The 144,179-nt window shown below is 39.5% G+C and overlaps 1 protein-coding gene across 2 annotated transcripts; it reads right to left on the reverse strand.

Moving 5' to 3' along the window:
- Positions 1-17,348: 17,348 nt before the first annotated feature.
- Positions 17,349-109,609, reverse strand: CA8 (carbonic anhydrase 8). 2 transcript variants are annotated; one of them, XM_054499260.2, is made up of 9 exons: positions 109,066-109,609; positions 107,720-107,911; positions 93,971-94,095; positions 60,372-60,467; positions 55,330-55,392; positions 52,990-53,038; positions 51,105-51,217; positions 37,121-37,290; positions 17,349-18,358 (listed from the first exon to the last, which is right to left on the reverse strand). In XM_054499260.2, exons 1-8 carry the CDS (start codon positions 109,163-109,165, stop codon positions 37,156-37,158), a joined length of 873 nt encoding a protein of 290 aa, XP_054355235.1. In that variant the 5' UTR covers positions 109,166-109,609; the 3' UTR covers positions 17,349-18,358; positions 37,121-37,155. The 2 variants fall into 2 exon arrangements, with proteins under 2 accessions (XP_054355235.1, XP_054355236.1); XM_054499261.2 differs by lacking the exons at positions 17,349-18,358; positions 37,121-37,290 and adding an exon at positions 50,760-50,813 and having other exon boundaries at positions 109,066-109,563.
- Between the last annotated feature and the right edge of the window lie 34,570 nt (positions 109,610-144,179).

A 144,179-nucleotide genomic window follows, 5' to 3' on the forward strand; every position in this document is an offset into this window, starting at 1 on the left:
ATGAATAGGCCATAAGGGTTCTGCCCTCATGAAAGAATTAGTGTTGTTATCACAAAAGTGCATTAGTTATCCTGGGAGTGAGCTCGTTACAAAAGCGAGTTTGGCCCCCTCTTGCTCTCAGGCTGTCACACTCTCTTGCCCCTCTGCCTTCTTCCATAGGATAATGCAGCATGAAGGCCCTTGCCAGATGCTGACCCCTTGATATTGGACTTCCAAGTCTCCAGAACCATGAAAACTAAATTTCTTTTCTTTATAAACTATCCATTCTGTGGCACTCTGTTCTGGCAACACAAAGCAGACTAAGACAAATACACACATTTTAGAGATAGGGTCTCACTCTGTCACCTAGGTGGGAGTGCAGTGGCATAATCATAACTCACTGCAGCCTTGAACTTCTGGGCTCGAGTGATCCTCCCATCTCAGACTCCCAAAATTCTTGAACTATAGGCATGTGCCACCATGCCCAGCTAATCGTTTTTATTTTTGTAGAAACAGAGTCTTGTTATGGGAGCTCTCAGCCTCCCACAGCACCGGGATTACAGGTGTGAGCCATCACAACTGGCCACAAGGTAAGATATTAACAACCTTGCTAAGTTCCAAACATAAAATTCCATAGCCACCAGGAAGTTGAACACTTGAGTTCATAGCACATAAATATTTGCTGAAAAAATAAACTTGAGTCTGTGTTCTGAATCCCAAAACCCACGCTCTTTCTGCTACATGTGCAGCCTCCCCATTTGAGCAAAATGTTAAACTACCCCAAAATTCTCAAAGTGAATGGGATTTACCAGGTGGATTGACATAAAACATTAAAACATAAAATGATAATTCTTATAAGAGCAATGTTCCATGATACTTCCCTATTGTCAGACGCTTTCTATTACTCTTGGTTGTAAGGATTTAGTAATTGATATCGCTAATACTTTGAAAATGAAGCATTTTCTGTGCACTCAGCCCACCAACATCAGAGACATTTTGGCTCAATAAGAATGATAGAATAGGCTTCCTTAAGAGATGACGAACAGGACCATTATGCTGCTACTATTTCAGTGTCTTTCATCTATTGTGTTTCATCTCCTCTCGTTCCTCAGATTCTATCCTATAAGGACTCTTGATTTGAATTAGTGAGAAAAGTAGTGGATAGTGTATGTAAAATATTTTTAAAATCTGTTTTATCTTTTTAAAGTCAAAATGTCTTTTACTTTCCCTTCAAAGTGAAAAAGAGAGAGACAAATCTGAACATTATCAAGCACAGATGGAGACATTTGCATTTATGCTCTGACAATAAGGTATTTTTCTAGTGTCAACAAATGGAGAGCTTTATTTTAAATGTTGCCAGGTTCTGCCTCAGCTCCATTTTTCCGTCCTGCCCAACTACAAAAAGTAAAGAAGCCCAGACACTCTTTTCATTCTTAAAAAAATAATGTAGGATTCCTGGGGAAAGACTGAGGCATCTTTTCTGGCTTTGAGGTAAATGTGTGACTTTCATTAACATTAATGGGAGTTCTTCCCACTGAAAGAACAGACTCCATGTTTTTAAATGCTTGAGTAAAGATTCCCACAAAGCCGGAAAAAAAGCTTTTTTGTTTTACGCAGCTATGCCCACTGTTGCAGTACTAGGATTATGAATCACAGTAGGCTGTCCTTTTAAGACAGTTCATCCATCCAGTCATTTCAGAATGCTTGTGAAGAAAAAGATGGCATGACAAAGCAGGGCAATGCACCAGGCATGGTTTATCTCTTCAACATGAAGGGAGAAGGCTTTCGGGCAACCCTCTCATTACAACCTTTTTTGTAAAAAGGCTAAGCTAATTGAAAAACTGCTTGGGGCTCTGTCTTTTCTCGGATAGGTTCAAAGTAAAAGAATAATAATAGTATTGCTCTTGGCATTTGCAAAGACTGAAGAAAACTTACCGAAACATGTAGACACAACAAACTAATCTTGGCAATTTTTTATCCTGAATTTAACACATAAACAGAATAACATTTTTTTATGTTCACTTCCAAATAAGAAAAAATATAACTTCATAAATTTTAAGTAAAATAATTATGGAACAGGAAGAAATATTTTTAAAGATCTAATGAATCATCTAAATTGTCTTTCAAAGTTCCGTCTGTAGCTAAAGATATGAAGAGAAGAAGAAATGATTGAAATTAATTCTGAAGACAAATCCCCATCAAAATGAGAAATAGCGCGCTAGCTTACATTAACTGAAAAATCACTCATGTGGCATAAAGCAGATAGAATAAATCAATTTTTTAAGAAGAATACAAGTATTCAATAGGAGAGCTGTTTTAAAAACAAAGGAAAGGGTTAAAGACTGCAACATTGATGAGGCAGCGGGTGGGCCGGGGCAGTGCACAGGGAGGGCTTGCTAACGCTGGGCTTGCCCTGAGTCTCACTCGAGTGCCAGCATCGCCCCGCCCCTGGATGGGCTCCTGCTTCACAGAGTCCCACCGTCCCACCGTCCCAGTGTCTGTCCCCGCGCTTCTATTAAACCAGCTGCTCTCGCCAGCTTGCCCCATGCTGCCCCCTCCCCTTTGCCCTCTAAATGCCTTTCTCCAAAGTCCTTTTAAATTTGTCTCACACTGCATGGATAAGACTGCATGGGCCTGGAGAAAATGGAGCCCTACACGGTTACAGCATGCCAGGAAGAGCTGAGGACGGCCCTGGGTGGGGCAGCTGACCCATGCAGCCTCTTAGAGAATGCTTAGAAACCAGAAATACGCTCAGAAGCTAACAGGACAACCACATATCCGTTAGGTTTTATCAAGAAGACACTCCCATCCTGAGTGTATGACCTGAACAGCTGTGTTGTTAGCAAGTTGGAAAGAAAAAGGGTGCTAAGGCTTTAGGATCATATTAAAGGCCATGAAGCCGCTGAGTACTTTCCATATCACAAGCATTTGTACTATGAAATCATGGATTCAGCAATGACTGATGAGAAAAGATGGGAAAATGTACACACAGAGATAGGTCATAGTATACATTTCCACAAAATAAGTAAATTTTTATTTAGTTGTTACTGAGGTTGGTTTGCGTCTGGTAATAAGTTCCGAATCTTTTATCTCATTAGGAAATCTGTCAGGCAACAAAGGTGTATGGGGGAACCATATGCTACACAGCTCTCAGCCATGGAAGTGAAGCAGGCACCGTCCTACCTTGTCTGTTTCTTCCATTTCGCTTCCACCTGCCCACACACCTCTGGGAGTTAGGACTGCCTGCCTTCCATTTTTCCCCATTGCAGTCCACCATGAATAATGTGTGGGGCTAACATCCAGAAAACATCAATTCTGTTAAAATTCTGCCAGGTCTTCTCAGTGCTTTTATTTGAGGTTAAATGTCGGGGTCTTATTTATCCTTAAATATCTCCAGTGTCTATTATAATGTCTGCTACTTAAGCGCTCAGTCTTTAACTTGTAAAATGGATCCATTATCTTCTATAGGTAGGTGAAAGTCCAGTTTCATAATTTGGTTCTCAAAGCACTCAGTTTGATTCCTTCATCCTGTCTTTTATTGTCACCTCTCTCCACCTTCTTGTATATGTTTAGATTCAGTCCATCCACCAACTCTCTGTTGGGTTTCCTGTCTCCCCCTCACACCTTTCCTCCAGCTAGTCTACACACCTGAATCCCTTCTCCTCACCTGCCCTCTCCAACCTTAAAGTCATATGTCACCTTCCCTGATCACCTCAGCATATTCTTTGTTCTTTTTTGAACCCATGCGTGTGCCATCCACTCACATAATTCAGAGTACAAGATACTCTGAATTATAATTAGGTGTGTGTAGGGCAAGGATTGCATTTTCCTTAGCCCCAATGCAGTGATTACACATAATAAGAATTCAATAAGCATTTGTTGAAGAAATACATGACAGCATAGCATCCTGTCCCCCTTGCTGCCAAGAAAGAAATATCACAATGTTAGCAATCATGTGTAACTTCCAACAATAGAAAAGGAAGAAGAGAGACAAGTCAGATGGGGGAGCTTAATGACTGCACTTGGCTTTACCCATTTTTCCATACCATCCACAGCCATCCCTCACATACCCTTCTCTGTCCAACAGCCCCTGCACTGGTAGATACAGACACCTGCTCACCAGACATAAAATACACATCAGGATATGCCACATATTAAAGACAACAACAAAGTTTATGGCAAGCACTAAGTGAAATCATCCTAATGGGTTTTCTGATCCCAAGAAGCCTGCAAATCTGATTTTATTCTATTTTTTGCTTCTAAGTGAGCTCGCCATCATTCCAGGAGGCATCTCAGTAAGCAATAATGCTTACATGCTTGCATTTAGGGACACCTGACAGTGGCACTATTCTTCAGAAATCTCGGAATTTCTAAAAAAGGACAATGCATTGATTCAATGCATTCTTAAAAATACTTTCTTCAGGAATTGTTTCAATTATTATATGGGGACATTTGTCGAGGATTTCTGATGGGTTGAAATTGAAAGGCAAAGAATACATTGCTACCAAAAAAATTGTACTGGTCCTGACTGGAGGCTGGATATGGAAATAAATGGAAGGTGTACACTGAGAGAACATCAATGGTGACTAAATTGGTGTTTTGTGGCATAAGTGAATAAAGGAACATGAAATAAGGCAATAGTTCAATAGAGTGGTATTAATTAGGAATGTGGGGGAATAGAATTAAAGGGACTACTATTAACTCACACTTATGTTCTGGATCACCTCCCACAAACCTACATCCTGTCCAAGAAAGGACTGCCCATTGTGTAAGTGAATGAGAGTTTTAGTCCCTGAGTGACCCTCAAGTCTCCTTGTCAGTTCTGTACTCAATGTGCCGCTAGAAGAACCCTGCCCATTTCCTAACTATGCAATTCAATCATGCAGTAATTGTTGATTTTTTAAGCAGTGAAAGAACCTTGTCTAAAATCTAGTTTAAATCAAACTATTGGCATTTTAATGTATTAATACTAGAACTAGATCAAATTCATTAGTCTATCGTTTATATGAATCAAAAGACCACTTATTTATCTGCTTGAGATTCTCTTGCTAGAGTGTTGTTACATTGCTATGAAGTGATTCCAAACACTAACATTGCTTCGTGAATGATGTATGTTTTGCTGTAATAAGAACTTGGAGTGTATTCCTTCCTCCCTTTGAGAATGTGACCTCTTATCAGATCCCATATGTGAGAACTTGGAGTGAACTCCCCCTTCTCTTCAGGACTATGACTTCAGATCTTATCAGACACCACATATGAGTTATTGACCCTGAACCACTAATTAGACTTCACTTTCCCCAGAAGTCTGCTTCTATTCTAATTGAGTAACTTGACTTTATAAAGTTTGGAGCCCATACCTATGTGGTTAATGCACCTCATCTATCCAGTGTATTCCTGGTGAGGTTTATTCATGTTATTCTCCTCCTCTTTAAGCATTACGAACCTAAGAAAAAAGTTTCTCTTTGACCAGATACCACTTGATTCATGAAATCATATCATACCTTGATCATCTCCCTATTTTCACCATACAGACCAAATGTTTTCAGGCGGAAACTGTGGAAGGCTCTGTTAATGTCATATATTTGTTTGGCGGCTGAAGGGCTGCTGAAAATCTGGCTGTGTGGGTTGAAGAGGATTTTTGCACACACCAAGATGAAGCAAGTGGTCCATGCATTATCTTTGTTTGCCTTTGCAGATCCATTATTATATATAAACAACAACAACAACAAATTTATAAAGGTAGATGGGCAATTGGGGAGCTTCCTTTCATTCAGCCATCTGGCCCTAAGAGATGCCTCTTTGCTGTGGGCAATGAACAGGCCACAGATGAGGTCTAAATGCTAACTCTACATTGGAAGTAAAAGCAACGAGTGTTGATATTTGGTGACTATAGGAACAACTCCATTTATCTACACAGATTTTTCAATTCCTTATCTAAGTGTGTCATGGGAACTAAATATTCTCTCTATTCCCATTAAAGATAGGAAAAGCTAGGAATTCTTAACCTAATAAATTTTTTCAGCTTTGAAATTTGGGGGTACACATGCAGGTTTGTTACATGAGTGTACTGCACGATGCTGAGGTTTGGGGTGCAAATGATCCTGTCACCTAAGTGGTGAGCACAGTACCCAATAGGAAGTTTTTCAACCATTGCCCCCCTTCCTTCCTCCCACTTCTTGTAGTCCCCAGTGTCTTTTGTTCCCATCTTTATGTCTGTGTATATCCAGCCTTGAGCTGCTGCTTATAAGTGAAACATACAGTATTTGGTTTTCTGTTTCTGCATCGATTTGCGTAAGATAATGAACTCCAGCTGCATCCATGTTTCTGCAAAGAACATGATTTCATTCTTTTTTACTTAACCCAATAATTCTGTAACATGTACAACACTTGGAATTAATTGATTAAAAAAGAAAGCCCACATCACCCACCCAGATTTAATGTTATTGCATAGGAAGTCTAGTGTGTTGTGAGGAAATGTGGGAGATTATTCCAGTCAGATCCAAGCAGAAAATGACTCTTTCTAATCAAACAGGTGATTAGTGTTTTATCATCTTCATTACATTGTAAAGAAGGCTGATGTCACTGTAGAGAAAGAAGCTGCTATAGAGAACAGTGATGCAGCCACAGGACAGAGAGGCAGAGAGTGGGGCCTCCTGCAGCCATTTTCATCAACAAGTCCATGAGGCACCATCACCTCACAGAACATTCTGGAGGAAAGACATCTCCTGGAGAAATCTCTTGAAAAAGACTCAGGACTTCAAGACTGCACTTTGGGGCAAGTACATAAAAAGAGACCGAAGAATTATCTGTGATGAGAAAGACATTATCACGTGGAAAAATCAGAAGAGTTGGCTTGGAAGAGAACAATGTGCAGCACAAGGAAGGGCTCCAGAGGAGGTGCATGTGTTCTCCTTGTCACTTGGCTCAGGGCCAGTGACACGACCTTCGTGAGGAAGAGCTGCAGATGTGCATCCAAACCCACTGCATCTTCTTTACAGTTTGTTGTGTGTAAATAATGGATATGACTTCCTTTACCAGCTTGTGCATTAAAAGGTCACACAGCTCTTACTTTTTTTAAATGAAGCACTTGTACCTCCACATACCCTTTTTAAATTTAAGAGACAGAGTCACTCTGTTACCCATGCTGAAGTGCAGTGGTTCCATCATAGCTCACTGGAGTCTCAAACTTTGCTCAAGTGATCCCCCCACCTCATCCTCCCGAGTAGCTAGGACTACAGGCATGTGCCACCATACCCAACTAATTTTATTTTACGTAGAGATGGAGTCTCCCTGTGCTGCCCAGGCTGGTCTCAAAATCCTGGCCTCAAGTGATCCTCCTGCCTCAGTCTCCCAAAGTGCTGGATTACAGGTGTGGGCCAATGTGCCTGGCACACATGCTCTTATTAATAGGAGGCCTAAGCACCCTCTTGGGGAGTCTCTCTCCCCAAGCTGTCCCCAGTCCCCTCTTCTGCCCCAGAGGACCTGCCCCTTCCTGTGAGTGCATTGCTTTGTCATGCCCTTCCCACATAGTGAACTCCCAAGGTTTTACTCATCCTTCATGAATTATTTCATCTTCCTTCAAGAATTCTGATGTCCAGCACCTATTTTAGGTTGATCCTTCCTAAGCAATGCAGTTACTTTTGATGCCTAGTGTGCAGAAAGGAAAAAAAAGGATCAGCGGCACCTCAGGTGTCTCTGCCTTGATGAGTGTGATATTCCTTTCCTGGTACCTGAGCATGTATCAATACAGGCATAGGCTGCAGACAGCGATCCACGACTGTCTGTGCAGAGGGCTCTTGTGGAGCCGATGGGCCCTGGAATGATTATCCTTCCAAAAAGAAAAAGTGAGTGAGAAAGAAGAGAAGCAAGACAGTGGTTGTATCAGTGGGACCTTGGGCAGTTTGCTCCAGCAGCCCAGGGCTCTTAGCCACTGGCATGTGGCAGTGCTTCCTCTATCTCTGAACATGTGGGCCTGCCAACAATCACTAGGAGAGCACAGAACCACAAGGCTGGTCCCTTCCAGTCTCATGACAGAATTAATACAGGTCATAGAAGGTGAGGTAACGAAAGCACCACAAAGTTCCTCAGTCTTTAGGCCCTACTTAAGGTCATGAGTTTTTCATGTTTGCTGTTTCATCATGTTACTATTAAATATCAGAGAAAACCCACATTTTGCTGTTCTGACTGAAGAATGAGAAGCTGTAACTGGATGTCATCCTTGTCAATCATCTTGGATAGGAAACGAGATCTGGGAAGATAAAAGGGATCAGGCCCTTTGGTGCAGTGGAGCCTGGGGTGCTGATAGGCTAAACACAGAAGTATGTAGGTTGTAAAGTTTCCAGGAAGAGTGCAGAATGGGTTGGCGAGCCTAGGTCGTCCAGGTAGCCTACCCACTTAAAGTCTATCAACCTCATGAGGGTAGAGATTACATCGGTCCCATTCATCCCTGTTACTTTTTCCTAGCACAGTGCCTGGAACTTTAAAAAATGCTCAATAAACAGTTGTGGAATCAGTATTTTTGTAAACTACTAAAGCATAACTGTAGGATAAAAGGGCTTTTCTAATGTTTTAGATATTCCTACGGGTGATGGAGTAATAATGGCAAACACTTATTCAAATATATTCCCATGAGTACTAAAATACAAACATCTTAAAATTCATGTCTTGAGGTTAAAGATGAAGAAACTGAGGCCCAATAAATTAAGTACATTGCCCAAGGCACATATTGCTGGGAGGACTCAGAGCCAGGATTTAATACAGGGAGTCTGGCTCCAGTCTATGCCCTGAACCTCTATATTGCCTGCCCATAGGACCATATGACAAAATGTGACCACATGACTGCATTACTTGGAGTTAGTCACAAAACTGTGTCCAGAGAACGGTGTTACAAGTATCAACTGGATTCATCTAAAGTACTGACCTGTGTCTTCCCCAGTTGTTACTCCACTGGGGATCTGGCTGCATTGAAATCCGCTACTCCTTTTGTGACATCTCTCATCGCTCTTGCCGCTTTCATTTCTGCACCTACCCCGGGCACATTCTCTTGTAATACATCGGATCCTGCTTACAGGCACTCTTTGCCCTCCACTTGGTTGTGTTGAGGCACCCCTTTCACATTTCAGCTGGAGGAGATGTGCCACAGCTTCCTGTTACTGATTTTCCTGCCTCTCAAGGTGATGGGGGAACTGGTGATGCTGGGGAATTTTTTTTTTTTTTTACCAGTATTGTGCAAGTCATAGGAAAGATCCTAAATGAATTCAAAATCTAAATAATTGTCCTTTGACCACAGGCACACTTAACACACTTTTCTTTCTGGTCAAAAGAAGTAGAAGATTTCCTTTGGCTAAATTGGAGTACAGAATTAAGAAATCCATATATCCATTAGAGAAATGCAAATCAAAACCACAATGAGATAACCATCTCACACCAGTCAGAATGGCTATTATTAAAAAGTCAAAAAACAACAGATACTGACGAGGTTGTGGAGAAAAAGGAATGCTTTTACACTGCTGGTGGGAGTGTACTTTAACCATTGTGGAAGACAGTGTGGCGATTCCTCAAAGATCTAGAGGTAGAAATACCATTTGACCCAGCAATCCCATTACTGGGTATATACCCAAAGGAATATAAATCATTCTATTATAATGGTACATGTATGTGTATGTATGTTCTTCGCAGCACTATTCACAATAGCAAAGACATGGAATCAACCTAAATGCCCATCAATGGTAGACTGGATAAAGAAAATGTGGTACATATACACCACGGAGTATTATGCAGCCATAGAAAGGAACGATATCATGTCCTTTGCAGGGACACAGATGGAGTTGGAAGCCATTATCCTCAGCAAACTAACACAGGAACAGAAAACCAAACACCACATGTTCTTACTTACAAGTTAGAGCTAAAGGATAAGAACACATGGGCACAGTGGCAGGAAACAACACACACTGGGGCCTGTGGGCAGGTGGGGAGACCATCAGAAAGAATAGCTAATGGATGCAGGGCTTTATACCTAGGTGATGGGATGTTCTGTGCAGCAAACCACCATGGCACACATTTACCTATGTAACAAACCTGCACATCCTGCACATGTACCCCTGAACTTAAAAGTTGAAGAAAAGAAACCCTGATCAATTCTGTCATCTTATCTGGCCAGTTTTTAAAAGACAATTTAGAAAGAAAAATAACATTACTGGCTCAAACATTGTCTGTCTCCTTTGTACTCATTTCTACAGTATAATGATTTGATAATAAGCATGTATTTGACAAATACAAATGCATGTGATGGTAACCATAAGTAAGGCCTCCCAGGGTGGCACTGAAAATATGTGTTCTCTTGCCAAAGATGTGTAAGTTAGCAATGGACTTAATAGCTTTCTCAGGGAGGCTCTGATACAGAGGAACACAAGGCTGGAGCCCGAGGGTCAGAACTACATTGAGAAATAGCAGGTATAATCAATATCCATGAAATGCTTCAAATACATAGTTCTGTGCAAGCACTAACAGTAATAACAATCCTAACCTAGGTGAGATGTACTGTTCCTTGGAGTTAACTGCTCACCTGCTACTCATCTCTCCAGCAGAGTGCCACTTAGACATTACCTTATACTTGTATAAATGAGAAAGTCAGCCAGGGTGGTGGCTCACACCTGTAATCCCAGCAATTTGGAAGACTGGGGAAGGATTGCTTGAGGCCAGGAGTTCAAGACCAGCCTGGGCAACATACCAAGACCCCATTTCTAAAAATAACTTTTAAAATGTAGCCAGGTGTGGCAACACATGCCTATAGTCCCAGCCACTCAAGAAGCTAACATGAAGAATCTCTTGAACCCAGGAGTTCAAGGCTACAGTGAGCTATGATCATACCACTACACTGCAGAGTGCGAGACAAAGCAAGATACTAATTCTAAAAATAAAATTTTAAAAAAAGGGAAAAGAATCTCCTTGTGCACTAGAAGCATTAATTCCTCTTCCTGGGAAGACCAATTTACCCACAAGAACTGTGCTCACATTTCCTTTCTGTGGACTCAGAAAATAATCTTTGGAATTACAGGCTTCATACTTACCTCCTCCCTGTCTTTCTTAAACTTCTTCCCGTTTCTGAGTATGTACAAGGCTGAGCTTGGCTATCATGACTACTGAGCCTAAGAGTGGAGGCAGTTCCCTTTCTGCAAAACCATCATAAGAGACTTCACTAGACTTGAGCGTGATTTTTTAAATAGAGTTCCAAATATTTTTCTTGAGTATCTGGAACTATTTCATATGAAGATAATTTCCATAAGTGAGTAAAAAAATGAAAAAGAAATCATGTATATTATAGTTTCATATTAAGAGATTATTTCATTCAAATGAGATTTGTTCAAAAAGCATTTGCAAGAAAATTTATTTAATATGACTAAAATTGCAAGGGGTCAGCTTTCATCCCAGTCTTGTGCTATAATACAATAGATTTCCTGTATGCCATAAAGAAGTATCTTCATGTTATAACAGATAAAATGTTTTCATGCAACGTATAAACTTCGATCTGCATTTTTGAAAAGTCCCTTTGGGCCAGATTCTATTATATTTTCACAGGAAAATTCCTATTGAGGCTGATTGAATTCCAGTATAATTTGAAAGCAATTAAAGTCCATCAAAGGAATGGCAATACAGTTATCCTGGAAATGAATCAGATCCAAAAAGTGTAAAACAAACCAGTCTAGATCTTTGGAGCAGCTCTAAGAATTTTCTTAAGTTTTGCTGACTCACTACAGCCACTGCTCCAGTGCAGGAAAAAGCTGTATCACAGGCTCCACTCAAGTTTCAGAAATGGAAAAATTTCTTCAAATTCAATAGCATCATTTCTAAATGGGCATTCTGTATAACCTGAAGTGTAAAACCTCTAGTATGCTTTATCAAAACTTGATCTAAATCTGATATAGCACAAGATTTCCAATTAAAAACCATTGCTTCTGTGTTGTTGTTTCCTAAGTGTTTGAAGGGTCAGTCACGTCTCACCACCTCACATCCTCAGTGAGTGCCAGGTAAGAGTTTCATACAAAAGTGCTACAGGAAAACAGCTCCACACAAAGGAAGGAAACATAAAAAAAAGAAAAGACTATTTCCTTGTACATATCCTTAGGGCTGCATTACATCATTGGTGGATAATGCCTCATCTTCTTCATAATTTACAACCCAAGATTATAAACTATATTTAATAGCCTGCTTTTCATCAATCAATATTTGCTATATTAATATGTTTTAATAGAAACAAGAGGACAGCATTCTAAGGAAAATGAGGTTTTTCTAGGTGTCTGTTTTATAACTGTGCCATGTTGGAGTTGTTTGTGAAGACTTAAAAATCATTAATTGGCGCACTCTAATTAATTGTCTTTAGTTAAAATATAGAAATAAAATTTCAGAGTAATTAAGTCAATAAGTTAATGACTAATATTAGGTTATGTAAACTTCATTTTCATATTAAGCATTCTCTTTTAAACTTTAAGCTATCAAAAAGCATGAGCCCACCCTTAATTATAATATGATACAAAATTTTGAGAAATATGCTTACTTGAGAAAATTCCAAAAGGACTGATAGCCTGACATTTTGAGTAACGTACTATCTTAAATGACAGAAAACTACATCCAGATCCTGTGTGAGGATCTCCACAGACTTGCTCCCCAGTGAAAAAAACTGTGGAAATTAAAATAAATAAATAAATAGGTGTCTGAAAACTGTCCTAAGGGTATGTAGCAAATGGAGAAACATTTACTCAAGAAAATCTACTAAATCTCAGTAGGAAAAGTGAGAGTATTTGATTTGAAATTTGAGTCACAAATTCACTGCCTCCCTTCTTCTACCCAGCTTAGTAAGATTAAAACTCCACTCTTTGGGAAATATGATCAAGAAGATGGGTCTCCCTCTTCCCTTAGCTCCCAGCCAAGGGATACTAATAGGTTGCAGAGGCTAAATCTCTTGGGGCTGTGACCCAGAGGTCATGAGCCCTTTTCCTTTACCCAATCCCCACTAACAGAGCAGAAGTTCTATCTCTAATCCTGCAAAAGGGCCCAAATATAACTGAATCAGATGTAGAGCAATTTATGTCCCATGGCATTGCCAAAAACAATAGAATAATTAGCTAGCAATTAGTGGAACCTAACAGGTAGCTGTAATACCAATGGAAGCAAAGAGCTAGGCGGAGAAATCAAGGAAAGATACAGAGAGAGTCCTACTAACTTACTGTCATCCCAGAGTGACTGTGTACATGCCCAGGGCAGTGCTCTCTGAGAAACCACATTATAGGGTTCACACTACAAGAGTAACAGACTCAATTAAAATAGTACAGCCGCTGGGTGCGGTGGCTCAGGCCTGCAATCCCAGCACTTTGGGAGGCCGAGGTGGGTGGATCACGAGGTCAGGAGTTCAAGACCAGCCTGGTCAACATGGTGAAAGCACGTCTCTACTAAAAATACAAAAATATTAGCTGGGCACGATGGTAGGCACCTGTAATGCCAGCTACTTGGGAAGCTGAGGCAGGAGAAAACCCAGGTAGAGGAGGTTGCAGTGAGCCGAGATCCCGCCACTGCACTCCAGCCTGGGCAACAAAGTGAGACTCCATCTCAAAAATACACAAATAAATAAATAGTACAGCCAAGTCACTGAACAAATAAACAATCAAAAACAACAAAAGCCCCAGAGGGGTGGTGTAAGATGGGGCAAAAATGAACAGAAGATCAGAGAAACAGGAGACTCTACTAAGTGCATTAATACATGCATAATGGGAGTACCAGAAGAAAAGGAGAGAGAAAAAGAAGTGGAAATGAATATTCAAGGAAATAATGGCTTGAACATCCCAAATTTAATATTTTTCTAAAAAAAAATCATTCTTCTACATACCCAAGAAGCTCAACAAATTCCAAGCAGAATAAATACAGACTCACACCCAGATACATCATAGTACAAAATCTGGGGCAGGAGGGAAACCATTTGTTTTTGAAAGCAGAAACAGAAAAACGATTTGTCTTGTAGAAGGAAACCTCATTAAGCTTTATAGCTGGCATCTCAGCAGATGCTGAGAAAACGAAAACAAAAACAGAAACTTTTCACCAGGAGTTTTATATTTAGCAAAACTATCTCAAAGAAGGTAAAATAAAGATAGTCCATATAAACAAAAACTAAAGATTTGTCCCTATCGGATTTGCCTTATATAAAAATATACTAAAAAAAGGACTTCTGCCTGGAACGAAGTGACTCCAGATACTAATTTGAATCCATTCCAAAAAAAAAAAACAAAGGCACTGGTAAATGTAATTATGTAATTATGAAAGACGGTATAAATGCATTTCTTCCTTCTCTTAAAAAGCAATTGTATAAAATATCATGTAATTACGCTTTAGACCCAGAACATATACAAATGTGACATATTTGACAATGACAACACAAAGGAGGTAAATAAGAACAAAGAAGTACTGGAGTAAGACATGACACCAGATGGTAACTCAAATTTACAAGACAAAATGAACATAACCTGAAATGGTAAATGAAAAGCTTACTAGAAGAAACTCTATAAATATAATTTGTTCTCATGTCTTTGCTTGCTTCTTTAATATACATACAATTATAGAAAATTATAACAATGTATTGTTGGGTTTACAGCATGTATAGATGTAATATGTATAACAATAATAGCACAAAAAGGGAGAAGAGAGTTCAGAGCTATTTAGTAGTAACTAAATAACTCACTGTAATAAAGTTATTATAAATCTGAAAGAGTCTGATAAATTAACAAGTATATGATGTGTCCTTTAGCAACCACTGCGAAAATATACTCAAAAAAGTGAAAAAAATCATTAAAGCAATTGAAATATACTAGAAAATATTCACCTAATTCAAAAAAAAGTAATAGAGGAGGAATAAAGGAACAACAACAAAAAGACACAAGACATGTAGAAAACAAAAAGTAAAATGGCAGACACAAATCCAACTATATAAACAACATTAAATGCAAATGGGTTAAATAATCCAATTAAAAGGCAGAGAGACTGTCAGACTGGATTTCAAAAAAACAAAAACAAGATCCAACTATAAGTTGGAGACACATTTTAGATTCAAAAATATAAATAAGCTGAAAGTGAAAAGATGAAAAAAGATACATCATACAAATAGCAACTATAAGAAAGCTGGGGCAGCTATATTAATATCTGACAAAGTATATATTAAAATAAAAAATGTTACTAGAGATAAAGAAGGACGAAAGTCCCAAAATGAACGTAGAAAAAACCTGACAGAATTGAAGGAAGACATTATTCAACAACAGTCAGAGAATTCAATACACTACTTTCATAATAGACAGAAATAGGCATATCAACAAGGAAATAGAAGACTGGAACAACAGGCCAACACTATAGACCTAACAGCCATCTATAGAACATAGCATCCAACAACAGTACAATATATACTCTTAAGTACACATGGATTATTCTGCAGGATAAACCATATGCTAAGCCAGAAAGCAAACCTCAATAAATTTAAGACTGAGATCATATAAAGTATGTTTTCTGACCACAACAGAAAAAAATTATAAATCAATAACAAATTTGGGACTTCATAAATATGTGGAAATTAAACAATGTACTCCTAAATAACCATTGCATCAAAAAGAAATTAAAAGGCAAAGTATTTTCTAATACCTTGAGATGAATGAAAACAAAAACATGGCATACCAAAACTTATTGGATGCAGCTAAAGCAATGCTCAGAGGAAAATTTATAACTGTTAATGCCTTTATTCAAAAAAGAATTCAAATCAATAACCTAACCTTCCACCTTAAAATACTGGAAAAGACACAAACTAAATACAGAGCAAGCAGAAGTTAGAAAATAGTAAGATTTGAGCAGAGTTTGATGACATAGAGAATAGAAACACAATAGAGAAAACCCCAAAATCCACTTTGGCTCCTTGAAAAAATCAATAAAATTGACAAGCCTTCAGCTAAACTAACCAACAAAAAAAAGAGTAAACTCAAATTATCTTAATTGGCAAACCTTCTGACAACAGTATTACTTTACACACCATCAGGTACGTTAGTTACCATGAATCAGAGGCACTTACCTGTGTATAAGCTACATGAAAAATCATTTAACTTTGTTGCCTTATTAAATTGTTTCATAAACAAAATGCACCCTAAATTAAATTTCAAGATCTATGACATTTGTCATTAATTCTCCCCTACTTTTTCTTTGGGAGATTCCTGCCCCAATTACAGGGTCCATCACATAGGTTTTACTTTTCTTTCCTATCACACCATCAAAACAGATTTGAGATTAGTTGTTGTGCTTTTGTTTACTGACAAACTACCTCTCAAATTCATTCCTACAAAAGTGTATTATAAACAGTATTCATATTCTGAATCTGAGGTAACTAACTGTGGAATTAAAGGATTTTCCATATAAAGAATATTAAGCCTCCAAACAATCTCACCAATGGACACCATGATCTGAACCAAGTAGTTCATTTCAGTCTTTTACTCAGAAAATATACAGTAAATTCAAATTGCTTCAATATACAGACATAAACACACATACACACACACACACACACACCTATGAAGAGTGAAGTCTGAACAACTAGATGTTATCCTGAAAGTCATTTAATTACTATTTGTTATTGTATTTCTTTATTTTGTGTATTTCAGGGAAAGATGACATGAGACTGCAAGAAGCATCAGAAGTCTAGTTCAAGAACAATCCCTGACTGTTCAGCACCAACCCGGTCAGGAGTGGAGAGGCTGGTACCTGTGCAGTGTTTTGTTCCAGCAATGCCATATGAATGGCCTCTCATTTATGGAAGGCTTCAGATCTAATCTTTTGATGTTAATTACAAATAAGGCTACACATGTGCAGCCAATGTTTGGCATGTGAGTGGTAACAGTGGTAGATGTAAATATTTTTGTCACAGTTTTGTAACCATGCTTCACCATTTCCTCATTGTTGGACACTAGGTACTGTTATACACAAGGGAAGTCCAGGATCTCTCTCTGCTTTCAGAGGCACTGCCTAGTGCTGACCCCATGTGATCCAGGGCTACCAACAGATCTCAACACTTAGCAAGCCCCAACTTTTCCTCACATTGCCATAACCCTAGTCCTTTCTCTTGCTGCCCAAGACTAGATGATGAACTTTCTTTGCTTCAACTTCAGGGATATCTGGTGTGATTTTCATTTGTATTTAATGCTTCCATTGTTACCATCTCTACTCAACACATCTAAAAACTCTGAACATATACTTATTCCACCTGTCTTCTATTTCTATAACTTAGATATTCTGCATCACAAAATCCCTCCAAACTGGGACTATGTTTTTGAAGTCATTCATTTTACAATTATAACAACAATAACAATAATATTTATTGTTTGCTTTGTGCCAGGCACTCTACTGCTTTACATAAATTATCCCATTCTGTCACATCTAACGGCAACTAAGTATACACTTACATCTGCTAGTGGCATCTAAAATAAGGATATTGTTGGTCATCTTTAAAGAAATGTCTTGACATACCAAAGAAGTGGAATCAATAGAATAAAATATTTAAGTCTTACAAAGTGTACGACACTAAAGTAATATAGGACACCATTAAATTTATATTTCTATTTATAGAAAGTAAAGCTATTCCTGGTACATGCTGCTGACCTTCTTTTTATCCTATTTCTTACACCTTTCTCAAATTCCTATTAAACCACAGCTTCGAATATGTCAAATAAATATAATTTGATCCATACATTCAGTTAAATCCTTTAACTATGTAGTAATACCTAAAGTGAGTATTATGTTGCTGCATTAACGCCAAAAAATGTTTCCCATGGCAATCCAGCCTAACATTAATTATGGTATGGGTGCTGAAAAAATAAAATGAGACATAATTTTACTAATCATTCAGTTTGCATTTTGAAGCTCTATGCTGTTCCTAATCAAAACTCTTATTTTATTATCAAGAATTACACTAGCTCTAAAATGAGCGAATTTTCTGTTGGAGACAGGAAATGAAGAACTACGAACACCGGGAATGTATTTTTCCTTTCTCAATATTAACACATGATATATATTCATATTAATAACAACTCTGGAAACTAGTTTCATTCCTTCTACACATAAGCAATAAACAGTATGTGCAAATATGAATCCTAGCAGCAGTAATGTGGATATATAATATAGGGTTTCTTTGGAATACACAGCCATTTCTAATATTTCATTTCAGTAAGTGTACAGGCAACCATCACAGACGTCCATCAAAGCGGGATTAGATGAAGACAAACAACGCAGGCTTTGAGGATAAACTGAAGGTGCAGCTCAAAAGTTTCCTTTTCTTATCCAAGGGCATTATAGGACCATTGTCTTCCTCCTTTAGGCAAAAAAAAAAAAAAAAAAAAAGAATCGATTATGTTACTGATATTCTTCCACAGCAGACTGAAAAGTCTTTTTACAGTATAAGAGATAGTAAAAACTAAAAATTTCATAAGAAAACCTGGAAATTTCAAAAATATCTTTGTGCTCAAGTTTGTTATCTCTGCAATTTTTCCACAAAGTTTACCATAATTTTATTTCTATGGCAGACCTATTAATGCAGGATTTCACAGAAACAAATACTTTCATCCAAAATAAATAATGCTTGAACTATTTTACAAACAAAAAATATGTATATCATGTCAAATAATAAAAATAAAGCTTTAAGTTCTTGTCATTCATTTCACATATAATAATCACAGATGGATGGTAACTCAAGAGCACACAGACCCCTTCATTCCTAATTCCCAAATGACTTACAATTCTATTAAATAAATAATAAATGCAGAATATATATAATATATATATATATGACAATAGTACTTGTTTGAGATAACAAATAATGTGCTTCTCATATAGGAAAACAACATCAGCTAAGATTTTAGTTCAATGATACTGAACTTTTTGATGTTGAACTAGCATTGCCAGCAATGGCAGTGGGAAACTTGCAGTCTTATTAGTTGCCTAAGATAGGTAGTAAATCTCTATTAAAATTTAGAACGCATATACTTTTGGACTTGGAATTCTAGGAACTTATAATAGACATATAATTATCCAATCACACAAAGAGTCTATGTGTAAGGATATTCACTGCAAAAAGAAACTGGAAACAAACTAAATGGCCTCCTTCTGGGCAATGTTCTTTGGAAAAAAAGAAAAAAATAATAAAACAAAATAGCCTCCTTTCCTTAATAAATTATATTACTATGCAGCATTTCAGAATTATGCATATATAGTATATATGTATCTGTGGACACACCTGCACACACACACTATATATATATATATATATATATATATATATATATATACACACACACATTTCTACATATGCCTACATATATAAACATAGATACATACAAATATATAGAATGTCTGGAAAAATTTATTAGAAAATATTTATAATGCTGGGTTATGTATTTCCAAACTATATATTTTTTTCTGCTCCCATTCTACCAGGACCAAACTACATTTCAAATATGATAGTCACAATAAAATCTTTTTAAATTTTTTAATCTTTTGAAATTGACAGAAAATATTGTAGATATTTATCATGTCAACAAAATGTTTTAAAATATATACACATTGTGAAATGGCTAAATCAAGCTAATTAGCATGTGTATTACCTCACATAGTTAAAAATATACTTTTAGCACTTTTCAAGAAAGTGACATGAAACTGATTATCAAACTGTAAAATCACACCAATTCAGAGTTAATGGGGCCTAAAGGTCACAATGTATGAATTTCCTGCAAAAGGAAATAACCTGGGGTCCAGTGTTTCCCAAACTGTGTTCCAAAAAAAAAAAACTACAAGCTGGTTGAAAAAACGAATCCATGTTAAAAAATACTGTATCAACTCTGTTAAAATATGGTTCTTTAATTCAAAGCCATTTCAGAGGCTCTAATATGCTGATGTGCATTGCAAATCTCCAAAAGGAGGACGTTATTACATCCAGGATTCTCCAGATATATGTGAACAGTCACCTCTTGATTTAACACACATTTTGGAGGACCAGTGCACTGCAGAACTCATTTGGGAGAGGCTGGTCGAGAAGCATGTATCCTAAGTTTATGAAATTTCACTATAAAGAATATATCCAGCCTTCTAAATATTAAGCTACCATGGCCCAAAACATGAAATAAAATAGGGGTAGGTAAATACACAGTCATTCTAATCATACGAGGTCAGGTCTCAAGCCAAAGCGGAATTTAACATTTAGTATACATCCACAGTGCAACAGATGCACATACATGTTGGTGTCCTATTCATTTTTGAAGCTCTCAGGGCATGATTCAGGAGGTTCTTCGTAAATGCTGAATGAATTCTAATTTACCTATGTGTAGAATCTGCTGGTGAATTTGCACACTCACTTAGTTAAAATCTCCCTCACATGGGGAAACTCAATACCCTATGCTATTGAGCTTTTCTTACTTAGATATTTTTCAAAGAAATGACACCTACCTATGCCAAGTCTCTCTGAGGATGATCTTTATATTAGCTTTACCTGCCTCAAAAATGTGCACTTGATCTTGTTTACTGCAAATACCAGATTAACTGAAAAAATGTTTCAATCAATCACAATCTGGGGTATGGATTTAGAATGAGGGAGAACCAAGTCCAAATCCCAGCTCTTCTATCCAATTTGCTGTAAGATTTTAGGCAATTTACTTGCCCCTTCTGAGACTCAGATAATATCTATTTCTTAGGGAATGTGTGGGTCTGTAATGACAGCAGATATCATGTGCTGAGCATAGTACTATGAGTAATATTTTTGGTTGATTTTAAAATCATCTCACTAGCTAAAAATTAAACTACAATACTGTGCTCCAACATAAATGTGAAGTATGGCCAATTATTTTTATGCCATGTGTTGGAAGTTTACTTTTCAGTGTTTTAGAGAAAGTTTTCATAGGATAAAGTAATGCTTGGTCTCATCTGTTCTGTATTCCCAAGCTCCAGCCCAACACCTGACCCAAAGCACTCAGAAAATGTGTGCGTGCATGCATAAATAAGTGCAACAAAATGACAGTAGTAACTGATAATTTTATTTGTATCAAAATTAGGCATGCATATAAAGACTTAAAGTTTTTAAATGTTTGTTATGAAACTATCAGTCCCTTGTCCTATGTGTCACCAATTTCCTTCTCCTTAACTCTTTTAGCTGATTAACACTAGAGAGCTAAATGGCATGATTGTATTGCTACCGTTCAATTTTGTTTCAGTATTATGTATAAATTTTTCCTATGGAGAATGAAGATTTGACCCTTTCCTCCTGTCAACATCATGCGCGCACACACACGCACACACACACCACCCCATATGAACCCTTCCCATCTTCCCATCACCCCATCCTCCAAATATAGCTATATAGTAAATTTGGTTGAACCAATTATGCAACTTCTATTATTGTAATGATGTAAAAGTATTCAGAGGTGAACTACATGTGTTAATTTTTCTTTCCTGCACAACATTTTGTTTTCTCTGGAGTGATAAATACCTTGGGTTTTTCCACCTAAGTGTTCTATGTGCTCATAATTGATTCAATGCACAAATACCTACCCATTGCCTAACTCTCCTCTCAAGAAGTGAAGATATATCATGCATTGTATCAACTTCACCATTCCTGAAGAAAGCTCATCTAGAACCTTCTCACCTGCTCACATCTGGACTGACTGCCTGGTTTGCCTATGATCTCATTCCACTGTCATTCTGGGCATTTATTCATCCCCTTGGTTTTTCTCCTTTGCTGGCTCTCCTGTTTCCTGGATCCCACATCTTTTTCCTTAGCTTACTCCATTTTGGTGTGGCATTATCAAGTAGCTTCTGGGAAATAAATTTGTGATGGCTTTGATATCTAAAAATGACTACTGTAACCACACACTGGGTTAAAAGTTTGACTAGGTAAGAAATTTGGTGGGTTGTAATTTTCCCTCAGAATTCTGAAGGTCATGCTCACTGCCTTAGCTTCCAGCGTTGCTTTTGAGAAGTCTGGTATTCGAATTCCAGATTCCTTGATTTTGACGTTTGTTTCTTTGGTTTTTGCCATTCTGGAATTTCTCCCTCCATGTTCTGAAGTTTCACAATGATGGTGTCTTGGTGTGAGTGTGTTTTAGATCTACTGTGCTGGGAATTCGGTGGATTCTTTCCATTTGTAATTTTTGCTCACGAGTTCTGGGGAAATGCTTTGGATAATTTTGTTGCCTGATTCCTCTCCTCCACTTTCTCTGTTCTCTCTCTAGCTTATTATGTGGATGACAGACCTCTTAAACTGGTCCTCTAATTTGCTTACATTACTGTATTTTTCATCTTTTTGCCTTTTGCTGTAATTTCTGAGAATTTTCAATTCTGCCTTCTGATTCATCTGTAGAAGTTCTCGTTTCTGCTATCATGCCTTCAGTTTCCAAAAGCTCTGTTTTCTAAATATTCATTTTCTTAATAGCACCATTTTTTTTGTGAATGCAATTTCTTTCCTTACCTCTCCAAATATATGAGTGACAACTTCTTGACAGTTTTTCTCTTCTTACAAAGTATTTATGTCTTTTAACTCACTTTATTGTCTGATTTGGGTTCTATCATCTACAGTTCTTCTTCAAATATCTGTAACTGTTCATATCTGGGACTGGCAGACAACCACTACAGCAAAACCAGAGTGGAGGCGGAGGGTACAGTGGAGGCCTCTTTATCACACCATCACCACTGGATAAGCCCGTTGGTCCACTTCTGCAGAGAAGTCACCTGGGCTGGTCAGACTCTCCCCAGAAGATACTTCCAGCTTCATCTGGGGAGTAGGGGCCTTTCTGCCAGTGTATGGGAGGATGACATGAGGTCTGAGGATGTTATTTACTCACTCAATTGTGTCTGTGTCCCCAAGTACAGAGTCTCTCTCTTAATCATCTCTAGAAGACAAGTATCTCTAGTCCGCCAAGGCTTTGGAGGGGGCTGAGAGATTAAGTGCTTCTTAAATAGCTTTCAACCAATACAGATGTCTTTAGCCTCCTTTTACTCCAGCTTCCAGATGATGTCTGTTGCCACCAATTCCTGGGAATTTGAGAGATTCTATCATGTGAACGGGTTTGTTCCTCACATCTGCTAAATCTGTTACAAGACCATCTGCTTCCAGCTTCCAAAGTATTGTGGCTGTTGTCTCCTCTCTTGCTTTCTGTATCCTTGTGAGGCAATGCACTTAAAAAAATCTCTTTCCTGTTATTTTAATGCAGTCTGTGGTGGAAACAAAATTGCCTATCTTCAATTGATGGTCGTTATTTGAAATAGAAGTTCATTTTTATGCCTTTGTGTATTTTCTAAAGTTCCTACAATAACTACATTAGTAATCATAATACAAATTTATTTGGTAAAACAACCTAAAGAAGTAACCCTTTGAATATATAAAATTAAGGCTGACCTCCTCCCTTTGGGATTTTCTCCAAATATTCATTTATCTATATCTAAATAATAAGGAAGCTTACTCATAAAGAGAAATTTTCTATTATACAATGATCAGTGTTCATAATGATGACCTCAAAGTATGGCCACATCCTAAGGAGTCTTCTAAATCATCAGCTACTTCAATATAATTATAGCAGATGCCATCTTTCACATGACTTTTTCTTAACCTTGAATTATCTTTTATGAAGAGGCCCAAGGGAATGAGTGCAAAGCAAATTACTACTGGAGAATTTCCTGAAAAGCTACCAAAAATTTAAAAATCACGTGTTCACACACATCTTACTCCTCAGAGGTTGCTGCAGGTCACAGTACTGATGTAAGTTCCAGTGATTTTGGCTCAGCTCATTGATAACTAACTAAAGTACCCCTCTTTAAGTACAGTAATTCAGTGTAACATCTCCGAAATAGAGTCTTTTAAGAAACAGCAACATGCTAGAAATAAGAACTCTCCTCTTCAGAGGGGGCTCTTTGTCCTGTACACTAGTGGAACACTTCCTCAGGCAGTTTGTACATGCTGCTCTGACCTGGAGTTAGCTGTGTGTCTGATTTACCCATGACACTAGGCTGTGAGCTATGTCAGGGGAGAGCTGATCTCTGGTTATGTTTATATTTTCACTCAGCCCCTAGAATACTGCCATACACCAAACAGAAGGTTAAAAATAAATGCCCTTCCATTACAAGCAATGGCATACAGACACCTTCTTTTTCAACATTCTCACTCATGACAGCATCAGGTCGTGAGAGAAGGAAACAGTGGAAGGGGTCAGGAGTGTCAAACACTTTTGAAGATTCAAAAGAGAAGAGGGAAACATGCCACTGGATTTGGAAACAGAAATCCAAGCACATGAGACATTTTTAAAAGGGTGCCAGATATTACTGTTAATTATTTAACATTATTCTGGAGTACTAGATAATGAAATGAAATAAAATCAGAAAGAAGGAGATAAAACTGTCATGATCGTTGGGTGTTATCAGTGTCTATCTGGAAAACTCAAAATAATCAGTGGAAATCTTACTGAAAACTATATAAAGGTTAATAAGCAAGCCAGGGACAAATCTAATCCATTGTTTTTTCAATAAAAAAATTAACCAATGGAAGAATCTATAGCTAGTCAAAATCTATAATGATAATAATAGTAATTGCTCACATTTAATGCTAATCCTTCACAAAGCACTGTGATGTGCATTTTACCATAGCTCATGAAATCCTCACATCCCTGGGAGGTTATAACTCTTACTATATCCACTTCATAGATGAGGAAACTAGGGCTGAAAGAGAATCAATAGTTTGCCCAAGTTGTGGAACAGCAAATAGAGGTGCTGTGTTCACCAAAAAGCCATACTCAAGCTGACTCCAGAGCCCAAATATGCAAATTGGAGTAAATATTGTGAGAACAGAGAATTATAAAATGCACGACAGACATAAAAAACTTTAATAAGCATAGACCTATGCATTTTTCCTTGATATAAAGATTCAATATTGTAAGGTATTAATTCTCCTTAATCACTCTATAAATACAATGCAAATTAAAAATCCTAATAGGATTCCTTTTTCTCTTTTATTTTTGTCTTTCATTTTCTTTTTCTCAACCTCTCTTTCTTTTGCTCTTTATTTCTATCCTTCTGATAAAATGATTTTATGGTTTATCTGAAAAAATTAAACATGTAAAAATAGCCAGAAAAATCCTGCAGAAGATACTAGTAAAGAGGGTCTTGTCTGGCCAAACACTGAAATATACACTAACGCCACATACATTGTGGTCGATGCCATGAATAGACAGATAAATGGAACAGAATAGAGAAATCAAGAATAGAACCAAGTATTTACAGGACATGATATAATGTAAGGAGCCATTTTTAATGAGATTGGCAAGGATGAAAAATTTAAAATATTCAACACTGGTGAAGGTGAAAAGTGTAATCTGACACATAGTTACTGGGAACATAAACATAGAACTCTTGGGAAAAGCAATCTGCATATGGATTACAATAAAACTCTTTGACCTAGTAATCTCATTTCTAAGAATTTTTTAAGGAAATGGGTAAGTTAACCACAGTATTATTGATGACAGCTCATCAAATTTTGGCATATACTTAAAAGCAATGTATGTAAAACCATTTTAAAAATAACTATTCAATGACATGAAAAGATATATCATCAAGCTGATTGAAAAATAGCATGCACAGTATAATCTCATAAGGAACATTACATATCTACGTACCCATATGAGACACATATATAAAGAGAGGTCAATGGACAATCATAATGATAAAGGTAACATTTTTGAATCCTTACACTGTGGACAAAAAAAATGTTAAGCACTTTAATTGCATTATCTCATTGTTATCTTCGCAACCACCCTACGAAGTAAATACCACTATAGCCTTCTTTTAAGTGATGAAACAAGAGACAGTTATCAGTTAACATTTTCAAGGTCACACAACTAATTACTGGTGGAATCTGAATGGAACCTGAGCCATCCCCGCTGTGCTCCAGGGCCTCCATATCCATCACAACCCCCAGTGCTGGGGATGCTGTCACTAAGAGGAGAGTTTGAGAGACGTTTGCTGCTGCTCCATTTTATTCTGTACTGTTTGAATATTCTACTATGAACATGTGCTATATGTGGAGACAAGGAAGCAAAAAGCAAACAGAGAAATCAAAGGTGACCTTTGCCACAGCAATTTCAATAGGTAGGAGATGTAAACTGAAGAGTAAAAAGATGAGAAAGAGATGTAGAGTATATTGAACGATTGGTAAAAAAAAAAAATGGCAAAAATGCCTTCTATAAAATACCCAATCAACAGTGCAAGCACAAATTAGCATAACCCTTGTAGAGGGTACTTCAGCAAATATGTTATGAAAAAATGAAAACATACGTGTTCTTTCTTCCCAGGAATGTCATTCCTAGGAATTTATCTACAAAAGATAAGAAGGCAAAGATAAATAAACACAGTGCATAATGTTCTGCACTTTGCTGTTGTGAAATGTGGTGTCGTGAAAAGAGCTCAGCATTGGGAGTGGGGCCCACTTGGGTCTGAATTCTTGCTCTGCACTTTACTGGCTGTGACCTTCAGCAAGTTACTCAACGCCTCTCAGCCTCAGTTTCTTTATCTCTAAAATGAAAAATAAAAATACGGGCCTCACAGGATTGTTATGAGGATTAAATGAGACAAAATACTGCATCATGTCTGAAATATAAAAAAGCATTTGTTCTTTTTGTTCCCATCACTCACTAATATGTGTAACTTAGAATGAATAAATAAGCTTTGATCAAAACTCAAGGATAAATCATAGAAATTGGTAATATTATAAAATGCTAAACTTAGCTTTTAAAGTTATTCAGAAGTAAAACCTGTGTTAGGATACTTTGACACTTTCTCCATCTCAATTAGCACTAAACTAATTAGAAAAACTGTTTTACACACTACAATGAGTCACATTTTTCTTCCTTCTCCTGTAATCCCTGGTGTGTTGTAAGGGTGATTGACTATCTAATTACTTCTTAATTGAATGCACATATTATACATTTTTCACTAGTTCAAGCTTAATGTTTTTAGTCCAGAAATCAAAGTCAATGAAATTAAGTTGAATTGGGATTTGGGCAACTATTATAATGAGAAAAGGTTTGTATTATATCTAATTATAAGTAAATGTGTGTTTTAGCCTTATTTCCTATGGAAATATTTCAGGTACAGGAATGTTCCATACACAACTAATTTAGATGATTAATAACATTGTTATTCTTATTTACCATCCTTTATTCCTCGTTACGATGATTTTATTGCTAAGAACCGCTAAATATAATTATTGTTTAAAGAAAAGATGCCATTAGGGAAACATTGGTTGTATCTACACTAAAATCCGAATGAACATTCGTACCTGCAAAAAACTGCGTTAAGTTTCTCTGCAACATAAAGGTTGTAAGAATTTTCACAGGCTGCTAACAAAAGGAAAACAAAAATCTTGGAATGCTTCAAATACGACCAGTTATATTCATGAAAAAATGTTTATTTACAAAAAACTAAAAATATTACCAACAAAATAGTATTCCAACTCAGTTAACACTTTACAGGTAGAATATCTTATAAAAGATTTTTTTTCCCTTTGGGCATTAGGCAGGAGTAAATGCTGAAGGAGATATTATCAGACAACAAAGGTTTATTGCTTTGGTTTTTTTCTAGGTATGCGGAGTAACCATCTGGAATAATTTAGTTGAAGACCTCTTCAGGCAAAAACTAGATTAAAGAACTTCTTGAGATACAATTCCACTCCATGTTCCTAAGATGTCTCTGAAAATATGTTCTCTGGACAAGCCCTAAAGACATTTATGAGTTCCTAATAAAATTCATAAAAGAATGAGCAATAAGAATTCAGAGCAATAAAAGCAGTAAGAACTCAGAGATTCTGAAGGGGTTTTAAGAAGCACTGAAATGGAGAACAGACCCATCTGAAACCAATGTGGTTTTATAGTTTTAACAATTAATTTATTACCTGGTGCTACCTGGTGGCAAACTTCTTGATTGGAGAAATCTCCACATTATCCAATAAATATTTCAGATTCTGGGCATTACCTAGATTATTTTAGATAATCTGGGCATTATCTAGTACTGGGCATTATCTAGATTATTTTAGCTTCGTATGTAATGAAAATAAGTTTTAACTGCAATGTCTAAGTAAAACTGAAGTAGCCCAAAGGATGAGGCCAATCTATATGTACCAAAATAAAAATATCTCAAAGACCTTTAGTTAAAATGAAAATTTTTGTTTCTAGTATATTCTTGTTAAAAATATTTTTAAACAGCATGTTTCTCACCCTTCTGAGGGTTGTCAGTGTTTACCTTTCTCTTATGTGGTTTCTTCTCTAACCAGAACTCCTATGTTAAAATCTTAACCACTAAGGTGATGAGGTGAGGCCTTAGGTGATTATATTGATCATGTGGGCAGAGCCCACATGATTGGGATTACTTCCCTTATAAAAGAGACCCCAGAAAACCAGTAGGCCCCTTCTACCATGTGAGGACACAGTGAGAAGGCACCATTCTACAAAACAAGAAGTGGGCCCTCACCAGATACCAAACCTGCTGGTGCCTTGATCTTGGACTTCCTAGCCTCTAGAACTGTGAGAAATAAATTTGTGTTGCTTGGATGCTACTTTATGGTATTTTGTTATAGAGGACCAAATGGAAGACATGTAACCCTTTCCCTTCTTTGGGAGATGGCTTCTACCCCCAATAAGGGGATCTGGGTAAATTACTCCACACTACCATAATCCTTTCCTCACCCTTATGTAATTTCATTTCCATGCTGAGATTTTAGATTCTCTAGTTTTTGCCGTACGTAAGCAATTTGCCATACATAAGCATCAGAACCATAACCTATATATAAATGAGATAAAAATAATAACAAGAAGGTAAATCAGGAGACGTCAGTAATTTTATCATGTTTCTGTGTTTCCTCAATAATTGCTAACACCTAGCTACATATCAGTAGATCTAATGTAGATCAGTTTTCCACGGCCCATTTTAAAAAGACTTCATATAAATAGCTCAGATATTTAAATCAAATGCCAATAATACTACCTTATTTTGTGGATGACAATAACAAACCACCATACTCCTCCCCATCAATTCCATCACTCCCACTGTGCTCAGATGTGGATTCAGAATCCTTCTCAACACTCTCCAGATAGCTGGTACCAATCAACCAGAGCTGGCATGCAAGTTTGAGTGCTATACGTCTTCTTGTCTTTATTATTTTATGTATTTTTTATTTAATCTTGCATTTAATCTTGTATTTATTATCTTGTATTTAATCTTGCCATAACAGTCCTATGTAGAAGAGAGGGGACATGCTCTTGAAACAGTCATGAGGAGAATGATGCTAACTTTATGGGTTGTGAGGACAAAGATGGAAACACATAGATGGCTTTGAGAGCTATCAGAAGGCAAATCTGCAGAACTTGATGATAAATTGGAAATATGGGGTAAGGTAAAGAAAAGAGGTATCGTGCACGACTCAGGTTTCAAAGAAAACTGGAAGAGAGGCAGGTCTGTGAAGGAAGACCATTCAATATTGTATATGTTGAGTTTGAGATGTCTTTGACACATCTGAAAGAAAAGTTCTGCAGACAGTTGGGCATTCAATTCTAGAAGTTAATTAAGAGACCTAGTCTAGGAATGAAAATGAGTCGTGTCGTTAGTGGTGACAAGCTGTGAGAATGGATGAGTTCACCTACAGAGACAGCCCCAAAGGCTGAACCGTGAGGACTCCAACATTAAGTAGCCTCCTAAAAGAACATTCGTGCAGCATGCAGAGGATGAAAGGTGGTGCAGGTAGAAAGAAAACTGGGTATATGGACACCAAAATAAGAACGTGGCAAGAAGGCAGGCAGTATCAGAAGCTGCTGAGAGATCCAGTAAAATGTGGTCTAAAAATGCCCCTTAAAAGTTACTGCCCTTAAAAAATTTATCATTTTTTGGTGAGAAAAAAATGAACATTTCTTTTGTCACATCTATATAACAATAAAATATCTAAAATATGTAAAAGACAACCTACAGTCATACTTTCATAATTTCCAAATAATTCCAAGATAAATATGAAGTTCACAGAAGTAAGAAAATACTCTCATTTAATTGACAAATATTTATTTGTAAGGTACCAGATGAGGCTCTAGATTGGTCAACTAGGTTTACTTCATTATTTCCTAACCTAGAAGTTTTAAATTTCATGTTGTACTTTAATGCAACTATAATCATCTCCTTGAAAGCTGAAAGCTGAAAGCTGTTCAGAATCAGAACTGACCGATATAACAAAATAAATATCTGAATTTTTAAGGGCATTATTTTTAAATGACTGTTTCCATCAGTTTCATTGGTTGTATAGTTTGATAGCTTTATGTACTTTGGGAAGACAAACTTTCTGGGACTCAGTTTCTTTTTTTTTTTTTTTTGAGACGGAGTCTCGCTCTGTCACCCAGGTTGGAGTGCAGTGGCGCAATCTCGGATCACTGCAAGCTCCACCTCCAGGGTTCACGCCATTTTCCTGCCTCAGCCTCCTGAGTAGCTGGGACTACAGGCGCCTGCCACCATTCCCGGCTAATTTTTTTTTTTTTTTTTTTTTTTTGTATTTTTAGTAGAGACAGGGTTTCACCATGTTAGCCAGGATGGTCTTATCTCCTGACCTCATGATCCGCCTGCCTCGGCCTCCCAAAGTGCTGGGATTACAGGCATGAGCCACCGTGACTGACCAGGACTCAGTTTCTTTATTGACAAAATTTTCAAAAAGCAATGTCCATCTTGAAGAGTTGTTCTGAGGTGAAATGAGACATACATGAACTGCCTCTCATAGTTCTTGGCACACTATGGCACACTACAATTTATTACAAACAAATTATTATTACTACTGGAGGGTTTCCATGAAGGGTTTGTTAGCCTTTAACTCAAGTATAAAATTTAAAAACTATTTTTTAATTTATGCTTACTTCATGCTGTGTCTAAGATAGCTTAACAAGATCTCAGCACACATCCAGGATTCAACCTTCCATCCCTAAAGGGCATGTGGAGGAGAGACTGGGACATCTATGGGCTCTGGCCCCCACCTATAGACTCTACCATACTCCCTATTTTAGGTCCTCCAAGATCACAACGAATGCTTTGGATCATTCCAAAGCACTTACCAAAACATATTCTGCAGTCTCGTATTGTTCTCTGGTTAAATAAATTTGTGAAATGCTGTATACTATACCATACCCTCTTGGAGTTCACATAGGTCTCTGGCATATTAAAGGTTCTCAGAAGTCTTGCATGAAGAAAACCTGCTTGATGAAGTATGTTACAAACTTGTTTGACTCTACTACATAGACATTTATAGTCTGGTGGAGTAAGTAAAACTAAAACTGCTAAGTGCAGTAGAAAACAAAAAAAAATAATAATTTAAAACTAAACTAACATGGTACTAACTACTAACTAAACTCAGAAAGCAAAGAAAGATTAGTAAGGCCAGTTTACTTGGGAAAAAGACTTCATGGAGGTAAAACCTGGTCCTTCAGATATCAACAGCATTTAAATAGAGAACAGAGAGGAGAACATTCTAGACTTTAGGTTGGTAGATTTCTAGGAGTGACCCAAAAAAGGCAGACAGCTAAAACAAATTGTCAAGGTGCTAAGATTAGAGATACAAAAAAGAAAAATGAGATGCTTACAAACAGAAAGCTGAAGGTCAGGTAAAACTTTACTAAAAGAAAAAGGATAACTTCCCTGGGTTGTCACTACTCTTACACAGTCTAATATGAACTCTTTGTATCTGCCTAGTAACAATCTAGTTTTTAATAGAGGTTCAATTCCTTAACCCCTTATTTTAATCTGAATGAGGTAGACTTTTAGGCAATGCTCTGTTTTTCCAATTGAAAAAATAGTAATCTTAGTATAAATCCTATTTTGATTCTATTTTCCCTCTATTTTTAAGATTTTTAATAATAATGAAATGCTGACATAAAAGCTTTATTTGATACTACTGCTTCTATAATACCCTCTTTTAAGAGGTACAGAAAATATTAAAACAAATTTATTCAACGCTTTTTTAAAAAAGTATCTCTTTATACTCCTGATTAAAGTATAGGTGATTTCCAATGATTTCTGCACTTGTTTTTTTAGCATTTTAGTAATTTCCTCAGATGAATTTTTAAGCTTTATGTTTCCAGTTGGAGACTTACTAACAAAACCTCATTCATAAAAAAACATTCATTTCATTTTCCTCCTCATTTACCTGCTTCCTGTTCTCTTTGGTTTCTCTTTTCCATGATAAATTTAATAGAGACACAGGAAAGCATATTCCTCATAAACCAGGGAACTATAATAACCAGTGCTCGAAGGGCCTTTGTGAGGTCTGTTGGAACATTTCCCCAATCCCCGTCCAGGCAGGTTCCCACCTAAACCACCTAGGAACCTCAAGTATTTAATGCTTTAGTCTTCCTCGAAAACCCACTCAAGATTTAAACCACCTACTTACAGGAAAGGTCTTTCTTGTAGCCTCTAGAAATAAATTCTTTCCTTAGCTAATTCAAAGCCTTTTGCTGATACTTAAAAGCCATTTTTTTATGTCCGCTTTTGAGTATCCATGAGGTAAAAGGCATGAAAGAACATGTTTAAATGACAAACTGGTCACAGTGATTTCCTCATGGAAAAATATATTCTTTAGGTTTAAAATCATGAAATCTACTGTATCTAGGGTATCAGAACATATTAACATTCAACATACAAGTTGGCCCATGACTGCAAAACATTCTTCCTCCCAAACACAATTTTGTTTTAATTCATAGTGGGAGGAAAAAATCATTCTGAAATTTTTATCCATGATAAATTATTAACATTTCTAAAACATAAAAAGGAAGAGACATATTTTAAAGCAGGAATTATTCTCTTTGTTTAGTAATCTTGAAGAGAGCTCATACAACTCTTGTATTTTTCATTGGTGGGTTAATAATTTTTATACCACATAATCAAAACATAATAGGTATTCTGAGCATCCTTGGTGTTTTGGCATTTTACTGAAATCATTTTGAGATCTGGTAGGAAATCCATTCCAGTTGGAGGAAATTCTATGTGATATAATAAATAGAAAACAGCTACATCTACAGAGCCTTCAATTCTCACCCTAATGCTGTGCACCATGTTAAATTATCAGAGGAGAGTCCAAGTTCTACTGAATGAAAATACGGCTTTGAGCTTTCCATTTAATCTGGAAGGATAACAGCTTTCACCTACTTGGTCATTCAGAGTGAACATTCTCACTTTCCTCACACAGGCACCCCCTTCTCTATAATGCCTTATCCTTTTCTAACCTGTAACTCTTTTAGGTTATCAAAGAAGACTGATATGAAATTGATACTTGCTATAGCTTTATGAAAGCTAAGAAGACAATATTATTAACCGCAAAAGTACAAGTAGGGAAGAGTTCAACAGTCAAGGATAACTTCAAAGATTCCAAAACAAAAATAAGGGCAAGTTTGACAATGGGACTATTTGGAGATGCTTGCTGAATAACCCCATTTTTCTGGCTTTGTTTCTTTTTTAATGTATTTAGGGCATTCTTATTTTTCCACATTTAAGGCGGAAAAAAAGAGAAACTAAAGAGCCGTGTGACATTGCTTTTTACAGAAAATAATTATAATTCATTACAGTTACTGTAAACATGTATACAGCTTAACAATATTTAGGTCACAAGCGAGACAGTCTTTGAGCAGTCAGAATAGCCTTTTAAAAATAGGCTAACACTTTATGAAATAAAAAGGCAAATAATCAAATAATCATTTTGCTGGAAGATGAGTACCAATGTCATGATACCAAAAGTAACAAGTAAACTGGACCTTAAACTTGTTACATCATTTGTTCATTGTTATTAAAATACATTTAGTTCTCCTGCATCATAGAGAAAATTCAATGGGTAAAGGATCATTTAATATCAATAGGCACCCGTAAATCTGAATTAGCACCGCTGAACCAAAGAATTTCCAGCACCTGGATGATTTACATACTAATTCTTTAAACAAGTATAATACAAAATCATAGTTCATACTTCTTAAATGGTAATATAAAAAGTCACAGATTACTCATGGGAATAATAAAGCTTGGTTATCAAAGTCTTCCAGGTGCCCAGACATGTCATTTTTTAAAAAAATCTGTCATTTTAAGTCTAAAAACTAAAGTTATTTCAGTAAAACATAGCTAAAATAAATCTGAATTATTTTAAACATTTTTTAGAGAACAACTACCAGAGAAATGTCTTTTCCTTTTTAGTTCCAAGAGCTTAAATGAAACATTCATGCATTAAATTCAAAGTCTGACTGTCAAATCATTTCACTTTAATAAAAATTTGAATTACCTGCCTTAGGGCATTATTAAATATCAAATAAAAAGTACACACACATAAGTCTGATTCCCAATATAATTTTTATATAGAACTCTGACTAGATTTGTATTACACATTTCAAGATAAAAGGATAAAAAATTATTCATAAAAAAATGAAATAAGAATTAGTCACCTTAGAATTCCTGTACCATTCTTAGGAATTTGGGAGCAAATTATCCCCTTTAAGTAATCTCAGCCACCAAGGTAAGAACACAAATATATCTTCCTTTTAGAAATAGTAGCTAAATTGTAATTAACTCAAAACTTTGAAAAACTACACATTATTCATCTATCATATAAAGAATATGAAGTATGTGAAATATACAAAATCTCATAAACAACGTTTCTCTCTCTCTCTGTGTGTGTGTGCGTGTGTGTAAAGGAGAGAGGAAATAATAATAGTCATTTAGATATTTAGAGAACGGCAACTCTGGTCTAGGACCAGATACAAACCAAACATGCAAGGGAATAATCTCCCTTCATTAAAAGTATCATTCACAGGGAGTATACTAACTAAACCTAGACTGGAGAAATGCAAAAATTCACGCTTTGCAACCCTTACCCCACCCCCGCTGCCTCTTGGCCTCTCCTGTGAACACATCCTTCCCTTTTCCTCTGCTCCTATCCCATCTTCGCTGCTGCTCTCCCACTCCTAGCTCCTGCCCCATTCATCATTAAATGGTAAGAGCAAGTCATGGGTACACAGCAGCTCTAAACCACCACCTCCTTCTTTCTTCCTTCCCATTGCAGCACAGAGTGCCCATCCTCTCAGCAAAAGCCAGTCTCCCTGTGTGCTTAGGATTTCATCCCTTTCAACTTTTCAGACTTCACTGCTCCGGCTCCTCCCAGAAGCAGTACCTTCAGCCTCTCTCCATCTACTTGCTCCTTTCCCACACCCCAGCATATAGACAAGTTCTATTTCTTTTGTTTAAAAAAGAAAAAAAAAAAAAGATTTCCTCAATCCCACCCCCTCTCTGTTGCTGCAGCCTCCTGCCCCACCCCAGCCCACCAAGGTGGCTGCGACCTGGAGTCTCCAGCTCCTCCCTTCCTATGGCCTTCAGCCTGCTGCAACTGCATCCTTCCTTGATGTGTCACTCGACCGCCACTGTGGCAAAACTCTTTAACCTCTGCCCATGTCGTGGTGAAGAAAAAGGGCTCTGCCAGTCAAGATGCCTGGATCTCCTTCGGCTCCACTGCTCAATAACTGTATTACTTTGGGCCGTAACTTAACTTATCTGTGTCTTGGCTAACTTGTCTGTAAAGCCTCCCACAAGATTTTATGCAAACTTAATTAAGTAACCCCATTAGATCCATCAGAACATTATATGAACATGTACAATGTCTACACCCAATACGTCCCTATTTCAACCCAGACTTGTTTTCTGTTCTCTACTCTTGAAATGCTAATGACCTTCATGACCAGAGTCCGCTATTGCAGTTTGTGGTTGACAGGCATCTCTCACTCACTGTGCTGCAATTCAACTCTTTATCTTCAACCAAACAGGGCCTCCCTGCAGCTTTCCCACTGCCACTCAGTGGCACTCCATCCAGGGTTTCCAAAGTGTAAAACCCCGGAAGTTATCTTTGACACTTCCATCTCCCTCCACCCCTCATCCAATTCATCACTAGCTATAACCTGCGATTTCTATTTCACATACATCAACTTCTCTCCACTTCCACTGTTCCTATTCTAGTGTCCAAGCCACCACGTCTATCACCTTGGCTACCTGGCAGACTTCTTCGTTTTTTTTGTTTTGTTTTATTTTGTTAGAGACACGGTCTCAATCTGTCACCCAGGCTGGAGACCAGTGGTGTGATCTCAGCTGACTGCAGCCTCCACCTCCCAGGCTCAAGTGATCCTCCCACCTCAGCCTCCTAAATAGCAGGGACTACAAGTGTATGCCACCACACCCAGCTAATTTTTAAATTGTTTATAGAGATGAGATTTCGCTGCTTCCCTAGGTTCTATTCCAACAGATGCCTTCCCCTTGGGAAGCTGTGGTTTGCCAGTGATGTACAATGACCTATGCACTTAGGCAATTTACAAGGTAAATAAATAATCCAATATATAGTGTTTTTTATATTTTATCTCTTCCATGTTTGTGACATTTTATTTTGTTAGTTCCTTAAGACTAAGGAATACATACATTGAATTCAATATATTAAAATACATAGATTATGTTTCAACCAATAGTGTATCATATTCAGATAATTAATAAGTGCTTCTCAATTTATCATATAAAAGGCACTTCCATAGAAGAAGTATTTCAATGCATGCCAGATATGCTCCCTACCCTGAGAAACAAGAGGATCAATTCTGCAGGAGACAAATAGGGTCCACACTGAGGCTCACACGCTCCCCAAGTCCCCTCCTATGTGCCCCTTGGTCACTGGGACATGACTGGTGCTGCTTCAAGGGGACAACATGGTAAGTTTCTAAAGAGGTATGCATGTCACTTTTTCTCGGCCTGAGGGTGTCTGCCCTTATGAAAGCCACCAAAACTGGGAATTAAAGGCTACTCTGCTAGGAAAATATAATCATAGTTTTTCTTCAATACTGCATAAAATCAAAATAACTACTTGACCTGTAATTAACAGAGCTCAAGAATGTGTCATAAATTTAATCAAGATGAAGTACATATGCTTTTATTACTAAATTACCAGGATCACAATAAGTGTACCTTTGGTATGCTAGGTTTAAGTAGCTGTGCACGTCATTTTCCTTACTTAATCTGGACATACCCTCATGAAGCCAGACTTGTTCCTGTCCTCTTTGGCTACTGAAATGCAGCTCTAATGACTCTGTCACTAAGAGGCTGAGTGGGCCGAAAGTTGTCTCCCAAAATCCCATCACAGCCTTCCACAAGTTCTGCCCCCTTAACATGTGTCCTCAGCCTTCGAAATTCTTCTATCTGAAAATAAAAGCAGAAGAAAATAGATTAATCAATTATCGGACATTAACAAGATTGGAGTTTCATAAATGACATGCATAAAATATGTATAAATTACAAGAATTATTGAAGAGAAAATTAAAATTAAGCTTCAAAAAGAAAAAAAAAACAGACTTAATTCTTCCAGACCTAAGACATTAGACAGGACCCTTTCAAGAGATGACAACAGAAGTAGACATATCAAGGTCTCTGAACAACTCAAATAGATAAAGAAATCTGCTCCATTTGCTAATGTAAAAATGATACAGGCCGGGCACCGTGGCTCATGCCTGTAATCCCATCACTTTGGGTGGCTAAGGTGGGCAGGTCACAAGGTCAAGAGTTCAAGACCAGCCTGACCAACATGGTGAAACCCCATCTCTACTAAAAATACAAAAATTAGCCAGGCATGGTGGTGCACACCTGTAATGCCAGCTACTCAGGAGGCTGAGGCAGGAGAATCACTTGAACCCATGAGGCGGAGGTTGCAGTGAGCTGAGATCGCACCATTGCACTCCAGCCTGAGCGACAGAGCCAGACTCCATCTCAAAAAAACAATGATACAAACCTGTCCCAAAAAGGATTTATGCCTATCTATAGCATAATAAGAAAAAGTGAACAAACGAATGTGCTCTTAAATGCTTTCCAAGTACATTTTAATTAATGGATTCTTATGTTACTGTACGTAAACACTGATTAGATCTTAGATTTATCAGATAGATTAGAGGTTTCCTTTCATCAAAAGACTTTTGCCACTTTTCTAGCCCTCTGGAGAGCACAGGTCCAAAAAAATGATTTTCCAAAAGTCTGAGCCCAACTTCCTGTCTTTACAATATTGATTTTCAAGTTCATTTCCATTTCTTGGGTGGGCTCTCCAGGTCCCATGGCTTCCCCACTGTAAGTGAAGAGGTTCTCAGAGTCCTCAGGGACCTTGCCCATCAGCCGCCCTACAGTTTCTCTAAGAACCCAGAGCCTGCCAGACATGACTCTCTGGGAAATATTAATGTTTAAGCAAAAAGCAAAAGTGATGAGCGTTCCCCAGGCTTATTCCCATCTATCGATTCAACTACAGGGTTCATTGTCTGTTAATTCACTTAAGTGCCACATAGTCACATGACACATTCTTCATTCCATATACAGAAGGGGGAACTGAGGCTGGAAGTTTTGAAAATTACCAGATTAGCTAGTGGGTAAGTCTGACAATTCCAAGTCTACCTGCTCTTTTCTCAGCTCCACAGCCATCTCTTTAGGAATTCTAGTCAATTCAATATAATTTATCTCCTTCACATACCCCAGGATATTGAGCAAATGTGATTTGGGCAGCATCAATCCACCAAAAGTTCACCATCTGTGTATCAAGGGATTATATCCACAAAGATCCTTAATATGACATAGCTATAGAATTCTGCCATTCATAAAGAGAAATGAAACACAAGACAACAACTAATTCAGGGGTTTCAACAAAGTCAAGAGACACCTAGAGACTTTAGGGGGCCCACGAAAGCCCTGAATGATATGCAAATTTTTACACGTGCATTTTCCTCAGGAGAGGCTCCCTGACTCCAAGAGTTGAATCCCACAACATTCTAATTCAATACACTCATACATAGAGGTGGAAAAAAATTAAACGGCTAGTTCGATTGGAATCCGGGTCAGAAAGCCAGCTTCTTTTCTGTGGGTTTTTTTTTTTTCTCTGTACTTACACGCACTTCGAATGTCTTATTTTTCCATGTCACTGAATACTGATTGATTTCCCTTAATGAGATTAAGTCTGACCCAACTGGGATTGTCCTGTTTAGTTTTTTATTATACCTATATGTTGTATTTACATAGACGAGCCAGTCAGATAAGCAATCAGCTATTTAATCTGCTTGATGGTTTTTCGCTAGATCTTCTTCAGGTATTAGAATGAAAATACGAGTAGCATCTATTGCTTGTTGCATCTGAAAAACTTCTAAAGATGAAGCTGCATGAGAATCCCTTATTATTTGCTTTCACCTTACAGTTTTCCCTAAGTACAGAGTGAAAAGGAACCCGGTCAGTGAGAGAATCTTATGCTTTTTCTTTTTTTTTTTTTTTTCTTTTATTATTATTATTATTATTATTATTATACTTTAGGTTTTATGGTACATGTGCGCAATGTGCAGGTAAGTTACATATGTATACATGTGCCATGCTGGTGCGCTGCACCCACCAACTTAAGAAGAATATCACAGTGAGGGCAGTGGACTCTGTACCCAAAGGCCAATTCTTGTCCTGCTCTGCCACCTAAGACCCAAATGATCAAATGACTTCACCTCTTCAAGCCTCAGTTTCCACATGTGTATAACAGAGATAATAATAACAGTATTCACAAGGATAGCCTAGGAAATAAGAAAGAACATTCATGAAAATCACTCAGCATAGTTCCAAGCACATAGGAAGTGTCTGACAAATACTAGCACTTCTATTGCACAACTTCTTTTGAAGTGAAACCTTCAGCATTTTGAGATAAATATTTAGCTACAGTTTTATACGCAGAAAGTATTTATAATAAACCAATAATTCACTGAGGAAATTTAAAGTCATCTCTCCTAGCATTCACTTTCCATGTAATCATACTTAATACCTGCAACCTGAACCTATGAAGCACACACAGGTCACTGAGGAGCAATGTGGGCTAGGAACTTTACTGCCTCAACGTATGAAAGAATCCATTTTTTATTGACTTTGAAGATTATTTTAAAGCTGGGTTAATTTTATATTTATGTATTCTGAACTGGAGATAAACCTTTCAAGCCCCAGGCCTCACCCTGAAGCACACTCTGTGAAAACAACTTCTTCCAGAAGAGATGATCTGAATCAACAGCCAGCCAGTCTCAAATCACTGTACTCTCAGAGAAAACTATTTCCCAAGAAATGTTTTTCTCTGATCACAGCAACACTTTGAAGACTTCGAACATCAACAGAGATGGAGGGGAAAATGTGTCTTTCTGAAATGCCAATTTTTCTAAAGCAACCACCCCCAAAACCCTTTAGTCACTTCAAATGGTTCCAAGTGCATACTGAATCAGCCACACTGAAATGAGAGATTGTGATAAATGAACAGAATAATAGAATAATATTTCAGGATAGAAATCTTTAATGAAACTCAAATGTCAAGGCCTTCCAGAGACCATTATTATCACATATATCTGAATGTATGACTGCATCTATTGTTAATGCTACTCCACTTAAACATGGTATTTGTTTTTAACCAACTTAAGAGAAAACTGAATGCGGGGCACCAACACTGAACATTTCATGAAGAACTCCCCATCTTCTGAAGGTATTAGATTCAATAGCCACTGTTGTTTGAACTACAGGTGCACTCTAATTGGTCTAAGACATTTATTCCAATCTTCACTGCCTCACAAACCAAATTATCCACTACAAGTTCAGATTTAAAACTGCTTCTTTATTAATGCATTCAAAGGGCTAATTTCCAGGGTTTGCAGTTTAGTGCTACTTAACTTTCAGGAGTTCCCAAGTTCTAATAGATTTATTTTGACCTGCATTTCATGTGTCATCATGTTAAAAGAGAAATACAACACATAAAAGTCAGTATGCTCTATCCATTAACCCATCTATGGACATTTATGTGGTTTCCCTGTCTTGGCTTAATGAACATGGGAGTGCAGATATCTCTTCAAGATACTGACTTCAATTTCTTTCAATCTATATCCAGAAGTGGAAATCAACAAGACATGGAAACACAAGTATTGTATGAACTCACTTGTATGTGGAATCTAAAACAATCAAACTCTTAGAAGCAGAGAGAAGAATGGCAGCTGCCAAGAGCTGGCAGGAAGCAGAAATGGGGATGTAATGGTTAAAGGGTACAAAATTTCAGTTATGCAAGATAAATAAGTCCTCGAGGTCTCCTATACAGCACAGTCCCTATAGTTAACAATACTGCATTGTACACTTTAAATTGCTAAGATGGTAGATCTTATGTTAAGCGTTCTGACCCAGTAAAATATTTTAACAACAAAGGACATGGGAGGAAACTTTGGGAAGTGACAGATATTTTACGACCTTGATAAAATGGTTCTTTATAAAATTTAGTGCTCTCATTTTCTTTTATTATCAGTAACAAGAGTCAGAATAACACAATTCCAAATGGTACTAATCAAATTAAAAAGTCAAAAGCAAATTGTACTTAAACAGTCCATATATGTATACAGAGACAGATATAGACAAACAGAGAGAGAGAGGACTCTCCACCTTTCATGTACTGCAACCTTGTTTTTGCCTCATTTCTCTTCTACCCCATTATATAATGTTCTATCTAAAACCAATGCTCCCTCTTCCTTACCGACCTCTCATTCATAAACCAACTCTCACTCTGTCATGACTCCGTAATCGATCTTTTCAATTTTTTTGAGGAAGAGAGTAGGAAGAACATTCACTCCCTGGTAACACTGACGTCAACGGTCCTGATGCCATCCCCAGCCTAAAGGAGCCCCAACCTTGGCCACTGTCAGCCCTCATCACCTCAAGAGAGTTTCTGAGCCACACAGATTTAAACATACTAAAGAATTACAGATTAGAGAGCTCACAACCACAGGGAAAGTGCTGCCTATCACTTAAGACACTGAGAAAATACATATAAAAATCTCTACAAGCAATTAAAAATAACACATTTTAAGAAAGGGAAGAAAGAGTCTCCCCAGAGAGAAGATCCTTGATTTGCACTGTCCAGTATGGCAGCCACCAGGCCCACATAGCCACCAAGCACTTGAAATTTGGCTTGTCCAATCAGATGTGCTGGAAGTGCAGAATACACACTGCAAGCCAAAGACTCAGTATGAAAATAAGGAGAGAAATCTCATCAATAACTTTTTACCTTGACTACATGCTAAAATGATAGTATTTTGCACGTATTGGGTTAAATACGCTATTTGAATTAATTTCTTAATTTCACCTGTTTCTTTTGCCTTTTTTTTTTTTTACCATGGCTACTAGAAAGTTTAATATGTGGATCACATCATGTTCCCACTGGACAGGGCTGGCCTAGCGCTGCCCCCTCACACGCACCTTCAGGACCTCGGCATTCTCGGGTTACAGTGCTGATCTCAATTACATGTAAAGATGAATGCAGGTACATATGAAACAGTGGTTCTCAAAGTATCCTCCCAGAATAAATGTGTAAGTTGTCAGCAACTACCCCAGACCTACTGAATCAGCAACACAGGGGTGGAACCCAGCAATCTGTGCTTCAACAAGCCTTCCAGGGGATCTGACACATGCTCAAGTCTGAGAACCATGGATGTCTTCGTCTGTTTTGTGCTGTTAGAATACCTGAGACTGGATGATATATAAAGAACAGAAATGTATTTTCTCACAGTTCTGGAGGCTGGAAGCCCAAGATCAAGACATTTGGCATTTGGTGAGGGCATTCTTCATTCATCCTCATGTAGCAGAAGGCAGAAGGACAAGCGAGCCAACAAGAAAATGCTGTGTGAAGCCTCTTTCTTAAGGGACTTAATCCATTAACAAGGGAAGGACCCTCATGGCCTGAACACCTCTTAAAGGTTCCCACGTCTTAATACATCACATTGGCAACACCTGAATTTTGGAGGTGACCCATTCAAACTATGGCGATGGGCAGAGAAGAAAATCTCCAACAAATGTTCCCAATCATGTGAAGTGACTGTCAAACATAACCATGCTGTGGCCCTACGGCAACCTGGACTTTAGGGAAACAGCCCCTTCAATTCCATATGGAGAATGAAGACCCCTGAGAAAGACTTGCTGCTTCGTGAATGGGGTCAGACTTCCTCAATTATCCAGGGCCAGATGTGCTTCTAGATCCCACAGGCTGAGCATACGCCAGGCACTAACTCGGGCTGTCAGGATGTAAAGAGCCCTACTCTCCAACCCACAGGAAACACGGAATGCAGAGGGAATGAAGAGGAGGAAAGACTGAAGAAAAAGAACATTTAAAGCAGTTTTCAATATTCTAGAAGACGTATCATGTAACCACAGGGTGAAAAAAAAATAAACACATTCATATTCCTTCATTTCACTGGTGTTATTTTAAGTTGAAAGAGAAAGGAAAAAACCAGACATTTAATATGAAGATGTAGATAAGCTAAGAAATAGATAAGTAGGGAGGGAATGCAGAAAAAGGAGGAAGAAAAGGGCAGGAAAAGGACAGCAAAACTTAATTATTAACTCATTTCTGTATGTGTACATACATATTTGCACAGATGGCACTATACCATAATACCCTGTTCTATCAATTCTAAGATTAATATGTATTCACATTTTAATGACTGTGAAATCAGAATATGTCTTAAAATTTCTGTTGTTAGATTTGGTAATGTTTTGGTATTTGTATTCTGTTCTCAGAGTCTCATTTCCAAACACGACAATCCAGCTGATTGGCTTCTGAATGCTTAGACCGTTTATATTACAGTTATTTAATGGTTAAAATGTCCATAATCAATGAGTGGATTAAAAAACTGTGGTGTGTGTGTATATACATATACACACACACACACACACACACGCATGAGTCCCCACTTTGGGGACTCAGGGGGAAAGGGTGGGAAGGGGGTGAGGCATAAAAGACTACAAATTGGGTTCAGTGTATACTGCTCGGGTGATGGGTCCACCAAAATCTCACAGATCACCACTAAAGAACTTACTCATGTAACCAAATACCATCTGTTCCCTAAAAACCTATGGAAATAAAAAAATTTTAATAAAGTTATTTAATGGTTAGAGATAATTTTTAAAAAAGAAATACATACTCATTCAGATCCGTCCAATTGTGTTTTTTCTCCCTACATAAGGCATGCTAACCAGGAATAATATGAAAAATTCAACTAAAAAGGGGCTTCCAATTCTAGAATTCCTATTAATAGTACTCAGGACAATGTATGATGAGCTTAACAGTCCACACTACACTTCAGCTGAAGTCTACACCTCCCTGAATCACAGCTACTATGCATTTAATAGGAAACCATTATGATTTAGAACTTCTTCAATGTTGCTAGTGCCAATACTATTATCCTATGGCAGGTGATGCATGTCAAGATACCAATTCTTTCCACAATAATATTCAGCAGCTTAATTACATACATAAACCTTATGGTATAGAAGAAAACACTGTTCTTTAATTTAATGCAAATTTTTTAATTTCTCAATATAATCAGCTATGTGGAAACTCCGCCTGCCATTCATTGTTCCTTTTGCTATTTTATATGTCAAGCATCTCTCTCCTTCCCTTCTCAATTTTTGAGGCTTCTCAATTTTTCTTGGTCTAACTCCTAGAATCACATCCTCTTCTTTTGATTCCTCTCACTTTTGCTGCCTTCTTTGGACCTTTTCCATTTTTGCTTTGCTTCCTGTGAAGTTCTATGAGCAGCACCAAGTAAAACATTCAAGGACAGACTGATTTATATTCCCTTAAGATTATTATTTTTTTCTAAATCACTCTAAATTGCATTTTAATATACGTAAATGTGTGTCTGTGTGTGTCTACATTTTAACTCTGCTGCCCTCTGAACAGATGCTATGATGGAGCTCTGTGCTAATAGCACCTAAGTCTTTTCCTTAAGAAGTACAGCTAATTGAAAAGTCATCTATTTTCAAGGGCAGTTGAGATTATTTCTTCTAATATGCATTCATTCAGCTTCAGCTCCCCTGTGGTAAGATATGGTTTATCTCCCAATAATCAGGGAGCATGACTTTAGTAGGTTAGGGTTAGACTTTGTCACTGGCTTATTTCAAGGAAAAATACAAAGTTAGGTTCCCTTTGAAGCCAGAGAGCCTAAGGCACAATGGTCTGTCTCTGGATCTTAGCATAATACACTGGCCAGTATAGTAGTAAAATATTGTATCGTATCTACAGGATCAGTTAACATTCTCAATATAGTTCAGCATTAACATTGTGAATGCTGGCAAGGGAATCCTTAAAGGAATTCTAGGTGGAAATGGGAATGTTGGGCACTCAACAAGTCTAAACCTTTCAATAAATTAAGATTTGTTGTGATTATAAAGAACATTTTTGTTTTTGAGATGGAGTTTCGTTCTTGTTGCCCAGGCTGGAGTGGAATGGTACAGTCTCGGTTCACTGCAACTTCCGCCTCCCAGGTTCAAGTGATTCTCCTGCCTCAGCCTCCCAAGTAGCTGGGATTACAGGTGCCCGCCACCACACCTGGCTAATTTTTGTATCTTTAGTAGAGACGGGGTTTCACCATGTTGGCCAGGCTGGTCTCAAACTCCTGACCTCAGGTGATCTGTCCACCTCAGCCTCCTTAAGTGCTCGAATTACAGGTGTGAGCCACCATGCCTGGCCAAGAAAAAAAAGTTTCACTGAAAGATCTGATCTACTTTTAGGAAATTACCCTCAATAAAGTAATGCTGAACAAATGTGACTATAGACACCCAGCTCGTCTACTTTGTTCTCAAGTCTATAATCTCTCCTTGTGGCTAAATCCAGTTAACACTTTTTAGTCCTTAACTGAAGGTGTGTGCAGAATCTGACACTCATGATCTCTCTACTTCTTCTTGAAACTTGCCTCTCCCATGGCTTCTCTAACCATCACATGAGTCTCCTGACTTTTTCCACTTCTCAAGACATTTCCTGGGGACACTCTTACAGTGCACACCCCTGGTTACACATCCCTCATTCTCTGAATCACTTCTTTTCTCTCCCCGAATGATTTCCTCTTCTACACTAACAGCTTCACCCACCACCTGTATACCATACCCCTTTCTTGGATGTCTTAAAGGCATCTCAAACTCTCAATATGCAACCATAAACGTGGTATCTTCTCCATGAAGGCTGCTCTTCCTCCTTGATTCCCTATCATGGTAGAAAGCAACACCTTACCCTTGCCAGTCAACCAAGCCAAATCCAGGGTAGGTCCAGTGACAAGGCAGTCTTTCCTTCCCAAAATCCTTCCTATGTCATCAGCCACCAGGTTCTGCTTCTACTTCTTTATTATTTCTAAAGTTACTCCCTTCCCTCCATCTCATTGACATGTGACCCACATCTTCATACTGCAGCTACAGAGTACGTTTCTTGAATTCGAATTTGATCATATCTCTCTCCTCCTTACAACATTTCTGTGATTCTTTGCCACCTTCAGGAGAAAACCCAACCTCCATGGCACAGCCCTGAGGCTCACTGAGGAAGTCTCCTGCTTCTCTCTCAACCCCCTCATGTCCATGTCACAGGCTCTCCACACTTACCGCAAGTGTTTCCCAAATGCACTCTGCTCTCTGGCCTCTCTGCCAGACACAAGCATACAGACACTTTTCCCCTGTTGGCAATTCCATGAATACTCAGACAACACCTCTTGGCTTGGGGAAGGCCTTCTAGATAACTAACTCTCATCCAGGCACCTTTCCTATGTGCTACCTCAAGACTACGTCCATACCATCCCATACCGCTGGACACAGCAAATGACTGGGTTTTTTGTTTTTGTTTTTGTTTTAATATACACCTATATCAGCTGGCCTTTCCTCCTAGATGGTGAATTCTTCGAGAGTGTCTTTTTTATCTCCCCTTGTCAGTACTGATTACAGTAACTGGCACATAGCAAATGTCGAATAATTGCCAAATAAATGAAGGAATGAATGCATGCATTCCTTCAGACTCCACATGAGTCTCAAAGGAGCAATTTCACACGCTAAAAACTGCCTATGAAAAGGATAAAGAAAAGGAAGCTAGGACTATGACATAATTTCCTTACTGTATCAATACACTCCTTGTATTAACAGGGTCAATGACAAGTAAAAGCAAATGAATGCATCCGAGTATCATAAAATATGCTGTATGTTAAGCTTTGGGGCTTTGAAATTTGGGCATCTAAGATTTTGGCTATCTGCAACAACAACAACAACAAAAATGTGTATGTATCCTCGAGACAAATTGTAGAAAAAGTAAATGCAGAGGAAAGTTTGATGTTTTACATGTATCATTCATAGAACAACAGTGACTATATGACCCACAGCCCCTGTTCGGGTTGCAGTCCCTGAGTCTGACCTGGATGGGGCAGCCGGCAGTGAGCATGGCCCTCACATGCCTGCTAACCCCAGACCCCTTCTCTGCTTCAGAAATACAAAGTCAGCAAGAGAAGGGACCTGGAGCAATCAGATGGCAAACAGAAATGAGTGAATTGCATGGGGTCCTACCAGTTTAGAAGAGTCTTAGGAAGGATACTTCAGGAAGTATCAGCCTCAGGGGACTGTATCCTCCCATCCTCACTACTTGACTCTTCTCTGTCCATATTCTTTTCTTGGGTGTCTCATTTCTTTTGTTATTCTGCCTTTTTTTTTTTTTTTTGAGATAGAGCCTCGCTCTGTTGCCCAGCCTGGAGTGCAGTGGCACATCTTGGCTCACTGTAACCTCCACCACCCGGGTTCAAGCAATTCTCCTGCCTCAGCCTCCTAAGTGACTGGGATTATAGGCACCTGCCACCACACCCGGCTAATTTTGTATTTTTAGTAGGGATGAGGTTTCACCATATTGGCCAGGCTGGTCTCGAACTCCGGACCTTGTGATCTGCCCACCTGGGCCTCCCAAAGTGCTGGGATTACAGGCATAAGCCACCGCGCCCGGCCTATTCTGCTCTTTTTTTGATGCTAAGGATCCCTAAATCTGCACATTAGACCTCTGTCTCTGAAGTTCTTGTTATGTGTTTCCAACTGTCTGAGAGAAACAAAACTCCTCCAACTGGGGATACAGAATATAACAACAGAAAAGGCAGAAACCTCCTCTAACACTGCTGGGGCCTTCCTGACAAGGCCTCATGTAGAAAGAAGGTCTCAAACAAACTGCAGTGTTGAAGAGGGCACACCAAAAGGGGCAGTAGTTAAGCACCCAGAACTGACATCACACATGACTGGCTGGATCCCCAAATCCACCCTTACTACCTATGTCAACCAGGCAAAGGTTTCTTAATCTCCCTGGGCCTCAATCACCTCATCTGAAACCTGGGAATGATAACGGCAGTCACCATATCAAGGGATCAACCGTTCTATTCACAGATTATTTTCAATATGCCTACAAAACCTCTAGTATTTCCTAAATCTTAACTTAAAAAAACAATACAAAACAAACACTTGACTATTCTCTAAACGTTGTCCCTAAATCCCTCCTTGCCTTTCCCATAAAACTTCTAGAAAGATGGTCTATATATGGTCCATATTTATGCTTGGTTCCTCTACATTCAGCTCAACATTCTACAGAAATATCTCCTTTGGGTTAACAATGGCCTAACCGGCGATTATAGCTCTTGTTCATGAATCTTGTTTGCAATGATGAGGCAAATCAGAAAAGAAAAGAAGGCTTTCATCATGGTAGGGGCCTCAAGGCAAACTGCTTAGATGGGCTAAGGTGTTTACTTACCTGGAGGAACCAGAAATAGCACAGTGGAAGGGATGAAGGACGAATGGTATTGCAGAAGGGAAGCCAACATTCAGCAACAGAGGAGGAAACTAAAACCAGAATCAAGCAGTGAGCATGCCTGGCCAGGGAAAACACTAGGTACCAGAGGACATGAACAAGTTGAGATCCAGAATTTAAGCCAGATGGAAGCCAGAAGTTCAGAACTCCGAGCACCTGGGCCCATTTTTAAAAGGTGCTGTAGTTATTTGATGCTTGGGTTGGCAGCACTCGTCCACAGCATTTCTCAGTATTAACCCCATCCTCCTCCACATCTTGGCAACACTCCTTCCCTGTTCTTCTCAAGACCCCTGGTCCTTAGTTCCTAAGAAGGCATCATCTCCCCCATCTCCACTGCAGTGTTGCACTCAGTGGGGGCTATCTTCTTGTCTTCCTACTCAGCTTGAGCTATGGTGCCAGGAATTCTAGCTCATCTGATCACTGAATCTGTTTTTTTCTTCTTCTTGGGCATGAAGCTAGAATGCACTTCCCAGCTTCCCCTGCAGTTAGGGTAGTTACGTGACCAGTTCTAGCTAACAGAAAGTAAGTACAAGTGGAGCTCCCTGTTTCTACTACTGGCCCTCAAAAGATCCCTGTTGAGATCCTTCACCCTATTTTCATTGAGGGCAACTGTGGGAGGAGGACAGTGAAGACGGAAGTGTTTCTTTCTATACAGAATGACTGTGAATGACTACACAGAGAAAAGCCTTCACTGCGAATCAGAAACACATATGTTGGATTTTATGTGAGCATGAAATAAATTTCTACTGTGTTAAGCCACAGACATTTTGAGGTTTATCTGTTATAGCAGCCATCATCTTCGCTGTTAAGTCCCAAATCTAGATATCGTGAGTCCAAAACTCTAGGCTTAACATTAGACACAAATTTCTAACTTCTTTCCTGTCCTTCACCAGACTAACTTCTAATATTTTGCAGAAATTATTCCCTAAACCTCTTGGACTGGGTTGGGTTTCTTCCATATGTGTTTCCAGAGCACCTTACTTATTATCATGTTAATTGTTTAGTCATCTGCCTCCCCAACTCTATGGTGAAATTTTTGAGAGTAAAAACTGTGTTTTAATCTTGTTATCCTCTGTGTCCAGTTGGCATTCAGGAAGGGTTTCTTTTTGTTCTTCATTTTTAAATTAAAAGCAAAGTGCATTTAGTGGTACTAAGAAACCAGAACACATCACCAGTGATAAGTGAGTATTGGCAGCATATACCCCTGTTCAGTGTGATGAGAAGAGCCCTTCACCTCCACAGTTGTTTTTCTCAAACCCATACCCCTAGTCTAATCGTGTGGGGAATAGTCTCTTATAAGAACAAACAGATGAATGACTAAATATAGGAATTAGGATTTGTCATAAAAATATGAAGGTTCAAAAGTGATATGATCAAAGTTCATAAAATAATGAAGGGTATGGGGAGGAGAGGCTGAGTGGGGAAATTTTTAAATTAATCCCTAGCAAAACAGAAATAAAGAGAAATTATTAAATGTTGGAAGAAGGATTTTTTTTTTAAGATTTAAGGACAAAATAAAGAAAGCTTTACTGAGAAGTTAGTGAACTTGAGCTTTTTAACTTCAAGAATTAAAGGCAAATATTTAAAAGCTACCAAAGAAAACTTGGTTTGCTGAGAGTATTTCCCAGGCCTTTTGAGGTTGATCATGGAAGAAACAATATAGCTTTCCAGAACATACCCATCCCTTACACAGATCCCTGAAAGACAGGAGATATTTAAAGCCCCTTCTATAATATCAAAATCATGGTTTAAATACATTTGAGTGATGCTGCCTCATGTTCCACCAGCTAACATCCCAGTGACAATTCACTCGGATGCTCCCACCCACTGTGCAGTAGCATTTAGGGCACCTATGAAGAGCCCAAGGCCAGGGGTGGGTGACCAAAAGCGAAGCTAGAAAACAATCCAGAATTTTCTAGGGCACTCCTTCTGGGTCCTTCACCCCACACATGCAGAATTTTCCTGTACACACCAAGGCAAAACTATTTCAAAGCCTATGAGTGACTTACAGAAATAACCAGCATCCCCACTTTACTTCCAGACTTTCTATTCTCCACACCTGGGGAAATTCACATAAGGAAATAACTAGACTAATAAAAAGTTTTGCTCTTTCAGCGATTTCTATTAACTCTCTAAAAACTAACTTTTAAAATATAGACCATAAATTAGTGTTGGATTCTGTCCATCCTTGACCTTTCAATCACTTTCACTAGTTCAAGCCATTTAACTTTCATCTGGAAAGGTATGACTGATCTAAAGGAAGCTAAAACACAAAACAGACATTTTCCTTTCTCAGAAACAATGTTTAACTCAGAACTTCATTCTGAAAGATTCAAAGTAGCACACTCACCTGTAGCTGGGATATAGTTAAAGGGTATCGGAATAATATCCAGGTGACACCTTCGCTGCAAGGTGGGATCGTGAGAGAGCCTTCATACACCCAGTAATCCCGCAGCAGAGGATCTGCATGGCCACGTGGACATGTCATGGAAAAAGCAAGTGAATTAATAACAATGCTGATGACTACAACAACAATTTTCAAAATTACAAACTGTCCAAATGACGCTTCTAAGATGGATGTCATTTTTAAACTAGAGCCCCACAGTCTTACACTATTCATTGTGGAGAAAATAATTGATAAAAAACATGATGAATTCTCTATTATTTACAGTGATTTCTGTCAATGGATTACTATAGATACCTGTCAAGTTTAATCACTTTAGAAGTGTATCCATATTTTGGGTTTCTTCACTTTATTAAAGGATTTACCTATTTCATATCTAATATTTATTGAATGCTTATGACGTGCCAGCAATTTACTTTAATTCATTTAACCTTCACAACAAACCAGTGAGATAGGCAGTAATATTATTATATTTCAGATGGGGAAACAGAATCTCAAAAGAGTAGTAGTTTGCCTGAGGTCACTCAGCTAATAATCATTGGCAGAGCCAGGATTCGAATTCCGGCAATCTGGCTTCATAACCTGTATTTTTTTTGTCTTAAGAGACAGGGTCTGGCTCTATCACCCAGGCTGCTGGAGTGTGGTGGTGTGATCATGAATCACTGTAGCCTCAAACTCCTGGGCTCAAGTGATCATCTCACCTCAGCCTCCCAAGCAGCTGGGACTATGGGTGCACACCACCACAGCCAGCAATTATTTCTTCTTTTTTTGAGAGCGAGGTCTGGCTATGGCTAGTCTCAAACTCTTGGCCTCAAGCAATCCTCTTGCATCAGTCTCCCAAAGTGTTGGGATTACATAGGTAGGAGCATGTCTGTCTGAAAGCCTGTATTTTTAACCATTCAGTTCTAGCTACCATTATACTGTTTCTGCAACAGCAAAATACTAAAATCATATTACAATAGAACAAAATGAGTCATTCTTATGAAATCCTTTAGCTCTGCATTAGAGGAATTTATGACTAATATGATGGATAAATGGTTAACATATGATAGAAATTGGTTTGTTGTAGAGCAATTAAACGTAGAAAATGGAAGATACAATGCATCAACTGGTTTTGTTTAAAACACTAAGAGACAGCACATAATTTGGGCAGAGAAATGTGAAAATCAAAATTTTATATACAACAACCTTTAAATCATATTCTGAGTATTTAATATATAATTGTTATCTGTACAGAAATACAAGTGGAATAATATATAATAATAGTATTACTGCAGAGAGGTAACCTTATAAAATTAGATACAAAGTTTATTTTACTCTAAAGATTAAGAACTCCACTGATCAATCTTAGAAGTACATGAAGGCTTTTTCTTTGTTTGTTCGTTTGTTTGTTTGAGACAGAGTTTCACTTTGTTGCCCAGGCTGGAGTGCAGTCACATGATCTCAGCTCACTGCAACCTCCACCTCCTGGGTTCAAGCGATTCTCCTGCTTCAGCCTCCTGAGTAGCTGGGATTACAGGCATTAGCCACCACACCCAGCCAAAGTTATTTTGTTATACTGGTGCTTTACACAGAGGTAGCAATTTTTACAAATGACAATCCTACAAAAGCTCTTCACGGATCAATGGAACTAGTGGCAAAGTGTCTCTTTATTATTTCAAAAGGTTTACTTCCATATTTAGAGTAATCTGGAAATGGTATCTGCTAAACAGAATATAAATTGCAAATAAATTTTATTAATTAACAATATATAGTTTTACATAGTCTGAAGAAAACAATGTGACTACAGCCACAGTTAAAATTCATTTTATGCAATCAGATAAATACTCACCTGGTAATAAAGTGTTAGGATTAAAGCAAGGTATTGTTTTGGACTTCCCCTGAAAAAGAAAAAAATATTTACCCAATGTTAATGTAATATTTCTAGATTTTAGAATAAAAAATCTATTAGAACTAAAAAATTAGAATGAAGTCTTTTCTGAATGGCCTCATCAGGTCCCACAGACTTGTGGGTATCTCCTTCCACCTTCTCATTGGAGTAACATTGTCTGGTTCCTGCTCTAATTCTATGTCTATTTTCTTTGCTACCACAGTTCAATTCTCCCTGTAAGTCCTGGTGTGGAACCTACACTTGGTGCCCCATCTGCCCCATGTCAGTTACCTTTTCTGCTCTGAGCACATTCATACCAGAGATTTGGGCTAAATTCTCACTGTAAAATGCCTGAACCCTGGATGGGGGAATTTTCGAAATGCCTTTCCTCCTGCTTGCTTTCATTTCAGCTCCTAATCTTTTCAGCGTTACAACCTGGCTTGCAACTTCTTGTTTTGTCCTATTTGGATTTGGTAACTCAGCTCTGGGATCTATGCTAGATGCTCTCCTCATCTGGAAAGGGAGATCTAAAACAGATGGAAATATTCTGTTCCGATCAGTGTTTATCAAAGCTAGATACAAATTTCAAGGGACTCATTTGTGCCCTTATTCAACAATTCACATTTAAGATCATCATTTTAAATCATGTCATTTAAATTGCTTAGACTTTAGAGGAAAATAGTCCTGTCATGTGAATCAGATGTTTCTTAAAAGATTTTTCTCTATTGATACAGATGCAATAGGGAAAGTTATTGCATAACCTCCAAGTCCCTTCCTGACTCCCTGGGACTATTTCAAACATTAAAGAATCTAGCTTACTTGCCTCCCCGATCCCCCTGAATTCCATAATGACTGGTGTCCTGTTAGATGATGAAATAAAGGAAATTTTCTCAGTCCACTGCAGCTGTACAAATATAAGTCAAAATGTGCCCTTATTGTCTTTTTATCAGCTTTTTTTATCTGGACTGGGCATCCCTTGGAAGCTGGGTTCCTTCCAAAACTACTCAGGAGATCTTCAGTGGAGGTTCTGCCTGGTTCAGGATACCCTGGGCTGTGCTAGTATAAAGCTAATCAAACTTGATTCCCAAATTGATCTTTCTTAAATCTGGCTTTGGGTCTCTGGATCTCCTGTAATTAAACAAGTTCAATTTCTGCTCTGTATCTCCAGCAGCCCTACAAGACTAGACTACTTCCCCTCTCCAAGGCCACTCACATTCAGCTGACTAAGTGTGAGCCAAGAAGGCACTGCTTATAAGAGAGACTGGCATTGGGCCGGGCATGGTGGCTCACGCCTGTAATCCCAGCACTTTGCAAGGCCGAGGTGGGTGGATCATGAGGTCAAGAGATCAAGACCACCCTGGCCAACATGGTGAAACCCTGTCTCTACTAAAAATACAAAAATTAGCTGGGTGTGGTGGTAGCATTGGCTTCCTAGCAATGCTAGGCCATATCATGGCAGGGTCATGTGGATCACCTTCTCTCGGATATTATCTTACCACATATGTGTACTTGTTTTCTTTTTTTAAATTTATTTAACATAAATACTTTGAAGTATGATTCCCCAAATTTTTATTTGTTTCATTTATACAACTTTCCTATAGCATGCAGGTAGGAAAGGGTTAACTCAGCAGGCCTGAGTTGCTCAAATCCTGCACATCCCATATAAAGGCCTGTCTTCAGGACTAACTCTTTGCTCCTGGGATATAACCACTGAGCTTGGAATATCCTACCTGATAAGACTGTTTCTGTGTGCCTGCAGCTTTGGGCCATGCTGTATTTATGGTGAACTCCTGTTGTTGTATGTCTGAGGCCTTGAGACATACTGTACCAATTGGAACAGATAAGCTGATGCTGACAATGTGACTTATGGCGAAGAGGGCGGGGAGACGGTTGCTGCTAGAGAGTGAGTAGCTGAGGCCAGTTATGTTGCATGCATTTAGTGCTTGCATGATTGACCCCTAATAAATCTCTGGACACTAAGGCTAGAGTGAGCTTCCGTAGTTGTCAACACTTCACACATGTTGTGACACATCATTGCTAGGAGAATTAGGGGCATCCTCAAGTGACTTCACTGGGAGGGGACACCTGGAAGCTTGTGCCTGGTTTCCCCTGGACTTCATTCCATGCACCTTTTCCCTCTGCTTTTTGATCTGTTTCTTTTCACTGTAATAAACCATAACCACAAGGACAGCAGCTTTTCTGAGATCTGTGAGTCCTTCTAACACAGCATCGAGCCCGCAGGTGGTCACGGGGACCTCCTACACAACCAGTATTTCTATATTATTTTAAATAATGACTTACCTTATACTGAATATCTTGGAGGATTTCAGTCACAGCCTTCAAGCCAACATGTTCCTTTCCTATCTGAAAAATATAAAGCATAAACCACAACCACAACATTTTTCAGTGTTTAGCTTTAACTAAAAAAAAACTAATAGGGCTGAGTGTGGTGGCTCATGCCTGTAATCCCAGCACTTTGGGAGGCTGAGTTGGATGGATCACGAGGTTAGGAGATCAAGGCCATCCTCGCTAACACAGTGAAACCCTGTCTCTACTAAAAATGCAAAAAATTAGCTGGGCATGGTGGCACACCCCTGAAGTCCCAGCTACTCAGGAGGGTGAGGAAGAAGAATCGCTTGAACCCAGGAGGCGGAGAGGTTGCAGTGAGCCAAGATCATGCCACTGCACTCCAGCCTGGGTGACAGAGCAAGACTCTCTCTCAAAAAAAAAAAAAAAAAAAAACTAACAGAACTCGGTTCTAGTCCATCTGAATGTCCTTTTTGAGGAATAATTAAATGGCCTTTTATTAATAACTAGGTCAATGTCTACTAAAGGTAATTAAAGTTGTAACAAAGCTAGTATAATAAAGTATTAGTTATGTAAATGTCCAAGAACTCATTCTAAATTCTTTTTACTATGTATAGGAATCACTCACTTTGCTATATGTAGTATATCAAATTATAAAATACTGTTATATAAAAATATCAAGGATATTTCTAAATTAAAACTACTCAATATATGTTCAAACCCTTCCATGTTTAACACTGGCATTTATAGATCATTGCTACAAAGATTTTAACAATACTGAAAAATTATATTAACTTAGAAAAGCAGGTGTGCGATTTTGTATGTTAAATTCACCAAAATCAAGACCTTTCTTGATTACTAGTAGACATAATTTTATAACTACCCTTCTATTCTTAAATAAATAATAATGTGCTTTTTATAGCCTTCTTTTTAAAAACATATCACTACATATTATTAGTGTATAAAATGCTCCCAAAAAATGGAGACAAAAAATTCTAACATTTAATATTCTTTAAGTGAATATTAAATGTTAATATTTTTTAAAACTTTTAAGTGAAATCTGACCAATTTCCAATGGTCCATGGTAACGGAGGAGAGTAATGGAGGTCATTTAAGAACCTTAAATAAACAGTCATTGCTTTTGTCAGTTTTTCTCCTTCCACATAGATATTTGGAGAATGACCTAAGAGAAGCCAGAGTAGCTGTCGATATGTTCACATTCTCTGTTTCTCCCAATGTTAACTAACTGCAAAACATGCAGATGAAAGAGCATCCAAAGGGACAGGAGAGAGACAAGAAATGCTCTACCTAAGATAGGCCAGTCAGCTCTAAACAATCAAGACGTGAACTACTTTCCAAGAGTCTACAGTTATTCCTGAGATAGGCTCTAGAAACAGAAAATAAATTTTCTAAAGTTAAAAACAAAAAAACATTTAAAACCTAACGCATATGTACCTGTGGCAGCAGCCTGAAATTTTAGGCAGAAATCATTACCCATTCTTCAGGAGAAATGGACTTCTCTTTTGTCTTACTGGTTTAACCATGCTATAGCACTGGGAGGCCTACGTCTGCACTTGGGGTCTGTTTTCATCTCAGGCATCTCCTGTCGGGTTGTAAACTCTTTGAAGAGTCCACATATGAACACTAAGGCCACTCAATGTGGCAGCTCAGGAAGAGGCTCACTTTGCACTGGACTGCCTGGATTCCAATCCTGACTTTGCCACCTCTTAGCTGTGTGGCCTTAAGCAAGTCTAGCTAACCTCTACATCCTTCCGCTTCCTCAGCTGTTTGCTGGGGAGGATAAAAATGATAGGGTTGAAGATAAGATTAAATCAAACAAAGACTGTGGAACAGGTTTGGGTCATCATAATTCACTTAATGTCCATTATTATTCTTAATCTGGATGCCCTACAGCATCAAATATAGTTTCTCCATATAGTAGCGCTGCACTTCCACTGCACTGTCTAGAACAGAACAACTCTGCATTTCTGCCAACATCTCCCACCACTTCCTGATCTGCCTGAACCTTTCGAGTCTGCCCAAGGGCACAGCTCTTTTGCAGGCCTTTCAAGCGGACGCCATGCAGTCCCCGAGGGAGACAGACTGGGGTACATGGTCAGTGCACTCTTGCTCCCTTCAGGGTGGAACTCTCTGACCCACGTGCTCAAGCCATCCTCCCAAGGGGACCATCCTCTAAGGCTATCATGCCTTCCTTCTTTCTCCCTTACTGACCCACTAGTCAATCTCTCCCAGGCATCACCTCCTGCTGCCACCCTGAACGACTTCAGCATCCAGGGGGTGACCCATCCCCTCCCTGGCCTAAGTCTCTTCACCCCTCAGTCCGTGGCCTTCTGCCCATTCCACCTGAGCAAACCAACCCTGAAGACACTCCTGGTACGTGCTCTCATTCTGAAAACTTTAACTCTGAAAGACTGGCCTCTCTGACCAGATGCCCCGGGCCATCCAGCTCTCCTGCTCTTTCCTCTCTCCCCTTCACTGATCACCAGGTGCCACGGCTGGCAGGTCCTTGTGGCTTCTCCTTCCCCCTCCTGCCTAGACATGGTGTGGGACTGGCTAGAAAGAATGATATCTCTCCAACCACTCTCCATTCTTTAATCCTTTTACCTCCTAAATCATCTGCTCTGTGATGGATCAACAAAACAACTTACTAGAACCCTCTGCTCCTTTACCCGAATAAAGAACAACCCACCATACCCTGTCCTGTATGATCTGGGGCGTCCAATCCCAAGGGGGTTTCCCTCAGTGACTGCCAAATATGTTATCATCCCCTTCTGATCTATTTCAAGACTCAATCCCACACCCACGTTTTCTTTGCTCTATAAATAATTTTGCTTTGTGTGTCTCAGAGATAATGAAGTTTGTCAGGCATGAACTCCCTCAATGTCCTGCCTTTCTCCACCTACAAATCGGCCCCATGTGTGCCCACCCTTTCCTCCTGGCCCTCTGTTTTGGAGAAGGGGTGGGTCTGCTCCTATCTGAGATTAGTCCACCTGCATAAGCTCTCCATCCCATGCCCTCTTGCCTCCTCCAGGACTTTTCCACATCAGTGACACCCTCTCTTTCCAGGATTTTTAATCTCTATGTCTGCAATAGCTCTTATTGCTCAGGGAAAAAAAAAATACTACAGGCAGATCTCAGATCTCAAAAGATCCACTGGACATCATCGCTAGTTATTGCCCCATCTGTCCTTCCTTCCTTTGGCCAAGCTTCTTGGAAGGAAAGTCTACTCAATGTCTCCAACTTCCTCCCTCCAAATTTCTCTCCTCCAGCCTGAGGACCCGACCCCCCGGATGGATTTCAGCCCATCCCTCCCTTCCCCTCTCTTTCCCTCCTTCCCTCCTTCCTTCCTTCTTGAAATTTTGCTCTCAGTTCTGCGATTTCACTCTCTCCTGAGAATTTGCACACAGATAACCTGAATTTTTCATCACAGAAACTTATGAAAAGTTAGAAGAAGTGTGCTTGCTCTCCAGGCTTTCCCTTGCCTGCAATAATGCAGCTTGTTCTTGGAAATACTCGCAGTAGTTCTAAGGGGCTGGGTTTTCAGTCCGGGGCTCTACGAATCCAGGTCACCTGTTACATGCTAAGAATCAGGAAGTGAAAATACTAAGTTATCACACCTAATTCCATCCACAAATATTTATTGAGTACCAATTCCAAAGATGAAACTGACATGTTCCTTTCCCTTCTATATATGAATATGTGGTTATTTGTATTCTTATTTTTATTTTACTATTTTTTATTCTTACTTTTAATAATGAGATAGTACCTTCTACTGTCTCAGTTTCTCAGATTTGGATACTTTATTAACTTTTCTGGGTTTTAAGAGTAGTCTTTCATAATTGTTACTTCAAAATACCAAAAATTATCAAAATATATTTGTATAATGAAAAAAATTTTTATTAATATTTTGTGATTTCTTTCTACTTATATAACGCCATTATAAAATACAAGGAATACAGGTCCCCACCTGTGACACCATGAAATAAATAGTAAGAGGACTCACTGAAAAATGTAAGGATTTCCTTTAAATTTCTATGACATGTCATATTTGCAAGATGCTGATTTTAAAATATTAAGAACCTAAACTGGATGGCTACTTTCAAACATCAATAAAGACATATCTAGGAGATATGTATTAAAAATTGTTGCAATTAATTTTTGACATATATGCCATAAAAAAACAAGTTTAAAAGGGCCCATTATCGAACTCTCTTTGGAAAATTAAGTTTCTGAAGAACACTGTGCTAACATGCTCTAATCCCAGGTTATCCAACAGGCAGCCCAGAGCCACGCAGAGCTGGAACTCTGGTTTCTGGTCCTGATGGCAGCTTTAAAGCTAAAATTTCCAGATACTCTTTCACCTCTAAATCTTTTACGATGTCAAATAGGTAATAAGACAAAATTTAGAAGATTCGCCTTAAAAACTGAATTAAGTTTTTACCTCTGAAAGCACATGGCCTGCTTTCATATGTTTGGGTAAATTTATATACTCTCCTTTGCCTACCACAGAGCTCAAATCCAAATGTTATATTGACTTTATCTGCCAAGGTCTTTGCCAGTCTGATTTTTATCAGTGTTTCCTATAAGGCATTTCAAGTCATCTCAGAGTGAAAATTGTTAATAAAGAAGGGCTACAGTAATCTACTACATACTTCTATTATTGTTATTTTTTTTTTTGGTAGATTTTTCTGTAAACCAGGGTCTAAAGACATTTTCTGAAATCCTTTTTCATAAAATAAACTCTACCCTCAGTAGTCATTTTCTAAATCATTTCTCCAAAGACCCTGAATGCTACTCTGAAGAAAATTTCTAATAAATAAAGGAACTATTTTCTACCAATGAATATGGCTGAACTCCAATAAACCATAAGGATCAAGTTTTCTGTTTTTATCAGGTGTTCTCTGTATGTGTGTAATTTCATCTCTAAGCAATAAAATTGAAAATAAAAAAATTTTACAAAATGATTTAGAAATTAGCATCTCTAAACAATACGATAATCACAGCAGACCGTTTACCTGAACAAACAGAGCAATGATGGCGATTCCGTGCGGCTTCCCCACAGCCTCATCAATGCTGCCAAACAGAGTGGAGTTCCAGTGGATCAGATGGAGCTGGGTGAGTGGCAACAGACAGACCACATCATTTAATGTGCTACTTCTAGTCATAAAAGCAAAGATATAGACATTTCTTTACTATTTCTATATGGTATCACATACCACAAGAGGATCACAAGTAGACACAAACTACTGGCTTAATACGAGTTCTCTGTATGAATTCCTTCCTTCTTATTTCTGAACAGAAGCAGTGCTTAGTGGATCGCTGCCGCTTAAGTCCAGTTTTAGTCCTGATGAGGAGGAAGACAACTGGAGGGACTCACAGACTTCACATTGATTCAGTTATCTTTCCTTGGATGTCATCCTTTTGAATCTCCATGAAACAAAACTCCAGGTCTGGGCACAAACACTAGAACTCATTCAAAGGATGAATACCTGCATAATCAAATACTGCATCACCCAGTATTTCCATCAGGAGATGTACAAAGCCAGTTTCTAGCCCTAGTAAATTATTTCAACTTTCTAAGAATATTCAGAGATAGCATCCTGGAAAAAAAAAAGCTGCATATTTAAAGCCATGGTAAAATAATAAATGCTGATGTGACTCTCTAAAAGAAGGCGATTTCCTGCGCTGGTGATAAAATTTTATCTGTGAAGAAATGACAAACAATGCTCAGAGGCCTCCCTCACTCCTAGCCTCATAAAGCTTTGCAGCTTTCAAGTTTATCTAGAATATGCACTTGCTCCTACAGTACTGATAAAACACTTGCAAGAAGCCAAGCTCAATTCCTGATTAAAAACCAAATGTCCACTGAGGTTCTTAGTATAATAGTAGGTAGGTAAACCTTCTGCCTAGAATATTACCTTCATCACTATAGCTTTTCATCAAGTTATAATTACTTACCGCCTTACAACATTGCCTCATTTTAAAATTAGTTCTAACACCAAAAGACATAGCTAAAATTCAACCACTATTTTAGCATTTATATTAAAATATTCAGGAAAATTATCATAAGCATGGCCACAAATTGGATTTTTCCACTGCTGAATTTACCCAGGTAGAATCTGATATTGTAAAACTGACCACTAGGGGGAGGTAATGAAGTCCTCTACCAATAATAGAATAGGTAACTAGGAAAAGACTGTACCCATGGCCCACTCAGCCAGGTCAGGCTATGAGGCTGTGAAAAACTCACAGAGACTGTGACTACCCAGTAAATGCAACTGAAAGGCACTGCTTTTAAGAAAACCATGTTCTATAATCTCTCAATAATAAAAGACAATTTTAATCTTCCCTTCTCCGACTGCAACAACAGCATAGGAGTCCTAGTGGTAGAGGTAAGAACTGACTGCCTTAATTAAACCACCAACAAAGAAGGTCTAGGCCCAAGGTTAAAATAAATTTTTATTCCACAAATTACAAAATTCCAACTGGCATTTTTCTTACTTCTCACAGCAATATTTTGGGGCTTTTTTTTAAACAAAACATTAATAAACCACAAAAGCATGGGTTTTTCTTTTTCCCTACTCCCCACAATTCAGCAACATCATCACTCACACCTGCCCTTCAAAAGCTGCTGCACATTTTTTGTGTGTTTAAAAAGCTGAGGGTCCCCACTCCTTAAGTGTGCACTGGGGTGGTGACTTTGTTATAAAGAGTAAAGTATGGAACAGGGATAAAAATAGTGACTTTACAGTGGATAAACCTAACAAACACTATCTGATCAAGGTCAACATCAACACTGATTAGTCATGTTGATAGGGTGTATGTATCCCTATATGTGATGAGCACTTTACTGCTGTGTTTTCTCTCAATGACCCATAACCCAATCTAGCCACAAGAAAAACATCAGACAAATCTCAGTGAGAGACACTCCACAAAATACCTCACCAGTAAGTACTCCTCAAAACAGTCAAGGTCATCAGAAATAAGGAAAGCCTGAGAAAAATGTCACAGCCAAAAGAAGCCTAAGAAGACATGAGAACTAAATGTAATATGGTGTATGGTGCCATAGGTGAGATCCCAGAACGGAAGAAGAACATTAGGTAAATGCTAAGGAAATCCAAATAAAATGTGGATTAGTAACATATCAGTATTGGTCCATTAATTGTAACAAATGTAACCATGCTAATGTAAAATGTTACTAATAGAAGAAACTGGGTTTGGGGTATATGGGAATTTTCTGTACTGTCTTTATAATTTTTCTATAAATGTTAAACTGCTCTAAAAAATATTCTTTTTAACAAAAGATAAAAATTAAGAGAAATACTGGCACTTCAGCCAACCCAAGCTAACAAGGATAACAGAAGGTTGCTATGACCCCCGCATGTCCAGCAAAATAACACGAAATGAAAGCAGCAACAGCAGCTCTCCCACGCATCCTTCACTCTACCTTCTGGGTCTTCAATAATCACCTGAGTCTTGGCGGTTCCAGGGCAAGAGAGATTCTCCCCTCACAATAACAAGGGACCCAAGCTTTAAAAAACAAAGCTCTGTCCTGCTTCTGATAAACCTTCTTCTCTTGAAGGTCCTTTTTCTCATTTTCAGACCAAACAAATCATGACAGACCCCCTTTCTACACCAGTAGAGGTTGGCTAATTCAAGTACCAGGCAAATGTCCAACCCATTCTGGAACTAGGCCAACCTTCAGCTGTAACCTAGTAGTGGTAACCTAAGTGCGTGGCCCACAGGCACAGCACTCTGCACCTGCGCTGCCTCTCAAGTTAGCTCACTCTGCTCCCCATGCACCTTTCCTCTCCATCTGTATGAGTCTGCTAGGGCTGTCATCACAAAGTGGCACTGACTGGGTGGCTTAAACAACAGACATTTATTTTCTCACATTTCTGGAGGGTGGAAGTCTGAGATCAAGGTGTGGGTAGGGCTGGTTCCTTTTTAGCCCTGTCTCCTTGGCTTATAGATGGCCACCTTCTCCCTTTATCTTCACACAGTCTTGACTCTCTAGGAGTCTGTGCCCAAATTTCCTCTTCTTATAAGGACACCAGGCACAGTGGACTAGGGCATGCCTAATGACCTCCTTTTAACCTAATTATCTCTGTAATGACCCTATGTCCAAATACAGTCACAGTCTGATGTGCTAGGAACTGGCACTTCAACATGAATTTGGCAGGGACACAATTCTGCCCATGACACCAGCTATCTCACCCTTTGCTTTCTGCTCGCCATAAGAAAGTCTTTTCAAATCTGAAAAGCTTGAATTATTCACACTGACATCTGTTCTGCCACTGCCCCTTCTTTACTCCAATAATTTTATCACATTGTGCCTTATATTAATTAGCGCTGGTTCTGTTCCACAAAGCAAAGCCACAGAGGCAGGAAAATTATAAGCGCTTTTGAAGAACTAACAGTACCTTAGTGGGTAGCTAGAGGGTACAGAAGTCTGGCAACGACAAGAGGTGAGGCTAGAGAGCTAGAGGGGTCAGACAGCACAGAGCTTTAAATGTTACCATAGCTGTATTCTAGAAAACACTAAAGCAATATATTATTGCAATGAATATTATTATTATTATGTACGCAGTCTGGAATCAAACCTCCCCATAATAACCTCTTTCTTTCAAAGGTCTTTTTGACAGTACAGGGGCTGGATTGGAAGTAGCAGACATTGAAAGCTGGAATATAAGCTAGGAGGATACCACAAAAGTCCCAGCTAAAAAATTATGACAGGAGTGCAGGACAGTTAATTTTATGTGTCAGCTTGGCTAGGCTATGGTGCCCAATTGTTTGATCAAACACCAGTCTAGATGTTGCAGCGAAGGTGCTTTTTAGATGTGATTAACATTTAAATCAACAGATTTTGAGTAAAGCTGAATGCCTCCACTATATGAGTAGGCCTCATACAATCAGTTAAAGGGTTTAAGAGCACAGACTGAGGTCCCCCAAGGGAGAAGGAATTCTGCCTCCAGAACTCTGGATAAAAATCAGCCTGCGTTTCCAGCCTTGAAACTCAAGCTGCAACATCAACTCTTGCATGAATTTCCAGCTTTCAGCCTACCTTGCAGATTTCAGATTTGCCAGCCCCCACAACTACATGAACCAGTCCCTTAAATTAAATCCCAATCTCTTCTTTCTCCCTCTGTTTCTCTCTCTTTCTCCCTCTCTCTGTTTCTCTGGAGAACCCTGACTAATACAGATCATGCAAACAAAAAAAAAGTATGGCAACCAATAGAAGTTTAAATCTGATGATGACTAATACCAATGGGAATAAAGAAAAATGACCCTAACAATTAAAGTGACAACATTTGGGATTTATTCTTCTAAGACAAAACATGATCCCTTTGGGGAGGGCGGATGAAGTGACAAAACAATCCTCTGATGATCAGAAATAACATATTAAAACTTCTACTTATATTTATTTTTATCAAATGTCTTTTTATTTCAACTTTTTCTATGCTTCATAAAATACATAATATAAATACATATTAGTGCATGAATATAATTTATTAACAAATACATATATTATGGATACATGCTCCAAAGTTTGTTCTAATGCAGTGGTTAAAGACATCTGGAGACAAACAGGTCTGAATGGAAAAGCATATGATACTACAGATATGGCTTAGGAAATGATGAAGTGGCCTGCAGTACATCTTATGAACTGGCTTATTAAGGTCCAAGTAGACAGCTATTATCAGCAGAGAGGACTCACAAGACTCACTTCAAAGCCTAACAGCCCAGATATGCTCTGGGGTGTGTCTGGTCTATGGAGAGGGCAGGATACAGAGGCGGCAACCCTGTGCACTTCTCCAACTCCATTATTCTGAGAGGCAATGTGCTCTCATAAAAGACCTCCGCTAGGAATCTCGTCTTAGATTCTTGTTTCAGTTCTACAACACTTTAGCTCTGTGAACTTCACTAGTCACTAACTTCTTTCAGCATGTCTCTCTGTAACACAGGAGACTGTATCTTAAAAGCTTGGATTATTCACGCCTTTCTCTGTCTTCCCATAGTACTCTTTTTCCTATATTCTTATCACGTTTTACTGTTATTAGCATTAGTTATATATAGCCAGCAAAGGCAGGGAAGCAGGATGATGGATTTTGACAAAGAAGAGCAGCCGACTGGATTATAGTTTAGACCAAGTATGTAAATGCCACTTACCATTTCTAAGGAGAGCAAGGGTCAGCGGCATTAGCACTGCATCTGTTTAGAAGTAGACGGGCCACTGCATAGGGTCACTTACTCCTCCAGGGTCCACTGGACTAAAGATGGATCCAAGCAGGACCCTGCCCCACAGGCCTTCAAGAGCCTGGACCTGCTCTGCCTGGTAAACACACTGCACAGCAGGTGGCTGAGGGGCTGCCTCTTGCAGCCTGAACCCAAGGCCTACTATGACTGCTAACAACAATAGCAGAATCCCTCCTGCTGAAAGAATCTGCCTCCAGGCTCCCTTCAGCCATTCTTCCTCCAAAGGCAAAAGGTTTGGCCTCCTCCTACACTTGGGCAAGTCAGGGTAGAAGAAAGTGGTTTTCTATAACAATTAAAGCTGAGTCCTTCCTCACTCCTTATAACTCTTCCCCCCAGCCCACCAACAGGAGGCAAGTGTTACAAAGACATAAAACAGCCAAGATCCATTATTACCCTGGCAGCATGATGACCATTATGTCTTCTGTTAAAAAATCGGACCACAGGAAAACAACCATGATGCATCCTTTTACAGCTTCAGGGAAAATCTTGGACCGAGCTTTTGCTACAGGACTCACAACTTCATATTCCCGCAACTGATTATGCTGCCTTACCATCAGCACCTGTGAAACGTTCAAAATGTTCATCTTAATGCACTTAACTCACAGAATAGATAAATTTGTCCAAAGTTAAGAAATTGCGACATGCCACAGCCTTATCATCATTTGTCACTGAGAAAAATAAGTTTGAAGACTTCATGGCAGCTTAACAGAAAGCTATCTTCACGACAAATGAGGTTTATTACTAACATAAATAATACGATGGCAGCAAAGTACCAAAGAATGAATCATGAGGAATGGAAAAAATAGTAAACACTGAAAAGGCATTTATGACTCACAAACTTCCTTTTCCCCAGCCCTGGGCACTCATACAAATTCTGTGACATCTCCTAACTGCAAATGCAGGGACCTTTCCTTTCAGATGTCTTCTTGACACCTCAAGATGAACATTTCTACAACTGACATCAACCCTCTTCAAAGGAGCTTCCCACCCACACACTCTTCATAGAACTCCCCCTCCTGCCCCGCTTACCAGGCTTGAGACCTGGGACCCCCGCGCCTTTATCTCCAGAGCTCATCTAGACCTCTCCTGGGCCCTGGCACTTACATTACGAAGCCCAACTAATTTCTTTTTAACACAACTTTCACCACATTTCCTCTGTTGAAAATCTCTGATTTCCTTTATTTCCTATCCATATCAGGCTTACATTTCTCAAACCACATTCTTCCCCACCCTAACTCTCCCCATATGCTCAAACCAAGCGTGACCCTGACTCCTCACAACAGCCTCCCCATTCTGCTTATGCCCACTCACCTGGAATGCCTTTCCCCAATCTGCCCTGATACCCACCCAAGTCCTACCTGTCCTCCTAGGCACTGATGGGCATTTGACAGAAAGATGGAGGCTGGAGATGCCAGAAATAAAGGGTCCAGGGAGGAGGGGGTACAGTGGGAAGGGAGACAGAGACAGAGAACTTCAACCAACAGACAGGAAGAAAAAGGAAGAGAAAGAGGGGAGAGAACTGGGATTTCTACCAAAATCATTTTATCAAAAGGGAGATAAATTCAGGGGTGTTCTGAGAGTTTGGTTTTTGCAAGAGATGGGGGGTCTTGCTGTCATCCAGGCTGCAGTGCAGTGACAAAATCACAGCTCACCGCAGCCTTGGACTCCTGGGCTCAGGTGATCCTCTCACCTCAGCCTCCAGGGGAGCTGGAATTACAGGTGTGAGCCACAATTGAATTCAGTTTTAGATAGGAGTGTAAACCCACATCAGAACAATCAAACTAGTGCCCCATTAGTGAGAGATGCAGAACTCCTGCTGCCTTGAGAAAGGGCTAAAGGTACAGGGAGCAGATACCCCTAGAGCAGGAGTGTTCAATCTTTTGGCTTCCCTGGGCCACACTGGAAGAAGAAGAACTGTCTTGGGCCACACAGAAAATATACTAACACTAAAAACAGCTGATGAGAAAAAAACAATTGCAAGAAAATCTCATAATGTTTTAACAAAATTTAGAAATTTGTGTTGGGCCACATTCAAAGCCATCCTGGGCTGCATGTAGCCCATGGGCCATGGGTTGGACAAGCTTGCCCTAGAGAAATGTGACCTTGTAGAGTTGGTTCACTCATGGATTGATACGGTTTGGCTGTGTCCCCACCCAAATCTCATCTTGAATTGTAGCTCCCGTAATTCTCACATGTTGTGGGAGGGACCCTGTGGAAGATAATAAATCTTGGGGGCAGTTCCCCCCATACTGTCCTCGTGGTAGTGACTAAATCTCACGAGATCTGATGATTTCATAAGGAGTTTCTTCCTTCACTTGGCTCTCACTCTGTGTCTTGCCTGCCACCATGTAAGACGTGCCTTTCACCTTCCACTATGATTGAGAGGCCTCCTCAGCCACGTGGAACTGTGAGTCCAGTAAACCTCTTTTTCTTTATAAATTACCCAGTGTTGGTTATGTCTTTATCAGCAGCATGAAAACAGACCAATACATGGATCAAGTCTTGAGAGAAACTGACGGGGGACCAAAGACTGCGCTTTGGAAAATGGTGAGATAACGAAAGAGGGACTATCAAATATGCAAGAGGGAACCCAGAAAATTCCAAAGTGCCATTAAAAGAGAACAGACTTTCTAGAAGACAGTGTGGGCATCAATACTGTCAAGGAGATACTAGCAGCAAAGCTATGACAGCTGCAAAGAAACAAGGAAAAATGAGGACAGAAAGAGACTTTGGACCTATTGTTTTTTAGATTACTGAGATGGCAGTTTCAAGATAGTGAAAGGCACAGAGGCAGAACACAGAGATATCAGGATAAAACAAGTGGAGTAAGGCCGATCAGCCTATAAGGTGGGCAGGATTATCAGAAAACAGACATTAGAAGTCAGCTGAAATCACTGTTTGAGAGTGAGCAAAGTTCACCTTTGACTTTTTAATATTCTTAACTATTTTCTTAATGGTTAAAAGTAAAACTGGAGAGAAATAACAGGCTGCTGTTAAGTTTTGATGAATAATAAACATTCAATGCAGCCCGTGAACTCAGATGTAACTGGACCTGTAAACCACTTTCTACCCAATGTATAGTCATTAAGTGTCCTCTAAGCTAGGACACTATAGAGTACAGCTTCACAGAGGGAAAAAAATCATCAAGAACAGATCTTCATTTCTGTGTCCTGATTTTGCTTAATTGCCTTCCTCAGCCCCCAAAAAATCCAACTATAGAAAACTGTAGCAGGTCCCAATAGATTCTGAGTTCCAGAAGCCAAGTATCTCACCCACCCAGGCTCTACCACACTCAAAACAGCCCTTCTCAGAGCACTCAGAGGGGGCTATAAAATTTTCAAAAAGAAAAAAAAGGTTGTATCTCCGCTGTTCTTATGATACTGGAAATTGAAAGAAAGAAGATAGTAAGCCCTGGAAAAAGAAGGAAAAAAGGGGGGAAAAGGAAACAGGAAGTGAAACATTTGAGTCACAAAATGGGTCATTAAATAACTGAAAAATAGTTAACAAAGAAAGCACCATCTCTCTCCAGATCCACTCATAATTATATGAAGCAGCCCATTCATCAGCAGATAAATCAAGATTTAGTGGGTATTATTCTCAGATGCTGCTTTAAGTCATCATTGTCAATATATTATGCGGCTATTATTCAGAGAAGGACGTTCAAGGTGTAGACAGATATAACAGTGACAAAATACTGTAAAGCATGGAACGGAACATAAATTATTCAAAATTCTATCTCTAGCTATCACCTACTTGTTATGTCTGCCGAAACCTAACTATGTCTTGTATACAGATAGGTAGAAGAGAAATAGGGGAATGTGACAGAGGGCTTCAGAGCAACTTCCCCCATGAAGATATTAATACCAAAAGGTATTTATAGTGTTCTTAGGATTCAGAATCTTCCATTTAAAAGGCACTAGTGCTATGTAATTTATAAAAAGAAGATCTTATTTCAAAGCAGAAAGACTGCCTCTTTAAATGCTGACTGATTTCCTGCCTTCTTAGGAACAGGGCATTATAACACCATTGGACTCTTCTCCCAAAAATGAAGCTTCCTTTATGAAATTCACTATAAAAGATTGGGAGAAGCTTGTTGGTGGAGTCATATATCAAAGAAGAGAAAAACTGCATCATTTTTATGTTTTATATTTAATGTAAAATCAGAAGCAATTAAAACTGATTCTTCAACACTGGTTTCTTGATTTCCAGGAAATATCCTACATTTTATTTTCTAAAAAAAAAAAAAAAAAAAAAAAAGCCTGATTTGTGGCTATAGCTGCAATTAAACTGCTATAACTTCCCTACTTCATTTATTATTTTGTAAAATAAAGAAAGCAAAGAGACTGTCAACGGGTCTTGTTATAGAATGTAAGTCATTTATAGATTGGATCTGTTCATTCTATACAGTGAATTGGTGAGTAATGGCTGCAATCCTCTCCCTGCTCATCCCTCCATGAATGAGAGCCACGTGATGAAAGAGTTCTGAAATAATGGCAGCATTCATCTCAACATTTATTGAGCACCGACAGTATCTAGGGTTTTAGTGTTCACTGCTTCTGACACTAGAAATGCAAAGACTCAAATCTTGTTTTTTAAAAGAATCCAGGATATAAATAAACAAAAATAAGAAATTTATAGCCCAATAGAAGAAAAGGATGAGTGAAAAGGATTAGTGCACAATCAAAATGTTAAAGGATGCTGTGGGTATTTTTATTGATTTAATAGGCACTGATGTTACATTTTCTGCCAAGAACTGTTCTTTACAAATATTACTTCATTCCATCCTCATTAGCATCTTTATAATGATAGATTCTATGACTACCATCAAACACCCCAATTTAACAAGAAGGAAATGGAGGCACAGAAGGTAAAGTAACCTGCCCAGGATTATACAGCAAACAAGTGACAGAGCCAGACTGTGGACACAGGGAGTGTGGCTCTACCACCTATGCCACCTCTGATCCCAAGAGGGGGGGTTGGAAAAGACTGAGCGGGGTAGACTGCACAGTGTGAGTATTCACACAAAGCATGGAGGAATGGCAAGGTTATCTGCAAAGACAAGAAAAACTAGGGAAAGGAAGAGAGAGTGTGCGACCCAAGACACTGCTAGCATGCCAGCCACACACCTGGTGTTAGTGAGCACTCTCACTCCAGCTCCTGGGAAAGCTACCTGAGCTGAGTCTCCTTTGTAAAAGGGAGACCAGACCGTCTATTGTGTGATGCCCTTACAAGGGCAAGGAATAGTCTCTGGAAAGGTTTTAGAAAATATAGAGCAATTGCTGGCTAGAGCAGAATCCAAGTCAGAGAAGCGGGAGGTTCTCTGGCAACAGAAAGGTCGGCAGCACTGAAAGGTCTAGCACCCCACTTTAGAAAACACAGGTATGGTCACTTACCTTCAGCAGGGCTATCTTCTCATTATGCCACTGAACTCACCTACTTACTTTCTTACAGTTTAAAGATAACTAATAATGCGTTCCATTATAGAAAGCCAGATCACCGCCATAGTGCCCCAATGTCAAATGTCTCCAGAAGTGAGGACAGCAGAGCTGTGAAAAACTGAAGAATTGGGGCCATGCCTCCAAGTGTTTAAACTCCACAATTTACGAAACACAGTGCCAGCTGGAGCCGTCCTTAAATCCAGCCCAAAGGCCCATCAGTCAGCATCCCCACATACACATCATTAATATTCTAACACCAAGGTCACCTGCCTCCCAGAGAAAATAAAACCATCAGAAGGAACTGTCTCTGCTTCCTGCTGGGACCTCCTGCCAGTCTTTCTTCCCTCCTCCTCTTTTCCAGGAGTAAACATCTGCTCCCTTCTGCCACACCACTCAAGGGTCTTTCATCCACCAGCTCTTTTCTGAGCTTTTAACGTCTCTCTCCTTAGCTCCTTCTCAACACCATTTAATATGCATAGATGTTTCTCCTCTTTAAAAAAAAAAAAAAAAAAAAAACTTCCTTGACCTCACATACCCTCCTACTACTTTCTCTTCACAGGTAACTGTTTAAAAAATTATCTCCACTCCCATCATCACCTCCTCCTTGCCCATTTCCTCTGCTATCTTCTGAAATCTGTCTCTTGTCCCATCAGTTTAGTGAAACTGCTCACCATGTTCCCCACTAAATCACGTTTTGGCCTGGGAGACCAGATAACCTGCTCTGCAGCAGCCGGTAGCCTTGCCTGTCCTTCTCACACTGCCCCTTCCCCTGGGTTTCGCAGTGCCACACTCTCCTGGTCTCCTTCTTCTTCGACAGCGGTTCCATCGCAGGCTCCATTACCGGTTCTCTTCCCCTGACAGGGTTCCGCCCTAACACCTCTTCTCTCTGAACATGTTCTTGATGGCTGTTCTTATCTACTCACATGTCTTCAATCCTCACCTGGATGCTCATGACTCCAAAACCAGCATTTTAAATCAAAATCTCTGTCCCGAGACCATATCCCTTTATTAAACTGCCCAGTGAAATATCTCCAGTGGAATATTTTAAAGTTAGCATTTAACAGCTGAGTTCCCCCCACCGCCCCTCGGACTGCGTCTTTGTCTTCATTTCCCACCTCTGGTGATGGAACCCAAGCCAGAAATCTCTTCCATCATCCTCTTCCCTTACAAACAACAAAGAGCTATGTCCTGCCCTTTCCACCTCTCAAAAATCTCCCAAATGCATCCACTTGGCTGATTCCCATCATCAGTGCCTTAGTTTCAAGATCCATAATCTATCGATAGACTTATGCCCGTCTCTTAACTGTCTCCATGCCTCCAAAGCTGGCTTCGATTCACTCTCTACCCCGCAATTATATACTGCAAGCCTGCTCATCAGGTGCTCCTATCCGTCCACGAGGTACAGTCCAACCTCCTTCACACACAATGCATTCACTAAATGAATATATCTTTTTACAATCTTGATAAGTATGGCAAATTTGGTTTATTATGTATTAACTATTTCAGGTGTGTTGGTGATAACAATTAGAGTAATAAGCTCTTTTTAGTAATAAGCATGCACATAGAGCAATTTTAATTGGGTTTAAAATGCAGCACTATTTCATCTCTCTTTCATTTGCCTGTGAAATACCACTGTCAATTTTCGCACTCCAACTTTACATATCTAATAGATTGTCTAATAACCCAGTTTTTAGAAAGAGTATTTTTTAAATCCAATTACAATTCAAACTATTACAATTTACAATAAAATGCATTTATCTGAAAATGTTTTTAAAAACCACTCTATTTTAATTCCCACTACACCTGGAAAGGTACTTGTCTGTTAACACTGCTTACTCAGGGTCTTTCACTTTTTGAATTGCAATTATCTAAAGCAAAAATCAGAACCTGTTTATTAGAAATAGGTGAAGGCGTACAGTGTATAGGGATGAGAACGGTAGTTGATCCAAGTCTCAGCCATTACCTAAGTGGCCTTGGGCAACTAATGTCTCATGACCTGATTATTCAGCTGAAAAACAGACATAACATCTACTTTAAGGAATATTTTAATGATGAAATAAGATATGGCATGTGTCTGGCAAACATAGTCTTCATAATCATTCCCACCCCCTGGGGATTATGGTACAGTGCATCTTGTATTAACTCCACAGCCATGAGACAACGCAAAGGACACAAAACTTTCCAACAGTATAAACACCATATAGCTTCAAAATATTGTGAGAAAAGTAAATTTTGACAGGCTAAAAAAACAAATATATACATAGAGGCACATGTAAGCAGAATTCTACAAAAATAAATTCTCTTAAGTGAAGGAATTTTTCTTGCTCTACAACTAAATGAAACTGCCCTAATCTGAAAGACAAATAGCCCTGTGAAAATCTACACCTATGCTTTTCCCATAAAGTACTTCCTTATTTATATAAGTTTTGTAATTTACTTTAAAATCATAACAAACTAATCCAACTCACTTGTTGCTCAAGGGAGTTGCACAAAGAACCACTCTTTAGCAAACTCATCATAAACCACATTATTTCTAGTGCTGATTAAAGGGAATTATGCTTCGCTGAGATTTGTGTAAGACTCTCCTGTTAATACAATAACAGTGCTATAGGCAATCAACTTATTTTAAAGGACATTCTAGAAAACTAACTTTTAACACACTAGTGACCTGAAATACAGAGCCCAAGTTCCCTTTCAATGTTATAACAAGGTAAAGTATCATTTTCTTTGAGGTGGAACTTGTACCAAAACAGCTTGTGAGGTTTTTAAAAAGGTCAATTAGGAACAGGAAAGGCATCAATAGGTGTGAACCAAAAAAGCGCAACAATTCAGATAGGAAATTTTACCTGTGTTTACAAGGCAATGCACTTCAGTTCAGTAAAGCTCATACTGACTGGGCCGGGTGCAGCCGGGGTGGGGGGCGATTTTTAAAACAAGATTATTACATTTTGAACATAATCCAAAGTGAACAAATCATCAATGGCCAAAGTGCTTTTAAATGTTGAGAGCAGATATGGGAGCTCCAGTTAGGCAGTGAGGACTTCCCTTACACCCAATCTTACCTAACCGTGAACCTCTTTCTCCAGGACTGACTAGAGACTCGACTTCCCAGCACTGCTCATTCCCCTGGTCTGCACAGTCACAAGTGCCTAACAAGTACATACACTGTACTGCTCAATGCCTTTATCATCCTAGCCATCCAAAGCATTCTCAGAAACCTATGTAAATTCAAATAAAAACCAAATTATTTTTTCTAAAAGTTTTTATTATGAATAATGCATTTCTGGGGGGTTTTGAGTTTGTTTTGCTTTGTTTTGAGACAGTCTTACTCTGTTGCTCAGGCTAGAATGCAGTGGCATGATCTCGGCTCACTGTAACCTCCACATCTCGGGTTCAAGCAATTCTTGTGCCTCAGGCACCTGAGCAGCTGGGATTACAGGTGTGCTCCACCATGTCTGGCTAATTTTTTTTTTTTTTTTTGTAGTTTTAGTGAGATGGGTTTTGCCACGTTGCTCAGGCTGGTCTCAAACTCCTGGCCTTAAGTGATCCACCTGCTTTGGCCTCCCAAAATGCTGGGATTGCAGATGTGAGCCACTGTGGCTGGCCACACATTTGTGATAGAAATAATATCAATTAAAAAACTTTATTTGTATATGTATATGTACTTACTGAGAAAAGCCCCTTAAAAATGCCAAGGACCATCTTTGCTGTACATAATGTAACTCAGAAGAAAATTTTACTATGTAAAGTTATTACAGGGGTACAGTTATTATCTTTGCTTTTATATAAAAGTATTTGATATTTTTAACTGATTTCCTGTTAAGCCTTTAAAAGGACAGAAAGTGTAATAAAAACATTGTTTCTGTGGGAAAAATAATAACCACTTTTTTTTTTTTTTTTTTTTTTGAGACGGAGTCTCGCTGTTCCCCCAGGCTGGAGTGCAGTGGCGCAATCTCGGCTCAATGCAAGCTCCACCTCCCATGTTCACACCATTCTCCTGCCTCAGTCTCCCAAGTAGCTGGGACTACAGGTGCCCGCCAACACGCCCAGCTAATTTTTTGTATTTTTAGTAGAGACGGGGTTTCACGGTGTTAGCCAGGATGATCTCGATCTCCTGAACTCATGATCCGCCCGTCTCGGCCTCCCAAAGTGCTGGGATTACAGGCATAAGCCACCGCGCCCGGCCAATAACCGCTTTTACAGTGACCACTTCATGGCATATTTTCTTTTTTTAAGTTCCGGGATACATATGCAGAATGTGCAGGATTGTTACATAGGTATACATATGCCATGGCGGTTTGCTGCACCTATCAACCCATAATCTAGGTTTTAAGCCCCACATGCATTAGGTATTTGTCCTAACACTCTCCCTCCCCTTCCGCTCTACCAACAGGCCATGGTGTGTGTTGTTCCCCTCCCTGTATCCATGTGTTCTCATCATTCAACTTCCACTTATGAGTGAGAACATGCAGTGTTTGGTTTTCTGTTCCGGTGTTAGTTTGCTGAGAATGATGGTTTCCAGCTTCATCCATGTCCCTGCAGGGCACATGTTCTCGTTCCTTTTTATGACTGCATAGTGTTCCATGGTATATATGTACCACATTTTCTTTATCCAGTCTTTCATTGATGGGTATTTGGGTTGGTTCCATGTCTTTGCCATTGTGAACTGCACTGTAATAAACACACGTGTGCATGTGTCTTTATAGTCAAATGATTTATATTCCTTTAGGTATATACCTAGTAATGGGATTATGTGTCAAATGGTATTTCTGGTTCTAGATCCTTGAGGAATCACCACACTGTCTTCCACAATGGTTGAACTAATTTACATTCACACCAACAGCATAAAAGCATTCTTGTTTCTCCACAGCCTCGCCAACATCTACTGTTTCCTGACTTTTTAATAATTGCCATTCTGACTGGTGTGAGATGGTATCTCATTATGGTTTTGATTTGCATTTCTCTAATGATCAGTGCTGTTGAGCTTTTTTTCATATGTTTGTTGGTCACACAAATGTCTTCTTTTGAGAAGTGTCTGTTCATATACTTTGCCCACTTTTTGATGTTTTTTTTTTACCTTGTAGATTTGTTTAAGTTCCTTTTAGATTCTGGATATTAGACCTTGTCAGATGGGTAGATTTCACAAATTTTCTCCCATTCTGTAGGCTGCCTGTTCACTCCGATGATACTTTCTTTTGCTGTACAGAAGTTCTTTAGTTTAATTAGATACCATTTGTCAATTTTTGCTTTTGTTGCAATTGCTTTTGGTGTTTTCGTCATGAAATCTTTGCCCATGCCTATGTCCTGAATGGTACTGCCTTGGTTTTCTTCTAGGGATTTTATGGTTTTCAGTTTAACATTTAAGTCTTTAATCCATCTTGAGTTAATTTTTGTATAAAGTGTAAGGAAGGGGTCCAGTTTCAGTTTTCTGCACATGGCTAGCCAGTTTTCCCAGCACCATTTATTAAACAGGGAATCTTTTCCCCATTGCTTGTCTTTGTCAGGTTTGTCAAAGGTCAGGTGGCTGTAGATGTGTGATGTTATTTCTGAGATCTCCATTCCACTCCATATGTCTATACACCTCTTTTGGTACCAGTACCATGCTGTTTTGATTACTGTAGTCTTGCAGTATAGTTTGAAGTCAGGTAGCATGATGTCTCCAGCTTTTTTCTTTTTGCTTAGAATTGTCTTGGCTATACAGGCTCTTTTTTGGTTCCATATGAAATTCAAAGTAGTTTTTCTAATTCTGTGAAGAATGTCAATGGTAGTTTAATGGGAATAGCACTATATATATAATGCTATATAAATTACTTTGGGCAGTATGGCCATTTTCACGATATTGATTCTTCCTATTCATCAGCATGGAATGTTTTTCCATTTGTTTGTATCCTCTCTTATTTCCTTGAGCAGTGGTTTGTAGTTCTCCTTGAAGAGGCCCTTCACTTCCCTTGTTAGCTATATTCCCAGCTATTTTATTCCCTTTGTAGCAATTGTGAATGGGAGTTTATTCAAGATTTGGTCCATTGACTAGCATACTTTGAATAAGTCAATGTTACGGTAAATTATATCTCAAAGCTTTTTTTTAATGCAAGAGAGTAAAATCCCTCCATTACATTTAACCATTAATTTGCGAGGATCTGATGCTTAAAGGTAACGTAGCCATCTGGCAATCATGAGTAAACAAAGCAAAGAGGAAAAGCTAAAATGCCGAAATAGCTTAGCAGATAAACAGAAAGAAATTGGCCCGTGGAAATATGGCTGAGTGGCCACATAAACCGACAGTGGCACCACCCTTCAGAAGTTCCTATAATGTGAGAGGAAATATTTCCTATTATTTCTTAGTGGTGTCTTCCACTGTTTACCTAAAACCAATGCACTCATACAATGGAGAAATAGGATACTGAGCAAAAACACTCCACTGGTTACTTATATCAAATCCTTTAGATGTATGCATAGCAAACATAAATAAAATAAAATTTTCATTATGTATTTTCATTACAATCCAAATGCTGGCTTCTGACAGAAAAGTAATATTTCTTAAAAATAAAATTGTGTCTAACGATAAATAAATTGAGCTTTTTGCTCTGATCTAGAGCTTTTTGCTCTGATCTAGAAATTTTTCACACAAAAAAATCTAAAATGTATTTTCTGTATCATCATTTTACAGTATCCCCAAAAATAAAGACATGAAGAATATAAACCAACTATGAATGATCATAAAATGTATTATCAGCTAAAGCAATTTTAAGAGTCTAAACCTAATCCCAAATCTCTTATTTTTGCATCAACATTTCCTAATAATCAAGCAGTAGATCTTATTAGTAGTAGTTTATTATTGTGAGTAGCTTAATAAGTTTCAAGAATGGATTGATTACTGATGTGGATAAGGACAACATATGCTACTATTTTAGCGACAATCATAATACGCAAAGTGGGGGCATATAATAGCCATTACCTAGCATCAGAAATAAAATTTCCCTTTGGTGAAGTACTGCATGATTAGACTTGCTCAGAAACATTACATATTCCTGTAATACCAATAAGCATTAGTGATAGGATACCAAATTAAAATAGCAACCGTTACCCCATGACATTGGATAAAGAACAGATACTGTGTGTTCTTATATTAACTCGTTTACTTAGAGCTAGACTATTTTTAAATAGATAAATAAGTAAATATCAGCTGCTGCAATAAATCTCATTCTCTGACCTCTCTTCTGAGTTACAGATACACTTTTCCAGCCCTTTCCTGGGCATTTCCACAGGATAAATGGCAACCGTCAAATTCAAAACATATCAAATTACATACCACAGTTTTGCAACAAAACAGTTCCCGTTTCTGACAGTCCTTAGGAGCTCTGCCATCCTTTCAGTTACCAAGACTCAAATCTTAGAGGAAACAAAAGCTCCTCTTTTCCCTGATCTCCAAACAATCAAAGCTCAGTAAGCTCTCCACATTCTTCTCTCCCCACCTGGTTCTAACACTCATTCTTTTTCCTTTTGTCAAGGCCATCATCCCATTTCAGGTCATCTGAACGTCAGATCTGATTTTTAGCCATGATTTCCTAAAGGGCATCACCTCTTATGACCAAAGTAATTGGTTACATTTCACTTCATTAGAAGGAAAAGTTTGTAAGGGAAGTGATTTCCGCATATCTTTTCACTAATGTGTTATCTTAATACCTAAAACTGCCTAGAGCATACACAGAAGATACTCAATAAATATTTAGTGAATAAAATAAATTTCATAACTGTGTAATGTTGAACAGTGATGCTCCACTGCTCTTGGTCAAATAACACAAATATATCACACATCTGAACAACTCCATTCAAGGGCTTCCATTCTTTGTCCCCAACCTACCATTCTAAATTTATCTTAACTAATTTCTAGATCCTCCAAATCCAGCCAAAATGGACTATTATAAAACAGTTATATTTAATTTTATACATATATAGTATACATGTAATAATAGCTATATATATATTTATATGTCATTAAATTACTATAAAATGCTATGGAGAAAAACAAATTAGAGAAGGTGGACACAGGTTCCAAGTAGATTAAGGAAAGTTTAGGTTGGCCTCACAGATTATCTGGCATTTGAACACAGATTCAAAGATGCTAAAGAAGCAAGCCATGTGGCTATCTGGGGGCAAAGTGGGAGGAGGAAATCCTCTAGACACAGGACATAGCAAAGGCAAAGTCCCCTAGGTGGGAGAAGGACATCTCTGTCCTCTTTACATCCTCAACACCTGTCACTATGCCTAGAACCTTCTCATCTACTCTTTTGACCACCTTATGTATAGCCCACTATATGCCAGGAACTATAATTCTATTAGAAGTCAAGCCAAACTTTCAAATTTAAAATTCCTAGAATTTAGCTTTGAGTTTAATTACATAAAAACCTCAACCACTCACGCATTCAGCATGACCATATTTGACCTTGAAAACTTTCTCCCAATTCCCTTCCCCTCCCGGCACTGCCATGTCATTTAACAACATACAGGTCTCCTGAGCCTCACGCTCAAAATCTCAGTTCATGCATAACACTATGTACATGCTCACTGAATATTATTCTGAAAAATAACATCGTATTTGGTCAGCCCAATTTCATACCTCCTATCTTTGTCCATACCCCAAATAAGAAGGTTAGAAGAGAAGGCCAAAGTCATCTGCCATTCTTTCAAATCTTTGCCTAATCCCCCGCCGCCCGCCATAAAACTCAAAATTTATTCACTAATGCACTCAAAATGCTTCTGAAATTAGAGTAGAGCAATCAAGTATAATTTTTCCTACAAAGAAGGCTCAAATTTAAATGTAATCAAGAAACAAAAGTCTAGTTGTCCCAAGGCTTTTTAGCTCCTTTCACATCAGTAATGCCAGTAGGACAAATCCTAATAATCTAAAATAGAATTATGTAGTGCTTACACAATACTGGCTTTCACATCAATGTCAAAGTTAAGTCTCTATTAAAATTTAGATATGGGTAAATGTAAAATATCCATGTAATTTGATGCATCTTCATTTGTGGGTTTCATACTCAATATTCCTTATCTTTATATTCTATTTTACAAAATTTATAAAGATACAGAAAGTTATAAGAGCCCCCAGGTGCACTGATGGGATATGCACATCTACACTGAAAAACAGCATGAACAATAAGAAGGGTGTGACAGAAAGGGAGAGATTTCAGGACAACCAGGACCACCAATTGACAACAACAAGGTGTGGTGATTCCAAGGAGTGTAGATATCAAGAAAAAGTCCCTCAAAGACACCCCCAAAAGGGGAGGTTCTGCTGGTGTTGCCTCGGAAACTCAGGCAGAGGCATATATTACCCTGTGAATATCAATACATTAAGACCATCGGACTTTAAATGGGGATAGAAATTCCAAAGCTGAATTCTTTCCCTTGAGAATACAAAGCAACTCCAATTAGCAATAAATAAATGCTAAAATCTACTAATCCTTAGTTTAATTCACTCTTCTGTTGTGGGGAGGGAGATCAGCACTGTTCTGAGTAGGACTCAAATTATATAAAGCGTAGTATAGCTTCAAATATTTTAACCTCCTCACCCTACCTAGAGCTAAGGATATATTTATAACTTTTCAAACAACCGTGACCCCAACTACTACAGGTTGAGCATCCCAAATCCAAAAATCTCTATTCCAAAATATTCCAGTGAGCGTTTCTTTTAAGTATCATGTTGGCACTAAAATGTTTCAGATTTGGGAGCTTCTAGAGTTCAGATTTTCAGATTTGGGATGCTGAACTAGTAAATACATGAATATATTGCAAATATTCCAAACTGTGAAAAAAATTCAAAATTCAAAATACTTCTGGTCCCAAGCACTCCAGATAAGGGATACTCAACCTACATTGTTCTTTAACTAATTTGAAACCGAATGGAATTAAAAGCAACATGGCCCAGGGTGGTGGTTCACGCCTGTAATCCCAGCACTTTGGGAGGCTGAGGCAGGCAGACCACTTGAGGTCAGGAGTTCGAGACCAGCCTGGGCAACACGGAAAAACCCCATCTCTACACAAAAATAAAAAAAAAAATTAGCCATGCATAGTGGCACGCACTTATAGTCCCAGCTACTCAGAAGACTGAGGTGGGAGGATGGCTTGAGCCCAACAGGCAGAGGCTGCAGTGAGCCAAGATCACTGCACTCCAGTCTGAGTGACAGAGTAAGACCCTATCTCAAAAAAATAAAAAAAAATAAAAACAATATGGATAGTAATGAAAGTGACACTATTGTTAAAATAGTTAAAATTCATCAGCTTCCTTCATAATGGTACCTCACTTTCCAACTCCCTTTTTTTTCCTATTAAGTGTACCATGATTATTCCAATAATTTCATTCCAATAATATTCCATTTCTCAAGTTTCATTTCTCAGCATCCTTTTCGCTTTTTCTGAACTCTCCTCAAGCCGAATCCATTTACCCTCAACTGCATCTCTCACATCACCTCTTCTTTTGCCATCCACATCTTTTTTTTCCCATTCACATTCCACCACCCTAGTCCATTCACAGACATCATCTACCTGCTTAAAAGTGCTAGTAGTTCTCGGTTGCCTCATCAAGGTAGCATCTCATTCTCAGGAAGGAGTTAGGCCCTCCTCAACTTGACTCCAGGACCCTCTGGGGTTACCTCTAGTGCCCTTTCCCACACAGCGTGAGGAGACCAGCATTTCTGCCCTGCCTCATGCTACTTTCCCATCCTGAAATGGTCTCCCCAGCCTTGTTTACCCAGCGAACTCCTACTCAGTCATCAAGGCCCAGCTCCAACATCCATTGCCTTCTAGAGTATTCTCTGAGCCCAGTAAAAATCAGTTATTCTCTGATCTGTGTTCTTTATATCCCATTCCCTAGGGCTTTCTTCATACATAGTAGCCACAGTAGCTTTTGAATAGGCCTGCCACACCATGGGAATGTGAACTGTGGCCTAGATTATCTCTCACGGTCATACCCTCAGCACCAGCCACAGTGGCAAACACACAGCAGGGGCTTCCTGAGTGTGTTTTGAACTGATTTACATTGTCACTTAACCCTTTAATCGTTATCTTTTCACATGTTTCTGTCTTACTTCCACCTTTTTAAACCAGACTGTAGAATCATTAAACACAAATGTTGTTTTTTTACATTCTATATTTCTCACAGGGTTTGGCTTTAAACACAGACACTTAAAACTTGTTTGCTGAATGGTATATGCCACTCTACCATCTCCCTCCCTAACAGACTCAAAACTCAGTAAACAGCCTGTGGAAGAGAAAGAGCAACCACAGAACATCCCATTGCAGCTCAGCTGAGGAGAAGGTGACAGACCATGGCCAATGGTACAGCCTTGATTCCACTATGACCCACACCACTGCCTGTATGTAGACCCCTTTAATATAGTCAGGCTCTAGATCAGCTAGAATAGAAAACAGCAAGATTGGGAACACAGTTAAACAAACCACGTCAGCGCTGGTAAGTTAATTAGGAACAATGCCCACTGATAAAAATCTGTAATATTTGTTCTCCATAACAAGTTGGATAAGTGATATTTGTTTTTAAAAATCACTGCAAAATATTTCCAGTGCTGTACAACACAAATTTGAAAGGGGATTAGTGAGTTAAGCCCTGGACCAGGGTCACAGTCTTTGAAAAGTGAATCATCCATAAACCACCCTTAGTTATATCCATGGTTCAAATGGTGATCAGCTCAGGCCAAGATGGTAAATTGCACAAAAACCCACCCAAGTAAATTAGAAAAGAAAAAATGAATAAGCAAGCCCTGGATGATTCAAACTCCCTGTCTACCAAACCCTACTCCTAAATTATTTTAGAAAGTAGAAAACTATGTTACTCTTAGATACAATGGAGCAAACAAAAAGGGATGTACAAAATCCCAGATGGCTAAAATGAACAAACCTGCAGGAAAGGAAACATTCCCTTTACTGATTCCCAGAGCTTTGTCCTCTTGCTAGTGTCCAGTGCCAATGAGCTTTAACGGGTAAGTGGGGAATTTGAGAGAGTCATCAATCTTACTAATGGGACCGCTGCTTCCCTATTCCTGGTTTCTGTAAGGAGGGGTTTTCCCTGAACAAAGCTGGCTTTCCTCTCTGCTCCTTCAACCAACTCCTCCTCCTGTATTCTGTTTCAACTATTGTGAAATCTGAGCTACTCTTAGGGAGCAGACTCATAAATCCTACCTGGAACACCCCCAGCCCCCCAACCGCCCTACCTTTCCTGCCCCTGCCTAATTCTGTACAGACACTCTTCTCTGGAATTAAGCTATGTCTCCAGTATCGTTCTGGCCACAATAGAGGTGATGTTTTGTTCTCCATCTGATGACTCTAAGAATACCTTCTTTCCTAATCTGCTCAGAACTCAGGCTAGGGAGAAGGGATCTCTCCATTGGATCTCCTCTGAGAACTCACCAATTTATAGTTCCCAAGGAATATTCCTGGAAAATGCATTAACTCTGGAGCCAAATAAATTGGTTCCACTGAATAAACTCTTATCCACAGGTTTAAGTGATTCATTAAGCTGAGTTTAGAGAATTTACTTGCCTTTGGGTTCCCAAGTGAAGACATTAATTGATGAAAAAGGGTCTACCTTTCATTTGTCAGGTCTTAGAATAAATGTCTTCCTTCTGTACTTAATGTTTATATTTCAACAACTTAAACTCAAGTTCTTCTATTCATTTCAGGTTTCTTAAAGAACAAAACTATACCGCCCTATGGTACAACATTTACATCCAATATACCTAATACTGCTCTTAAAATGTTTTTAGAAAGCACTTCAAGTGAATATCAGCTTTTGTTTAACAACATTTTCCACCATTACATGAGAAACTCAGTGCAAGGTGCTTCCAACATTACACTATTAATTTTTTTTTTTTTTTTTTTGAGACAGAGTTTCATTCTTGTTGCCCAGGCTGGAGTGCAATGATGCGATCTCGGGCCACTGCAACCTCCGCCTCCCGGGTTCAAGCGATCCTCCTGCTTCAGCTTCTGTAGTAGCTGGGATTACAGGCAAGTGCCTATACGCCCGGCTAATTTTTTGTATCTTTTAGTAGAGATGGTGTTTCACCATGTTGGTCAGGCTGGTTTTGAACTCCTGACCTCAGGTGATCTGCCCACCTCAGCCTCCCAAAATGCTGGGATTACAGTCATGAGCCACCACACTCGGCCTAAATGATTAATTTTTATAGTCTCTTCCTGAGTTGTATAAGGGTAGGTAGAATTTTATTATCCTTATGTACTAATGAAGGAATTGAGGTTAAACAGAAAACAAATGTCATTGTGAACTGCAAGCAAAATGCCACTCTCCCTGACTAAGAATTTACATTGCCAGAGCAGGCTGTTGCCTAGGGAACCATGTCACAAAAAGGTCCAGCATCTCGGAGGACTCACGGTATGTTGTTCTAGGCTTCCGTCAGGAATTTTTGGTGTGTAGAGCCATACAAAGCTAAAAGAGAAAATGCATTCAAGCACAGCAAAGCAGTAGCAAGGGCGCAAATATCTTACTAACATCCCTGTGCCATTTTAAACTGTCAATCTTAAATACCAGAAAAAAACAAAACAAAACAAAACATATGGTTTCTATACAGGTTAAAAACTTACAGAGTTAAAATCTCCTATCATCATTCGACTCAATCAGAAGTTTTATCATACTACTGCCCAATTATCTTTCTCAAGGCAATATTTATTTTCCTTGCAAAATACAGTGATAAAACAAATTTTACTGGATATGCATGCATAATCATCATAATAAAAAGGTGTGTCAGAAAAAATGACCTGGAAATGTCATATTGATTAGACTTATAAAAATACAATATATTCAACTAAACAGGGAAGAAGTTTTAAAGAAAAAAGAAGACTTTACATTATTTTCTCCATTCATACTCTCTGCATTTCTTATTTATAGTAATAAAACGTTTTTTGTTTTATTTGTTTATTTTTTTTTTTTTTTTTGAGACATAGAGTCTTGCTCTGTCACCCAGGCTGGAGTGCAGTGGTGCAATCTCGGCTCACTGCAACCTCCACTTCCGAGGTTCAAGCGATATCGTGCCTTAGTCTCTGGTAGCTGGGACTACAGGGGCCTGCCACCATGCCCAGCTATTTTTGTATTTTTAGTAGAGACAGGATTTTGCCATTTTGGCCAGGCTGGTCTCGAACTCCTAACCTCAGGTGATCTGCCTGCCTCAGCCTCCCAAAGTGCTGGGATTAAAAGTGTGAGCCACTGGCGCCCAATCCAAAAAGCTTTTTGCATCCCCCTCAGGATGTTTTGACAAGATTTTTAACATCACAATCCCAATCCCACCTTTGATGTTCCCCCATCTCCTCCTAAAAATAGGAAACACAGCAGGGTTTACTCTTCGCTGACCTCTGAACTAATGTCTAGCCCTTTTTCATAGATGAGTTTTATAGACAGGTTGGAAGAGGTTTACTAGCTTGCCTGAGATTGCAGAGGTTAGATGTAAATCTAACTCCAATAGGCTCCAAATTCAACTTTGGAGCCGAAATTCACCAACTACATCATTCAGACTTCCTCCCACACTGCCAGAGTCCTCAGGGAGGATGCCACAGGGGTCCCAGGTTCTCTAGAGTCTCTTCAGAACCTACACCCTTCTTAGCTCTTTCCCATCAAGAAAATTTTCCTACCCTGTGTCTCACTGATTCTCATTTTGTTGGGTTACTTAAGTTAGTCTAGCCTACAGTGACCCATGACTGGTTATATCTAGCACAATGTCTTTCACATAGTAGTTGATAAATATTTTGTGTGGTTGACAGTCATTCACATCTCAAACAATGTATTTGCATTCTAAGAAATGTCTTCAAAATCTTCCTCTAATTAGCTTCTGATGACCTGAATCTGCATACTGCACAGGCAGGTTAGGGGAGTGAGGTCTTTTCAGTGTTACAGAAACACAGTTTTGCTTTCTGTGGTTTCAGTTAACTCTGGTCCAAAAATATTAAATGGAAAATTGCAGAAATAAACAGTTCATATGTTTTAAATTCTGAGTAGTTTGATGAAATCGCATGCCATGCTGCTACATCTAGCCCAGAGCGTGAATCCTTCCTCTGCCCAGTGTCTCCACACTGTGCACGCTCCCTGCCCATCAGCCACTTAAGAGTCTTCTCAGAGATTAGATTCACTGTCATGGTACTGCAGTGCTCATGTTTAAGTAACCCTTATTTTACTTAATAATGGTCCTAAAGTGTAAAAGTAGTGATGTTGGCATATTGTTATAATTGTTCTGTTTTATTATTGGTTCTCGTTAATCTCTTACTGTGCCTAATATATAAATTAAACTTTATCACAGATACATATGTATAGGAAAAAACGAACTATTAATATATATAGGTTTGGTACTAGCTACAGTTTCAAGCACCTACTGGGAGTCTTGAAATGTATCCTCCACAGTTAAGGGGGTACTACTGTATCTTCTAAAGCAGCAGTGCCCAACCTTTTTGGCATCAGGGACCAGTTTCATGGAAGACAATTTTTCCACAGACAGGGGGCAGGGGATGGTTTCAGGATGATTCAAGTGCATTACATTTATTGTGCACTTTATTTCTATTATTATTACATTGTAATATATAAGGAAATAATTATACATCTCACCATAATGTAGAATCAGTGAGAGCCCTGAGCTTGTTTTCCTGCAACTAGATGGTCCCATCTGGGGGTGATGGGAGACAGTAACAGATCATCAGGCATTAGATTCTCATCAGGAGTGTGCAACGTAGATCCCTCACATGTGCAGTTCACAATAGGGTTCATGCTCCTGTGAAAATTTAATGCCATCGCTGATCCGACAGGAGGCGAACTCAGGAGGTAATGCTCACTGGCCCATCACTCACCTCGTGCTGTGCAGCCAGGTTCCTAACAGGCCAGGTACCAGTCCATGGCCCAGGACTTCAGGACCCCTGTTCTAAATACTTGCCCATTTAGAAAAAAAGTGAGTAGGAGAAAAATCACAAATTGCATTCGAACTCCCCCACTGTATGAAAAACTCCCTGAGTTGTCTATTGTACTCATAGCTGTCTCCTTAGCACTTAGTCCAGGGCCTGAATATGAAATACTTTGGATGGATGGATGGATGGATGGATGGATGGATGGATGGATGAACAAATAAAAGAATGAATGGATGGATATGAGTTATTTAGATGGCCACCCAGTTATGCACTATATATCCAAATCAGAGGCTATTTATTATCTGAAAATATATTGACAGGAAATGTATTCTACTGCAGAATTTAGATCTGTCAGAACCCAATTGAAAATATTTTCTACCTGCAGTATCTATAACCTTATCCATACATTAATTACATATTATAGGAACTAATTTTCAGTTTTTCTACAAATTTGCCTTCTATCATAACATCAGGTATAATATAAATGCTTTTTTGCAAATTTAGTTTGCCAAAACAAACTTTTGTATATCCTCAAACAATGGCAAAGAATGAACTACTAAAAGAAATACTAACAAATATAAAATCAAAGGTAGCTTCATTCAAAGTGGCTTCTCAGAGGTCAAGTTGGCCTTATTCACTTCTGAGCGGGAATACAGCTAAAAGAACATTTCTGTTTGTTCAACATTGTAATTTATTTTCTACTCAGTAAACTGTGAGGTTTCTGCATGAAATGTAAAAATAAATATGCTGAATCAAAGCAGAAACCATGATTTTTATGAAGGAAAAATGCAAGTGTTCATTAGAATTCAGGAAACATAAAAATTGTTTGCTTTTTTTTTTTTTTTGCCAAGATGTGAGAGGGAGATTCTGCAATCATGACTTCTGGAGAGGCCACTGCACAAGACTCTAACGCCTTCATCTGTTTATACACAGGCTCAATCTGCTAGCTCTATAGGAGATTCCAGGATACCAAATAATCATCATCATAATAATTATTACATTTAGAGACAAGTTGTTCCTTTTTTCTGTTCAAAACAACGAGACTTGCCAGAAAAGCTAAACATTTAAATTTCAAATCATTTCCTTTAGTGTCAGTCCTAACTCCTCTTAATACAAACCTTTCTTTTTACTCCCAAAGCAATCTCAATCCAAAGTATTAACTACAGCTGCAAATAAAATTTCAAACTAGAGTTGATTTTCCTGATAATAACTGGCTGTGGAAGGTGAAAAAAAGCACTGCCTAGAACAGAAGTCAGTTCATGGGCCATTTCTGAGGTTGCGGCCCTGAGCTAACCTCCCTCCTCCCCAGACCTCAGTAAGCATCTCTGTAAAGTGGGCAGGAGTAGGCTATCTACTAAATCCACCACCCCTTCGACCCCATTCTTGGAGGTAGCAGGGATTCCACCTTTGCAACACACACCCCTCCTCTGCTGTCACAAAGCCACACTAACTTCACAGCCTGTAAGGCAGGGGCAGGGTGCCACAGCCTCACTACCACCCTCCTGTGGAAGGTGAAAGCAGTCCCCCTCTGAATGTGGGGTGCTTACAGACATCAAAACTCCTTATACCGGTAGGGGGTGCAAGGACAAAGCCCATTGTGTTGTCTCTCTGCAACTAAACCATAAGCAAAAAGAGCACCATAGAGGATAATCCTTAAATGAAATATTTAAGTAACCAGATGATACTCTTCTTCATCCAGGCCATACATATGGTTTCCTATAAACGATCCTGTGCAATTTAACCTTTTGAACTCTTAGATTTCTTCTTTGCTATATAGGGGTTTGGACTAGATGACCGTGAAAGTTCCTTTTAAATCTATATTTCTTTAGTGATATATCTTGTATCTAATCTCCAGAATGTTCACTCTCAAACTAAAGTCATCCCATTACATTTCCTTGGAAAATCAATGTAAATCCCTTATTTTAGAAGAGGTTCAACAAACACGAAGCGCTATTTGAGATGTTCCTGAAAGTAAAATAACTTGAAAGGTCATAATTTCACTATTAACCAGGCAAACTCTTCCTGGGATCTCCTTAGAATAGTAAAATACATGAATAAAAATAAATCTTTCTGTGAGGTGAACATGCAAATGACTTGGGGAGCAGCAAACTTAAAGACCATTCACTTTTACTAAGAGAACACTAAATACTAGATGCTACCATGTGCTGCCTGGAAAGAGAAGAAGAAATGTGGGATATCTGGTGATCTGGTACAGGGGCCAAATATAGTTTAAGGATTAGCAATATATTATGAGATAAAGTCTTCAGAATATTTTTGTTGGCCTATTTTACAACCAAGGCCTGGACTCTTTACAATTAAAGCATCTTGCTCTGTACAATGAATTTTTTTTCTATTTACCTAATGCACCCAAGTTTCCATCAACAGCTGGTATGTGGCACAATCATCACTAAGTCCTTTCAGAGTACACAGAGCAACAGATGCTCTTTAAATACAATATAAAGAAAGATAAGGGTCCAACATACAATATGGCTAGACCTCCTTCTTGGCAATTCACTCTTCAATCATAGGCTTTTAGGCCCGAAAGGCAAGGAAGTCAGGCTCACCACACATGATCTCCTGCTAGTCTGTGGGCAGGATCAGTGCCTATCCCTGACAAAATTATCATTCATCTGTAGTGATGCAAGAAAAATTGAAATAATGTACATTTTTAAAAACCTAAATCTATCCAATTTATGGGTCCATGCCTTATTTTGAGATCACATCCTTCCTACATTTGGCTATTAAAGATCCTCTATAAAATGATGAAGACAGCAGAGAGTAATGTTCTTAATTGGAAAAATTAAAACTTGACACACTGTTGGTCTCCCCATCACGTTTGCCCAGGCTGGAGTGCAGTGGCATGATCTTGGCTCACTGCAAGCTCTACTTCCCGGGTTCATGCCATTCTCCTGCCTCAGCCTCCCGAGTAGCTGGGACTACAGGCGCCCATCACCACACCCGGCTAATTTTTGCATTTTTAGTAGAGACGGGGTTCCACCATGTTAGCCAGGATGGTCTCGATCTCCTGACCTCGTGATCTGCCCGCCTCGGCCTCCCCAAGTGCTGGGATTACAGGTGTGAGCCACTGCGCCCAGCCCCACTTTTTTGTAAATTGCACTGATCCAGAAAAATCTAAATGCCTGAGAAGCTCTCTTCCCTGGAATTATGAGAGTAGCTATTCATGTATAAAAATTCATCCTAATTTACCAAAAATTACACAGACCACAGAGATAGGCTACTTTGAAGCAGCAAAGATGGCAGTGTCCACAGACAAATGACACACGTAGAATATACAGCCTGAAAGTAGAATGTGAACCTGTGAGCCTAAATACCCAAGAGCCTTAAATCTGAAGTTAATGTGAAGGGAATAAACAGTTCCAGTGGAATGGTGAATGCATGGAGTGTACTAGTATGTTAGCAAAATGGCAAAAAAAAAAAAAATCATATAGCATTAAAGTTAGACTTCACAAGCTAAGACATCCAACAAAGTTCAAAGAAAATAAGGAGCTTTCCAAAGCCACCAGAAGAACAAACACACAAGAATTAATTTTAGTTGAACTCAAACTTGTCTTAAATCAATAATCTTCTACTCACATTAATGTCTTGACTGAATATCACAATGCAAAACACCCACACATTATGGAAAAGGATTCCAGCTGGTGCTGGGTGCAGTGGCGCACACCTATAGTCCCAGCTACTCAGGAAGCTGAGGCAGGAGGGTCCCTTGAGACCAGCTCAAACGTACTCTGGGCAATATAGTGAGACCCTTTCAGGTAACAGGAGGAAAAATGCAGCATGATTATATCATTCTCTCGCTAAGGCACTGTCATTTAAGCATAAACCTGGAGTATTCACAATAGAATTCAGATTTACCAGATGAGAGCATGATAAGCAGTGTCAGATGGCTGTGGAAAGATGTGTGTTTCTGAAACCTACGGGTATCAAGAAGGAAAAACACAAATACATCTTGCTTAGTGTACAGCAGCAGTTTAAACCATTTAAAGTCCCAAATTGTGTTAAGTTTTGAAACCATGTCAGTGCTGACTACTGGGAGTATCAATAATCTCTTTAGGGCTGTTGTTATATTTATAATTTCTAAAAGGTGAGGGAAGACAGCTCAATGGATTTCTATTAAAAGCTGTTCCTGGCCTGGCACGGTGGCTCACACCTATAATCCCAGCAATTTGGGAGGCCAAGACTGGCGGATCACCTGAGGTCAGGAGTTCGAGACCAGCCTGGTCAACATGGTGAATTACAAAATTTAGCCTGGCGTGCTGGCATACACCTATTATCCCAGCTACCATGGAGGCTGAGGCACAGAATCACCTGAAACTGGGAGGCGGAGGCTGCAGGGAGCCGAGACTGTGCCACTGCACTCTAGCCTGGGCGACAGGGCAAGACTCCGTCTTGAAAAAAAAAAAAAAAGGTAATTCCTGTGTGTTCCATGTAACAGACAGAGTAAGTATTTGCTTATAGTATCTGTCTGTTTAACAAGCCAGCCATTTAATTTTCAATGAAATCAACAAAAAAGAAAAAGGTGCATGGATATGTGATTTTGAGAAAAAAAAAACAGTCAGTCTTAAAATGTAAGTAAAATATGGAACGTGACCTCAAAAAAAACAAAAAACAAACAACACTGGAAAAAACACCATGTTCCCAAAAGGGTACCTGGTCTTACTCTACACTGTGCTGCTGGCCACGCCCCGTGCTTGAGGTGGCCCTTGGTGGCAGTTCAGAACCACGGGACCTGTAGTCCCCTGTATGAGCCAACTCATCCCCAGTCCCAGGATGTTCTTCCACATGGAAACCCTCTCTCCTCTCTTTCACCATACCACAAGAGCCCTCTCCTCCTCAGAACCCACCTCAGTTTTCATAGTCTCCACAAAGATAAATCAATAAACAATCCTGGCTTGCAGAGATCTCCTTCTAGTTCTGCATAACCATAGCATTAATGCACTCAACAGGATAGAGCACTAAGCGAACACTGGATGACTGATACAAGTATTTTCTCTGGAATTGGATCAGGGATAATCTTGGATAAAAAAGAATATAAATATTATTCGCCACGTATTTTGGAAAAATCATAGTCAGCAATTTCATTATCCTAAATATAAATATTTCTGCAGAAACAAAGCCTCACTCCCAGGATTTAATCTTCATTCAAAACAAACCATTACCTGTGCTTAATGGACCGGAGCTGTTGAAACGCCACCAAGTAACTGGACCAGTCTGGACATTCGGTCCGGAAATGCTATCTGAGTACAGAGCAAAGAGCACAGCTCGCTAATTATGCTTCCTACAGCTTTTAAGTTCTGCATGTCACAAGCAAAGCCATGGAATTCTCATCCAGAAGTTCTCGCCTCCCCATTTACAGCTACCTTTCCCCAGAACTTTTGTTACTAGAGTCTGTCTTTGGGGGCTGAGATGAAATGATGAAATGGCCTTTCAAACCCAAAGAGGGAGGCAGGGCAAAGGCGTTGACAGTCCAGGGTGGTCCTGCCCCTCACTTTGTGACCCACGACCCAATGGGGTTAACTGTCTTGGATTGTTTTGTGTCTTCTTTCCTTTTTGATGCATTCTGGTGTGAATTTTTCCTTGTCAGGTTGGCTGAGGATGGGACAGGAGAGAGAGGTGACACAGAAGTGTCACAGGCAGTAGAAAGGAGAGGATGTCTATAGGCACTGAGCAAACAGCTCCTAGACAGGTAAGCTCTGGGGGCCTTCCCCATCAAGGCCTTTGAGAAAGTGCTTTTCCTTACTGTCCACACCACTGCACACCTCCTCCACTCTTCAACATGCTGGTTTGGTTTTTTTCTCTCCAGCCTTAAAACATGGAACGTTTCACTTCTAAGGTTCACGTCTTTTATTTTTAATGAAAGAGATATCCTGAGCTTCCAGAGATTTTTTTATTATAATTACAGTAATGCTGTCAAACATTTCAACAGAATCCTCTAAAATACATGTATCACTGACATAAAATTATACAGCCATGATTTCCAGCCACTGAAGTGGTACTGGATATTGTATCTGGTCAAGAGCAATTTTATATTTAATATTAAACACATGCACAGTTGTGAATGTCAAAAAAAAGACTGGAAGACCAGCCCCCAGAACATACTCTTACATGACACCAAAGGGCTATTTTCTGGGGTAAACTGAGGTTCCTTCTAGAAATATCATCAAGACCTGGACTGAATCCAACATCCCCTCACTTTCACCAGTGTGGACTGTCTGCCTCCACTGTGCCTGGCAGTGGGCAAATGATGGGAGTAAAAAGGGGGCGAGAGGGAGCTTCGGTCCTCAGGAGCTCACAGGCAGCAAGAAAGACGCTGTGGAGACTAAATGGTACAACCCGTGGGGCCAGCGCCGTGGCAGTGCCCTATCAAGCATACAGGGAGCAGAGAGACAGAGATGAATTCTGCCTAGGGAAAAAACTAAAGAAAAGTCCCACAGAAGACATGAGATTTTAACTGGGTATCAAAGAAACAGCAGAAGTTAACTAAGAACGTAAGTCGGGGAGGGAATTCTTTGGACAAAAGAATTACTCTCAAAAAATCTCTCTTTCTCCCTCCCTGCCCAAGTGGCTTGGGCTGAATAAAACCAACCCACCAATTTTAAACTAGCAAACCTACACTTTTCATTACTGTTGAGGTTTCTCCAGCGGTTGTTTGTCTTCAGCTCGTCACCTATCCAAAGCATCCACAAAAATGACCTACTGAATTTGCAGAGGCAGAATTTTTACAAGAATAGTAACACTAGGGTGAAATTTAATACTGTAGATTGCCTTTCTGGCCACGTGCTGATGTGCACACGCCCAGCCACGAGAGTAGACGGGAGGTTTCATGTGCTGCTCTAGGCTTCCGTTGCATTAAGCATTTTTTAAATTTTAGTATAAACTGATAAAATTCAAGAACTACGCATCTACTTTTAAACTAAATCATTTTCAGTAAATTGCTGAATACTTTATTCAGAAAACAAGATTTTTACAAGATGATTTGTTATTCTTACCTCCATGGGAAAAGCTTTGAAATTAACCGTGTGCTCAGAACCACGCTGGTTTTCTCTTCCCCAGTGAAATCTCACTTCGTACAGTTCAAATTCATGTCCTTGAGGCAATGGTCCTCCCGAAAGAACTGAAAAAGAAAATATATGTTACTGAATTACATCACACATTTACCTCAGCATTATAAACATTAGAGACTTTTTTTTTCACCAAAATGCTCTCATGGGCTCTACAGATTAAATTCACAAAGCCAAAATGAGAAATTTATCACAACTGTGAGGTGAATTTAAACTATCTAGGCTTGGCTGAAATTCTTGTATTGGCCATTCAGACACAGAAGTTCAAAATCTCTGAAAAACTCATAATGATATGCATATTTTGATTTCCTGTGTGTTTGCAGCCTAGAAGTAGACAAGAAAAACAAATTCCTCCCTTAGAGATTTCAGCTTAGCACTGATCAGGGGACAAAAATATGGTTTGACTCTCTGACTGACCAATAATATTCTGTAGACGTCTAAATAAATTAAACCACGTTTGCAGATCATCCACTTGTACTAGGAGACTTCCAATTTAGAGAACAGGTGTGTGGACTAACAAAATTATCCATGAAGAGGATTGATTAGCATTAAGTCAATCAACAATGAAATCACACTTCAATAGCTGATAGACATTCATTACCACAAATGACACAAAATAAAACTGCAATAAAATATTAACAATACTCAAAATATTAACATCAGTCCCACAGGACCATGTCTCTTTTTCTCATTGCTGGATATGATCAAGACCTTTATCCCCAACAAGAGCACACTGAAGGATAATGAAAAATACATTTGCATGAGAACCTGTCTTAAAACAATAAAATTATTTAGTTAAAAACTCCCTGACAGCATATGTACAAACTTGAAATAAAGTTTCCTACAAACAAATGGTCAATTTCAATACAAATAAAAGTTGTTTAACTCAGGGCATTTTTCCTCTAGCAACTCCCAATTCTGAACAGTATCAGCTAAGAATTTTAGGTTATTTAGCTAACAAAATTCAACACCTTCACCTTTCCTAGAAGTAGACTTTTTGAAACATTGTCCTTCACACTTGGGTTGCCTTTGAGGAGGACATAACAGATTCCACACCTCTCTCGAGGAAGAGTTCTGTCATTCATCCTTACCCTAAAACTCAAAGGAGAAGAAAGCAAATTCATGCAACAATATTACTTGTTTGGTTGGTTCTTCATCTAATGACTTGTTCCAAAAAGGATTTAAGGCTGCTTATGTCAAGGTACATATAATACAGTCAGACAGCATAAATTAGGAAGAAGAACAAGGGGACGCAAAGAAAGAGGCAGAAAATAGATGGAGAAATGAGGCTATTAGACACAATGGACGTCATGGAGTCCTTGATAAAGGTGCCCTGCAAATCTACTCCCAAGCTTTCTACCAGCTCAAACAACGAAGACAAGGAACATCCAGAGCAAGAAGTAACTTTAATTTTTTGAGTGGATACACTTCACATCAACAGGAAAGGGAAGTGAGATTCATGGCCCTTAGGATCACATTGTCATGCATGATTTTAGATTTTAGTGTTTGCCCTCATGCTTGGTCTGATTTAGGTCACACAACAAATCCAAGGGGATAGTCTTATCATCAACTCCACAGACAGGGCAGAAAAGCAGGATGAAGAAGGGCTGAATGTGACCTGCCACAGTCAGCCTCCTAGCAGGCTCCAGGACAGGATCTGGAACTCAAATCCTCTGACCCACATCCCAGAGGTGAGGCAGGGATAGGGAAACCCAAATTTCAGTATCTGTGAGCATGAACTAAAAAACAATGAATTATCTAAGCCTAGATTTATAAACTGAAGTTGCTCCTTGGAGAACTGCACTTCATCTTATTTCCCAGAACAATCTAAAAAACTTTTAATACATGGATCGGAAAGGTTTGTAGATATTCAGAACCACAGTGCAAGCTCACTTCACCTTCCTCTTCAATAAACGTCCATTCTGTGGATTTAAGAATGTATGAAACGTTTCTAAACAACCTCACAACTCATTCCTTTCTCTTGGCTGTCCAAATTTGGTCTTAAGAAAAACCAGGAAGGAGACCAGGAGTCTACCCACTGTGTACCCGACCTCCCAAACCAAAATGAAAAAAGAGAGAGAGAAAATATACCCCTCGCCACCCCCAGCAACAGTGGAACCCAAGGCCTCGACAGGTGAGCCCTATAACACCACTTTTAAAACAAAGCCATAAAACTGTCCTAGAAAAGGCTCAGCTCCACGTGGCTAAGGAAAAAGACAGGAGTGTCATGAAATGAAGCACATGTGAAATGGGAAAGAGGATTCTTAAAACTCCTTCCCCAAAACCCCTTTATCACATACACTCAGAACACACACACACAAAGGCACACAGTATTTCTAAAACTGCTCTGTTACAGAGCAGCTTACTAGTTCTACCAGTAAACAGCAGTCTACTAAGTACTGTCATATGGAAATGAATGATACAGCTTGTAGCTGGTCTTGACAGTGATTTCAGGGAACCATAAAGAGATCCATGCTTCAAAAATATACTCGCCGCATGACCAATGCTCAAAACTTCCTTAACAGCAATGAAGTCTTTCACTTAAACTTGGAGACAGTTTAAGTGAAACACTGTGGAAATTCAAACTGCACAGACCCATGTTTTGATAGGGAGAACTTCAAAATCCAGGGAAGTTTACTAATCCTTCCAACAGATATTGTTTTGATCATCTACTACCTTGTACCAGGTACTGTATTAAGTATTTAGAATACATTGATTTTGACAAAACAGACAAAATTCCCTGGCCTTGTAGATCTTACATTCTATTATCCTGAAGTGTAAATTCATATATTTATCAAGATCATATTTTTTCTGAGTCCTATCTGGTTACTACACAGGTTTATTAACTGTCATGTCATGACAGTCAATACAATTACAATAAAGTAATTATATTCTATGGTATGAAAGGAACACTGAGAAGGGAAGTGTTTTGCCCCAGCCTGGTTCTCCAGGGAGAGGTGACAAAGAGGTGGCTGTCAGCCAGGAACCAGGCTCTGGGTACCTTTCACTGTTGCTGCAGATGAATAATCCAAAATATACCACACTAAAGTCACATAGCCATACGATGCCATAAAAAATGACAAAATTCTCAATTCAGAGTTTTATGAGGTGCTAGGTAAGAGCATTACCTGTTCATCCCCCAAGAATGGTTGCATTTATGGACTAAAAACAAATAGCAGCTTCTATTTTATCCATCTGGTAACCCTCTTCCAGCATTATTCTCCCTTTTTACTGCTTAAATTTTTTTAAATAAAAAAAAAATCATCTCAGAAGGGGGAGCCTTTTCCTACATTTATGAAAATCAAATTTTGCTGAGTGATATTGGGTCACTACATGGCAGGTTTATTAGTTATGATGTCATCTGGTTCAATAAAGTTACAATGAAAGAACATGAAACGCCTACTGATGACATGCTGAATTTTTTTTAGAAAAGGAACTTGTGAAAAGAATATAAAATAAACGATGCCATTGCCACAGCCTCCATTTTCTTTAATGCTCTTTAATACGCTTGGCAATTGCATTTATAAGACATAAACAAGAGCTCCCTGAGGAAGCTTCTGTAAGATCTGAAAACCCTGTAAAGACTTGATGTATATACATTTATCTAAATCTATCTAAGCTTCTACAATCCTTTGCTGAAAACAAATTTACCAGATAATTCAAAGGCTAGTGCTCAAGCCTTATTCCTTCTCTTTTCATTTGACTTCAAAGCTAAGTTTTGAGATCAACTCGACACCTGGCCCTGTGCTGACCACTTAGTATATAAAGCGAGAAAGATCCAGCCTTGGTGTTGACTGGGCAGTCTCAGTGGTTAAAATAGTAAACTGAATAGTTTAAATAGAACACATCAAGAGCAGGAAAGGGTAGCAGGAGGGCATCCAGCAAGGGACAAGCCAATAACAAGCATGAATCATAAAGTCAGGGAAGATGTTCCCAAGAAGATACCAGCTCAGCTGAGTCTTGAATAAGCTGAGAGGTGAAAAGTGCATGAAGAGTAGAGCAAAGAGCCTGAGAAATATTCTGAGACATGAAGCAGCTTAAGTGTGTTCTAGGAGTATAAAATCAAAAGTTAGCCACAGTCAAGGTGGGCATGAGGAGAAGAGGTGCAGCCTATGCTTACAAGCTGGGGTTTCTCCTGTCCAGAACCATCGAGGGCTTTTAATCAGGGGACTAACATGATCACATCTGCAATTTAAAGTATTATTCGTGCAGTATCTGCACAGATGACAGAATAACAAAGGGTAAGCCTAACCAGTTAGAAAGCTGCTATCATGCCCAGTTACAGATGGTGAGGCCAGGAGATGGAGCCTGCAGAGCCACACCGTCAACACAAGGAAACCCTACACCAGTGGGTCCCTGGTACACCACCCGAAGGATCCAAAGGATTCATTCTTATTTTATTTACTTACTTACCTACTTATTTATTTATATACGTATTTTTGAGATGGACTCTTGCTCTGTCATCCAGGCTGGAGTGCAGTGGTGTGATCTCGGCTCACTGCAACCTCCGCCTCCTGGGTTCAAGTGATTCTCCTGCCTCAGTCTCCCTAGTAGCAGAGAATATAGGTGTGCACCACCATGCCTGGCTAATTTTTGTATTTTTACTAGAGACGGGGTTTCACCATGTTGGCCAGACTGGTCTTGAACTCCTGACCTCAAGTGAGTCACCTGCCTTGGCCTCCCAAAGTGCTTGATTACAGGCATGAGCCACCATGCCCAGCCCCAAAGGGTTCATTCTTAATGGATTTAAAGACTTTATAACCTCAGGGTAACTTTTAAGAAATTCCAATTTTGTCTCTAAAACTTCCCCAAAATAGTATTATTTAGTTCTTTTTTTTAACATTTCAGGCCTGAAAAGCAAAAATTTTTCAATATTTTTAAACTGTCTTTGGCTTTTAACCTATAGCTCTATTAAATATCTTCAGCTCTTAAGGGTAAAGATCATAACAATAGCACGGAGAGCAGGCCGGGCAAAATGAAGCACATGCAAAATGATGCAGATGACAGCAACTAACCAGGTAATTCAAATGCACCAAAGTTAGCCAATAATAAATACAGTCATTAATCCAGCCAGGTACAGTGGCTCACACCTGTAATCCTGGTTCTAAGGGAAGCCAAGGCGGGAGGATCATTTGAGCCCAGGAGTTCATGACCAGCCTGGGTAACATAGCAAGACCCCTGTCTCTACCAAAAATTTAAAAATTAGCTGGGCATGGTGGCAGGCCTGTAGTCCCAGCTACCAGAGAGGCTGAGGTGGGCAGATTGCTTGAGCCCAGGACTTGGAGGCTGCAGTGAGCTATGACTGTACTCCAGCGTGGCCAACAGAATGAGAGCCTGAAAAAAAAAAAAAGGAGAGAGAGAGAGAAAAGAAAGAAGGAAAAAGAAATTCAGCCCTGACGTTTCATATAAATAAAAAACAGAGCCTCTTCTTCAGTGAAAATAATTTTTAAGATATTTTTGACAATTTCGTCTTTAAATCAGCAAGGTTGCTAAGAAACACTGTTAAAAAGTTGTCACGTTTGGGGGGAAAAAGTAGGATTAATAATCATCATCATCTATCCTAAAATTAGTATTGAGAATTATAAGAGACCCAGAAGTAAAATATCCTAATTAAAGTTTCTATAATAAGTAACAGTGAAGGGGACATATGACCTATCTTGATTAGCAATTTCTCCCATAATGATGGTCCATTAAAAATGTCATTACCCTTAAGACATTGCTTATAGTCAGCTGGAGTGACACTACTGCACAAGTGTGGGCAGTCTCACACGTTTTCTCACTACTTAAGTATCAAGCCACTCAGGCTAGAAATCTGTAATTATTTTTTATGCTTACAATCCTCTTTATACCACTGCAAAGATGTTTAATTTTAATTTGCCTGTGTACCTTAAATGTTAAGATTCCTGAGGGACAGTGACCCACTTGTCCTGCTGAGAAGCTAAATGATACATGTGGCAGCCTTAATAAAATTCTCCATACTCCAGGAGATAGTAGGACCAATAGTCTGGTCAGATCACCCTGGAATGTGATGCTTGCTTCGACTCCATGTTAGGAGGGAGGGACTCTGCTACCTTGAAATTCGCCCAGAGCAGAGGTAGAATAGTGACAGGATCTGAAACCGGGGGCTCCATCCGAGCCATCTCTCTCCACTGATCTCCTCCACTCCCCTGCTCCACATAACTGACCCATGACATTCTGTAGATTGCATCGCAGAGATCACTCCTGTGTCTTCCCCTCCTTTTCCACTGACACTGCAATGCCTGTGGTTTTGGTTGAGTCTTTTGTACTAACCTTCAAACTGGCTCACACTCTCTCCCAGATCCCATCTCATTCAGTGCTGCCAGCTTGATTTTCTTAAAGCAATGTTCTAATTATGACTTTATCCTACAAAAAAAAAAAGAAAGGTTCTACTCTTTAGCCTCTGTGCAGGGTCCCTCATGAATTTGCTCCAAAACACCCTCTCTATTTTATTTCCTGTTAACCCCCTTTATCATGAACAAATCTTCTCTTCCAGACATACTGAAGGATTAGCCTTTCCTCATACAACCTCTAGAACTTTCCATTCCCACACACCCCAGGCTCCCCATATCCAAATGCTATTCATCCTTCAAGGATTATTTCAAATGCTCTTTCCTCCACAAATCCTTCCCTAAGAATTTCCACCAAAAATAATCTCTCCCTGTATAGCTATAATATATTCTATGACCTACCATTGTATCCTCCTTGAGGGCAGGCTTTGGATCTGATTTATACTCACCTTATCCAAAGCATGTAACTGTTTGCAAAAGATGAAACAAAGATTGCCAACCTCACCCTGCAGGCCAGATGAAACCAGTGAACACGTATGTTTAGTTCACAGGTGCACATCTCCAGTTTCTCCTGACACATTAAACATCTGGCAAAGTAGGCCTGCTCTCTGCAGCTTGCCAGTTCCTGCAGTCCCCACCAGCCCCTACTGTCTTGTCTACTGACACTGCAGATGAAGCAGAGGGTCAGTAGCTATTTACAATCTCTTGCTCTCCTGGTTGCTCTCATGTATAGTATTATATCTGCCTGGGTCTAAAAGACAAGTGAGTCTATAACTCCCATAGTAAATTATCAATAAGTAAGTATTGAGGGATGAAAGGCTGTCATGTGAGCAACAGCTGAAAGAACTAAGAATGTCTGAAAAGAAAAATGGCAACTGCATGTTATGACTGCAGTATTTGAAAGTGGAAGTATAATTATATTTGTTCTAAATAGGTCCAGAGACCTAAAAGAGAGACAATGGCGGAGATCATAGAACTTTTTAACTTTTGGAATTTCTCAAAAGCAAAATGGGTTTTCTTGTGAGAAATGGATTTCCTTCCCTGAGCTATTCAAGCTGCCCACCCACCTGCCAGGGGTCTGAGAAGGGAGGCCGCACTGGCCCATGCCACTCAGAAAGCCTATCACTGTGGCCCCTTTTCTAAGCTCCTTTGCTGTCTTATGGGGAAACAGAAGATGAACAAAGTAGCACTCAGTCTATGCAGATGCACTGCTCATGGGGTACATGCAGGAGAAGAGGGTTCAGAAGGAAACCTTAAGAAACCCTGTTATTTAAGCACAGTGGAAGATGAAGCACCAGCAGAGAAAAGGCAGTCAAAATTAGGAAGAAGTGTCAAGGAACTGTGTGGCCCAGAGACCAACAGGAGAGAGAACTTCCAAAAATTCCATTTCCAGTGCAGCAGAGTTAAAGTCCTGTAAGAATATAAAAATGCCCATTGGATTTAGGGGATGATGAGTTCATCAGTGACCTTGGCTTGAGAAGTTCCAGCAGAGAGGGATGGGGGCAGGGGCTCATGCCCCTGAAAACCCTCAAATTTATATTAAGGCAGTAACTCCAGATGGCATTATACATACAGGAACAATATCATTACGATTATGTTAAAAGTTTTAGTTTGATAAGCCTAAGCATTTAAATTATACTGCAACTGTTCTAAACCTTTTTGGCAATTCTTTATGATTTGTTAATATAAACAGAGCAAAAATAAAAAATAAAACAAAATAACTCAGGCCAAAGACAGCCTCAGGGAGGGCTGAGGTTTTAGCACAGTGGTGGTGTGAAGTCAGCTTTAATTTCTAAAAAGAACTGTGCTCCTTGTGTGGATTTTTTTTTTTTTTAATTTAAGAAGACAGCACGCTGTATTTGCAGGGGGTACCTCCAGTTAGACAAGGAAGATTGTACTCAAACATTTATCTGCCCTCCCTCCTCAATTCTCACTAAATGAAGAGGGCACAACTTGCCAGAGCAACATGAACAAGACTGGAGAACAGCGGCAAAAGAGAAATGCCCAAAATAATGGGCGGCGGTAGGGGGGTGGTGCTGGAAAGCCGACTGAAAGGTAGTGAGTGATTCAGCAAAACAGAGAAAGCTAAAAGCTAAGTAACTACAGGAAGAAGGCCACAAGGGGCAGGCAATTCCTACCACAGAACCCAGATGCTATGGTTTGAATGCCTGCATCCCCCTCCAAAATCCATGTTGAAACTGAATCCCCGATGCAACAGTATAAGATGTCCAGGAGGTGATCAGGTAAATGGGATGAGGGCTCTGCTCTAAGAATGGGATGAGACTCTTATAAAAGGGCTCCAGGGAGCCTGTTTGACCCTTCTGCCTCACACCATGTGAGGACATAGCACCGAAGCACCATGCACAGAGCAGAGGAAAAGCCCTCACCAGACACCAAATCTGTCAGCACCTTGATCTTGCACTTCCGAGTCTCCAGAACTAGGACAAATAAATTTCTATTATTTATAAATTACCCACTCCACAGTATTTTATTATAGTAGCCAAACAGACTAAGACACCAGAAAAGACTCAGGAGGTGGAAGCATTAGAGATACTTCTGAATGTGGCAGTGCAGAGCAGGAAACTGAAAACAGAAAAACAGATTTAAAGTTTTTAAAAGGAGCAGTTAAACCTCATCATGCATGGTCAGGCATGATGACGAGATCCCTGGCAGAAGATGAAGGAAATGTGGACTTGCTAAATGGTGATAGTCTCCTGTCTGTGCCAACAACCAGAAAGCTGGTGGCCAACTTGAGCCATCCCCAATGCCAAAACAAAAACACAAACAGGAAACAAGCATATTCCAGATAAACTGATATAAGCAACAAAGACTCCTCCAACAACATGGCCAGGTCCTTTCTTGATCATGGTACTGTGAAGCCCAACAGCCCTCAACTCCTGCCCAGGTGCAAAGAGTTTCTGATCTGCTTCCTAGACTCATTCTTAAATAGGAACAAAGAGCCAAAGATCACTGGACTTTTGAGGAGAACCTCTGAAATAAAAGAGAGATGCCAATATAAATAGAAAAAGAAACCCAGAGTAAACAGAGACAGGTAGGGACAGAAAAGAAGCAATACAGAAAAGAATGAAGAAAGATCATACATTCATGAAATAAATACTGGATGTTGTATTTTTTTAAAAAAAGGTTTTTAATTGCAGCGTAAGTTCAATGTTTTAGAAATTAAAAACAAGAAAGCCGAAAGTAAGAGTTCAATCAAAAGACTAAACGATTAAAAATTGCGGAAATCTACTAGAAAGTAGAAGAGAAAGGGAAGAAGAAAGTGGGAGTTACTGAAAGAGGAGGAAAAAATAAAAATACAAAATTTATCAATGAAATAATATAAGAAATATAAGAAAATTGCTGGTAAACAAAAGACACAATTATCTTGACCGGAAAAACCTACCAAGTGCCCAGCATATAGTGCAGAAACAATTCCACCAAGGCATATGGTTGTAACATTTCAAAACAACAGCAGTAAAGAAAACACTGTAAAAGGTTCCAGAAAGGAAAAAAGAGAAGAGACACATAGAGGGGGTTGAGAAGCAGAATGGCGCTAGATCTTTCAACTGCAATGCTGGAAGCTTCAAGCAATGTAATCATGATGTCAAACATCAAACGACGTCAAGAATACTCCCAACCCAGTCTGCTACTCCAGGCTAACTCCAATCAAGTGTGAAGTATAATAAAGACACTTACAGACACATAGGCATCCAAGCATGTAGCCCTCACTTGCCCCTTTTCTCAGGAAGTTCCTGGAACATGAACTGCAGAAGCAAATAAACCAAGAAATTCCCCGAGATGAGGGAGCAACTCAAAAAAGAGGATGGCACGGCATCCAGAAAACATTCGATCTAACACAGGAGACAAACGAGGGGACTTCCACGGCATCCAGGAAACATCCAATCTAACACAGGAGACAAACAAGGGGACTTCCCAGGCATGAGGTCCAAGGAGCTGCAAGAAGAGGCTGTAAAAGAGGCCTGGAGAGCAGAAAGGAAAAGCGGCCTCCACAGGGAAAAAGAAAGGACGAGGAGAAGTGAGGGAGAGAAGACAACCTGATGCATGCAAACGTCCTAAGATAAGATGCGTCATATGTTAGAGAGTTTGCAAATTAATTACCCACAGATAAACAAGAAATTCAATTAACAAAAATGCATTAACTCCAGGAAAATACAAAACACTGTTTAATAAGTGAGACAAAATATAATCTCAGCTGGAAACAACAGTTGCAGTTGTAATAATAAAAATAATGAGTATTAATTTAAACAAAAATTAATTTAAGTAGACTCCAGGGGAATGAGGCATGAGAAATTACATAATGGATACAAGGTACACTATTTGGGTGACAGTTACACTAAAAGCCCAGACTCCACCACTATGCAATATATCCAAGAAGCAAAACTGCACTTGTACCCCCTAAATGTATACAGATTTTTAAAATTAATTTAAGTATACAGCGATAATAAGAGAGTGAAATCATAAGAAAGAGGGCAATAAGAAAACTGGCCTCGTCCAGGTGCTGTGGCTCATACCTGTAATCCCAGCACTTTGGGAGGCCGAGGTGGGCGGGTCACCTGAGGTCAGGAGTTTGAGACCAGCCTGACCAACATGGTGAAACCTCATCTCTACTAAAAATACAAAAATTAGCTCGGTGTGGTGGCAGGCGCCTGTAATCCCAGCTACTTGGGGAGGCTGAGGCAAGAGAATCACTTGAACCTGGGAGGCGGAGATTGCAGTGAGTCAAGACGCACCATTGCACTACAGCCTAGGCGACAGAGCGAGACTGTCTCAAAAGAAAAAAAAAAAAAGGAAAGAAAATTGGCCTCATCTTCAATAGTAGAGAGCTCATACATAGCTTACATATCAAAGCATAACAGCATTATTATATTCTTACATTCTTGGAGGTAACCACAGGAGAAACAGCTAGAAAGTTTCGAAGTAGTTGTTACTAGGGAACAACAGCCGTAGGTGGGGAAGAGTAGGGTATAACCACAGGCAGAAAGAACCACAGGCAGAAAGAGTATTATTCACCCTTTTTTTTTTGAGACGGAGTTTTGCTTTTGTCGCCCAGGCTGGAGTACAATGGTGCAATCTCGGCTCACTGCAACCTCCACCTCCCAGGTTCAAGTGATTCTCCTGCCTCAGACCCCTAAGTAGCTGGGATTATAGGCATGTGCCACCATGCCCAGCTAATTTTTGGATTTTTTAGTAGAGATGGGGTTTCACCATGTTGGTCAGGCTGGTGTCGAACTCCTGACCTCCACTGATCCGCCCACCTCAGCCTCCCAAAGTGGTGGGATTACAGTTGTGAGCCACCGCACCCAGCCTATTCAACTATTTTGTATTTATTCTATTTTGATAAAGATAAAACATTATTTAAATAAGCAAATGACAGGGTATATAGAGCTTACAAACGATTCCTCTGAGGAGCTTAAATATCCTAGGGGAAAAAACAACTACTCAAGACATGGTATTTTAGTTACTTTTCTTGAGTTTGCAGAAATATTGGAAGGGAAGGAACAATAAGGAGGAAATTATTACCATGACAGAGAGGATAAGGGGAATATGAAGGAGGAAGGTCTCCAGGGAGGCAGGAAAAAAGGGTTCTGGATCATGAGTATCCAAATCAGGCCTAGACAGAAATGCAGACACTTCTTCTTCAGTGGGCAGGGGTGGAAGAAGGAGGAAGAGAAAAGCACAAAATGCTAGGTGAGGAAGAAACACACTTCATGGTGAGAGGACCCAGATGTTGGTCCATAGTCTCTGTTTTAGAGTGAGGCAGAAGATTAAAGAAAATTGTGAGTGTTTGAGAAGGTAGCAGAAGAAAATGGCAAATTCAAATTGATGAAGTAAATTTTATGTCAGAGCAGGACTAGGCACACACAGATGCAGTGGAGTATATATGCTTAGTCATTCCTCTCTGCTCCCGCAACACTTTGTAACACTTGCCACATCAAGTGTACACTAGTACTTTAAAGAACTGGGTTTTCACTAGGCTATGAATCCTCAAGAACTATCTTATCCATTTATATGCAACCAATATTCATCATGGCACCTGACATGAAATGTATTTTTGTTTTGTGGATATATAAACATTTATTTCCGGAAGTTCAAAGCATCTCAACACATCAACACACATGTACTTCTTTAAATTGCTTTTTATATGTCAGAACAGTCAGCATTCAATAATTTTACAATATCCTTTAAAAAATAATACGTAATGTCCCATCAAAGCCAAACCCACACCCCCCAAAAAATTGTAGTTCAAGTTGAAATTTCCATCTTAAACTGACTCTAAGTACATATAAAGCCCAGCAACTCTTTTGGGCAATGCTCACATGCTGACTAAACTCAGAACAGCGAAGGAGACTACATGAATCTGTGACTATCTCACGGATTCTAAATTAAAGCTTAGAAACATTCACAATGAATAAAATAAATCCATAGTTGGAAATCAACAGCTGCCTTGATTAATAACAAACCTAAAGATTTTATGGTTTGAGGTATCAACTTTATCGACTTGGAATTAATTTTCGAGCACAGTCTCTATTTATCAAGTACGTCCTAATATTTCAACATACTTTAATTTTTCCCAAAAGAAAAAGATAGTTATTATCCACTATGAAATGCATGCTATTAATGCTACATTTTTTAAAAATCTGATTTCCTCTTTCCTACGATAAAGCCAAAAACTGATTTCCTTGGTAATTACCTAACACCTTTTCCACAGAACATTTCAGATCCATCTCAAATAGGTTTGCAAGGGGTAGGGAAAGTTTCATGGGATGGAACTTAAATAAATAAATAAATAAATAAATAAATAAATAAAAGCAAGAGGTTTGTTTACCATTTAAATCTCTGGCTGAGTTTAGAGGGTGTTTCTTTTGTTATTAGTTAAAATTATTTTTGGCAAACTAATACAGTAGAGAAAATTAACCTGAGAAGTCTACCTTGAATGCCACATTACGTCAATAAATTCTAATCTTTGGTTTCACAAAGTAGCAAAACAGAGAATTATGATTAAGTGATTTAAGCTAATCAACAATTTTGGACAAAATGCAGATTACTGCACCTGCATGTACCTGTCCTCATATTTCACAAGGTATAAGGTGATCAAACTAAGGTTTTTCCAGTAACATCATAAGAAGCAGAACAACCGACTGATAATCTTCATAATTTCACTCTTTTATCCTTTCAAAATTGTTTCAGAAGGTAATTCCCAAAAATGCTTTATATTATAATACAAAGGTATCCTGAAAATAGAGATACATCAGTTGCACTTTTTAAATTGTGCAAGTTAAATGACAGTTCAATAACTCTACGCTGACTTCTAGTTTAAAAGACCACACAAACATATTTTCTAAAATACCTGATTTTGACTTCAGGATAACCTGAATGGTATGTCCATCATTGGTGACTTCACAGTCTCGGCACACCACATAATTTGGGGAGAGGCGGACATCCAACAGCGAGGGGTCATACCTAGCCTCTCTTGAGTTTAGATTTATAGGAGACTGGTATTCCCCATTAGCATCAGGAAACACCAGACCCCACTCAACACCTAAGAACAAAATGAAATAAATTAAAAACAGGTGAAAAAATAAATTACAGTAAAATTTAACATGTAAAAACTAAACACTTAGAACCCTTGATATTATGAAGACAGTAATGATACCATCACTATACAGATGAAATATGGTAATTCTACTTGTTTTTGCATTCATTATTTGAATGATCTGATATTATCAAATACCATATACAAAATCCCGGACTAGCAAAATATTCTATTTGTATTTGTCAACAAAGACATAATAATTTATGACTCTAGGAAATTTGGGTCATCTTTAAGTGATTAGAAAAAAAGAATACCAGAACAATTTCTTCTGCTCATTAGTTCAATTACGTTCAGTACCTGGGAAATAGCTGTAACTTTCAACATACTTAGTTGACAGTCAGAACCCTAACTCATGCTAGTGAATAGACGCCCCTTATCAGAAATGCAAGTGTAGTATTTTAAAGTGTGCATATGTATATATCTGTGTACATACATATTCCCATCGTCTTTCCAAATTTTTTATAATTAAAATTATATATTCTATATTGGTTTCAACATACGTAGTAAACATCAGCACTACTGGTTGGCTCTAATAGGAGCCCTAGGTCTTTAGGAATAAATCTAGGAAACTCGAGTTTTTCAGAAAGTCAACCGCTTCTCGCCAAACCCAATGTCCTGAAATTTAGGACATGTTTTAGAAAGACTTGAGCGTTGCTAGCAAGCTTCACCAAAAGACCAGAGGCAGAAACACTTTCTCCCCAAAGTCTTCAAGCCAAAAACGAATTCTTAACGCTAACACTGTCTTCCTCAGGTGTTGAGTAAAATATATCTTCTTGACTACTCAGAAGACATAAAAGATACAGCCACGGCTTGGAGGCTAGCCCGCCCTCCGGACCGCAGCAGGTGCGAACGCCAGCCCTGCGGAAGGCTCCTGGGCGACAGCGCAGGCGGCGGGAGAACGCAGGCGGCGAGCACGCCTCCCCGGAGCGCCTCCCGCCCGAAACGCGCTAGGGGAGTGGGAAAGTGGCGGAGGCCCCCGTGGGAAAGTGGGGACGTGGGGGTGCTCGGAGCGCGCGGCAGCAGCATGACTCGAGTCCCGCGCTCGGCGAGACACTGACGCCGCCGCGGGACTCCGGACACCCCGACTCGCGGCCACTTACCTTCCTCGTAGCCCCACTCCACACCCTCATCTTCTTCCTCCTCATCCTCTTCCTTCTCGGGGAAGGCGACGGTATCTTCGATGAAGCTCAGGTCCGCCATGGGAAGGCCGCGGGGCCCCTCGGCGCTCTCGGCGGCAGTGCCTGCGCCTTCGCGGGGCGCGGGGCTGGAGCGGGAGTGGAGCGCGCGTGGGGTAGTGTGAGCGCGCGTGAGCGGCAGTGTGGGTGCGAGCGCGCCTGCGGGTGTGAACCGCAGTGTGAGTGCAAGCGGGCGTGCGTTCGGCCCGAGTGTTCCAGAGAGCCGCGTGGTGACCGCGTCCGGAGGCCCCGGCAGAGCGAGGGAGCGACTGTGGCCTGGGGAGAGAGCGCCTGGCGAATTTTATACCCGACAGGGGCGTGTCTGGTACGCGAGGATCCGCCCCTTTCTCTCTCTGGCCGCTGGTGCCGGGGAGCCAACAGTTAGAATGCGCCTTGGGGCTACCAGTCCCAAGTCACGGAAACATCGACGCATCCCCGCCCGCCCTTCCCCCGGGGTCGCCCCCGCCGCCCCCTGGCGCTTCCTCGCGGCGGCGACTCCTGCTTGGCCTCCGGCGTCTTCCTTCCAGAAGCCCGCAAGTCTCCCAAGGTCAGCCCTCAGGACCCCTGTGTGCCTGGCCTAGCCCAGAGGCTGCTCACCTATTCATTTTCATCCGTACTCCAGGAAATACCAAAAAGAAGGGGTCCTGGAGGACAGAGATGGGCTGCCGTGGGTAGGAGAAAGGAGAGGGCTAGGAGACTCCGTAACACAATAAAAAGAGACTCTCCAGCGGAATCTTCTTAGTGTCTTCTGAGTATTTACTTTTTAAATCGTCCGTTCAGCACAGTGGAAACGAGTAGGGAAATTTTTCCAAGAAAGTTCTATTAATTCCTAAAAACGTTTAAGAAAAGAAAATGGTTGTAATCTAGAGAAGTAGATATGATTTAGGGTTTTTTTTTTTTTTTTTCCAGAAAAATGTATTGTTTCAAAGCAGGGCTAGCAGAAGGCAGTAGACAGAGGGTGTTCGCTGTCAAGAGTCTGGGGCACTGCTGCAGGCTCACCTGGCTGTGTAAACAGCTCCCAGTCACCTAGTGAAATCGTGTAAATAATGAAGTGCACACATTGCATAACAAACAGGAACTCTTCTGATCCAAAGAGGTGGCATTGTTACCCTTAAACGTACTTCTCAGTCTAGTGTTAACGACTTCAGACATCTGTTCCTGCGCCTTTTAAAAGCCCTGGTCAGTAACCCCTAAATAGGTTAACTCCACATTTTTAGAAGATATATGTGCACAATAAACTCGAGTTAGGACCTTAAGTACAGTTTGTTTTTTATATGCTCTGGTCATTCATGAAGATGTCTATTTGCAGTTTGAATAACCTGTTCCTAAATCACAGCAGCCTTATGAATGCATAATTCCTCAAATAAGGATGGAAGTAATCCGTTTGGGAATGTTTAGTTTCTGTGCTCATATCCTTTACTGCCTGCTAAGCACCTCCACTTTTTAAAAAGACACTTCATAGCCTTTAAAAAAAAAAAAAAAAACTATTACAAACTGCTCCAGAAAGTACACTGAGATGGAAAGAAGTGGAGGGAAACCTCAACTCACTCAATTCTGCCACTTTCTGGAAGGTTTAACTAAATATATGGAAAACTACTGGCCAACATTAGCCTGGAGGATAACCGGTGGATTTTAAGCATTCATATAATTTCTCTTTTCCTTAACTGTGCAGAGGACTGAACCAGTTTGAGAAACTAAATTCATTCTTCACTCACTGCATTCTGGGTGTTCTTTAGTGGATGCTCGTTTGCATCTTTGCAAGCCTGGGACTGGCAGAAGCAGAAGCCTACCCCAAAGCCAGAGCTATTAAAAATAATAAGCACTACTGAAAATATTAACTACTTTTCACTGAAGGTCTCCTGAAAGGAACATTTATTTTTCCTCTCTTGAAAACTTTTTTGTAATCTTCTATTTATTTTAAGTTTCTTTTTAGAAGTATGTTCACACGTTAATTAAATGCCGCAGCTAAGGAAGCCCATACAAAGGCTATGAAGGACTTGGATAATAAAAGCACTGCCACTCTGAGCTCATCAGCAATGGCCTTTCTCCTCTGTCCCCCAAATGTGCCTAAGTATGACATTGTAGCCATTGTGTGACCACCAACTGTGTTTAAAATATCAGGTGAGCATATTCTCACTCATAGGTGGGAATTGAACAATGAGAACACATGGACACAGGAAGGGGAACATCACACTTCGGGGACTGTTGTGGGGTGGGGGGAGGGGGGAGGGATAGCATTGGGAGATATACCTAATGCTAGATGACAAGTTAGTGGGTGCAGCGCACCAGCATGGCACATGTATACATATGTAACTAACCTGCACATTGCGCACATGTACCATAAAACCTAAAGTATAATAATAAAAGAAATAATGATAATAAAATAAAATAAAATATCAGGTGAATCATAGAGATGTTTATCAAACCAGAGGATGATACAATCACCGTGGTAAAAAACTGAATTTTCCATGAATAAATAGTGTGCCATATTTACAAAAGATAGGCTGAAAGATTGAATTATTAGTGTTTACTTTTACAGTAAAAAGACAATTTTGCATATAGCCAGCAATGTATTACTATTCAGATATGCAGTTGACTACTAGACAAACATACATTGGCCTATATTTGCTCTTTTTGAATTATTCATGATTATTCATAGAATGTAACTCCTGTATGCAAGCCTAGGGTTCCCTGTCCAGCCACATATGAGCCAATCCTCTGAGCATCCAAATATTCAATTAACAGCCTTAATTGCTTTGAGACTGTGGGATTCAGATTTTTGCTAATTAACAGCACCTTAAGACCTTCTCTTCTCAGGTCCCTGCACTATATTACCACCAAAGATGGAATTTCTATTTCTAGTTATTATAAGGTGTCTGTCACTAAAAAAATCTAAACACACAGATCAAAGATATAGGCCAATTCTTTGTTTTACAAAATAGAACAAGCACATCTAAATCCAATACCAGAGAATCTAAAAATATTCATACTCTGTATTATGAATATGTCTTCCACATATTCCTCCATAATTTTAATAGGCTTTCAGCCTAATATTATATTTCATCCCTTAAATTAACTTTATATTGCTCACATTTAGTGCTTGCATAGCTAAGACCAAACCATATTAGTAGAACAATTTATTAAAACTAAGACCTATATAACTACCATTTGATACTAAGAGAATATAAATAGAAATATCTAAAAGGGACAAACTAATCTAGATGTCAGAGGAACCGAAGTACTAAGGTCGCTTCCCAGAGTCCAGAACCTAGACAGCCCTCTCCTATCTTTCCTCACTGCTTGTCTACCGTACCAAAGCTTTCTTATTGTAATGGTGAGTCTAGGCCCTAGAGTCATAAATATGACCTCCTCTTATGTGCACGTTATGCTCTGGGATCACCTCAAGGGTACAACTAACATGCATGTCGCATGGCTCCTATACAAACTGTAATTCATAAACTTCAACAGCAATGAATTGGGTTCCTTCATGTGCGCTGCTCTGGACTAGGCACTGTGGGAGAACCAAAAATAAAAAATAAAATACTTCTTCTGCTCTCAAGGAACTCATGGTTCTCTGGGGGGAGGAGAGAAGTAAATAATTATAATACAAGGCAATATGCAATATTAATATGTTAAATAGAAATGCAGGTACCACTACATCTAAGGAAGATGGAATTGTCATACTAATGGGAATGATTTAGAAAAGTTGAACAAGATGGCATTTGGGGCAAACTAGAGGAAATGGGCAGAGTTTGGGTGGGCAGCATGTGAGCAAATAACATTCCAGGTGTGAACAAAGATGCCAAATCATGCAAGTGCTCATTGCGGATCTATTTGCTCCCTCAAATGCCATCTGTGACTGCCAAAACCAATTCAGATACACTAAAAATAAGCACTTCTCTAGGCTTATGTCTCAAATAAGGCACTTTTTCCTATGGTTGTTTAATTCCTTATGTCTAGTTTTTCTTTTGTCAGGAAAGACAGCAAAATTTTCTTCGTTATATATATTTTGATTTCTGAAGGTTTCAAACTTTGTTGATAAAAAAATTTACTTCTTCCTTTTAAATTACTTTTTTCAACTGATTAATCTTTTATTTCACCTGCTTAAAGTTACATTTACAAGCCTTCTTTTTGTTTGACCTCTTCTTGGTCTTTTATCTTCAGAAACAAACGACTAGGGCTCCATGTAGTCATTGGAGATGACATCATTGTCTCTATCATTTGCTGCCCCTTCGCTACTTGACCATGTGACTTCTTTGACCAATTAAATATGAGTAGAGGTGGCATGTGCCATTTCCTAGAAGAAAGATTTAGGCGTTATCAAAAGCAGACCTAGTAGCCCATCAAGTAAAGGTGAGTTCAAGGATAATTTTTATTTGCTCAAATGCTGTTTTTGCCTTTATCTTTTTCTTCAAAGAAAAAAAATTCTCTCTGGCCTGCAAAGAAACCAAACAGTCTAGTACAGTGCCCTTATCTTCACCTCGCAAATTTCTTGGATGCCCTAACTCCAGCTAGGGCCCTCACCACTTCATGGCAGAATGAGAAAGCCCTTATCCATAGAAAATCCCCATCTTCTCTAAGGAACATGGACCGCAGCTCTCTTCCCCTCTCTCAGACCATGCCAATTATGCCTGAGGCCCTACATGAATTCAGCACCAAAATGACTTATGCTGAAATAGGAATGTTTAAGATAATTACGTTGGTAACTCCCAAGTCACCAAAATCTCTAGGGCACCTTCTGCCAAACAAAATCCCTTATGTGTTTAAGCCACAGAGGTTAAAGTTACCTCTTCTTAGTGCTTTCACGATGCCCTGTATAGATCTCTAACCCTGAAGTTAAGATTGTATTTTAAATATGTATTTTATGACCTTCTCCTCTAAACAATGAGCTCCCAAAGAGCAAGGCACTAGGCAGTGTGGGAGAACCAAAAAAAAAAAAAAGAAATAAAATACTGCTTCTGCTCTCAAGAAATTCACAGTTCTCTGGGGGAGGAGAGGAGTAAATAATTATAATTATTAAAACTATAATACAAGTAAATAATTATAACTATAATACAAGTAAATAATGATAATACAAGAAATATGTTAAATAGAAATGCAGTTACCACTACATTTAAGGAAGATGGGATTTTCATACTAATGAGAATGATTCAGAAAAGTTTCTTGAAAAAGATGGCATTTGAGGCAAACTGAAGGAAATGGGTACAGTTTGGGTGGGCAGCATGTGAGCAAATAACATTCTAGGTGTGAACAACGATGCTGCTTTGTGTGCCCCCATGTAGCACATGGTAGGCACTTAGGAATTCGTTTCCCTGTGCCATCAGCCATACAGTGACCTGATTAGCCTGGATAAATATATTAGTGCAATAAAAGTTGTGGTTACTAAGGTGGAAGCTTTCAAGGCACAGTAAAGCCACAAAAAAGGGGAGTGATCAAGTTTACCTGGTGGCAGATGTGTCAACAGGGGCTTCATAAAGGAAGTGACTTGGAAGCTGGGCCTTGGGAGATAAATAAGTGCTGCTTTATCCTCAGAAACGGAAGGGGAGGAGGTAAAAAAAAAATACATTCCTCAAAGCATGATGTAGACTGATAAGAAAAAAGAAGGAAAAAAAGAAAGACATTCCAATAAAAGAAAAAACAAAAGTTCACATATAGAAGCCAGTGTGGGTTCACTTTTCTGATCAAGTTAATTTTCTTTTTTCCATGGTATTAATAAAAGGGAAAACAACATATTGAAATCTTATGTCTATGTTTGTTTTAGTGTTTTTTTAAACATGTTTCAAAACAATAATGACATGAGATTAAATACAAAACAGATGGAATGCTTAAGTCAGTGCCCGTTGTTGGCAGAATGGCAATACTGAAAATGTATTGGACCTTTGTCGACTTTAAGAGAAGATGTATTAGACCTTGTTGACTTTAAGAGAAGGTGCCAAGTTAGAATAGCCTCAAGGCCACACCTATTCCTTAGTTCCCACAGCTCACTCTGCCCTACAGCATGCTCTTGGCTGTCAAAGATGCTGCTATGCCTTTTAGGCAAGACAGCAAACCAAAGCACAGGAAAATAAAAACTTGAGCGCTGTGGTCACCTCCAAAGATGGCTGCCGTAATTCCCGCCCTCAGTAGGCATGTGCTGTTCTTCTCGTTTACAGGGGAGACTGTTTCCCCTTGAAGTGGAACCACGGCTGGTTTTATGACTTGTTTCATCTCCATTGGACTAGAGTGACACTATGCCAGTTTAGGGCTGAGCCTTTAAGAGGGCTGGACAATTTCTCTTTGCTCTCAAAAACCAGTCAACATGTAAGAAATCCTGAGACCACTATGCTGTGAAAAAATCCAACCTAAGCCAGCCACAGGGAGTGAGAAGACGTGGAGGAACATTGAGGCACACTCATGTGAGTAAAGCTCTCTCAGATCTTCCAACCCAGTTTAGCCACCAGCTGAATGCAGCTGACACTATGTGGATCAGATAAAATGTCCATCAGAGTGCTGCCTGAATTCCTGGCCCACAGAATCATGAGAAATAATAAATCAGTGTTTTAAGCCACTAAGCTTTGGAGTGGCTTATTATGCAGCATAAATAATGGAAGCAACACTTACTATGAACCAGATATCATGCCAGACACTTCCCATAGATTATTCTCTTTAATTCTCGTAAGAAGCTCAGTAATCTCATGCAGTGTTCAGATGAGAAAATGAAAGTTTAGATGCGTCCACCACCACAGACAGAGGCAGTGAATGGTCTGAGAGGTCTGTGTCACTCCAGAATCCGTGCTCCTGGCCACCAAACCCTACTGCCTTCAGAGAGGGTGAATTCAGCCAAGGTACTCCATCTCCACCAAATGCTGTTTGGAATCAAACACCAACTCACATGCACACTCCAGTCCAATTGCATCCTTCCTGGGAAAACCATGAGATATGTTGGACCAGTCTTGGCCGCTATGGTTAGAAGGGTCCAAAAAGGAGGAATAAAGGAAGCTGGGTTGGAAAACTACAAGAGAATTTTTTTTTTTATTGGCAGACTTTCTTTTTCTTTATTTTTTTATTTTTTTATTTTTTTGAGGCAGAGTCTTGCTCTGTCACCCACGCTGGACTGCAGGACGCGATCTCAGCTCACTGCAACCTCCGTCTCCTGGGTTTAAGCGATTCTCCTGTCTCGACCTCCCAAGTCACTGGGATTAACAGGCGGCTCCCTGTCCACCACTTACCTTCAACCTCAGGCTTGTACCACTCAGACCAACAACCCAGGAACTGATGTCTGTTGATAGGTTGCAGAGTTCTCTCTTATTGGGGGTTGATTTACTAATTACCTATTATATATTATGTGTGCAACGTGATTTAGCTAATTAATTCATAATAACATGACAAAGGTATTTACAGATGAAACTGAAACACAGAGAAGTGTTTTTCCCATGATCACACAGCTAACAAGTGGAGGAGTTAAGATTTGAACCTAGGTCTAACCAGCTCTAAAGCCAGAGATCCATAACCCTTTCCCAGCTCACACCTCAGAGTCAGCTTTTAGTCACTATTGTGCCAAAAATCCCATTCAAAGTGTCATTAGTTATTCATCCATTCACATTTGCAACCAACTCTCCATGGGATACGAATGGTTAAGTGCATACTTAGCAATCTAAAAAGCTACTCCTCAAAAACAGAAAGCATTCAAGATGTTTTATGTTAAATATTTCTATTCCATAAAGAGTTTGTGTAATGAGGAGGAACCAGGGACACTAATGAAATACACAAGACAGTAAACATTTCTAATGCTAATGGAGCACAGCATGTTTACATTATGATTGGAACCCCATTGATTAGACTTCACTGAATATAACTTTTAGCATAATTATCAATGATGAGAGACAGTCAAGCTTGGTGCTGAGTACATGCTGAGCACTAAAGACTGACTACACTGCTTTCAACTGGTCCTCAATTATTTAAGGGGCATTAACACGACATGATATCTTGATATTTCCGATCTTGACAGTGGAGATAACAACAGAAAAATGTGCTAAAACTATCGGGGAACCTGCCCCGATAGTCATGTAGGTTCTTTTCTATTTTCCCTAAGCGTCAGCTGGTTTGAGAAATAAAGGGGCAGAGTACAAAAGAGGGAAATTTTAAACCTGGGCGTCCGGGAGAGACATCACATGTCAGTAGGTTCCATGATGCCCCACAAGCCACAAAACCAGCAAGTTTTTATTAGGGAGTTTCAAAAGGGGAGGGAGTATACGAATAGGGTGTGGGTCACAGACATCAAGTACTTCACAAGGTAATAGAATATGACAAGGGAAATGGAGGCAGGGCGAGATCACAGGACCACAGGACCAGGGTGAAATTAAAATTGCTAATGAAGTTTCGGGCACCATTGTCATTGATAACATCTTATCAGGAGACAGGGTTTTGAGAGCAACTGGTCTGACCAAAATTTATTAGGCAGGAATTTCTTCTTCCTAATAAGCCTGGGAATGCTATGGGAGACTGGGGTCTATTTCACCCCTACAGTCTACAGACCATAAAAGACAGCCACGCCCAGGGGGTCGTCTATAGACCTACCCCCAGGAGCATATTCTCTTTCCCAGGGATGTTCCTCCTGAGAAAAAGAATTCAGTGATATTTCTCCCATTTGCTTTTGAAAGAAGAGAAATATGGCTCTGTTCCTCCTGGCTCACCGGTGGTCAGAGTTTAAGGTTATCTCTCTTGTTCCCTAAATATTGCTGTTATCCTGTTCCTTTTTCAAGGTGCCCAGATTTCATATTGTTCAAACACACATGCTCTACAATTTGTGCAGTTAATGCAATTATCACAGGGTCCTGAGGCGACATACATCCTCCTCAGCTTAAGAGATGACAGGATTAAGAGATTAAAGTAAAGACAGGCATAGGAAATCACAAGGGTATTGATTGGGGAAGTGATAAGTGTCCATGAAATCTTCACAATTTATGTTTAGAGATTATAGTAAAGACAGGCATAAGAAATTATAAAAGTATTAATTTGGGGAACTCATAAATGTCCATGAAATCTTCACAATCCACGTTCTTCTGCCATGGCTTCAGTCGGTCCCTCCGTTTGGGGTCCCTGACTTCCCACAACAAAAACTACATCAGAGATTTAAGTAACATAATTATCAGATATTAAGAATTATTTAAAATGGACCTCTCCAAAATGAATCTAACTTCAAAAGTCTGAGAGAAACACTTATCTTATTAAATGTATTAATGTCATTAGCATAATATAATATGTTGGAAGGCAGAGTAGCACACTGGTTTTGTCACTTAATAAGTTTTTATCTTGATCAAATTATTTAACCTCTCTTTGCCTTAATTTCCTCACCAATTAAATGAGAACCATAATAGTACCAAACCAAAATAATTGTTGGGAGGATTAAATGAGTTAATATAGATAAAGCACTTGAACTAGAACAGTCAGTTCTACTAGAATGCTTGTTTTGAAAATGCGAATTTGTTCCAATGAAATTGATATATTAGGGAACAATTTGAGCACAATGAGACTTCCATGCTTGTTTATGGCACCTTCATTTGTTGGAAACACAGAAAACTGCAGCCAGTTGAACTGTGTCATGCAGGGAATGCACAAAACGTGCACATGTACACACCTCAAACACCTGCCAACTACCTCAGTTCACTGTGTGCTGTGAGCCATCCCCCATCCTCATCAGGTGCTACAACTGCCTGTCACATTTCAGCTAACCCTCCTTCTGTCCCTTCACAGTAACTCACAAGGTACAGCCTGTGATACTCACTTCCACAGGCAAGCATCAGGTCTTTTCCAAGTTAAAATGGATACTTATTTCAGCATTTATACCTTTCTTAACCATTGAACATGTGTAACAAACTACTGTCATTTTATTATGTTCCTTTTTGTTGTTGTTTGTAACATGTACCTAGTGAGGTTTTTGACTGTTGTGCCCCTAAACTCATTTTCCCCATAAACCCTGTGATTGTTATTGCCAATTTTGCATAGTGCTGTAGTTTTCAGGAGTGTGTGTTACATTATAGCAAAACTGACTGTCTCTGGCATGTAACAAGTACTAAGATAATGTAATTATTATTTTTATAGCTATTATAAGAAATGGTTGGTGTATATTATCTGTATATTTTCTTAGATCATTTCATGTTTGAGTTAATTTTTATTATCATTAGTTTGAGTACTGTTCATATATTTTTATTGTATTCATACTCAGGAATGTCATGATGATTTATACATTTGTGAGATTGCTCAAAGTATATAAAACAATACAAGAATCATTTGTCACTTAAGGATTTCAAACATATTGAGCATCCTAGTAACATATCTATATCCCTTAGAGACCACAGATAAAAATAAGACCTGCTGGTAATCAGCAGTAGCTCTAGGTACTTGACATCAAGATAGTCTGGTTTTAGACACCCACATGCATTCAGAACTAGTTATCTCTAAGCCTCCTTAACCCATGATCACATAAATAGGGGATGATATTTACATTTCAAGAGTGACAGAGGTAATCAGCGGGTCCATCATGGAGCTGAGGTCATAGGAAGAAGGCCAGAAGATCTTTTGAGATGTGAGCTTTCTGCACATTGAAGGACACTATGAGAATACAAACACTTAAGTCCTGGGGTTCTTCTGGGCAGTCTGTCAATACTATAACAATACTGCTCTACCTAAGCTTTACTGACTTTAGCGTGCTCAATCATACATCCATTCATCCAGGTGATATTTATTGATTAGGTACTCTGGAAGACACTGTCCTAAAGGCTTTGGATACCGTGATGACTAGAATTGGTCTTTGTGCTCAAGGAACATAGAACTTTGGAAATAGTATACCCACACTCAAAATTCTTCAAGGTTATAACCATGAGAAACAGGCTTTAGAAATCATATAACCATTGGAAAAGGTCCCATAGATGGGGGGCTTTTGGGTTTCACACAGAGCCATCAACAAGGAAAGCCTGATATACAGAAGCCCTGACTGTAAATCAAAAAACAACCTCGTGTGCCTTTATTCTGAGAACTGCACACATATGTTGCTTCATCCACATTCATGCACTAAGACATTAGCACTCTCATCAACTCACAATGGTCAAACAAATAAAAGTCAATATATATGAGGGTTCCTGAACATTGTAAATAATTATGCAAATGCAAATTAGTTTCACAACCAAGTTGCTGCTCAAATCACATGTCTAAAACTAAACTCATTGCCAACTCACCCCACTTGCCCTCACACCTTGCTTTTCTTATGTTCTTTGTTGCAGCTAGGGAAGCTACCATTCATCCAGTCTGGAAAGCATGGAATCACCCTGTACTTCTTTCCCTCACAACTCCAGTGTTTCTCTCTAATTCAACCCTGTTAATTCCATTTCAAAACATTTCACTCAACCCCTGCCTTTCTTGTTATCCTCACAGTTACTGCCATAGTTAAAAATATATCCACTTTCACCTGGATGAGTGCGCCCACACTCCATCCTCTATTGCTCATCTTTGATATCAGTGGTAGAGTTCACATCATATCTCTTTCCTGATGAAAAATCCCTGCTGACTTCCTGCTGCATGCAGCATGTAAGATCCCCTCTCCTGAGTACAGAATAAAAGGACCTTAAAAAAGGATAGCCAAATCTTGCCACTTAGCCTCATTAAATTTGCTCTTTATAAGTGACCCAAAACTCCAACCACACAAGACTTATTAACTATAAAATATCCAAGGTTCTTTTCATGCCCACCATGCCTTTTTGCATAATGTTCCTTCTTTGATCCATACCCTTTTCCTGGGTACATTACAGGAAGGGGGGATGGCAGGGGAATAGGTGCAGGAAGACTCAATATTAATGAGTATATGTGTCTCTTTTAGGGTAGGAACTGATCAGAAACCTATCTCATTTATCTTTGCATTTCCAAGATCTAGTAGGTTCCCGCCTATAGTAGCCACTCAGTAAAGTTATAAACTAATGACTTTAAGGAACTCTTTCTATCTATGTCTACAGAATTGCAAAATAATCAAAGACAATCAATGGTTCACAGCCCCGAAAGAATCACAGTAACTTGGGAGGGTCCCTTGGACAATGCCCAACTTCCTATTGAAAGAACACCCAGGCATCTCTTTTGCCTACTTTAAATGTCTATCGTGACTTTTCCTGACAGAAGAGATCTTGAAGATACCTTAATTTTAAAGGCAGTGCTCAGAAAAGTCATGTGATTTTCCCAAGTTTACACCCCTGTAGAAAGCCAAGACCTGTGGGCAGAGGATTACCCTGGTGCCGAGGAAGAGACTAAAGGCACAAACTGTTTCAGTATAATAAAGAAAATAGTTAGAATAAGAATAGTCATACTACAAATTAGATATAGAAATGATCATGGACATTATCAATCATTAGTATAGACATTATTAATCATTAGTTTTAATATTTCTCTTTGTTGTATTACTAATATAACTAAGGAATAACCAGTGGGTATAGGGTCAGGTGCTGAAGGGACATTGTGAGTAGTGACCAAGAAGGCAAGAGGTGAGCCTTCTGTCACGCCAGCATAAGGGCTTCTTGAGGGCTCCATGGTCAAGCGGTAATGCCAGTGCCTGGAAAGGCACCAGTTACTTAGCAGACTGTGAAAGGGAATCTCCTTTCCTTGGAAGAGTCAGGGAACACTCTGCTCTACCAGCTTCCTGTGGGAGGCTGGATATTATCCGGGCCTGCCTGCAGTCATCCGGAGACCTAAACCCCTCCCTGTGGTGCTGTGCTTCAGTGCTCACACTCCTTGTCCACTTTCATGTTCCTCCCATACTCCTGGTTCCTCTTTGAAGTTCATAGTAGATAGTGGTAAAAGAAATAGTGGAAGTCTTAAAGTCTTTGATCTTTTTGATAAGTGCATGGAAGAAAACGCTGACATATGCTGCCTTCTCTCTCTGCTTCGGCTACCTAAAAGGGAAGGGCCCCCTGTCCTATGATCACATGACTTGCTTCACCTTATCAATCACTTAGAAGATTCACCCTCCTTACCCTGACCCCCTTGTCTTGTATGCAATAAATAGCAGCACGCCCAGCCATTCGGGGCAACTACCCATCTCCGTGTCTTGATGGTAGTGGTCCCCCGGGCCCACCTGTTTTCTCTTTATCTCTTTGTCTTGTGTCTTTATTTATTACAATCTCTCATCTCTGCATACGGGGAGAACATTCGCTAAGCCCCGTAGGGCTGGACCCTACAAAGACCAGGTTCAGGTCTCTTTTAGATGCTTAACATTTTTTCCACTCTCTGTAGAACCATTCAGCATTTCTCTAACTAGAAATTCCCAACCTTGAATTTTGGCAAAGTTTTCTTTCTGTTTCTAATTGATGCTCTCTGGGTTTCCAGGGTTTATTCTGACAGTACACTTTCTTGGATACTCTTAACTGGGACTCCGTAAGAGTTCTTTTGTAATTGGTGGAGTTACCCTAGATGTTTATAACACAATGAAAAATCCAAATACTTCCAGTAATGACTATAGTAGCTTCACTGTCTGTTTTTCCAACAGTCTCATGTTTTACTAACATCTATAGAGCTGTGTCTTGCCCAGAAATACAGACTATTTTAATCAATACTTTTTTTTTTAATTGAGATGGAGTCTTGCTCTGTCACCCAGGCTGGAGTGCAATGGCGTGATCTCAGCCAGGCGCAGTGGCTCACACCTGTAATCCCAGCACTCTGGGAGGCCGAGGCTGGTGGATCACCTGAGGTCAGGAATTAATCTATACCAATTCTTAAAGTCATTGCAAGTGAATGAAATTAAATAACTGTAGTATGTGATTTCTGTCAGAAAAAAAAAAATTAGCTCATTTTATGACCAGAAAAGAAATCTCTCACAATGAAACTGACCTAGGCAAAAAGGTATTGTGAACAGTCTTATGGCAAGTTAAATGCTGTTCCAAATTTTCAACATGATCCTGCAAATTTAACGCAGATTATGAAAGGGCGTCTTGTGGACCTCATTCAGATTTTCTGAGATCAGTGACTATAATCTGTGTGAAAAATTAACACAATGACTCCAAATCAGTGTGCTCTTAAGAAGAATTTCTTTAAATGAATTAGAAGCGATTCTAAACTGTGGGAGGTGGTGAGAGCCAAGAATCATAATTTTTAAAAGCTCTTCCAATGGATATCAATATATAATAAGACTAAGAGTCACTGGGCTAGAAATCCACAAACTAGATAGAGCAAACCTCAACTAAACCATCCCACAAATGTTTCCCATTTCCCCAGAGATGCCACAAAATTATTTAAATAAATTCAATGAAAAGCCTATAAACAGTCATAGAAAAATCACACTTCACACCCAGGCATGGCAAGGGGTTAGGGCAGGTGCAGGGGTGAGCACATCAGCACCAGGTACTGCTGGGCTTATTTACTCTCTTAACCCTCAGAACAACTCTGTGATGTAAATGTCATTATCTCCATTTTAGAGATGAGGAAACTGAGGCTCAGAGAATCTATGTGACTTTCCAAACATAATAGAAACAATAAGTGGTAAAATTAGAATATGTACAAAACGTCTAGCTTCTATGAGGGTGACTTCCATTACTACAATCATAGAATGTTGTGACTCCAGGAACATGATGAACAATCAATAAGTAGATGCCAATTGATTGCTGACAAGCTAAAATATATTTTTTAATGAATTTGACATTTAAAATGTTTCAGATCCCTGCTGATATACAGAGTAGAAAATGAGGATGCTAGCTTATTTGACCTAATCATTTCTATTCTTGACTACTGCAATTGCCTCCCAACCTGTGTCCCTCCCTTGAGTTCTCTCTTCATCCCAAAATCCCATGCTCTCAAAACTTCCATGCCCTCCACGCAGGATCTCAATTGATTGAAACTACCTCTTATAACAACCAATGCCAGAAACTTGGTGGTCCCCAGATATACTGTGCATTTTTAATTATGTGAATTACAATGTTGTTCCCTCAGCCCAAATGCAGAATGCCTTTCACTCCTCTTCTCATTCTTCCCCTCCTCAGCTACCTTCATCCCTCATTGCCTATAAAACACTGCTCAAATTATTTCTTCTTATGAAGCCTTCCCTGATTCCCACACTTTACAAGGCATTTGGTATTCTTGAAACGTTTGCTTCATAATCATTGCTTATATGTCTTTCTCTGGCACTTGAGTATACACTCCCCAAAGACAGCAACTACACTTTATTCATCTTTAAATCCCCAAGACCTAGTAAGAGTCAGGCCCATAGTAGGCACTCAGCAAATGCTTATTGACTAATTCACATAACTAGATCTTACTATTTAAAAAAATAACTGATAACAAATGTTTGGGAAACTCCATACCTTTGACTCTCTAAAATGAAAATTCTGGGTCTACCGAGAATCATTTAGAAAGCTTTCAGGGCCGGGCACAGTGGCTTACACCTGTGATCCCAGCACTTTGGGAGGCTGTAGCAGGCAGGTCCCTTGAGGTCAGGAGTTTCAGACCAGCCTGGCCAACACGGCAAAACCTTGTCTCTACTAAAAATACAAAAATGATCTGGGCGTGGTGGCACGCACCTGTAATCTCAGCTACTTGGGAAGCTGAGGAAGGAGAATCACTTTAACCCATGAGGTGGAGGTTGCAGTGAGCCAAGATTGCACCACTGCACTCCAGCCTGGGTGACAGAGCGAGACTCTGTCTCAAAAAAAAAAAAAAAAAAAGCTTTCAGGCAAAAAAAAACTGAAATATATTTCATATGCTGCACATTTTGAAGTCCAAAGTCCTATTCTTACAGACCGCCTCTAAACCACAAAAGATCTGAATTCATTATTATTTTATATTTTTAAACCATTAATTTTGTCCTTCTTGGGAACTGCTCCAGCCTGGATAACCTTCCCCTCTGTAAGGGAAGCCTGATGAGGACCTTGTGTTCCTGACTCATACACACATCCAAGCCCGTCTGTATTTGGGGTTGATAGAAACCTTGTGCCTTGGGGATGACTGTGAGAAAATGGTCCCTGCTGCATTCCAGAACATCTTACCGACAGGAAACTTCTGTTTCTTGGTTACACAAAAATAAAGAACTGTCTTTCTTTGCATCTATTGAAAAGAAACTTTTGTCTTCTTGGCTTCCAAGAATATCCAGGCCTGTCTCCTTTTCCAATCGACTGAAATGCAATTCCACCCCCAACCCCCTTTTTTTTTTTCATAACTGGTTTGGTACTAACAGATGCTTGTTATGGGACCAAACCAATTTGTGCAAAAAAAAGTGAGTTTTCATAGCATAAGTTGAAAAAGAAATCCCTTGTGGATATAGCTAGATAAATCCAATGGATAAACACCCACAAAATCAGATCCTAATTAAATTTTCCAAGGAGATATCCAGGCACATTCTAGTTGGTAAATTATGTGGTGTCTGTACATTAGAGATAGATGTGTTTACCAAATCCTGGAATAATAAAATTAAGAAAGCTCCTCTTGGAGATTAAAAGATGTAATTTTAAGAAATACGAAAAGGTCTACTTTATGCAATTACTAAGCTTAGAAAAATTACATATGTTGACAAATTTATAGTTTCAAGAAAGATTTAGATATAGTCATGGGTTCAGTAGCCAGTGGATACACTGCAAAAGGAACACGTAAGGATATGTATGCCTCTGGGATCTAACACACTCGGAAGTTGTGTCCCATCACTAAATGTCCTTTATAATAATACAAGAACCTGAAACACCACCTTTGATTTATTCTTACATTAATATTTATATACACTCAGTAAAATTTGTAGAAGTATCTTTGTTGAAAGCATTGGGACTCAGAAAACTGTACCCCAAAATATGACACTTTGGCCTGCTGAGTACATTGAACTAAAAGGGATTGAGAAGCCTCAGAAGCAGCCTCAAAGGGAATGTCTCTCTCCCACCTTCTCCTGTCCTTTTGTCTCCTGTCCCTCTTTCTCCCCCACAAAGGAGTCATAGAAATCAGAACTCCTCTTCCCCAAGGGGGCGCATAGAAACTAGAACCCCTATCCCCCAAAGGAAGCCATAAAACCTAGAAAGGGCACACTCTCTGTATTCTCCCTGGAAGATGCTCATTCCAGAGAGGTCCTGCCCCATACCCAGGAGAAAGAAATGCTACATGGAGAGGCCAAGAAAACTTGGAACAGACAGGCTTTGCTGGGTTTCCCCATCAGTCTGTTCCCATTGGGTCATACCCTTTTGTCCAATCACATTTCTACACCATTGCCCATTCTTCATCGAACCCAAGCATAAAAACAGAAGTTTTCCACAGGTCTTTGGGTCTTCATTCTGAAAGCTCCCATGTCATATAAAACTTTGATAAATTTGTTACGCTTTTCTCTCATTCACCTGTCTGTCTTTTGTCACAGGAGTATCGGCAGTGACCCTTATGATGGGTGAGGAAACATATCACACCCTTTCTTCCCCTAAAAAAGGAAATGCAAATAAACATTAGGAGCCCAATAATGAGATAATGATGTGGAGGAAACAGTGCATGAAGACTGAGAAAGTCAGGATCATTTGGAGTCAATCCAGAAAGTCTCAGCTTCACTGCACAAAGACCATTGTTTCACAATAATGGATAAGAAACATCAAAAGCATATATCCATTGTAAAGAGAAGCATTTTGTTTGTCTAAACCAGGGGTTTTCTAATTGTGGTCCTTGGACCAGCAGCACAGGCATCACCTGAGAAATGGTTAGAAATGCAAATTCCTGGGCTCCATTCCAGACCCAGGGAATCAGAAGTTCTGGGGAGGCTAAATTTGAGGACCACGGACCTAGATCTGTGCTGTCCAGTAGGACAGTCACCAGGAGCCACATGTCTTTATGGGATATTTGAAACATGGCTAGTCTAAATTGAAACATGCTGGCAAATGTAAGAAACACACTGGATTTCAGGAAATTAGTACAGAAAAAAAGAAGGTAAACTATTTCATTAATGTTTTTATATTGATTACATATTGAAATAATAATGATTTGGATATACTGCATTATGCAAGGTATATTACTAAAATCAATTTAATCCATTTCTTTTTACTTTTTTTTTGATCTGGCTACAAGAAAATTTGCAGTTACATATGACTTGCATTATATTTCTATAGGAAAACACTGGTCTATTGCAAACCTCTTAAAAGTGTAAAAATTGCCTCCACAAAATTCCTGTGAACCCAGAAAATCTGAGACAGGTCTCAGTTAATGCAGAAAGTTTATTTTGCCAAGGTTGAGGACGCGCCTGTGACACAGCCTCAGGAATTCCTCACAACATGTGCCCAAGGTGGTCAGGGCACTGCTTGGTTTTATACACTTTACAGAGACATGAGATATCAATCAACATATGTAAGAAGTACATTAATTCCATCCAGAAAGGCAGAGATAACTCAAAGCAAGTCCCCCATCCCCTCCCCCCCGGCCCCCAGGGGCTTCCAGGTCACAGGTAGGTGAGAGACAAATGGTTGCATTCTTCTGAGTTTCTGATAAGCCTTTCCAAAGGAAGCAATCAGAGTTTGCATCTATCCTAGTGAGCAGAGGGATGACTTTGAATAGAATGGGAGGCATTTTCCCCGAGCAGTTCCCAGCTTGAAAGGGCCCAAGATATTTTACTTTCACATTTCTCCCCCTTTCTTTTTTAAAATCTTCTGGAGAAAGCATTTTACAAGAAAATGAGTCTCTTTTCAGGTTTCATCTGATCTCTCATAGCTAGGACAGTTTTTTCCTAGACGTGTAGGTCCCCAAAGCTCATTTTTAGCAGGTTGTTAAGTCTCATGTCCTATGAAGAGAAAATAGGGGGAGGAAGAGAGAAAAACAACAACAAACTAAAGGGCAATCCTAGAAAAACTGAGATAGGCCACATTACTCTGAAGTCCATACATTAGTAGGCAGGTATGAAAGTGACTTATCTATGTAAATAGGTTGCTGTTATTTTCTTTTAAAGTTTAGTTTGTCTGACTTCAGTTCCCAGGGCTTAATGATTGACTTCAAATTAGGAAAAATGGGAAAAAAGGAAAAAAATTGAAAACATTATTTTGAAGACTTGTAGCCAAGAAAAATTAGAATTTGGTTCAAAATGTAGAGAATAATAAAAATGGAAAAAACATTAGGCAAGACTAGAATCTAACAATAGGTGTACTATAGTTTCGAAACATAATTTTTCTCTCTCCGGTTTCCCATTTTTACTAAAGACAGATCATGGTAGGACAGTTTTGCTGTATTATACTTGGCCTAATTATTTGTATACAGTGCAGCAAGAATAATTTGGTGGGTTTTTTTACATAGGTTTTAAATTGGCTTTGATGGAACTTTGTTCCATAAAAGGAATCTCACATAAGACTTTTTAAAGCTGAAGCCAGCCATGGATTTGTGCCATCAAATATCTATGAGTTGGGTGAATTTCCTCTTCTCTTGAGCTTCCAAGATAAACCTGGGGCTTCTAGACCTGTCAGTAAATGACTTTCTTTACTAACCACGGGTCAGAAACCCTGTACAGGGACTGTGTACACAAAATATGGGGCCAGTTTTTCCAAGGGCTTTATTGGCTCCATAAGTCTGATTCCTTAAAGGAAAGCACATCATTCCAGTCAAAGCCTTGGTAAAATAACCAGTTTCTCCAGTTGTGTCTCATTACAAAAGAAAACAGATTCTTATTGCACTTATGCAAATAACTGTATTGCCATAATTTAAGAACACTCACAAATAGTTTCCAAATTCTGGAGAAATCAGGTAGAGAGCAAAAAATATGCTCCAAATTTTGTTCATGGGAGTATATTAAATTGTTAAAAGCTGTCAATATCTCAAAAGAAAAGTTGTGAGACTCTGAAAAATAAGACAAAGCATCAGCAAACATTTTAAGCAAAAAGTCAAAAAGATTAGTTTAGTCCATGTAGTTAATTCCTGTTCTGCTCAATATTCATGAACTTTTTAGGTCTCCATTAATCCTGAAGGTTTCATCTCTATTCCAAAGTTACAGTCTCCAAAGTTATCAGAAACCTGCATTCAAGAGCACCTGTTGTATAGCTGATTATAAAACCACCTTCTAAAAAGGACTAAAACTAGACAACAATGGTCCATGGATGACAAAAAGTTTTAGGGCAACTGTAGTCAAAGACACAATTGACAAAAAAATTTGTTGGCACGCAATAATTTTAACATAACAATTACTATTATTACTGATAATGTACACTAAGTTATATCAGAATTATAGGAGTTTCCCATAATTTTAGAACACATACCAATAACATAGTTATACCGTATGCCCAAAGAAAACACAACACCATTTCATATTTGACAATGCTTCCTGAATAATTTTTGTACCAAATAAGCCAAATTATGTTTTGTGTTTTTTTTTTTTTTTGGACTTTAGGGAACCTAATATCTTAAAGGATTGATTCGGTCAGAAAAAAAACATAATTTATAATTTGATTTAGGAAAGCTTGTCAAATATCAAAGGTTTCAAACATTTGATATCACAAAACAGGATCACAGGTCATTGTAAAATAAGTCATTCATTTAACCAAAGTGATAACTCAAAGATTTCAAAAAAAAAAAGGTGAAAACTTTTATTTTTTGAGAGAGGAAAGTTAATTTTCCAAACAATATTAAAAACAGCATGAAGACAATTAAATTTGTTTTCCAAAATTTTATAAAAAATCTATAAAACTTTAATCTTGACCATAAGATATAGCTTACATAAGCCTTTTAAAACCTTTATAACCTTTATTAAGGAATTGGTTAATATTTCAAGAAAACCTAGATACTCACAGGGGCCCATATGCTGGTCTTGCATCAGTGTGTCTTTGATATTAATGATTAATTTATAGAGAAACTGAACTTATTTTATCTTCCAAAATTGGCCCTTACTATCATATGCACCCACCTCTTCCATGATAGTCCCTGGGCCTTGAGGAGTTGAATAGTTTTAATTTCTTCCCCTGTGTCTCAGGAATGCAGTTTATTTTGTTTGACATCTTCTACAGGGCCCGAAGGTGAGGCTTTAATTGCTCTCAGTGATTTGGCAGGACTTGATGTCCTTTTTAGATCCAGGAGTCAAAGCCCTGTAACTCAATGTCACAAGGACTTTAAAAGCACATACAGGAAGACACATGGATGGAATAACCTTAAAATTTTTTTTATCTGTGTCTCTCTTCCTAAGCAAACCAAAACTTAATATGATAACTTGATCATATTAAAGTTTTGGGTTTTTTTTCCAATATAAATCATCTTACTGTGACTTACACTGACTGTTCATGACATGCTCAGACTTTCTGGTTTGTCCTGAACATCCCTCTTTCTTAAACAACCAGTAATTTTATTTTAGGACTAAATTTACCATACAAGATTCTTTCTCATATAAAATTATTTCTCTTAAGCTATCTTACTGCAACAACAGTGAAAAAACACCTCTTTTATTTTCTGGTTCCTTTTACCTTGTTTTATATATAACCTTTAAATAAGCTTTGAATTAGACAAAAGTTGTTCACCTTTTTTTAATAAGGGCACAGTTTTATTTTTTTATTTTTAGCAAGAATGTTTTCCTACTATATATTTATTGGAAAATAACCAATGTATTAGTCCGTTTTCATGCTGCTGATAAAGACATACCCAAGACTGGGCAATTTACAAAAGAAAGAGGTTCCACATGACTGGGGATGCCTCACAATCATGGTGGAAGGCCAGGAGGAGCACGTCATGTCTTACATGGATAGTAGCAGCCAAAGACAGAGAGCTCGTGCAGGGAAACTCCCGTTTTTAAAGCCATCAGATCTCGTGAGACTTATCCACTATCACGAGAACAGCACAGGAAAGAACAGTCCCCATGATTCAATTACTTCCCACTAGGTTCCTCCCATGACACACGGGAATTGTAGGACTTACAATTCAAGATGAGATTTGGGTGGGGACACAGCCAAACCATATCACCCAAATAATGAAATATCTATTTATTAATTTAATATAACTTTACATTCTAAATTATGACCAGTTTGTCTACAAGTATTTAGCCCATTACATTTACCTAATTATTTTATTTAAATTGTTTACCAAATTATTTAGGAAAACTGTAAGAGTCATGATTTAAAGTTGTAAAATTGCCGCTGCATAATTATAACTGAAACAGTGAAAAAAGGTTTGACGCAACTGACTCCATCTTGTTCTTAACCTCCAAGCTGCTCTTGTTCATTCCTGGGCATAGGCCAAACTAACTTTGGGGGAACCTTAGTTTACAGCTTAGTTTTGAAACAAAGACAATAACAGTCCTTTCCCAAAGCAAACCTCCTTCTTTCCTGTGGACTAGACTGCCTAAAGCTACAAGATTAGAAATTTTGGTAATCTTACTAAATTTAAGATGTGGCTATTTCCATTAAACCAATATCAATATCTTATTTATTAAAAATTACAAAAGGAATAATTATTCTGTTTTGGGCTGGGTTTATAGTTTCATAAACCCTGTGCCAAAATTTGACACTTATAGTGTTTGGCAGGGATAAGTATGAAATTACTTGATTAATGACTGCCAACAAAAAAGTATGCTGGCAATTCTTAAGATATTTCTAATATTACTTTATCAATAATTTTAAAGCTAGCTTATTTGTTAAAGATTTTACTTAAATTACATAAACTTGAAAAAGCATTTGACTAGTCATTTCCTTTTTAGTTTCTGATTTAAGCACTTTTATTTTTTAAGCAATTAATTAGAGCTCTTTTACATATTTTTAGTAGTGAAACATTGTGTACACAACACATAAATAGATAGGCATGCTGATAGAAGTACATTTTATAGATTCATAGAAACCCTTTACTTCCATTCTTAGAATTTCAGATTCTTGATAACCTGTTTTACAACCCTGGGCAGTTGTCAACTAAATAGCCTTAAATTTGCATATTAAAGAAGCAACTCAGGTGAAAGTCAAATATCAAAATTTACATTACAAGGTGCAGAGAGAAAAGTTTCCTATGCTAGAGGGAAATTAAAATGGATCTAATTGCCAATTAAACACAAAATTATAGAAATTATAAAGGCCTTTTAAAAATACACACATATACACACACACAGATCCTATAGCTTTTACTTCAGAACTTTTAGCCATAAGATAATTACAAATTACCAGCTTGCAAAAAGAACTTGTTGGATCTAAACAATGGTTTTTATCTTAATAGAAAAATAGGACCAGGCAGAGGGGCTCATGCCTGTAATCCCAGCATTTTGGGAGGCCAAGACAGGTGGATCACGAGGTCAGGAGTTCGAGACCAGGCTGGCCAACATGGTGAAAACCTGTCTGTACTAAAAATACAAAAATTAGCTGTGCGTGTGGTGCACACAAAACAAAAAGAGAAGAAAAATAACAGCAGATTTAGAGCAGGCAGAAAAGAAAAAGTCGAGAAAATGAGGACTTAAAACTCTGTAGTTTGCAAGTCGTGTGAAGAGACCACCAAACAGGTTTGTGTGAGCAATAAAGCTTTTTAATCATCTGGATGCAGGTGGGCTGAGTCTGAAAAAAGAGTCAGCAAAGGGAGATAGGGATGGGGTCATTCTATAGGATTTGGGTGGGTAGTGGAAAATTACAGTCTAAAGGGGTTTTTCTCTTGCGGGCAGGGGCGAGGGTCACCAGGTGCTCAGTGGGGGAGCTTCTGAGCCAGGAGAAGGAATTTCACAAGGTTAATTGCTCAGTTAAGGTGGGGCAGGAACAAATCACAATGGTGGAATGTCATCAGTTAAGGCAGGAACCAGCCATTTTTACTTCTTTTTTTATTCTTCACTTGCTTCAGGCCATTTGGATGCATTCATGCAGGTTACAAGGGATATGATGGCTTAGCTTGGGCTCAAAGGCCTGACATTCCTGTCTTCTTATATTAATATGACAAATAACATGAAATAGTGTTGAAGTGTTGAGGCAGTGAAAATTTTGGGGAGGTGGTATGGAGAGATAATGAGCGATGTTTCTCAGGGCTGCTTTGAGCAGGATTAGGGGTGGCATGGGAACCTAGAGTAGGACAGATTACGTTGAAGGAAGATTTTGTGGTAATGGGTGATATTATGGGGTTGTTAGGAGGAGCATTTGTCATATAGAATGATTAGTGATGGCCTGGATATGGTTTTGGATGAATTGAGAAATGGAAGACACAAGGTCCGAATAAGAGAAGGAGAAAAACAGGTATTAAAGGACTAAGAATGGGAAGGACCCAGGACATCCAATTAGAGAGTGCCCAAGGGGGTTCAGCATAATTACTTGCTTGGTTGGCAAGTTTTTAGGCAATATCCTTGAGTTTTTTGTGTTGTCATATACCAGGCCATATTGATTTAGGTAAAAACAACACTTCTCATTTAAAAATATGCAGAGTCCCCTTTTTTTAGCAGTGAGTAAGTCAAGGCCTCCATGATTTTGGAGGAAAGAGAAATGTAAACCCAGCAATTGTTTGTTAAAGAAGGATTACAAATGGTAGGAGAGAGTGAGATTGATAGTGTGGTGGAGACAGCTGGGGAGAGGTAGAGGGTGGCATAAGAACAGAACCAAGAATATGAGTGACTATAAAAGTAAAGAATAGGACTTTATCAGGGTGAAAGTATTGGAGGGTGCCCTGCCAGCAAAGATTATTTATTTACTTTAAGAGGGAGTTAAGAATATTGGTTTGGGGATAGCACCAGGAGATATCAGCTGTGATGGCTTGGAGAAACAGTGTAAACCGGCAGTATAAACAAGAGCAGGGCATTTATGAGTAGTTGAGAACAGTGAATAGGAGTATGACTAGACAGAAGATAGTAGGGATCATGAGATTTTGGGGTGCAGTTCAAGTTGGGCTGGTGTCTGGAATGAGACTGGGGCCTAATAAAAAGGAGCATCCATACAGGAGCTCAAATGGGCTGTACCCTGTAGCATCCCAAGGACAGGCTTTAATTCTGAGAAGGGCAAGAGGTAAAAGTACTGTCCAGTCCTTTTTAAGTTGGAGGTTGAGCTTGGCGAGGTGTGTCTTTAAAAGACTATTAGTTCATTTTACCTTTCCTGAAGATTGAGGACAGTAAGGGGTATGAAGTTTCCACTGAATACCAAGAGCCTGAGAAACTGCTTGGGTGATTTGACTAGTAAAGGCCGGTCTGTTATTGGACTGTATAGAGGTGGGAAGCCAAACCAAGGAATTATATCTGACAGAAGGGAAGAAATGACTGCAGTGGCCTTCTCAGACCCTGTGGGAAAGGCCTCTACCCATCCAGTGAATGTGTCTACCCAGACCAAGGGGTATTTTAGTTTCCTGACTCAGGGCATGTGAGTAGTCAATTTGCCAGTCCTGGGCAAGGGCAAACCCCCAAGCTTGATGTGTAGGGAAGGGAGGGGGCCTGCAAAATTCCTGAGGAGTAGTAGAATAGCAGATGGAACACTGAGAAGTGATTTTTTGAGGATAGATTTTTACGATGGAAAGGAAAAGAGAGGTTTTAAGAGGCAGGCTAGTGGCTTGTAACTTACGTGGAAGAAGTTACGAAATGACAACAGAATAGAATGGGCCTGTGAGGCTGGAAGGAGATATTTTCCTTGGTTCAAGAACTATTTGCCTTGTGCGGGAAGAGATTGATAGGTGGGAGTTTCAGTGGGGGAGTAGGTGGGAGTGACTGATGAGAAGGAGAAAAATTGGCCATGAGAGACAGAAGTTGGAACGCTAGCTGCTTTTTTAGCTACCTTATCAGCATAAGCATTGCTCTGAGCAATGGGACTTGATGCCTTTTGATGGCCCTTGGGATGAATGACTTCAGCTTCCTTTGGAAGTAAAGTGGCCTTGAGAAGAGTTTTTATTAAAGAGGCATTAATGATGGAGGACACTTGTGTAGTAAGGAAACCTCTTTCTGCCCATATAACAGCATGGTGGTCCAGGATATGGAAGGCATATTTAGAGTCAGTATAAATATTGATGCATAGTCCCTTTGCAAGAGTGAGGGTTCAAGTTAAGGCAATGAGTTCGGCTTGCAGAGAGGAGTGGAGCAGGGCAGAGTGGTAGCCTCAATGATAGATGTGGAAGATACTATAGCATAGCCTGCCTTTGCTGGTGAGTGACGATTAGGCCTGGTGGAACTGCCATCAACAAACCAAGTGTGATCAGGGTGAGGAGCAGGAAAGAAGGAAATATGGGGAAATGGAGTGAATGTCAGGTGGATCAGAGAGATACAGTCATGGGGGTCAGGTGTGGCATCCAGAATAATGTGGGAGGCCAGAACGAAGTCCAGGTCAGGAACAATGGTAATTGTGGGAGCCTCAACAAAGTCCTTCAGAGTATAACTGAAGGAGCTGGGGAGCAGAAAGTATATGCATCAGGTGTGAGGAAGTAAATAGATTTTGGAAGTTATGAGAACTGTAGAGAGTGAGTTGAGCATAGTTTGTGATTTTGAGGGCTTCTAAGAGTATTATGGTGGCAGTAGCCACTGCACAGGAACATCATGGCCAGCCTAAAATGGTATGGTTAAGTTGTTTAGACAAAAAGGCTACAGGGCGCAGTCCCAGTCCTTCTGTAAGAATTTTGACTGCACAGCCCTGCACTTCGGCTGTGTGTAATGAAAAGGGTTGGGATGAGTCAGGGAGAGCTAGTGTGGGAGCAGTCTCTAAAGCTGTCTTCCAGGAACGGAAAGAGGAGTGGAGAAAGGATTTAGGAAATATGGGGTTAGCTAGGTTTCCTTTTGTGAGTTTATATAATGGTTTTGTTAGGATGGCAAAAGCAGGTATCCAAAGGTGAAAGTATCCAACCATGCCTAGGAAGGAAAGGAGTTTTTTTGTAGAAGGGGTTGAGGTTTGGGAGATCAGCCAGACATGATCAGCAGGGAGAGTATGTGTGTTTTCATGAAGAACTATGCAGAGATAGGTAATGGATGAGGAAGAAATTTGGGCTTGACTGAAGTAATGGGGGCTGTCTGTGAAGCCTTGTGGCAGTACAGCCCAGGTAATTTGCTGAGCCTGATGGGTGTCAGGGTCAGTCCAAGTGAAAGCAAAGAGAGGCTGGGATGAAGGGTGCAAAGGAATAGTAAAGAAAGCATGTTTGAGATCCAGAACAGAATAATGGGTTGTGGAGGGGTTGTGGAGGGAGGTATTGAGGATAGAAGGGTATATGCGTTTGGCACCATGGGATGGATAGGCAAAACAATTTGGTCAATAAGGCACAGATCCTGAACTAACTTGTAAGACTTGTCTGGTTTTTGGACAGGTAAAATGGGGGGATTGTGAGGAGAGTTTATAGGCTTTAAAAGGCCATGCTGTAACAGGTGAGTGATAACAGGCTTTAATCCTTTTAAAGCCTGCTGTAGGATGGGATATTGGTGTTGAGCAGGGTAAGGATGATTAGGTTTTAATGGGATGGTAAGGGGTGCATGATCGGTCACCAAGGAGGGAGTAGAGATGTCTCATACTTGTGGATTAAGGTGGGGAGATACAAGGGGAGGATGTGAAGGAGGATTTGAACTGGCAAAAACAGCAGCAATGAGGTGTGGCTGTAGCCTAGAAATAGTCAGGGAAGCAGATAATTTAGTTAAAATGTCTTGACCTAATAAGGGAGCTGGGCAGGTGGGGATAACTAAAAAGGAGTGCATAAAAGAATGTTGTCCAAGTTGGCATCAGAGTTGGGGAGTTTTAAGAGGTTTAGAAGCCTGGCCATCAATACCCACAACAGTTATGGAGGCAAAGGAAACAGGCCTTGAAGGGAAGGTAATGTGGAGTGTGTAGCCTTCATATTGATTAAGAAGGAGACAGAGTTACCCTCCACTGCAAGAGTTACCTAAAGTGTCTGTGATGGTCCAAGAGGCTTCTGAGGCAATCGGGCTGCATCAGTCTTCAGCCACTAAGCCGAGAAGATCTGGGAAGGATTCAGTCAGAGAGCCTTGGGCCTGAGTTCCAGGGGCTCTGGGAGTGGCTGCTGGGTGAGTTGAACAGTCCGATTTCCAGTGGGGTCCTGCACAGATGGGACACGGCTTAGAAGGAATCCTGAGTTGTGGGCATTCCTTGGCCCAGTGGCCAGATTTCTGGCACTTGAAGCAAGATCCTGATGGAGGAGGTCCTGTCCTGTAGGAATGCTTGACCACTGTGGCTTAGGCATTTTGAAGTTCTTTTGTGCTGGAGATGTGGCTGGGGTTTCTCTCACGGTGGAGGCAAGGAATTGCAACTCAGAAATATGTTGCTACTTGGCTGCCTCTACTCTATTATTGTACACCTTGAAGGTGAGGTTAATTAAATCCTGTTGTGGGGTTTGAGGGCCGGAATCTAATTTTTGGAGCTTTATTTAATGTCAGGAGTGGATTGAGTAATAAAATGCATATTGAAAATAAGACAGCCTTCTGACCCTCCAGGGTCTAGGGGTGTAAAGCCTCACAGGGTTGCTGCCAAACGAGCCATGAACTGGGCTGGGTTTTTATATTTCATGAAAAAGAGCCTAAATGCTAACTGATTTGGGAGAGGTTGGATAAAGAAAAAGGAGCATTAACCTTGACTATGCCTTTAGCTCCAGCCACCTCTTTAAGAGGAAATTGTTGGGCAGGTGGGGGAGGGCTAGTCATGGAATGAAACTGTAAGCTGGACCGGGTGTGAGGAGGGGAGGTGGTAGAGGGATTATAGGGTTGGGGAGTGGAGGCTGAGGAAGAATTGGAGCCTGATTCAGCCTGATGGGAAGCGACCTGAGGAGGAGCAGCCTGGGGAGGAGGGGAGAGGTCAGATGGGTCTGTAGAAAAGGAAGATTGAAAAGACTCAGTGACACATGGGGTTGGGACTGAGGGGACAGGCAGGAGGGAAAGAAGGAAGATTTGGGATTAGTTGCATTGGGAACAGAGACTAGGGAGGGACCGATGTGTAAAAGAATGCCTGGACGTCAGGCACCTCAGACCATTTGCCCATTTTACGACAAGAAGTATCTAGATCTTGTAGGATGGAGAAATTGAAAGTGCCATTTTCTAGCCATTTGGAACCATTGTTGAGTTTGTATTGGGGTCAAGGAGTCAAGAAGAAAATAAGTGTTTAGGTTTTAGGTCAAGTGTGAGTTGAAGAGCTTTTAAGTTCTTGAGAACACAGGCTAAGGGAGAAGAAGGAGGAATGGAGGATGGAAGGTTGCCTATAGTGAAGGAGGCAAGCCCAGAGACAAGAGAGGGTAGAGACACAGAGAGAAGGGGTGGGGGGTGCTTGCCCCCCGGGAAAGTGGTGCTTGCTACTAAGGGTGAAGGATCAAGGCAGGCATCCCTGCGGTGATTAGACACCCCTGAAACGTGGGTGAATAATCAAGCAGGCCTCTCCGCAGTGATTAAACACCAAGGGAAGACTGTCTTCCTGAGTCCGTGACCGGCGCCAGAGTTTTGGGTTCATAGATAAAACGCATCTCCTCTGTCTCTACTAGAAAAGGAAAGGAGCTGAAATTAAGAGAAGGGAGAGATTGAAGGATGGTGACAAGACTGAAAGGAGAAAGAGGTTGAGGGATAGTGAGAGAGCTTGCATAAGAGAATAAAAAGAGGCCACTTACCCGATTTAAAATTGGTGAGATGTTCCTTGGGCTGGTTGGTCTGAGGACCTGAGGTCACAGGTGCATCTTTCTCATGGAGCAAAGAGCAGGAGGACAGGGGATTGATCTCCCAAGGGAGGTCCCCTGATCCAAGTCATGGCACCAAATGTCAAGAGCGTCCATGTGAAGAGACCACCAAGCAGGCTTTGTGTGAGCAATAAAGCTTTTTAATCACCTGGGTGCAGGCAGGCTGAGTCCAAAAAGAGAGTCAGTGAAGGGAGATAGGCATGGGGCCGTTTTATAGGATTTGTGTGGGTAGTGGAAAATTACAGTCTAAGGGGGTTGTTCTTTGGTGGGCAGGGGCGGGGGTCACCAGGTGCTCAGTGGGGGAGCTTCTGAGCCAGAAGAAGGAATTTCACAAGGTTAATCGCTCAGTTAAGGTGGGGCAGGAACAAATCACAATGGTAGAATGTCATCAGGTAAGGCAGGAACTGCCCATTTTTACTTCTTTTGTGATTCTTCACTTGCTTCAGGCCATCTGGATGCGTTCGTGCAGGTCACAAGGGATATGATGGCTTAGCTTGGGCTCAGAGACTTGACACTTAGGGCTTTTGTTTTGTTTTGTTTTGTTTTTTGAGATGGAGTCTCACTGTTGTCACGCAGGCTGGAGTGCAGTGGCATGATCTCGGCTCACTGCAACCTCCACCTCCGGGTTCAAGTGATTCTCCTTCCTCACCTCCTGAGTATCTGGGATTACAGGCATGCACCACCATGCCTGGATAATTTTTGTATTTTTAGTACAGATGGGATTTCGCCATGTGGGCCAGGCTGGTCTTGAACTCCTGACCTCAGGTGATCCACCCATCTCGGCCTCCCAAAGTGCTACGATTACGGGGGTGAGCCACCACACCCAGCCAAGGGCTCTTTTTTCCTTAATGTAAATGTGCACAAAGACCATATTATTTTGGCAAGTAGAGGTGCCATAAAACCTACAGACTGCTCAAAAGGGGGTCATTCTCCTTGTTTTCTCCTCATTCTTAGACTTTCCCATTTTTTTCTTTTTTTTTTTTTTTAATGGAGGAACTGAGCTATGGTCTATAGTTTTTGTGTGGTGGATCAACATGTGCTGCTTGTGGGGAGGACTCCACAGTGTGTCACCGCTGAGTAGTTTCAACCCTTTTATATGTCTCAGTTTCTCCCTCCAGAGGTCTGTGACCTCAGAGAGGGCTCAAAACACTGGATGATTAGCCCTTACATGTGTTACCTAGATGAGCCATTTATAAAATTAATTTTTGTTGGGGATTCCCTTGCAGGGCTGCTGCATGTCATGGGGTGGTCAATCTCTCAGACACTCCCATGGGGCCCCCGGTCACCCAGGGAAGCCTTTCAGCTGGGAGGAGCAAAATGCCCCTTCTCTTCAGGGCTAAGAAAACTCAGTCTCTCATTAACATATCAAAACAACAATTTAGTTCCTCATGCAAATGCACACAGACAAACTCAATTAAGATTAAAAATTTGGGAGAAAAGCAATAGAGAAGACCCTTTCAAATGCATCTCCAAACTAGAATTAGGATTCTTAAACAACAACTTCAAATGGGAACAAACAATGAAGCCCCAACAATATGATCACTGAGCCCTCTAACGGTAAGGAGAAATTCATGTTACAGGAAAGGGGGATGGATCCAGGCTCCAAGACAGGGTTCTTGGGTCTCGTGCAGGAAAGAATTCAGGGTGAGTCCATAGAGTAACATACAAGCAAGTTTATCAAGAAAATAAAGGAGTAGGCTGGGTGCAGTGGCTGACACCTGTAATCTCAGCACTCTGGAGGCCAAGGTGGGCAGATCACCTGAGGTCAAGAGTTTGAGACCAGCCTGGCCAATATGGTGAAACCCCATCTCTACTAAAAATACAAAAATTAGCCAGGTATAGTGGCATGCACCTGTAGTCTCAGCTACTCGGGAGGTTGAGGCAGGAGAATCACTTGAACCAGGGAGGCAGAAATTGCATGGAGCTGAGATCACACCGCTGCATTCTAACCCAGGTGACAGAGTGAGACTCCATCTCAAAAAAAAAAGAAAACAAAAAAGAAAGGAATAAAAGAATGCCTATTCCACAGACAGAGCAGCCCTGAGGGCTGCTGGTTGCCCATTTTTATGGTTATTTCTTCATTATGTGCTAAACAAGTGATGGATTATTCATGCCTCCCCTTTCTAGACCATATGGGGTAACTTCCTTACATTGCCATGGCATTTACAAACTGTCATGGCACTGATGTGAGTGCGATGTGAGGACGATCAGAGGTCACTACAAGCTTCTTTACTGCAACCTATTTAATCAGCAAGGCCTTTATGATCTGTCTTGTGCTGACTTCCTATCTCATCTTGTGACTTAGGATGCCCAACCATCTGGAAATCCAGCCCAGTAGGTCTCAGCCTCATTTTACCCAGCCCCTACTCAAGATGGAGTTGCTCTGGTTCAAATGCCTCTGACATTTAGACCAGTTGGTTGTTAATCTTTAGCCAAGCCAAACTGCAATTCAGTTACTTACCTAGGAATGGGTTTCAGGCTGAAGACTACCATCCTAGAAGCAGGAAAAACAACAACAACAACACACACACACTCACACACACAAAAAAAACCTGATCTTCCCTGTTGGAAGTGAGCTTAAACTCCATGAAGGAGTTACCTGCCTTCCCTCATGGGCTCAAGATATTCTCCTTTCACAGTCCTATAAAAGATTATATAACTTCTGCTTGAACATTTTCAATGATAGAGAACCCACAAATCAAAACTTATATTTCTTTTTTTTCTTTTTTCTTTTTTTTTTTGAGACAGAGTCTCCCTCTGTCACCCAGGCTGAAGTGTTTTAGCATGATCTAGGCTCAGTATAACCTCCACCTCCCAGGTTCAAGTGATTCTCCTGCCTCAGCCTCCCAAGTAGCTGGGATTACAGGTGCATGCCACCACGCCTGGCTAATTTTTTTTTTCAGTAGGGACAGGGTTTCACTGTGTTGGCCAAGCTGGTCTTGAACTCCTGACCTCAAGTGATCCACCCATCTCAGCCTCCCAAAGTGCTGAGACTACAGGCATGAGCCACCACACCTGGCCCAAAACTCCCATTTCTTAACAAGTTTTTCATATATTAAGATCTGCTTTGCTGTAGCTTCTTACCCACTCCTACCCCTACCCCCAACCCCGTTTACTCTGGTTCTGACCTCTAGAACTACACAAAATAAGGACAGCCCTTTGCTTCATGACAGTTCTTTAGTATTTTATAACTTGGATCACTGTCCACAGTGCATCTCATCTTTGCCAGACTGAAAATATTCCTGGTCCTATCGTGTGTCCACATAATATTAATACATAATTTCAAGAGCTTCTGCTCTCCTGGTTACACTCTGGATAAACATTCTTCTCTTCATAATATACCTCACGTAGAAAAAATGGTCCAAGTCTTAGAAACAGACCAAAGTGATTCCTGGTGTCCTTTCAGTGGAGGGCAGGACATTGTTAGCAGACCCTCTGGGATTCTCTAATTCCACAGGGCGTGCACTTTCAATTGCCTGTGATTGACTAGGCTATTTTACAACTCTGTAGGAATAGGGTTTAAGTTATACAAAATGGATAACGATGCAAATGTTTCCTGCCCATAGCAATGCAAATGATTCCCGTGCATGACAATGCAAATGAATTTTGTCTGGCAGAGAATATAAATCTCTGCAAATCAAAATCTCATTTTAAATGGATTTTAATTAATGAGTTAAATAAAATATTTGACACATTTATTTTATTTTTGTGATTTTACCTTTCTGAAAATTATGCTTTTAACCCTCAGGAAACAGGATTCCCACAATGCAGTGGACCCTTCCTGCTTGCCTGGTGACTCTATGCATGGGAACTCGAGAGCTTTTTAATAACCTCATTAGCACTATTGACACTTTGAGTACAGAGTGAAACAAAACACTTAATTATTTTCTTCACAGATGATACTGTAGCCAAGTTTCTCATATCTTATGCCTTTTATTTTGTAACACGAATGCTAGATTTTTTAATATTTATTTTTTAAGTTTAATGTTGAGAATGTGAGCACATTACTCCAGCCCAAGGAAACAATTGTCCTGTCATTTATGTCTTTATCAAAGAACAAACCAGAATCCAAAACTGCTCAGAACTCAGAGGACTTTGGTAAGCAGAACCTGCTTTCACGGCCGGGATGGGGGAGAGAGAAGGGAGTACAAGGGTTTCTCTGCAGAAGCACGATCCAGCCGAGGCTGATGCAGATTTGTGGGAAACTTACACAACTGGGGTGGGGGGGCGGTAAGGGGTCCTCTCCAGGAAGAACTGTAGTAACCACAGGAGCATCTCAAACTGGGCCTACTCTATTGATAATAGAATGTCTAAGTACCTTGCAGATATAACAGAGCCAAGACTGCAAGTCATACGGCCCAGGCATGTACAATAGGAAAGATTTGACCTCTGACATCCAAAACCAACAATTCCTCCCCATGGAACCAGGAAGACCAGGACACAACCAGAACCCGAACATCAGAACCATTTCAAAAGTGAGGGGGTCTGACGGCCAGGAAGATCCAGGGCTAAAATCAGCCTCAACGTACCTCACCAAAAATAGTCACATTTGAAGCTCTCCAATCAGACCTTACCACACCAAAATCCTTTCTGCCTTCCAATCCCTTGAAACTTGCCCCAGACTCAAATTTGGGAGACAGATTTCAGCCATGCCTCCTGTGTCCTTACTGGTCAGCCTCTCAATAAATCCTTTTTTATCTCAAAAGCTGGTGCCATAGTATGGCTTCTAATCACATCAAGCAGTGAGACCATTTGCTCAATAACAGAATAATGCAAAATTGTCCGTTTTTCTTTATACAATGTTACACATACTTCACTAAAATTACTCTCCTCAAAACAATATAAAATTAAGAATATAAAATTGCTAGAGCCTCTCCAAGGGCCTTGCAAGGCACCCTGTGAAAGTGAGGGGCCCTGAGCATAAGCTTCTTTGGCTTCCCCATTAAGTCTGTCTGAAGGTCTGCTAAGGTGTGCCGGTGCAGAGAATGTCCTCAGTACCTAGGAGTGCTGACTTCCTGCCTATCTCACAATTTTTATGTCATTCATTTCTGTGACTCCCACCTCTTTACAAAAGATATGTACAAGCTCCATGCACCTACTTTTTGGGGGTGACCACTTATTATTACTATTATTATTATTATTCAGCCCCATGACTTCCTATATTATTCTTAGAGATCACTTGGGAAATTGGTTATCTTGATTTTAACAGAATGAAGTTTTCAAAGCTGTTGACCTTTATAAAAATCTAGTCTCCATGCACATATTTTTTTGGAATCATTTAAAAATTATTCCGAGCTTACTCTGCTTTCCTTTTTAGAGGCCTCATAGATACAGACAAAGAATCTTTGCTTGGCCAAACTCTACTCAGCCTTCTGAATATTCTTCTAGGCCCATCTGTGCACTTCCATGTAAAATCCAGTTTTCGCAAGACCCTTGCTAAATCAGTTTAGCCAGAATTCACCTTACCCCAGAGATTCCCTCTTGGTAATTTTTCCATTTGCTGACCCCTATGCTGCTTCTTGGCTCTAAGGTCCCACTTGCCCATG

Source organism: Pongo pygmaeus, chromosome 7, assembly GCF_028885625.2.
Source record: "Pongo pygmaeus isolate AG05252 chromosome 7, NHGRI_mPonPyg2-v2.0_pri, whole genome shotgun sequence".
Classification (NCBI taxonomy): domain Eukaryota; kingdom Metazoa; phylum Chordata; class Mammalia; order Primates; family Hominidae; genus Pongo; species Pongo pygmaeus.

Bases quoted from the DNA above. Each gene is read 5' to 3' on its own strand.
- CA8 (XM_054499260.2), bottom strand. From the start codon at position 109,165: ATGGCGGACCTGAGCTTCATCGAAGATACCGTCGCCTTCCCCGAGAAG. The intron at 107,912-109,065 runs GTAAGTGGCCGC...TTTTGTTCTTAG, and splicing joins GGAGTGGGGCTACGAGGAAG to GTGTTGAGTGGGGTCTGGTG. The intron at 51,218-52,989 runs GTGAGTATTTAT...GTGGCCATGCAG, and splicing joins TCCTAACACTTTATTACCAG to ATCCTCTGCTGCGGGATTAC.